This window comes from Blennius ocellaris (assembly GCF_963422515.1).
Source record: "Blennius ocellaris genome assembly, chromosome: 21".
In the NCBI taxonomy this organism is placed as follows: Eukaryota; Metazoa; Chordata; class Actinopteri; order Blenniiformes; family Blenniidae; genus Blennius; species Blennius ocellaris.
Window position 1 is genome coordinate 19,105,100 of NC_137670.1, and position 144,179 is coordinate 19,249,278.

The window sequence follows — 144,179 nt, forward strand, 5'->3', positions numbered from 1 at the left end:
ACAAAGTGTTCAGATTTCATTAGTATTCAAACATGGCAGGGTAGATTTAGCAGAATTGTCTTGGGGAGTGTCACAGCTCGACGTGTGTGCATGTTCAGTCTGAGCCTGTCTGCTATCTGTTGGATTCGTACATCATGTTCGGCATCAGGCTTACACATCAGGCAAAGGTGAGAAAATAAATAAACGAATCAAACATAATGTGCAATGTGGACACACTTCCACACACATGCTGGGAGTCTTCTTTCCACCGAAAGTCCACTGAGTCAGATCTTCATGCCAAGTTTAGCTTTCTGTGAAAACAACACATCGCAAGTTCATTCATCAGCCAACTTAGAGAAGCACCACCTCACAAGAAAAGATCAATATTTGTGACAGTAACATTAAGGACAAACTTTGAAGTTGAGTTTTGAGTTGAAATGCAGTTCAACTCTGTTTGAAAAATCTATAAAAGCTTTACTACTCTACATTTTTTGAGAATTACATTTCCAAACACAACACAACACAACACAACGCAACACAACACAATTAAAATACACTTTCAAGGATCAGCTGCAGACCCAGGTCTGTAGTCTGCAAACTACACATTGCTTCTTCTTTATGTGTAAGAGTATCTGTGTGTGTGTGTGTGTGTGTGTGTGTGTGTGTGTGGTGTGTGTGTGTGTGTGTGTGTGTGTGTGTGTGTGTGTGCGTGCGTGCGTGCGTGCATGCACTGATCTTCCCTGTGATTTCCCTGTGAGAGGAAATCTAGAAAAAGCTGTCAGCACAGTCCAGCCCTCTGCATTGAATCAAGGTTTGTTGTTTGTTGTTGGCGACATCATCGGCATGGAGATGAATCTGAAGCCAGATAATGCTTGACTCCCTCCGGTGTTGCTGCCTCTGGGAAGACCTGCCAGTCTATTTGCTGGAAACAGTCTTGCAGCACAGAGGCAGCGTCACGGTGACAGTCCTATCTGTAGGTTTACTCACAGACAGCGGGGGGTAGCAGCCAGGAACCAACATGATGGAGGTGTGACGGGATAGGCCCAGGTGGGGGTGGAGGCTCTGTATGTTTGTCTACACACAGTCCACAGATTGCTATGGTGACAAGCTGGTGAAAACTTGGTAGAATGGTGTGATGGCCCAATGAAGCTTCAATGAAGCTTCATGAACCATTTTCTTTATATTCTGACTCCACGAGATGGCACTCTTGGTTTGAAGATAGAGTCTGAAAGACTGGTGATGGAATGTGCTTTCAAACATTTGTTGACCAGACAGCACCATCTAGTGTCTTCAGAAAATACTACTAGATCTGTGCCATCACTACTAGAATGTTCATCAGCTTCACATGACTGAAGTCTCCCACAACCACATCGAGCGCCTCCTGGTGCTAATACTGAAGCTGGGTGAGGGTATTGTGCAGCTTCCTTAGCATTAGCTCCTGGTGCGATGTAAGCAATGATTATGCCAATTGCAGCAAACTTACGCTGCAAATTGTGTGACAGCATCGAACAGTCATATATTCTATTGCTGTTTACCAAGTTACTTAGCCTGTGAACCAACCATTGTTAACGTACGGACAAAGTCCACCCCTATGAGTTTTCCCTGACATAGGGAGCCCTCCTTCTGGAAGGCTGACTCAACCATAATGTTGTTCCACCAAGTTACAGTGAGGCAAAGCGCCACACAATTCCTGATCTCCAGATAAACTTCCAGCCTCAGATGTAACAGGTCGATCTTGTTGTCCAGAGAGTGGAAATTCACTAGAAAGAGCAACAGTGTTAAGTGAAGCTTGTAGTGTTCTGGCCCACCAACACACTTCAAGCCTCGCTTCCCTTTCTTCTGCTTCCACCCGCATTATTTCCTTTTGCCTCCACACTTTGCTCCTCCATTCCTGAGTCCTCGGGAGTCATAGTCTGCCTAATATGGCTTTCAGCCCTGGAGAAACTGTAATGGTTGAAGTATACCTGATGTTAGTTAGGCTGATCTATATGTCGAACGCCTCTTCGTCACTAAAAATAAACTATCATTAAAACTATGAAAAACAGTGAATATTTTCTTGGGAGCTTGAGAACCCATTGCTCTGTTCCGTGTCACTCTCTTAGAATCAAGGAAATCAGAAGAGGTAAAGGAGTACCATGAGGATCGAACAGAAAGGCAGACAAGGATTAAGCAATTTCGAATTTTCTGCTTTTCTCTGTGGCTGACTATGAACATTTTAAAGTTATTAAAGTAAACACCATGAACACCAAGAACCATGAGTGATAACTAGAAATGAAAATATCCATCCATCCATCCATTGTCTACCGCTTATCCGGGGCCGGGTCGCGGAGGCAGCAGTCTGAGCAGAGTTGCCCAGACTTCCCTCGCCCCAGACACTTCCTCCAGCTCTTCCGGTGGCACCCCAAGGTGTTCCCAGGCCAGCCGAGAGACATAGTCCCTCCAGCGTGTCCTGGGTCTGCCCCGAGGCCTCCTACCGGAGGGACATGCCCAGAACACCTCCATAGGAAGGCGTCCGGGGGGCATCCAAAATAGATGCCCGAGCCACCTCAGCTGGCTCCTCTCGATGTGGAGGAGCAGCGGCTCTACTCCGAGCTCCTCCCTGGTGACTGAGCTCCTCCCCCTATCTCTAAGGGTGACTGAGCTCCTCACCCTATCTCTAAGGGTGACTGAGCTCCTCCCCCTATCTCTAAGGGTGACTGAGCTTCTCACCCTATCTCTAAGGGTACGCCCAGCCACCCTACGGAGGAAGCTCATTTCAGCCGCTTGTATCCGGGATCTGGTTCTTTCGGTCATGACCCATAGTTCATGACCATAGGTGAGGGTAGGAATGAAGATCGACCGGTACATCGAGAGCTTCGCTTTTTGGCTCAGCTCCTTCTTCACCACGACGGACCAATACAATGTCCGCATAACTGCAGACGCTGCACCGATCCGCCTGTCGATCTCCCGCTCCATCTTTCCCCCACTCGTGAACAAGACCCCAAGATACTTGAACTCCTCCACCTGGGACAAGGGCACTCCACTGACCTGGAGGGGGCAAGACACCTTTTTCCGGTCGAGAACCATGGCCTCGGATTTAGAGGTGCTGATCCTCATCCCAGCTGCTTCACACTCGGCTGCGAACCGTGTCAGTGGACGCTGGAGATCCAGGCTTGATGGAGCCAACAGAACCACATCATCCGCAAATAGCAGAGATGAGATCCTGTGGTCCCCAAACTGGACCCCCTCTGGCCCCCGGCTGTGCCTAGAAATTCTGTCCATATATATCATGAACAGAACCGGTGATAAAGGACACCCCTGCCGGAGGCCAACGTGCACTGGGAACAGGTTCGACTTACTGCCGGCAATGCGAACCAAACTCCTACTCCGGGAATACAAAGACCGAACAGCCCTTAACAAGGGACCCCGGACTCCGTACTCCCGGAGCACCCCCCACAGGACATCTCGGGGGACGCGGTCGAACGCCTTCTCCAGATCCACGAAACACATGTGGACTGGTTGGGCGAACTCCCACGAACCCTCAAGCACCTGGTGGAGGGTATAGAGCTGGTCCAGTGTTCCACGACCAGGACGAAAACCGCATTGTTCCTCTTGGATCCGAGGTTCGACTAACGGCCGGACCCTCCTCTCCAGTACCCTGGAATAGACTTTCCCGGGGAGGCTGAGGAGTGTGATCCCTCTGTAGTTGGAACACACCCTCCGATCCCCTTTCTTGAAAAGAGGGACCACCACCCCGGTCTGCCAGTCCAGAGGTACTGTCCCCGCCCACCACGCGATGTTGCAGAGATGAGTCAGCCACGACAGTCCCTGCACATCCAGAGACTTAAGGAATTCTGGGCGAATCTCATCCACTCCCGGTGCCTTGCCACCGAGGAGCTTCACAACAACCTCGGTGACTTCAGCTTGGGAAATGGACGAGTCCACCTCTGAGAACCCAGTCTCTGCTTCCTCAATGGAAGACGTGGTGGTGGGATTGAGGAGGTCCTCGAAGTATTCCTTCCACCGCCCAACGATATCCCCAGTTGAGGTCAACAGCTCCCCACTTCCACTGTAAACAGTGTTGGTGGAGAACTGCTTCCCCCTCCTGAGGTGCCGGACAGTTTGCCAGAATTTCCTCGGGGCCGACCGAAAGTCCTCCTCCATGGCCTCTCCGAACTCCTCCCAGACCCGAGTTTTTGCCTCCACCACAGCCCGGGCTGCAGCTCGCTTGGCCTGCCGGTACCTGTCGACTGCCTCAGGAGTCCTATGAGCTAACAGTGCCCGATAGGACTCCTTCTTCAGCTTGACGGCATCCCTTACTTCCGGTTTCCACCACCAGGTTCGGGGATTGCCGCCACGACAGGCGCCAGAGACCCTGTGGCCACAGCTCCGAGCAGCGGCTTCGACAATGGAAGTGGAGAACATGGTCCACTCGGACTCAATGTCTCCAGCCTCCCTCGGGATCTGTGAGAAGCTCTCCCGGAGGTGGGAGTTGAAAACTGCAGTCAGAGACCTGTCCCCTACTTGAAGGCGTAGGGACGCAACCCTCTCGTTCACCGGGGTGAACTCCAAAACATGGCGGCTGAGCTGTGGGGAAATAAGCAAGCCCACTCCAGCCCGCCGCCTTACACCGCGGGCAACTCCAGAGAAGTGGAGTATCCAGCCCCTGTCGAGGAGCTGGGTTCCAGAGTCCAAGCTGTGAGTGGAGGTGAGCCCGACTATATCTAGACGGTAGAGAGATATAGCTCGGGCTCCTTCCCCCCCAGCGAGGTCACATTCCATGTCCCAAAAGCCAGAGTCTGTGTCCAGGGATCGGGTCGTCGAGGCCCCTGCCGTCGACTGCCACCCAATCCACACTGCACCCGACCCCTACGGCAGCCTCTGTAGGTGGTGGGCCCACAGGAGGATGAGGAGGAGGGGCCCGCGTCGTCTCTTCGGGCTGAGCCCGGCCGAGTCCCGCGGGCAAGAACCCGGCCACCAGGCGCTCGCATGCCAGCCACCACCCCGGGCCTGGCTCCAGGGTGTGGCCCCGGCTGCGCCAATCCGGGCGACTTCTCCGTGCTCCTCTTGTGTGTGTTCATAGGGGTCTTTTGAACTGCTTTTAGTCTGACCCGTCGCCTCAGACCTGTTTGCCTTGGGAGACCCTACTAGGGGGGCAAGCCCCCAACAACATAGCTCCGAGGGTCATTCGGGTGCTCAAAGTCCCCCACCACGATAAGGTTGCAGTTCAAGGGGCAAATGAAAACAGTCACCCGGAAAATAACCAAAATTAAAATACTTTTTTTTTATTTGAGTGAGACTCACAATGCCCGAAGCATGTTTGGGTTTCACACTGTAGGATGCTTTCTCCTTGGCCTGTCGGAAACACTCCTCTGCTGCTTTTAGCCTGCACAATACACAGAGAAACCCGCGTCAGCATAATGCAGAGAAAAAAAAAAATAGATGGGTATGGATGTAAGAGGAGTTCATGCTGTGGTGGCTTACCTCTCTTTGAGGATGGCCTTGTTCTCTTTCTTCCACTGTTCCTTGAAGTCAGAGGAGAACTCATGCCAGACAGAGAAGAAGGTATTGGGGGAAACTTCTTTCTCTCCTCCTTTGGCCTTCACAGAGAAGAAGACTGTGAGCTCCAAGAACCTGACAGAACACAACAGGGTTAGTGTTCATCTTTTGCTCCTCACACAGCTGAAGCTCTTCAATAGTAATGATGTAAGGCAACTCGAACTCCACTGCCCTCAGCTGGTGCTCAGGATACAAGTGATGCCCTTATTAACTGTATTTTAGACATTAAGTCATGGATGTCAGCAAACTTCCTACAGCACAACCAGGACAAAACAGAGGTTTTATTTATAGGTCCTGAATGCCAGAGAGAGAAACTTTTACCAAAATTGCTAAATTTTAACCCATCTTCATCCATAAAAAACCGGGTGTGACTTTCGACTCTGAGCTTAATTTGACACATCAAAAATGTCCCAAAGACTTGTTAATATCATCTGAAGAACATAGCCACTCAGAGTCTGCCTACTTCTCTCTCGGGCAAGTGCAGAGATGCTAACGCTTTTATCTACTGTCGGCTTGAATATTGTAACGCCCTGCTCTCTGGTCTTCCCAAAAAAACCTTGTCAACTCTCCAACTACTACAAAACTTGGCTGCACGAGTACTGACAAGGACCAGAGGGTGGGCCCACATCATGCCTGTTTTAAAATCGCTGCATTGGCTCCCCATTCGCTTAAGGATCAATTTTAAGTTTCTTTTATTAGTTTTTAAGTGTCTTAACGGTTTTGCACCCTCCTATTTATCTGACCTGCTTTTACCATGTTGATCCTCACGGGCCCTGAGGTCCTCCAGCGCCGGACTTTTAATTGTCCCTCAAACTAGAACCAAGACCCACGGGGAGCCTGCATTCAGCTCCAACAGCCCCTGTTTGTGGAACAACCTGCTGGTCAGCGGCTGTAGAGACCGTTTAGAATTTTAAAAAGATGTTAAAAACTCACCTTTTTAATCAGGCTTTTAACTGATTTTTATATATGTGTATGTTTATGTGCATATGCAGATATGTATATTACCAATTTACTACACTGGAGGTGGCCAGGTGGGGCAGTACCATGGGTTTCCCGGCCCTGGGTACCTGGCTGGTCCCCTACGTGTGTGGTGGGATTAGCCAGTCTGCCATGCTGGGGGGGATCTGTGGGGCAGTGCCCTCTGTGGTTAGAGGCTGTGTCATTCCCAGTGGGCCTTTATTCACCTTTGTCTTCAGTGCTCTGCCATGGTAAAATGGTAAATGGTCTAGATTTATATAGTGCCTTCTAACCACACTGAGGTAGTCCCAAAGCGCTTTACATATCAGCTCATTCACCCATTCATGCTCCAATGGGACAGAGCTGCCATGCAAGGTGCTAGTCGAATACTGTACAAGTGTCTTGCCCAAGGACACTTCGACACATAGACCGGTGTAGACTGGGATCGAACCTCCGACCTCTCACTCCGAAGACGACCACTCTACCACCTGAGCCACGGTCGCCCGTGTCTTCATACCACTAGGCATGTCTTCATTTATGTGTGTGTGTGTGTGTCTGCATGTGTGCGTGCGTGTTCATTTGTTTCTTATTTAGCTATTATATCTTTGCACTGTTTTTAAATCATGTTAAGCGCTTTGATGCATAAAAAGTGCTGTATAAATATAGTTGATTGATTGACTCAGTAATGTTTACATGATGTGATACTCAACCTGTCGTGAAGTAGTTAGCATTCACTCTGCCCATTGTACAAAACAGTACAAATTGAACAAAAGAACAATAAATTAGAAACATGAATTATTCTCCTCATATCAAAGTGAAGAACTGTGCAGGCCGGCTGTTTATCATTTGAAAGAGGGGCATGTGTGGGGCAAGGGATTAAAACATACTTTTTATACCCCAGTATTCTTCTTTTTGAGAAATACTTCACACACGCCCACATAGCTTGCATGTTGATGTTTTCACTGCAGATGTTTCTTACATCATAAATATCTATTATTTTCACATGATGATATCAAATTAGTGAAGATCTGTTTTTGGAGCACGATCAAAATGAGCATATTCATATTGTTGGCGTCTCAGGCTGAAATCTCTCAGCACAGGATGAAAAGAGTGGCTATAAATGAAAAACATGCATCCCAGCCAAGGCTGTGTCTTTCATGTTGCCAACAAATTCAGCAACTTTGCACCTGAGGGTGAAAACCCGCCTTAGATTCAAACTCTGACACGGAGGGAAACCCTGTGATGTCATCACAGGTTAAAACTGTCAGACGCCTCAGCTTCTGCTTATTTTCCGGTAATCAGCTGCTGAGGCTCCGCACAATAATCATATTATCGTGGAGATACTGTAATATTGTGGAGTCAAACATTTGATTTGTGCACCCTTGTGGGTACAAGGGAGCCCAAATCAAATGTTTGACTCCACAATCAGTGAGGCCTCAGTTTCAGACGGTTTTTGAGTTCCTTCGTATACTTTTTGCGACCCACTCCAGATAAACCAGCTGATTCTGCACTCTAACCTCACCCTAACCCTAACCCATCTGCAGAGTGAAGACCACCATCTCCTGAAGTGCTGACACCTTTCTTCAACTGATTCAACCCAACTCTTCCTCCCATGAACAGTAACAGCTAATATTTTAGGATGCCACAACCAGACTTATCTGCTCGCTGGACTGCCAGAGCGACCGGGCCACGCTATGCTCCATGCTTCTCCTCCACGCTTCTCTGGGTAAATACGAGTTTGGGGGCCCTTCTGAGACAGTAACCGGTGGAGACAGACACATGTTCTCTCATTTGACTTTTGGAGATGCATTAATCAACAAAACTTCACAGGAGAATTTTCCACAATTCCAGTTGGGTGAAGATGTATCAATCAGAAATATGGCTGATAATACATGCCAGCGTAAACTAAAAGACTCAGGTCTTCACGCCGGCAGCACGGCGCTCATGAATAAGATACGATCCCTGAGTGCAAAGATGGACAAAATGCAAACTACTCTGGAAGAGAGAATATATACAAAATTTGAGACTCTTAACGGATGTCTGGAGACACTTATTGCTGGAGGCCAAGTTAAGATGAAGAAGAACTTAGAGAAGCAGCAGAAATACGAGCAAACCTGGACACAGAGGTGTGAATATTGAGATCCAGAATGGAAAATATTCAGGCTAAAATTGCAAATAAAAGCTCCCTAAGAGAGCTCCCAGTGTGTCAATTATCATCGTGGGACTGCAGCAGGAAGACGGTGAGGATTTAATGGCCAAGGTGTTGGATTTGTTACGTGATGGCCTTGGATGTGAACTGGTGCCAATACTGGCTGCCATGGAGCAGGCAACAAACCCGGCTTGGTGAAAGTGCAGCTGTCAACCGTGGAGAAGAAAGTGGCGGTGCTAAGGCGCAAATCTAAGCTTAAGGACAATGCAGCTTTTCAGAGGGTGTTTACGTCTTCAGCTAAATCTCATGCAGAGAGGCTGGTGGTTGTAAACTACAGGACCTTCCTGAGAGAAACTTCTGTCAGCAAAGACTTTTATTTGTCTAATAGACAGAATCTGTCTATTAGTTCTATTGTTTCTGGAAGAGAGGTCTGTGCGTTTTGTAGGAAAAGTAATACATCATCTGCATAAAGGCATATTTTATGGGTTACATTTGCTGTTCATATTCCTTTTGTGTTATTGTTCTGTCTAATGGCTACTGCTAATGGTTCCTAAAAATTGCAAAGAGAGATGGTGAGAGTGGCCTGGTACTTCTCTCAAGATTGAACCTTGAGGAAGTTTGATCATTTGGTTTAACAGAGGCACTGGGTGAGGTGTACAATGTTTTTATCCAGGAGAGGTAATTTTGTCTGAATCCAAATTCCCATAGTGTAGTGAGCAGAAATCTCCAATTTACCCTATCAAAAGTTTTTTTGGCATCTAAGGAGGTGATAATGGCCTTTTGTTTATTCTGGTGGCAGTGGTCTATAAGATTAATTAATCTGCGTGTGTTGTTAGTGGACTGTCGTCTTTTAGTGGGCGACCATGGCTCAGGTGGTAGAGTGGTCGTCTTCGGAGTGAGAGGTCGGAGGGTCGATCCCAGTCTACACCGGTCTATGTGTCGAAGTGTCCTTGGGCAAGACACTTAACCCTAAATTGCTCCCAGTGGTCAACTAGCGCCTTGCATGGCAGCTCTGTCCCATTGGTGCGTGAATGGGTGAATGAGCTGATATGTAAAGCGCTTTGGGACTACCTCAGTGTGGTTAGAAGGCACTATATAAATCTAGACCATTTACCATTTAATGAACCCTATTTGATCAGGGTGTAATGAAATTTTTTTCTATTCTGCTTGCTGATGTTTTACTAATTATTTTATTATAACATTATAACTACATTAGTGATATTGGGCGATAGGTAGATGGTTGTGTGGGATCTTTATCCGGTTTAAGAAGATTGATATTTGCACAGTTCATATGTGGGTTCGTATTCTTTAATCTCCTCAACTGTTCTAAAAAAAAATTGGTGAGAGTAAAGGCCAAAATTCTTTGTAAAATTCAGTAGAGTGTCCGCAAGGTCCTGGAGCTCAGCCGACAATAGGCATTCTCCTCATTCTCCTCGTTCTCCTCGTCTCCCAACGTCTCAACTTGTATTAGTTAAACTGTATTTTGCATAAATGTGTAGATTTATTTGGTAAGGTTGGACTGCCATTTTTGTTAAGTCATTTTGTCCTGTTTTGATTAGTCAGGGAGGTAAGCTTTGTTGTCATTTTATTTTCTTCAGTAAGATTTCTTATTTTTTAAGGTAGAACTTGTTTATTTGTTATTTTGGCCTGAGACCACCCTGAAGCCTTCTAAATGACCTTTGTTAAATTTGAGTTATCTTTGTAAATGAATATTTCCTTGGTTTTGAGCCAAACTTTGTTTGTGGCTACTTAAGAGATGGGGAAGACGGGCTTTGTCATGTTGTGTCCTAGGCCCCCTAGGCTGGGGCGTAACAATGGTGGAGGAGCTGCTGTTGGAGAGCTTTCAGCGCAGCTCCTCTTCAAAGATGAGGTCTGCGGATTCTTCAACATGACGAGACGGTCGTAGCACTCGTCCAAGTATGCTTGAAGATCTTCTATTGTGTCCTCTTCCAGCGTTATAATTTAGCTTAATTTACCCTTTGGTTCTTTATTTAGCTTAATTTAGTTCGTTGTTTGTTTTTTTTCCCCTCAGTAGTCAGAAAAGTGTGCTTTACAGCCTGGGTGGCGCAATGTTGGATTACACTCGATTACGTCACACTGGAATCACTCACTGCACATGCTCCTCAACCGACCACAATCAAAAAATGGTTTACATCCTACCTCACAGACAGGACATTCATGGTAAGAATAGATACCTGCTCCTCTAAGGTCCATAAAATCACATGTGGTGTCTCCCAGGGTTCGATTTTGGGCCCAGTGCTCTTTAACCTGTATATGCTCCTTCTTGGTGATGTTATCAGGAGACATGGAGTCAACTTTCACAGTTACGCTGATGATACACAGTTGTACAGCTCCGTGTCTCCTGATGACACCAGGCCAATGGATACACTTTTTAACTGCATTTTATCTATCAAATCCTCGATGGCAGAAAACTTTCTCCAGCTTAACCATGACAAAACTGAAGTCTTAGACATCGGTCCTGAGGCCCAGAGAGAGAAAGTTTTACCCAAACTACAGTCACTGTCTTTTAATCCATCCTCACAGGTGAAGAGCCTGGGCGTAATTCTTGACTCTGAGCTGACTTTCATTCCACACATTAAGAATATCACAAAGATAGATTTTTACCCTTTAAAGAACATAGCCAGAGTCCACCCCAATCTCTCTCGGGCCAACAGATGCTAATGTATGCTTCTATCAGTAGTCATATTGACTACTGTAAATCTCTGCTTTCTGGTCTTCCCAAAAAGAGTATCTCAGGTTTACAACTTTTACAAAATTCAGGAGCTCGTGTCCTGATGAAGACCAGGAGGTGGGGCCACATTACATCAGTTTTAAGATCCCTGTATTGGCTCTCCGTGTGTTTCAGGATCTATTTTAAGGTTCTTTTGATGGCTTTAAAAAGCCTTGATGATCTTGGTCCTCCATATTTTTCTGAACTGATTTTATCTTATGAACCCTTGTGGCCCCTTCACTCCTCCGACAGGGGTCTCCTAGTTATTCCCAAAGTCAGGACACATACTCTCGGCGAGGCATCTTTCCAGTATTATGGCCCTCGCTTCTGGAACGACCTGCCGGAGGAGCTCAGGGCCGCAGACAACATTCAGGTTTTTAAACGCAGGCTCAAGACCCACCTTTTTAGTTTAGCTTTTAACTGATATTCATTCTTGCGAGACCTATTTATTTATTTGTTTATCTATTTGTTTATTTATTTAATTTATCACACTTTATAACACTTAATGGCTATTTTAATTGTTATTCATGCTTATTTGGTATATATGTATTTTAGCTCTTAGTTTTAATTTAGTAGTCTATTTTCCTCTGGAGTCGCCCTATGCCTCGAGAGCAGTGGTTGGCTGTGGCCACTAGGGTGCTGTCCTGGGGGGGTCTGAATGGAGGCGCGGTATTGCTACCGCACCTTCTCTGGGCACCCTGTGTTGGTGCCCTGTGGCCTCAGCTCAACGTCCTGCCATGCAGACGGCTCCTTGGATGGTGCTTCCTTACCTGGTTTATCTGTACCCAGCCTTATGTCAGCCCTGTGTCCATCGTGTTCATTGTTTTATCTTGTGTGTGTGGATTGCTTGTGTGGTGTGTCTCTGGGGATGTGGATGGGGCGAGTGTGATTGTGATAATGTGTTTGTATTAGTGGGAGGAGGTGGGTGTGAGGCAATGTTTTTAAAATCTGTAAAGCACTTTGTGCTACATGAAAATGTATGAAAAGCGCTTTATAAATACAGATTGATTGATTGACTGGGGCTCAGGAGCAGACACTATGAGGACACACTATGTCTTTGCATTGCATCCAAGCTTTCTGCTCAAACGCCGGAGTAAAATAGGAAACGTGAGCTGGGATTAGACCTTCGTGAGACAGGTTCGTTTTACCATAGTAATGATATGTTGGCGCTGACAGCCAGAATGTCAGAGAACCACTCCGGCGCCACTGAATGTGACCGCTGAAGTGGCTCTCTGCCGCTGGATGGTGGAGGACCACTCCAGCATCGCCTCGCACCGAGGCGCGCTCCAGTGCACCGCGCCGGGGCACGGCTGCTGCTCCGGGCACTGTGTTCTGTCTTTGCATCACATCCATGCGTTCTGCTCAGGCGCGGAGGTTGGGGCGGCTCTCCGCCACTCCGGCAGTCAGTGCTGCTGGACATGACTGCCTTGGCTTCCACGTTTGGGCAGAAGGTTTGGTGCGAGGACGGACCTTGGTGCTGGGCTCAGCTCCCGTGTCCTGGCACGGTGCACCAGCTCACCTCTATGCCGCGGCCCGCCGGGCACGCTTGAGTGCAGGGCGAGTCACCGGAGCGCTCGCTCTCTCTGGACCAATACAGAAGTTGCAGCTGCAGCTCTGTGGCTGCAAAAAATAAAAGTTAACTAGACAGCTCGGGCAAAGTGGAGGATGTAAACAAAATCAGAGGATTCATAAGGTCCAAATCTGTCGCCCCGGCTGAGATTACTGTTGTAACATCACATATCTGTGGAGCTCTAAGCCCCACCTACTTTTTGACCTACTTTCTGTGGAGGAAACGCTCCAGTTATGCTTCGCCTTACTGCTCCGTAAGGCTCCGTTCCATTCCTGCAGTTTTTGTGTGGTCGAAACACGCCATTAGTGATCAGGGTTGATTTTTGCATCTCTCTTAATTTCACCTCATGCTAATACTTCTTTGCTAGCCTTTTTGCTGGTAGAAGGTGAAGGTGCTTACACTTTGTGGGTACTGCTGAGGTGAGAATCCAGAGCCTCCAGTTCACTTTTAGCTGATGAAACAAAAAACACAAACTGAAGAAAGCATGAAGAAAATCACACATCACACACACTACAATGGATTGCAAATCATGTTGAGTGTTGCAAATGGATGTGTGGTTTCTGTCAGATACCATGTGTGAGGAACTCTTCCATCTTGTCTTTGAATGGCTGCAGGTTGTCTTCATCTGACACTTTGCACACTTTTTCCACCTCTAACGTGCACACTGATAATAAGACCAAGAGACAACAATCAGCTCATGTGTGTGTGTGTGTGTGTGTGTGTGTGTGTGTGTGTGTGTGTTACCTCTCAAGTCCTTCCTGAGTCGGGACAGATCCTTCTGAAAATCTTCAAACTTCATCTGTGAGGCCTGGAATAGGTCGTGAGGCTCAGGAAGAGGATAGACAGACGTCTCTCTGCCAGCATCCTGGTCATGGACACACACGCATACACACATCTTATTGCTTCATTCTTTACAAACAATAATAACAGGGTTCTTATGTTTGGTTTATTAACAAACAAGAGTACATACCTCCATACATAGATGTATGGAAGTAAAGCAATGAGCACTGTGTGAGGAGGTTTACCTCATCGAAGTGTCTGAGGTAGTACGCAACGATGTAGGACAGAAGACTTTTCATACTGTCCTGTAAGTCCAGAAAAGGAAGATTTTTAAAAAAAATCACAGTAAACAACAAACATTTTTATAATGTCAGTTTTATCATTTGAAAAAGCAGTCGACATGCATGATAATCTTTATCTGTCCATGTGTCATGATCCTGCTCTCACTCATCCCTCCCTTCCTGAGAGTTTTCACTCCTCCCCTCTTGTGTTCCCCTGAGATCTGCCCCTGTGCTCTCCTGCTTCCTCCTCCTGGTCACAGCTGTTTGTAATTGTCATTAGTGTTTATATTTCTCACATATGATATTATTCTCACACCATTCGTACCCTCCATTTTTCCTCGTGTTGCCTTTGTGTTCTGATCTCCTGCCTACGCGACTTCTCCTGGATTTCCTTCTCAATCGCCTGTGCTGGTTTTGACCTTGGACTGCCTGATGTTTTGATATTAAACACTTTTGGACTGAGCTTCTTGTCTGCCGTGCATTTGAGTTCCACTAACCCTGACAGTACAAACTGGCCATGGACTCAGCCGGCAGACAAGAGCACGCCGAACCACCAGAAGCTTCCCAAGATCTCCATTTCCTGAAACTTCAGCGGCACATTGCACAGAGTGATCATGTCCTCTCTGCCCTCGGCGCACAGCTAGAGACTCTCTCGGCACAGGTGAGGAACCTACCACAGACCCAGACCATACTGCCATACCTCCGTCGCCAGTTCCGCTGGCTCCTCCGCCATGTTTTTTGGGTGAAACGGAGATGCTACAGCAGTTTGTTACCCAGTGTGAGCTGCATTTTGAGCTCCGGGCAGCTGCTTTCCTGACAGAACGATTATTCATTATTCATTATTTCCCACCTGGGTGGACAAGCAGCGAGGTGGGCTGCAGCTGAGTGGACAAACCGGGCAGCTACATGCACCACCGCAGCCGCCTTCCTCAAGGCACTCATGGACCTGTTTCAGCGATCTCTCTCGGGCCACTCACACCATCATGACGATTCAATAGGGATCCTCGTCAGTGGCTGAATATGCCATCTCCTTCCATGCCATTGCCGCTGACAGGCATTGTATGATGCCTTCTTGTTTGGATTGTCTCGTAGTTTGAAGACTCTTTTGCTCTCCCATGTGCTACCTGACAGTCTGGATGAGCTGGTGGCACTGGCGATCCGAACGGAGCGGCATTTGGCTGACTGAAGGTGTGCGCCTCAGGACTCAAGGAGGAGACATCCGCGAGCTCTGGCATCCATTCATGGACGACCACCGTTGCCCCCTCGTCGACTGCCTTCTGTTCCTCCTTGGTCACTGCACTCGATCTCAGATTTTAAAGACTTATACTATCCTGTTTTCTCTGTTACTCTCTAGACTCTTGGGGCCAATCTCAATTCTATTTTTACCCCTACGCCTACCCCTTAGCCCTCTGCCCCCAAAACGAGGGCAAAGGCAGTTTCAGCCCTTAGATTTGGGACACCCCTCTCCCTATGCTCACCCCCGCCCCTCTCGCTCCGTCTCACAGTTTTGACGTCATAATATGGCGCCGTTATATCAGCAGAGCTGAGCCACGGATGTTTGTTGATTTTCCAGCAGGATCATCGTCCTGCCGTCCCAAATTCAACGTGTTGCAGTAGCTTGGCTGCTTTGTTTCGTTTTCCGCCTTTACACATCAAGGCAAAGAAATAGACAGAGACATGGATTACTTCCCTTTTTGTGCTGTATTTGGACTTCAGAAATATTTCAGTATAAAACACAACAGGTTTATATAACTTTAGAAGCGTATATATGTTAAATGCGAGTCCTTCGGCACCATGTCCTCCTACCCCTCTGTTTAAAGTGTGCATCTGTAAACGCTCCGTTTCGAGGCGTGAATAGCCCTTCCCCTTACCCCTCCGCCTCTGCGCAATAGTGACATGGGACACCCCTCAGACTCTCGTGAACGCGCATTTCAAAGGGGTAGGGGTAAGATTAAGGGCTAAGGGGAAGAATTGGGATGCAGCCTTGGTGTCTCCCTACAGGTGGAACTACTGGTGGACTCCGGGGTTGACGCTAGCCTCATGCACTCGCAGCTAGCAGAGAGACTCCAATTGAAGACATTGCCCCTCAACCCGCCCATTGATGCTCACGCCCTGGATGGACGCATCTTGTCCCGGATTACTCGGACCTCTCAGCCAGTACAGGTTAGCTTTCCCGATGGTCATTCCGAGTCCACCAGCTTCTATAAGTCCCCACAATTCCCTGTGGTTATGGGTCTACCCGGGCTTCAACAGCACAACCCCAGTATTGATTGGGTGACGGGACGTGTGAGGAGTTGGGGCCCCTGGTGATAACTGTCTGCCCTCTAAGAACTCCATCCAGCTCAGCACTGTTTATCTGGCCACCAGTTCTGTCATGCCCTCCTCGGACCTCGAGAAGATCCCAGCCTGCTATCATGATCTTTTGGAGGTGTTTTCTAAGAGCTGGGCTACCTCTCTGCCTCCACACAGGCCCTATGACCTGCAGCCTGGTGCCCCAATTCTTCGTGGCTGTCTTTACTCTCTGTCAAAGCTGGAGCAGCATGCAATGGACCCTGGAAGCAGGTATTATCAGGTCATCTTCTTCACCCGCAGGAGCTGGGTTTTTCTTCATTTCGACCTGGGCCCACTTTACCAAGGAGCTGGAGAAGGCGTTCGATCAACCGGTAAAGAAGGGGGAGCATGGCGGCTCCTCTTCTTCTCCCAGGGCACCAGGTCAGCAGCTGACTACTCAATCGCGTTCTGGATCCTGGCGCAGGAGTGTGGGTGGCACGACAAGGCTCTCCAGGGAATCTATGCCCAGGGCCTCTCGGAGGGACTCAAGGACCAGCTGGTGACCCGGGACGAACCCTCCTCCCTCGACGAACTCAAGCAGACAACCGGCTGAGGGAGAGGCAGCGGGAGCGTGCTGCTCGCTGATCCTTCCCCGCCGGACCCTTCTCCTCCCAGCCGATTCCCAGGTCCTCGACTTTCCCGCCGGGTCCCAGAGCGTCCAGCGAGTCAGCAGATGTCGAGTCAGCAGATGAGCCGATGCAGCTGGGCCGGACCCGTCTGGACCCCCGAGAATGACGCCGGCACCTCCAGAACCAGCTATGTCTCTGCTGTGGTGAAGCCGGACACCTTCGGGACTCCTCCCCAAGTCTACCCAAAAGCTGCAGCTCATCTGTGACCGGGAACCCTCTGATGAGCTTCCAGTATCCAGAGTTCCCCTGCCCGGATGAAGGTGCCCGCCAGCCTCCACTGGGATCAGCCCTCTGTGACCCTTCCAGCCCTGGTGGATTCAGGAGCCAATGACAACTTTGTGGATGCAGGGGTGGCAGCCCAGCTTGGACTGTCACTGGAGCTCCTGCCTTCTCCCCAGAGTGTCAACGCCCTGGATGGTCGGCTGATTGCCCGGGTTACCCACCACACGACAGCTCTCACCCTGGTTTAATAAAGTGAAACTGAGTGATCACAGTGCCATCCATTAATATCGTAAATCTCACCAAGTCAGCATTAACAAGTCAGGAATGTTCATGCTTTGGCTGCAGCAGCAGTGTTGCTTTTAGCTACCAGATGTGTTTTAATTCTTAATTTTATCAGAAAATAACTGCTACTTCAGTCATCTGTTAATTACACTGTATGATTTCTCCATGTAGGTGATTGGTCAGATACTTTAAGCTCCGCCCCTTTTATGTGAACATGCACACATAGGTCTGGGTTGAAGGAGTGAGTTGATAACCTGCTACATAGCAATGGTGATCAGGATCATGTGTGTCTGGATCAGTCAACCAAGAAACAGAGAGATCTTGTTTCCTGGTTGATTTGATCACGCTTCACAGTACAGGCCTGTGGTTGGTGGAGGAATCATGCCAACAGACTACTCACTTACACATGTAAGACATCATCAATTGGAATATAGAGATTCATGACCATGTGAATGTCTCATTTCACTACAAGAAAACTCGGGTCCAGTATTGTCTCATGTTAGCTCCATGGTCAATAAGACACAGTTTATCCAGTTCCACATCCCTGTCTATTTCCATTGTTGGTCAGCATATTCCTCTGTACTTACACTGCTCTTCACGTCTTTGAGTTTGGGCAGAATGTCAAGACTGAAACCATCAGCCTGACCCCTGGTTCGATTCCCACCATTCATGTAGTTCCCAAAGGCAAGAACCAGACCGAGGACTTTCTTCACAGTGTCGCCGTCCTGTAACGCCTGCAGAGAGATCAACATTTCATTATGTAGTCTGGTGTCTTCCCTCCTCTGTCCTACTGCATGTGGGTGTTTGTGTACATCTCCTTTGTGCTTCCTACTTCCCTCTGTCAGCCTTGTGTGTGTGTGTTTGTGTGTGTGTGTGTGTGTGTGTGTGTGTGCCTGCTGTGCGGTAAAGAAAGTGTACAATTCAGATTTAATGTAAACCTATAATATCTTTAAAAAGAGAATGTGAGACATATTTCAAGTTTTTATTTTAATCGATGTCTGTTTCTGTTTCATGCACTTGGTTCAGTTTCATGTGCAACAACAGCTTGTATAGACATGTACTGTACATTAACAGGATGCATGTGGAGCAGTGTAATTTATGTACAATAAAAGATTGAATTGTGAATTGTTCTGTTCATAATTAATGTTGTATTTTCTTTGGCTGTGTTAATACTGTCTGAGCCAGGAAATTCATGTTGTGGCTGCACACTGCAGCTCAGAATTACTGAGAACCCCAATTGTTTAAGTGCAGATTTCCCAATGTTGGTGAAACTGTTATGGCTAAGAGCCGGTGCGTGGAGTGTCTGGAGCCCAAAATCAGACGTCCGTGCCGACCAAGTAGCCCCCCCCCCTGGGAGGAGAGGGCTTCTCCCACCGCGTTGAGGTCCGCTGGGTTCATTTTCAGGGACAGAAGATTCTGTTCCTTGTACGAGCAACCTGTCTGCGAATGCACTCCATGGCTTCCCTCTTCAAGTGTCCTTGCTGTGCTCCTCGTGCGCCGTCAGCACTCCTCCTCGGGGTGCAGCGCACCTCCCTGCTGCAGTCCTCTGGCCTGCGCTCTCAGGGCCAGCCTCCTCGCCGCGCAGCGCTCCTTGCTGCGCTCCTCCACGGGGTGCAGTGCACCTCCCTGCTGCCGTCCTCCTGCCTGCGCACTCTGCATCCCGGCCTCTCCGTTCCTTCGTCTCGCAGGTCTTGGTTTTCAATAAAATCACTGCCAATTGCACCCGTTCTGCCTCCTGGTCTGCTTTTGGGTTCTAGACACTCCACGCACCGGCCTTCAGCCGTAACAGAGGCCAGAAGATTGTTTCTCTTGTTGCTTGTTTTTGGATCCTGCTCAAGCTTCACCTTCCTGTATTGTTTCTCATTTGATTCTATTTCTAATTTTCATAAAATTATGATTAATTACATATAAACTGACAAATTATACGAACTGTTTTTGTTTTATTCTTTAATCATGAAATGCAAAAGTACAATATCCCCAAAAATATGAATAATTCATAAGATCAGATATTTTTCCAGATCTTTCTGACCAGAGGCCAAATGTTTAAAACATTTATTATTAAAATCACAATCTTCCTTTCGTTTTAAAGGTTAGACTTGTTCTTGTGGTCTCCAATCCTTCAAGCAATTTTTGACGCGTTCATAAGAATTCCCGCAGTCGGAGGCGGAGTAGAATTGCCAATATCCCACCAGCGTCCACAGATCAATAAATCAAAACAAATAAATGATTGTCCATTAAATTTAAATATATATCATATTAATGATAACAAAAAACTAATACTCTCCAACAATTATTTTTATCGTTTGGATTCATAAATGATTGTGTGTCTCTTCGTGTATTATAGTTAATGTTTTATGTTCTTAAGATTGACGTCCCCCAATTTGTATAGTGAGTTCATCTTTCAGTTTACCATTGGAAACAGTTTAATATGAGAACATTGGAACGGTTGAAAATGCAATGATTCTCTTGAATATCCCTGAGAAGGACTTACTGTTATAATAAGTATAAATAGTTGGAAAACACATGATGAACAAAAATACTTTTGTGAGAGCAGTTAGCATTATTTAAAAAGAGCTTGTTTCACTTTTTTTCTCAGTTCTGTGAACATGTGAGCAGCGTTTCTGTAGTTTCTATGGCGTGACACACCTCACAGACCCTCTGCAGTATATCCAGCTTCCTGGTGATTGAAGACATGCACTCAGTGAAAGTCGATTGGAAGAGGATGCAGAACACTCTGCCGGAGAAGTTTGGGATCAGGGAGAGCTGAAGGAGGAATCTGTCACCCAGAACAAACAGACGGGGGGGGGGGGGGGGGGGGGGGTGACAAGTAATAGTAAAATAAGGAGTGTGAAACAAAACAAGTTCAGTGTGAGACTTCAAGTTTAAATTTTTCCAGTGCATCCTGGTTTACGATTTGTTCTGTGTATTGTTGCATCAATAAGGCCCTAAGATACTTAGACACCTACACCTGGGGAAGACCCCACCCCCCCACTTCCTCCCACAAGACAGTAGAAGACAACTGAAATCATTTCGAACATAGTCCTCTCTTAGCCTTACCCTGCATACCCTTCCTGTACACTTGGTTTGCCCACAGTCTTCCCCGCCACCTGATCCAACTCATCACCAGATGGTGATCAGTTGACAGCTCTACACCTTCCTTCAGCTGAGTATGCAGAACGTACGGCAGGGATGAAATGTACAAATGCCTGCATGTATTCTCTCAAAATGCAACTTGAGGTTAGTATAAGGTCAGGAAAGGAAACAGTACAAACTGTTTTTGTTCAATTTGGACAATGTGGGGTCTGCATGATGTCACAATCTCATAATGAACTTGTTATATCTTTAAAACCTCAGAATCACTTCACTTAATTAATTCCTGGGGAAATTATTTAGCACTGCAGCACAAACAGCAATTTTTCCAGCTCTAACGCAGCACAAATGATTTGGACTATTTTCAGTGAGTTTTGCGTGGAGTAGGACGCAGCTTCATGGAGATGTGAATCACCTGCTCCGCGGAGGAACTGCTGTTAAATGTTTTGACATCAGAGCCAGTCTCTTTGGCGAGCTGGTGTTTTAAAACGGTGATGTCTGTTGGGAGAGCACCTCGCTGTACAACAACTTGGCAAACATCCACGTTGATGTTTGCAGTGTTTTGAGCGCAACATATGTCCAAACAGTGAACATGTTGTCATGAAAAGTATGATAGCCGCAATGCTAACTTCCCAAGCATCCTCGCTGGCTGCAAACTGTGGACTGGATTTCCTGACTCATTACTTCGCGTCCCATCGAGACCCACCTCCGTTCAGGAAATCCATTCCACATTTTGCAGAGCAGCAGAAATCTGGACATGAGACCAGTTTTAAGAGGATATTAACCAGACCAAGGGGATTTTTATCGATAATGTCTGACTGTCTGACACATTTCGTGATCATTGGTACAGTGTCAGATCAGGTGAAATAACAATAAAGTTGATTATTGAATGGAGACCCAAGTTGGTCTGGTACCAAATACACTTATGAGCATCCTTGTGCTCAATCGGGTGTTTAGTATGGGAAATCCACGACTAACACAGAGTCCAACTCACCACGAGGGTTCAGAATGAGCAGGCACTTCCTCCCATCACCCCCTCCCAGAATACCCAGTCATAGCCAACTCACTCACTCTAAGAAGGCTGAATACTTTAAGCTGCAGCTTTGTTCATAAGTATGAACAACAATCAGTTTTCCTGCCCGCCACCTTAAGTCAATCCAATTGGACAAACTCCACTTTGTGGCTGCCAGCTGGGGGCTTGTGGTGCCCTGCCACTCACTCTGTGCAACGTCTGAGTCGGAAAGAGACCATCTCTTATCAAGGAGTATGTTTCCAGAGCCAATGCTGTGCATGGAAGTGTGCTCAACGAGAGGTTACATCCTTCATTCCAAGAGCAGTTTCTGTTGCAGAAGTCCACAATGCCACTGACTCCTTGCTCTCTCACACTGCATGGGCAATGCACTGCTACTCCATGTTGGACTTCGTTGTGGTGAAATTTAAAGTTAATAAAACAAGCAACGAAACAGATGTGTGACAGCACACAGCTCTTACTGATTGCCTGATTGTTGGTGAACTCAGGCTGCACACGGGTTTTGGTAGTGATGGCCAAATGAAGCTTCATGAAACACTGTCTGTATTTTCTGAAGCCACAAGATGGTGCTGTCCGTTCAACAAATGTTTGAAAGCACACTTCATCGCCAGTCTTTCAGACTCTGTCTTCAAACCAAGAGTGCTATTGAGTGGAGTCAGAAAATAAAGAAAATGGTTCATGAAGCTTCATTGAAGCTTAATTTTTCCATCACTAGTTTTTGACTTTAGGTGCTGGGCACAAATATTAATGCCGCAAATCAATACAATTTCTGTTATTAGACCTACTGGTCATGTTTCAAGCATAAAAATACAAAACAAGTGATGCCTTGATATATTTATTTAAAGCTACTTTATGTGACTTTGCTTTAGGGAAAAAAAGCCAGACCACTATTTAGTTAAAGCAATGCACATGTGCTCAGAAGGATCCGGTCTGGACTTCTCCTTGAGGAAATTGTCAGGAGGTAGGCTGGGATCTCCCTTAAGAGTGGGCGGGCCACAGGTCTGGGCGGTCCCGTTCCACACCTGGGGCCAATTCCAGTCATTACCCTACCAGCAATATATGTCCCGTCTCTGTGTGTGTCAGTGTTGGTTTGTTAGTCATCCATGTCTCGTCCGTCCTGTCCAGTGATTTGGGGTTCAAGTCTGCTGCACTCCTCAGGTCGAGGAGCAACCTGCAACTCGTCGGTCTGTGCTGTCCTTGTGAATAAAAGACTTGATTGAACTCAGCCTGCCTCCAGAGTCCTGCACTTGGGTCCTGTCTGCTCTCCGTGACAGAAATGTCATTGTACAACTGTGTAATCATGGCAAAAAAACTTCGTCCTTGATTTTACAGTATAATGTCAACTCTAGATTTAAAAATCTTATTTCAAGATTTCTTATCAAGTAAAATTTACTTGCTGCATGGTCAGATAATTTCACTAGTTCCAAGTAATTTTATTTTCAAATTTAGAGTTTGTATCTTATATTTGCACTACACTTTTATGCAGTGATTGACATGGCAACACTTTGTGTCCATATGTCAAATTTTAGAACTGTAGTTTCAGGTAACCAAAGATTTATGAGCGTGGACGTCAACAAGACTTTCAACAGTCCTATTTCATAAAAATTATATTATCTCTATCTTATCCACTTTCATAAACTGTACTTTGGAAATGTGTGTGTAAGCCCGAGACAAACCGAAGCTTCCGAGTTTCTGCATTGGAGGAATCACTCACTGTTCAGGTTTGTCCAGAGGCTTGATGTTGCCTTTGTCTTTCGATGGCTTCACGTGCTTTTCGATTTTGTCCAACTCATCCTGTTGTGCCCTCTGTGCGAGAGAAAGAAAGAGGAACCCTCCACATCTTCACTCATTTATAGAGCTGACCCAAACAGCAGAAACATGCCAATTGTAAAGTGTAAACAGTGCATGACACCCACGACTGCACAACTGAAATTAAAGTAAAATATAATTTAAAAAAAGCACCTAGCTAAACGACAACATGAACATCCTTTCATCATTTCTTTCAAATTGTCACTTTTTTTTCCACAAATAATTTTCATAAACACACGCACACACACAGAGTGATGAGCTGCAGGTCTAAATCATAGGTTCAATCTTTACATAGATTAACATTTTTAAAACATCTTAATGTGGCTGCACGATGCTGTTTTGCTGTACAGTACTGTAAAATAATAAACATAATATATTTGATTGATGCTGCTGGATGCTGTATAACAAAGTGTGACATACCTATAATTCCTTCACACATAAAATAGACCTGAAATTAGCTGAAACACAATAAAAGTATGTGCTCACATTCTCATACAAGGCCTGCAGAGTCTCCAAGTCCACCACTGTGTTGTCCAAGTTCAGAATGGCTAAGACGGAGACAAAGAGGGGTTATAGATCACTTTTTCTTTTAGGAAAGAAGTGTTTCTATTATGGCAAAGTTGGAATAAACAAGACAACAAACATAACCAACCGGAGTGATGTGACTGTTTGTGAAAGCATGCAGTCCGAATTGTCCCTCCTATTTCCTTATCTGTCGACTTTTCCTGAACCCCGGAAGTGTTTTGTGTGGCGGCCATGATAAGGACTGTCTGAATTCCCAATAAGCAAAGGAAAGGAGGCTTGTTGCTTCATTTAGAGCCTCCTTTAGCCTAGGAAACACTGATGCTTCATTTAGAGCTTCCTTTAGCCTAGGAAACACTGATGCTTCCTTTAGAGCCTCCTTTAGCCTAGGAAACACTGATGCTTCATTTAGAGCCTCCTTTAGCCTAGGAAACACTGATGCTTCCTTTAGAGCCTCCTTTTGCCTAGGAAACACTGATACTTCCTTTACCAAAGGAGACCAGCTTATGCTGCCCACAATTCCTTGTGGTAACATTTAAAGGGACCAGCTCATCTGAGCATTCAGGGAAACTCAGGATGACTGAAAAAGGAGCAGATCATGTAAGTTACCAAAGATGAAGAACAACTTTAAATCATCTAAAACCCAAATGTGCTTTTTATAGTCCATTTTCAGAAACTTGTAGTTCTTTCCCCCACCATGGCAGACGTCACTAACTTGCACTGTTGTTGCAGTATTATGATGTCACTAAGTCAAAGTGTGGTCCGACTGCCCGCACTGATGTGATCGCCTTTCACCAACTCCTTTAGGAAGCCTTCTAACGCCCTTCACTAACCCCGTGATGTCATCCAGGGGTTAAGGTAAAGTCCATGGATTAGGAAATCGGAGGGACTTTTCGGACGTATGCCAGGGCTCCCTGATATGGCAGTGCTGCTGGCCTGCAGCACAAAGTCATGGAATGGAAAAACTTCTACTGTACTTGAGTAGACTTTTAGAAATATGTACTTTGACTGACTGCTAATCGAGATTACACTCTCCTACCTGGATCCTATTAACCTGTACAGTTGACAAACAGAAGCAACATGTCAAGTTCAACCAGAGAAAAGCTGTTTAATCATCGCATCGCATCGCAACACACACACACACACACACACACACACACACACACACACACACACACACACACACACACACACACACACACACACACACACACACACACACACACACATATAAGGCCTCACCATGCTGGATGTCTTTCATGTCAAGGTGCAGGGAGGACATGAGGATTCCCACTGCCTGAGAACGCTTATTGTTCAGAAGCTTCACAACCTGAAAACTCCCAAACAAAGATGGAGATCATTACAAAGTCAACACAAAAATGTGACTGAGAGTTTTCAAAGTATCACAAAGAGAGGACAAAGAAGTCAACAAAACATGGAGGCGGAATTCTGGAATTTACAGGAAAATCACACACCTGTTTGGCTTTGGACTTGGTGATGGTGTCAGACAGTGGCTGCTTCTTCTCCTTCACGGCCGTCTTAGAGAACAATTCCACAAACTCCTCAAAGTCGACATCAGGCTCCTCAATGCTGTCCCACACAAGCAATGAGGAAACTTCCCTGGAATGACACAAATCACTGTACTTTTACAACCTTGATTTTGATAGCAAGATTCATGTATTGCTGATTTTTAAAACTGCTGAGTTATCTGTGGTTATCTAACTCAGAGCCCAAGCACTTAATAATTGAATTTAATACGGAGGCTGGATAGACCTAATTCTCCAACCCTCTGAAACCAAGCCGACCAGATTTTGATTTAGAAATTTAATAATTATATATAAGGTTATAGACAGAGTATAGATAATCTATAATATGTAATTCTTCCATTTCTTGTATAGATTGTGTGTGGTGTGGGAAAAATGTCTGAAATGTGATAGGAAAGAGGAGACAAATCATGCTTCATAGATTTTGCTTTGTGAGGTTAACACTTAATTGTGATTGTAGCAGGTAAAAATGGCTTATATATTTTTTTAATTTGATGTGGAATCATCACTATATTTTGCATGAGTTAACCTAAGCTATGGGTTGGCTATGTGTTATTATGTGTTACTACGTGTTAATATGTGTTACTAAGGGAGCAGTTCCACCTTGCAGTATGTAGCAGAGCAGGGCAGAGCGGGAGGTTACAGTATGGCCATGGTTGGGTAGTAACGGACTACATGTAACGGACTACATGTAACGGACTACATGTAACAGACTGCATGTAACAGACTGCATGTAATGGCGTTACATAATTAGGATACAAAAACATTCAACTGTAATCTGTTACAGTAGATACAAAAATGTGTAATCGCAATACAGGTACAAAAACTGGGATTACTGGGCAGGATTACAATAGAAAATCAAATGGAATAAACAAGAAATGCAGCTGTCAAATGTGCCATCCGCTGGCTTTGCGACACTTCCGGACGCTTTCAGACCATAGCACTGACGCATTGCCATGGTTACGGCAGCCAGCTGCTCTCGTTGTGGCTGCTTCAGGGAAAGAAACACATTTTCTGGAAGGAAACTCCGACATTATTTTAGTTTGAAGTGGGAGAAGCTCTTAACCTCTCTGTACAATGCTAATGATGCCTCCCAGCAGTGAAAGTAATGTCCAGGGACTCGACGTCTCACCTGGAGAAACATCGACAGATAGGAAACACCTGATCACTTTTACTGATACATACCTTACTAGCTGATAACCTGTAAGTAACCTGCCAATACCATTACTGCTGCTGGTGGTAGGAAGCCATTCTCAATACGTTTAGAGGATCTCATGTTTTAGGTATTCATTGGGGCTACATGTGCCATAACGATTTTTTAAAGTCTGCTCATTGACTAGCAGGTTGCTCAGTTATTATCAATCAGTGATTCATGCTGATTCATGCTTTTTTAGTCTGGATAAAACAACATTAAAACCAACGATGAAACGGAATGACAGAGAGAGAGAGAGAGAGAGAGAGAGAGAGAGAGAGAGAGAGAGAGAGAGAGAGAGAGAGAGAGAGAGAGAGAGAGAGAGAGAGAGAGAGAGAGAGAGAGAGAGAGAGAGAGAGAGAGAGAGAGAGAGAGAGAGAGAGAGAGAGAGAGAGAGTTTTGAAAGTGTTTTGAAACCCAAATTCAAAATGTCTTGAATAGAAATAGTTTTGAGGACCAACTCCTGATTGGTTACTGAGTTTTGTTTTAGTGATTGTTTTACTGATTTAGTTCAAAACGTGTTCTGTTAAGTGCAATTTGTGTATAAGATGTGTCAATGCAATGAGCAGATTCTATTCTTTTTTGTTTTATATGTTTGCTGGTGAAGTAATCCAAAAGTAATTAAATGTACTGTGGTGCATTACTTTTTACTGTAGTACTTAAAGTAAGTTACTGATTCCATTTTTGACAGGTGACTTGTAATTTTAACGGATTACATTTTTTTAAGTAACCTTCCCAACCCTGGGTATGGTAAAGCGCACCCAGGACCAACTCTGTCACATGGTCCAACAACAAAAAGTAGGGTAAAAATGTAGCAGGGGTTGTGAACAACTCGGAGACGCTACAGCAAAGAACATGGAAGCAGCCAGCAGCCGTCAAGTCATTCTCTTGTGATTCAGGTTAAACTTTCTCATTATGAACAGGAGCGTCCAGCTCCTGCTGAATTTCATCCTCCTGTTCCTGAGAGGAGCATCTATCCATCCATCCATCAATTTTCTGCTGCTTATCCAGGCCGGGTCGCGGAGGCAGCAGTCTGAGCAGAGTTGCCCAGACTTCCCTCACCCCAAACACTTCCTCCAGCTCTTCCAGTGGCACCCCAAGGTGTTCCCAGGCCAGCCGAGAGACATAGTCCCTCCAGTGTGTCCTGGGTCTGCCCCGAGGCCTCCTACCGGAGGGACATGCCCGGAACACCTCCCTAGGGAGGCGTCCGGGGGGCATCCGAAATAGATGCCCGAGCCACCTCAGCTGGCTCCTCTCGATGTGGAGGAGCAGCGGCTCTACTCCGAGCTCCTCCCTGGTGACTGAGCTCCTCACCCTATCTCTAAGGGTGACTGAGCTCCTCAACCTATCTCTAAGGGTGACTGAGCTCCTCCCCCTATCTCTAAGGGTGACTGAGCCCCTCACCCTATCTCTAAGGGTGACTGAGCTCCTCACTCTATCTCTAAGGGTACGCCCAGCCACCCTACGGAAGAAGCTCATTTCAGCCGCTTGTATCCGGGATCTCTTTCTTTCGGTCATGACCCATAGTTCATGACCATAGGTGAGGGTAGGAACGAAGATCGACCGGTAAATCGAGAGCTTCGCTTTTTGGCTCAGCTCCTTCTTCACCATGACGGACCGATACAACGTCTGCATAACTGCAGACGCCGCACCGATCCGCCTGTCGATCTCACGCTCCATCTTTCCCCCACTCGTGAACAAGACCCCAAGATACTGGGGGATACCGACCTGGAGGGGGCAAGCCACCTTTTTCCGGTCGAGAACCATGGCCTCGGATTTAGAGGTGCTGATCTTCATCCCAGCTGCTTCACACTCGGCTGCGAACCGCGTCGGTGCACACTGAAGGTCCAGGCTTGATGGGGCCAACAGAACCACATCATCCGCAAATAGCAGAGATGAGATCCTGTGGTCCCCAAACTGGACCCCCTCCAGGGGCTGTGCCTAGAAATTCGGTCCACATATATGATGAACAGAACCGGTGATAAAGGACACCCCTGCTGGAGGCCAACGTGCACTGGGAACAGGTCCGACTTACTGCCGGCAATGCGAACCAGACTCCTGCTCCGGGAATACAAAGACCGAACAGCCCTCAACAAGGGACCCCGGACTCCATACTCCCGGAGCACCCCCCACAGGACATCTCGGGGGACGTGGTCGAACGCCTTCTCCAGATCCACAAAACACATGTAGACTGGTTGGGCGAACTCCCACGAACCCTCAAGCACCTGGTGGAGGGTATAGAGCTGGTCCAGTGTTCCACCATCAGGAGAACCTGGTGGAGGGTATAGAGCTGGTCCAGTGTTCCACCATCAGGAGAACCTGGTGGAGGGTATAGAGCTGGTCCAGTGTTCCACCATCAGCAGAACCTGGTGGAGGGTATAGAGCTGGTCCAGTGTTCCACCATCAGGAGAACCTGGTGGAGGGTATAGAGCTGGTCCAGTGTTCCACCATCAGGAGAACCTGGTGGAGGGTATAGAGCTGGTCCAGTGTTCCACCATCAGCAGAACCTGGTGGAGGGTATAGAGCTGGTCCAGTGTTCCACCATCAGGAGAACCTGGTGGAGGGTATAGAGCTGGTCCAGTGTTCCACCATCAGGAGAACCTGGTGGAGGGTATAGAGCTGGTCCAGTGTTCCACCATCAGGAGAACCTGGTGGAGGGTATAGAGCTGGTCCAGTGTTCCACCATCAGGAGAACCTGGTGGAGGGTATAGAGCTGGTCCAGTGTTCTACGACCAGGACAAAAACCACATTGTTCCTCTTGGATCCGAGGTTCGACTAACGGCCGGACCCTCCTCTCCAGTACCCTGGAATAGACTTTCCCGGGGAGGCTGAGGAGTGTGATCCCTCTGTAGTTGGAACACACCCTCCGATCCCCCTTCTTGAAGAGAGGGACCACCACCCCGGTCTGCCAGTCCAGAGGTACTGTCCCCACCCGCCACGCGATGTTGCAGAGACGAGTCAGCCACGACAGTCCCTGCACATCCAGAGACTTAAGGAACTCTGGGCGAATCTCATCCACTCCCGGTGCCTTGCCACCGAGGAGCTTCACAACAACCTCGGTGACTTCAGCTTGGGAAATGGACGAGTCCACCTCTGAGAACCCAGCCTCTGCTTCCTCAATGGAAGACGTGGTGGTGGGATTGAGGAGGTCCTCGAAGGATTCCTTCCACCGCCCAACAATGTCCCCAGTTGAGGTCAACAGCTCCCCACTTCCAACAGTAAACAGTGTTGGTGGAGAGCTGCTACCCCCGCCTAAGGCGCCTGACGGTTTGCCAGAATTTACTCGGGGCCGACCGAAAGTCCTCCTCCATGGCCTCTCCGAACTCCTCCCAGATCCGAGTTTTTGCCTCCACCACAGCCTGGGCTGCGGCTCGCTTGGCCTGCCGGTACCTGTCGACTGCCTCGGGAGTCCTATGAGCTAACAGTGCCCGATAGGACTCCTTCTTCAGCTTGACGGCATCCCTTACTTCCGGTTTCCACCACCGGTTTTGGGGATTGCCGTCACGACAGGCGCCAGAGACCCTGCGGCCACAGCTCCGAGCAACGGCTTCAACAATGGAAGTGGAGAACATGGTCCACTCGGACTCAATGTCTCCAGCCTCCCTCGGGATCTGTGAGAAGCTCTCCTGGAGGTGGGAGTTGAAAACTGTGTGGACGGAGGGCTTGGCCAGATGTTCCCAGCAGACCCTCATAACACGTTTGGGCCTGCCGAGTCTATCCGGCCTCCTCCCGGTCCAGCGCATCCAACTCACCACCAGGTGGTGATCAGTTGATAGCTCTGCCCTTCTCTTTACCCGAGTGTCCAAGACACATGGCTGGAGATCAGATGAGACGACCACAAAGTCTATCATTGACCTCTGGCCTAGGGGGCACGCCAGCCCGCCGCCATACACCGCGGGCAACCCCAGAGAAGTGGAGTATCCAGCCCCTGTCGAGGAGCTGGGTTCCAGAGTCCAAGCTATGAGTGGATGTGAGCCCTACTATATCTAGACGGTATCTCTCAGCCTCCGTCACAAGCTCGGGCTCCTTCCCCCCCAGCGAGGTCACATTCCATGTCCCAAAAGCCAGAGTCTGTATCCGGGGATCGGGTCGTGGAGGCCCCTGCCACCCAATCCACAATGCACCCGACCCCTACAGCAGCCTCTGTAGGTGGTGGGCTCACAGGAGGATGAGGAGGAGGGTCCCGCGTCGTCCCTTCGGGCTGAGCCCGGCCGAGTCCCGCGGGCAAGAGCCCGGCCACCAGGCGCTCGCATACGAGCCTTGACCCCAGGCCTGGCTCCAGGGTGTGGCCCTGGCTGCACCAAACCGGGCGATGTCTCTGTGCTCCTCTTGTGTGTGTTCAAAGGGGTGTTTTGAACTGCTTTTGGTCTGACCCGTCACCCAGGACCTGTTTGCCTTGGGAGACCCTACTGGGGGGCATAAAGCCCCCCGACAACATAGCTCCAAGGATCATTCAGGTGCTCAAACTCCCCCACCACGATAAGGTAGCAGTTCAAAGGGGAGGAGCTTCTCTATCTCTTTTAAAGACTGCAATGTTGTGTTTCGCGCCAACGTTTCAATAAACCCAGTTAACAAATCAACCAATGCGCAAAGCAGCACATGTAAACAACAACAGAGGTTTATGACTGATGAAATATTTAACAATAAGAAGTGATCGTCACTACCAATCAGCAGATGGCTAGGTTGTCGCTCCTCCTCACAGACCTGTTCCACTGTGCTAGTTACCTCAACATAGGGGTAGTGGAAAATCGTAGCTGTTGCTTGCGGGTTCTTTATGTACCATCCACAACTTTAAAGTGTAACTATGTGTTACTACATCTTCCTACATGTTACTATATGTTACTATGCGTTACTATATGATACTACATCTTCCTATATTACTTCCTATGTTACTATATGTTACTATGTGTTACTACATGATACTATGTGTAACTATGTGTTACTACATCTTCCTACATGTTACTATGTGTTACTATATGATACTATATGTTACTATGTGTTACTATATGATACTACATCTTCCTATATTACTTCCTCTGCTACTATGTGTTACTATGTGTTACTACATGATACTATGTGTTACTATGTGTTACTACATCTTCCTACATGTAACTATATGTTACTATGTGTTACTACATGATACTATGTGTTACTCTGTGTTGCTACGTGACACTACGTGTTACGATGTGTTACTACATCTTCCTACATGTTACTATATGTTACTATGTGTAACTACATGATACTATGTGTTACTATGTGTTACTACATCTTCCTACATGTTACTATATGTTACTATGTGTTACTACGTGTTACGATGTGTAACTACATCTTACTACATATTACTACGTGTTACTACATGTTACTACATGATACTAAGTGTTCCTACGTGGTACTATATGTTGCTGTGTTACTATGTGTTATTACGTGTTGCTACATCTTCCTACATGTTACTATGTGTTACTACATTTTACTATGCGTTACTATGTGTTAGCATGTGCTACTACATCTTCCTACATGTTACTATATGTTACTATGTGTTACTATGTGTTACTACATATTCCTACATGTTACTATGTGCTTCTTCGTGTTACTACATGTTACTATGTGTTACTTCGTGTTACTACATGTTACTATGTGTTACTACATCTTCTTACATGTGTTACTGCATGGTAGTATGTGTTACTACATGATACTATGTGTTACGACATTTTCCTCCATGTTACTATATGTTACTCTGTGTTACTACGTGTTGCTATGTGTGACATGGTAATACGTCTTACTCCACAGCCACAATCCCACCGCAGTTTCTGTGCCGAGACGGGGCGGATGGATTTTTGTTTGGTCCCACTGAAACACTTGTGGATGGTATGGAAAAAACCATAACCACCGGCTACGATCTTCAATCACCCTTGCATTGAGGTACCTAGCACTGAGGAAGGGTCTCTCATAAGGAGGAGTGACAATGCAGTCGTCTGCTGATTGGTAGTGATGATCATCACTCTTGACTTGCCCGCAATATCTAAATATTTAATCAGCTGCAAACCCTCCATTGTTGTTTACATAAGCTACTTTGTGCTCACTGATTGTTTTGTTAACTGGCTTTATTGAGATGTTGGCACTCAATACTACATTGCAGTCTTTTAACGAGATACAGACGCTCCTCTCAGTAACGGGAGTGGCGGAACTTCAGCTGGAGCTCCTCGTCTCAGTAACAGGAGGGGTGGAGCTTCAGTAGGATCCCCTCCTTTCAGTTACAGTATAGGAGGAGCTTCAATGGGAGCTGGACGCTGCTGTTCAATTTAAGAAAGTTTCAGTGTTCCAGAGAACAGAGGCTGAAGGCTTTTACTCAGACAGCCGCCTGAGCTGCAGCTGGCCGCTGTCAGCCACTTCCACGTTCTTCACTCGACACATACCCACATCCCTCACAATCCCGCCAACATTTTAACCGTCCTGTCTGTGTTGGGCCTGGGTATGATTGTATGACAACTCATCCACAAAATATTAAATATTGAGTATATGTCCATATGTATTTAGTAAAGTATTATATGGCTTTGTTTATCTTTGTTTAGTCTTCTCTCAATGATAAACAAATTGAACAAATGCATATAAATACATTTTTAGGAATTATTTTGTATAAAAAGCTCAGTTGGAAGCCGCACATAAATATCCTGAAGTCAAAATTAGCCAAAAATATTGGCATAATGTGTAAAATTCTATCAGTAGTAGATTAAAATTCACTCAACTTATCATATAACTCCCACATTCCTCCATATCTGAGTTATGGTGTGGAAATATGGGCAAATAATTCTTAAATAGTACAACTTTGCTGTACTGTTCTTTAGTGATGGCCAAATGAAGCTTCAATCAAGATTCATGAACCATTTTCTTTTTTTCTGACTAGACTTGATGGCATATTTGATTTGAAGATAAAGTCTGAAATACTGGCGATAAAGTGTACTTTCAAACATGTGTTGAACAGACAGTGCCATCGAGTGGCTTCAGAAAATACAGACAGTGTTTCATGAAGCTTCATTTGGCCATTGCGACCGTACTGTACGATGCCCTGGCACATAAGCCATAGTGGGACCATGGCTTATGTGTTGCTCCATGTTTCCATCATTACTTTTTGCTGTGGAGTTGGATCCTTGTCCAGTAGAGCGGCTTCATGGGTCTGGGTGGCTCCTGCACAGCTTTCCTTGGTGGTTTCTCCTGAGTCAGACCCAGAGAATACAACCCCAGGGGCAGAGGGGGAGGCAGGGACCCCAGAGCTCCTGGAGGAGCTGGAGGAACGCAGATACCTCCTGGTGGAGGAGGAGGTGGAGGAGGCCCACAACCCAGAGGAGGTGGTGGAGGTGGACCTCCAAATCCTGGCAATGAGGGCGGAGGAGGAGGTGGGGGTTGGGCAGCGCTACCAGGGAGAGGAGGAGGTGGAGGGGGTGGGGGGTTGAGGCCTGCTGGAAGGGGTGGAGGAGGAGGAGGAGGTGGGGGTGCTGCTGAACTACCTGGAGGAAGAGGTGGGGGTGGAGGAGGACCTGGCATTGAGCATCCTGGTAAGGGTGGAGGAGGCGGGGGTGGAGGAGGACCTGGCATTGAGCATCCTGGTAAGGGTGGAGGAGGTGGTGGTGGAGGAGGTGCCCCAGTCAACAAAACGGCTACTCCTGGAACGGGAGGAGTGGGAGGAGGGGGAGGAGGGGGAGGCTGCAGCTGACATGAACAGTGGAAAGTGTCCTGTCTGGACTGCAGCTCCTTCGCTCCTTCCAGCTCACTGCTTGAAGGCTCTTTGAATCTAAAGCCGTCGTCCACTGGTGAGGTCTGAACTGACTTGGCCTTCAGGCTGCCCAGTGACAGCCCCCCCTCTGTCTGCAGGTGGGCATCACACACTGCCACCAGCATGCCCTCCTCCCTCCCACACTCCTGGTCCATGGTAGAGGTGGTGACTTTCACAATGTCCAGAAGAGGAGGCTGCCGCTCCAGCTCAGCGATCTTAGTCCGGAGGTCCTCTATGGTTTGTTCCAGCTGCTGGATGACATTCACATGTTTCTCCTTCAGCTTGGTGGAAGGAAGGAAAGGTTCATCCTGCTGGAACAGAAGAATCATATAAATCAGTAGAAGTTTACTGCCAATGACAATCCACACCAAGTGGATGTCAGAAAGGGTTTCCATACCTTAGTGAAATTACCATCAGAGTTCTGCTTGCTAAAGTGAATCTGCTCGACCTTGGTAATGAGAAGTATTTCACTGAGCAACCTTTTCAAACATGTTGGAGATTTCCAGGTTAGCTTTATCAGCGTTGTAGCTGTGACCATACCTGTGTTGAGAGCATGTTTTTGGGGGAAGTGCCTTATCACATCAGAGCTGCTGAAAAATGTTTAAGGGGCCATCCACATGAGCTTGCCGGTTCACCTAAACAAGCTGTTTTGGGCCGGGTTTCTGGCCTGTCATCCACATGAGGCGGTTTTAGAAGCGTGAAAACAGTTTTCTTTAACACGGATCCCAGAGTGGAGAAATTCTTAAACCCTGGCTTATACCATTCAACACCCTGAGGTGTGGACAGCAAAGACGATCATCTGTGGAAGAAAGATTATGCCATCGCCCCCCTATCCCACAATTTCCACTTATTGAGATAACCTCAGGTTTAACCCTGGGTTTTCCCGTACTGTGACACTGGTTCACTTCTTTCTAGGGTAAATCACCCTGGTAACAGGTTATGTTCTGAATAAGAGTATAAAAATCTCCACATCTTGACCAATCAGATCACATGGGAAATGAGCTGCCCGGTCTTAGAAAATCCTGATTGGTGTGCAGAGAGTGAACGGAGAGGAGCGTCTATGCAAAAGAGTTTTTAGAGATATGTAAATGCGATCCTTTTGACATAATAAAATTATGTCTCATCACACTTGGAAGTATGTTCTTGTGCTTGTTCTTGTTCTAGACTTTCCCCCCCCAAGTCTGTTTAGCTACACAAGGGTTGATTTGAAGTATTGAGGTTAATAATGATGGTCACACACTGCATCTACAGAAACATGAACTTGTGGAAGCACAACTACTCATGTCGTCACAGGATGGAATCAATATTCTAACATAAAACCAGCTCACATCGCTGATAGCTTTTTCCAGCTTCTTAGGTATGCGACACAGGAAAAAGTATACAAGTCAAACCTCAACAAATCAGCAAAAGTCCTAATGCTTTTGAAATTAAACAGACTGTCAAAGCCAGTCTGTAAAAAGTCAAACTTAGCCTCTCCAGGCTAATTTTTACAACTGAGCCTGGAGAGGCTTCTCGTGACATTCATTAGCAAGGTGAACACCACGGCACTGCACCGGTACTGTGTGCGGCCAAACAGTGGAATCGTCGATGCTGAGAAAGAACCTTTTGAATTGAAAAATATAAATTGATATAATGAACTGACTGTGCAAGTATGAAATTAGCTTTTTCTCATTGAATGAGTCGCTGTAGTTTTCATTGGTGTGTTTAGTCAGAATTTGTCTCCCTGGTTGTGAGGGCAGATTTTATTTCATTGTAATGTTATGTTAGTGAAATGAAGGACAAAATGTTTCAGTGAGAGAAATCTTCTACCATGCTTAAGGTCCACTCTCTGATCACCCTGTAGTTAGTGGTAATGAGCAGTTACCATGAACTGCCCTTTACAAGTTTCTTAATATGCAAATTAGAAAGCATAAACAAAACAGTATCATCTCAAAAAAACCTGTTCAATTATGAACAGGGATGTATTTGAATTATTTGAATGAAAAGTTCTGTTCTGTTCTTTTGATTTGACTAATTAATTCCAACACAGTGCTAACCTCAGGCTCCACAGAAGAAACAATGACTGACCTCTTGGTTGTCCTTCTGTTGTTGCTTCAAACTCAGCATGCTGGCTTGTTGTTCTGTACACACAAACATAAGCAAGTCCATCAAACATCATTCACTCTTGGCGGTATCGTTGCTTTACTCTCTTCCACCTTCACTGTGCCATTCAGGAGATGAAGTGTGTTGCATAAGCAGGAAGAATATCTCTATTACTCTATTACTATTGTCAATGCTAAATGTAAGGCTGGCCGTCTTCTCTGAACCTCTCACAGCATGTTGGAGAGTTACAATTGTTGAAAACATGCAAGAGCTCTCCAGCCATGTTCTGGTTACAGGATCTCTTCAAACTAAGGACAGATGAGATGCTGCAGTGTCTCATTCAATCTTGTGGAACATCAATGCTAGTCAACTCGTTTATTAATCTTGATGTATGTTATGCTATGGTCACAATTAAAATACAAGGCATGCGGAAGCTAGCCTACGAGTTTGCTGACTTTGGAAAATAACTGCAAGCACAGAGCCATATCCCCTCCAACGCGCATGTGCGCACACACACACACACACACACACACACACACACACACACACACACACACACACACACACACACACACACACACACACACACACACACACACACACACACACACACACACACACACACACACACACACACACCCCACAGTGCCACGCCTGAGCGAGTGTTCCCCCACGTACTTCAGCTGCACTCACCCCGGAACGTGGTGGGACCACAGTGGGAGGCTCTTGGGGGGGGCCCTCCCACCCCACCCTGTGGGGCGTTGGATGCGTGTTGAAGTGTGAATTCATGTTTTGAAGAGATGCAATGTGTGTGTCTCAGGTGAGGTTTAACATTGAGGGGTAGCGGGGGGGGGGGGGGGGGGGGGGGAGCGTTCTCCCACTGCCAAGCGGCAGAACCCTGAAAGCCAGCTGATCCCCTCAAGACCCTGCGTGACTAAGTGTAGTTAAATTGTGGGCAGTGCAAAGTTGCCCTAGGCCCCGCCCACTGGTACCTATTGTTGAGTGAGGTAAGGCGAGGTAAGGTAGGGCGTGGGTTGAGAGGGAGGAGCTCCCCCCATTGCTAAGACCTTGGCCCAGCTGGACCCCCCCGCGCTGCTCCACACGGGGACCAACACCCACATTAACAAGTCACCGCAAGACGACCTGGGCAGGAATCCCCCACCCCCCACCCCACCTCATCCAGCGGTGGAAGAGCAGAGTCTAAGAACTGCATGGCTCAGCACGAGCCCGGCGAGAAGTCAGCGCTTAGGGAACACAGGCCCCCCCACACAACCACACATACTCACTCAAGACAACGGACACTTATATTTATATATAGAACACACATGCACGCGCGCGCGCACACACACACACACACACACACACACACACACACCCCGGACCATCTCCCATATTTATGGCCCTGGGGGGCCCTGCTGCTTTTATCCCCCCTGCCCTGTAAATACCCCCTAGGGCCTTTACATTTTTTTTCTCATAAAGATTAAAAAGTCTGCACCATTCCATTTGTTTTTGCTGTTTTTTTAATTATCTTTGAACCTTCTACTGTTTTGCACTGTTTTTCTTACAAGAGCTGCTATTTTTAATTTCATGGTGCTGAGAACAATGACAATACAACTAATTCTAATTCTTCTAAACAGTGTAATACATCTAAATGTCAGGTTCTGACATATAGATGTATTAATTGAATTTACTATTTTACAAAAGTGTTCTCACCTGCTTCTGCAAGTTTGGGTCCAGGTGTGCTCTCTGCTCCAGGCTTGGCTGGGGACCATGTCCTCCTGATATGACCTGGTAGTCTCCCCTCAAGAGGATCCAGGGAATGTGGGGGCTGGTTGACTGCTGCCCATGTGTATAGTTGGTCATGCTAGAGAAACAAAACATTTGAGAAGGCTCAAAGTTGCACAGCCTTTTCCCGCCACCATCCTATTTGTAACAGCAGCAGTACAGGTGCTGCTGTTCAGGGGTCTGAAAGTCAAGGATATTTAGATAGTTGTGAAAAATATTTAAAACGATATAGCATTTTCACTTCACATTTATTTTGTATTGTTCTATCACACAAAGTACACAAAAATTACATTTCGGTTTAGAGTACAATGTGACAAAATGTGGAAATGTTCAAGAGGTACGGATACTTTTTCAAGGCCTGTAACGGGTGTATGTTTAATTTCACTGTTTTTGGTCTCCAACAGCAGCATTGTTCTGTGATTAGCCTCATTTAGTTGAAAAAACTAACCGAAAGCTTATGTTACATTAGTATAACTCAGAGGACGTCAGGTTCAACAGAGGAATGAATTGTGTTGCTGCCATCCCTGGTGCTCCTGCACAGTAAACATACGCCACCAACCAGACCATGAACAGCAAAGAAATCAGATTGAGAGATTTGCTGAGGAGTTCAAACTCTATCTTGAAAAGTACACCAATGAGAGCACCAAACTGGCTACTGGCTAATCACTCTTCTGACAGGGCAAGCCAGACACAGCTAAGCTGGAGCGGCAGTCACTCTGTAGTGACTCGAGGTCCTCTGTAATGGATCTGGGCTTTACAAGGGTGCAAAACCCTGGGAGAGAGTCTTACAAAAGGACAACAAGCCGGTGTTGTGCAATGTTTCTCAAGTGGTGGGTTGCAGGCCCATCTTTAAAAAACAATCATCTGACATTTACCCAGACCGAACCAAAACCTAACCGAAACTGGGTGCTTTTCCACCGGAAAGACTGGCTATGCTGGCTCCACCTCCTTCCTGGGCCAGCGAGGAACCAGGCCAGGGCCAGACACACCATCTGGGGGTGGAGTTACCGCCGGAGTTTTCACTACTTACAAGGCTAGAACCAGACGAAAACCAGTTTTCGTCTGAAAACTACAACGAACATGGAGTCCCGGAGTGGTTATCGAGAAACAAAATAAAGGGTTGTAACGATGTGATCAGTCACTCCCTGAAGTTAATAATAGTAGGGAACGAGATCATTTTATCCTTCATCGCGGAGCCATGGCTCTCGAGAGCTGTCGCGCTGCACTGTCAGCTGCGTGAGAAACGTAATTTAGAAGCAGTTTTCCATTGTTTTCACGCTTTTCATCGTAACATCATTGTAACTAACTTCACATCCATGTCTTGTTTCCCGTTATGACTGCAGGCTGCAGCAATGCAGCCGCTGCGCAATCCACTGTGCGGCTGCAGCGCCCCTCTACGAGACGCTCCAATATTATTTTGTAACCCAGAGAAATGTATAATGAAGCCATACTTTTGGTTCATCGGCAACTGTAAAACAAACTCCATACTCCTGTAAATGAAAGCTGAATTTTTTTAACCATAAAATGAGCCTTTTAATGGCTTCAGGTGAAAGAACCTTAATCAGCGTGTGTTTATGTAGGTTTACATTATATATGGCTGTCAAGATGCGTTCCATCATTCTACACCTCCATTCCTCCTGATACTGAAGCATTTGATTCAGACACGTCCAGAAATAAAGTAAAAGCAGCAGAAATTCACAATGCGAAATGTTGAAAAATAAGCCCCAAGCTCATTCACAAGTTTTTTTTCTCTCTCTCTGGCCACTAAGGGGCTCCGGACTGAAACAGACGTGAAAAAAACACAATAGAGCAACGAGGAGACTCAATGTTTTCTGTCTCTTTGGTTTGCATGCGAGGTTCAGGACAGACTAGATGCAGTGACCCAGACCAAACAGATGAATACAGTCCGTCTCCTCACTCTTCTATGGGTGTTGTCAGTGCTGATTGTGAGATCAGTGACGTATCACATTTTGGATGACATGCAATGACATGGCTCTCACTTGGCTCCGTTACCGGTGGAAAAAGAACCAGTTCTTTGCCGGTGCTCATTTAAGAACTGGCCCTGAAACTTGGCCTGCACTAGCTCCTGGTTCTTTCTGGTGGAAAAGCCCTAACTGTGGCTCAAACACCAAGATGAGACTGAGCCATAGACTACCTGTACTGTTGCATCCCTATCTTTTGGCAACTGGCAGGTGATCGCATGAAGGACAAACGTTGGCCCATGATATTTGGAGCTGACGGGTTGACCATGAACCTCATGGGAGGAAAACATGTCTGAAATAAGTGGCTTAGTTTTTTTGCAGTCATGTCCTCTTTCCTGGGACACACTCTTTTATTATTTCAAAAAACAACACACTGATCCATGTTCATTAACTATTTTACACAACTGCGCCGAAACTAGTTCTCTTTCCACAGCATCGTCGCATACTCACTCTTATTTTGAAAAACGGTAACTTCTGGTTAGTTTGTGTTCCCTAACATTTTTGTTTTTAAAAAACAAACAATGAAAATCAACCAGTTGTCAAAGTTCTTGACCCTGATGAAAAAAAAATACATTGAATTTCAATTTAGATTTTTACATTTTAAAATGGAGATCCAATAACAACGAGTATATCAGTATCATAAGATTGAGATTTCCTTTAATTTGTAACATGAACATCTTAATTTATCCTAAGGAGTATTCATGGGCTTTCTCAAGGGACCTACAGTGGTGTTTTTCACTGAGTGATTATGGAATTTGACCATTGAAACATTCCATCAATTAATACCAAACAGTGACCAGGATGATTTTGCCCAGGGTATCAAACATACTGTTCATCTGAAAAACAATTAGAACAAAGATGTTGATGATGAAGGCATGTGCAGTGCGGACATACCTCGAACTTGGCTGATGTAGTGGCGGTGATGTGGGCTGCACTGCCCCCCAGCTGCTCCCTGAAGCAGTCTGTGAAGGGCAGCAGGAGGCCCATGGCCAGGATCCTGGAACAGAGCCTCTCTGCCTCCTCAGGCTCCTCCTGCTGCTGCTGCAGGAACAATTTTTCCAGAAGAGTTCGACCTGCACATCAAACAGACAGTTTCTGCAACAGCTCCAGGGGACCAACTTTGGAAAGTTTGGACTCAGTTTAATATGTAGCAGTGACTGATAATTTCACATGTCAATGTCTGTTTTTGAAGCACCTATCTCCTGTAGAGGTTTCAGTACTTCAAAAAGTCATCAAACTTTTGCTGCTGGAGTGACCATTGATATTGCTGTAGTCACATGCTGGAACAAATGTCCCACCAACATGCAAACCATCATTGATTGAAACCTTTTAAATCCATGCAAAAAAAACCAAAAAACACATTCAAACTGGCATCACTACATAGACGTATTCCTGTCTTTTTCTAATCTTTTAATAGGAATTTAGTTATTCGGGTCCCTGCACCGACACCGCATAGGACCTGAATGAAATCGTAGGGATTATCATTAGTGAGAATGTAACGGCATCCAATATGGCATTGCATTAACACTAATGCAAATCCTGCAAATTTGGAGAAGGGTAACCCCAGAATCCTGTTTCACTGAGAGCTACAAAAATCGGTACGCACATGTAACAGGCTCCTACAGCGATACTGAAAGCTCAACAGGAAGTCAGATATTTGGAGGAAAATGGCGGATTTTGGTGAATTTACAAATTTTCCACAGCGAATTTGTCCCAGAGGGAAACTCCAATCTGCCTTATCTTTGGCTTTGATAGAAAAGGGGTTGAAGAGCAAACGTCTGTAAAGTCTCTCACAAAGGTTTTCTTGCGTGGCCGTGACCACGCCACGAAGTTTGTTTCACAATGAAACAAGAATTGCAGTGTAAATCCGATGACTGTGGTCAGATCGGCCTCAAATTTTAAACTTTGCATGAGAGTCCAGCCCTGATCACAGCTATGTGATGACTCTTAAACATAATGCCATTTGAGGAAGTGGCTTTGACAACTTTTGCCATGGAACAGGGAGTGATACGTAAATAGACTGAACTTGATCAGATCGACCTCAAACTTGATATGTTGCATCAGAGTCCGACCCTCATTGCAGCCATACGGCAATCACAGCCATCAGCTATGGCGCCACCTGCTGGAAACAGGAAGTGGGCTATACATGCTGAGATCTGGCTCTAACTTCAGACGTTGCTTGAGAGTTCACGTCTGATCAGTCAAAAGATAGCCACAACTATTCAGGCATGATACACTTACATTAGCATCTTCGTTAGCATTTGCATATGTGCTGTTCAACATATGCGTCAATGTTATCATCTGTGCTAATTATCATACACGCAGCATGACAGGCCACATCTGATCACTGTCAAGAGACACAACCGTTGGGCATAACGCCACCTGCTGGAAATAGTAAGTGAGGCATACATGCTCCGTTCTGGCTTAAAGTTTACAAGTTGCATGAGTCCACATCTGATCACACCTTGAAGGTGGTTACAACAACTGTGTATAGCGCCACTTGCTGGAAATACCAAGTAAGGCAGACATGCACATAACCTCAGCATGCAACACATTTTGACATGCGTGGGTGTGCAAGGACCCATCCAACGCTGCTTGTAGCTTTAATTATTTGTTTTATAATTTTTATTTTATTTTTTTTTATGTTCTTGGATGTTCACCTTAAGGCTGTTTAAATGAATGTTGCCACACAGTGTGGACAGAGGACTCATGATTCGTCTGAAACTACAGTTAATCGTCATCATGTGTTGTAAAAACCCAGAAATTCAAAATCCTAACAAGCAGTGACACACAAAACAGAAGATGTAACAGGGAATTCACAGTAATAAGAGTGGAGACAATAGTACTAAACACAAGACACAACACACCGAGTAAAGGATTCAAAGATTGCTTATTTTATGAAAACACACTTGCTCAGAACTGATGTTATCGTAGGTGTAATGGAGACAATTAAAATGTTAATTAACGTTTAATAACTATAACTAGCAAAACCATAACTGTAACACCAGTTGCAGACTGTATATAATGGCTAACTAGATATTTCAAATGAAAAACATTTAGCATGACAAGAGTTATGCCTTGTTTTGCTTTTGAAGCTAAAAGCCTTCAAGAATAACAAGTTAAAGGGCCTTGTGTTGTGGTGAAACTGCACGTCACCTGTGAAGACATCCTGATAGCCGCAGGTGGAGACCTGTCCACAAGAGGACCTCCTGGTCCCATAGATGGGCTGACTGACTGCTCTATAGCCCACCAGGTACTCCCCGGATCCACCGGAGCTTCCTACATCGTCCTCTCGGCTCCTCAGCCTCCTCTCCAGTTCCTCCGTCCAGTCGGCTGAGCGGCTCAAAGGACCAGCGAAGCTGCGGGAGCGCTGCCTGCGCACCATCGTCCTGTCAACAGTCACATCACTCTCACTTTATCCGCTGTTTCACACATTTCAGACCCCCCACAGAGCTGCCATGAGGTGCAACTGTCCTCTGCTTTCATTGCAAAAATCCCTCTGAGAACAGGACAATTTAGATTCATTATTAAACACACCCACTTTTGTACAAAGTAAAACACTGCTGTAAAAATGAATGTGCATATAAAAGTGGTGTAGAGTAGTGGAATAATATACAATGTGTTGGGGGCCGCTCAACCTCATGGAAGGGGGAGGGGAGACCACGTTTTGAGAACAAAGGACCACATGCCTACAACTGAAAAAGTCTGCCATTGGTCACGTGATCACCCCCTTGGACCCCCCCTTCCAAGGTGCAATACTAGAGGCCAACGGCAGGGGGCGCACGAGAGCTCCCCCTCACCAGCTGGAAGGTCCAGGGCGGGCCCTCCGTCAGGATTGGTCCACATGACCCAGAGCCGACCGGTAACACGAAACCACAACAAGAGGTATAAAACACCCCCGCCGGGGTGATTTCTGCCTCTCCAATGTTGAAACCTGCGTAAAGACGGACGCATCCGTTTCGCACGGAGACGAAGTGCCACGTGTGCCCGCTGACCGGGCCGGAGTTCCACACCCGGCCGGACGAGCCGACAACCACCGTGGAACTACTTCTACTTTTCCCTTTTTCCTTTTTTTTCCTTCTTCACCGGAGTCCGAGTGTGCAGCTGCCAGCGCACCCTCCTCCCGCATGCAGACCTGAAGCCGCTTCTTCTCCCCCCCTCCTCAAAAGAAGCGCTTGATCATCCTGTGGACTTTTTCCTTGTCCACAGACCAGTTTTAGCTTGTTTTACCTGGGACGCCAGTGAAAACAAACTCGCAGCCGGGAAATCAACGGATTTTCACCGGCCGCCGGCAGCACGTTCACCCTCGTCAAACTGAGTAAGGCTTAGAGTCTGGGCAGGCAATGAGAATAACGTGACTGTAATATTGCTGTGTGTTTATTATTGTGTTGAAGTCAGGGACGCCGATCCCTGTTTCCAACCAATCTGTGTCTGCGCGTTGGATTTACATCCACGCGAACCTCCTCTCTCTCTCTCTCTCTCTCTCGCTCGCTCGCTCTCTCAACTTGCACAGACCATTCCCAGACTGTGGAGTCCAAGACAGTGTGCAGAGCTGAACATATTCTGTCCACTGCCCTTCTCCCTCCCTCCTTTTCATTTTTCCTCTCCTCCTCATAAACGATCGCGTAAAAGCAGCCGCGCGCTGCTGCACCCGCTTCTGTGACCGTGTGTAGTTCACTGTCCCTGGGATTTCTCAGCCACGAGCCCCCAGGCGCGCTCCGAGCAGGCTCACGAGCCGTGCACGAGCACAGTGACGTCACGCTGTCCAGAAAGAGTACACTAAGCGCCTCTGGTGGCCGCGTTGGTGAGTGCAATCTCTTGAAAGACCGCCACTCGGTGGACAAGTCGAGTCATTGCATTCTCCCTCCGTGCGCCGCCGCGCCCCTAGTGGTCGTTCCGGTTACTACCTCGAACTAGACGCCTGCCGCCATCTAGTGTCCGTTCGAGGTCATTACACCCACACACACTGACCCTCCAACGCCTGCCGCCACCTGGTGGACGTTCGTGGTCATTACATCCCACTCAGGCTTCCACACATTCACTCACACACACTCACTCATACACACTCTCTCTTTCTCACACACACACACACCCTCTTTCGTTGTACATAGTGTTTGCTGTTTAATAGATTAGATCTTCGTGTTTGATTGTTTATTACTTAATTGTGTTGTTTTAATAAATAATTTATGAATTATTTTTGAATAAATACTTTTTGTTAATAAACGCATTTTAACTGAATTGATCGATTCTTGGTTATCATTGTGTATTTATTGTTGACAATTCACTGGTTTGTAACAGTCTGTGCTCGAATCTCACACCTTCCTTGTTATTTAATATTGTTATATTTACACAGAAATATTAACTTTACTTAAATAACCCTTTTTGACAAACGAGACTGAAATTTGGTATTAGCTATTTCCAGCTTAGCTGGTGGTGCCCCGATTTAATTATTATTTGATAAATAACCAATTTATGCAAATTAATAATTTTTATTAATAAATTATTTTTGATAATTTATTAACTTTTGAGTAATTACTCAATTACTCTAGGAGTTGCTGATGAGTAACTAACCGTTTACTTCATTAGTAATTCCAATTTTTCCTAAATTACTTTCAGTAATCTATTACTTTCAGTAATCCATTACTTACAGTAATTATTTATGCTAATTACCAACCATAAATCCCAACATAATGGTGCCGCCCGTGTGAGGCTGTTTTAAAACCAGTATTGTCACAATATCTGCATAATTTATCCAGAATTGTCTGTTTAGTTTTACAACCGATAACTTTGTTTTTCTCAGAACTTAGTTTTTCGAAGAACACGTTACAGCACTGCTAAGCAAAGTCAACTGTGTTTGTGAAGTGGTAAAGCCTTCTTTTGTCTTGCATTTTCATGCATTCTTTTATTTCTGGCATAGAGATAAATGTACACTAACCCGCTATTGCTCACCCAAGGTGCTAACACCACCCTGTTAACTTGAGAGAGGTTACAGTTAGAGCAATTAGCAACCCACAGAGTTGTAAGCCACAGGTGTAACCATCACCTGTGCATTAACAACATTTTGGCACTTTTCAAAACACAGCTTTCGCGTGACTCCTACCATGAGTAGTCAGAGACACTGCGGGCTCGGAGCAGAGACTCCTCGGGAGCCACATGACCCAGCCCTGCAGACTGTGGTCGCTGGGCTCCTATGCCTCTCCACACAGGAGAGAAGAAACCTCAACAGCTACAGCTTAGAGACCTGTGAAGCAGAGATCAGGCAGCTGTTAAGCTATGTGAGGAACCCGGTTGGTCAGGTAGAGCTCACCATTCCGGATGTGTTAGGCCACATTGCACTGCTCTACCAGCGCAAGGCCGAGCTGCAAGCTCTGGAAGCTCAAGAGCAGCTCTCCCAGCTGCAACTTTACAGTTCGCAGCTGAGGATTAACAGTGCCCAGCTGAAGCTGGAGAACTCCCGCCTGCGACAGGAGATCCAGGCCAGGGACCATCAGGCTCCTTATACGGAACCTATTGGGTTACTAACCCGAACTTCTGCGAAAGAAGTCAAAACAAACACATCATCTGAAGATTCATCAGACGATGAGTCAGGTTATGGCTCTCCGCACAATGAGCCAAACCACATTGGGGTAAAACCTGGTGCAGCTCTCAGCAGAGACGCAGCACATCTCCGCAGTCTGGAAAATGTCCAGTCAGATGGACAAATGACCCCAGTTATGCGCATTCTTGAAGCTGTCCAGTCAGGTGGACAGCCTCCTCCAGGTCTCTACAATCCTGAGGTGGTCCAGTCAGGTGGACCGCCCACCACAGGTGAGTGTAGACTTGAAGCTGTCCCGTCAGGGGGACAGACTGCATCAAGCTTCCCCGCAGCCATGGCGAGGGGGGGGCCTGACACACAGCCAGGGGGGCGTGGCACAAGACACCTGCCCAGTGTTGTGGGAGTTGACTGCATCCCACTGAACCGACACCCAGTCCCCCCAGCTTTTCACTTTAAGGACCGCAGGGTCCTGGTGTGCTCTGACACACATCCACCGGTGCTTAGCCGCACCACAATGCGCTCTCACAGCTCTTTCACTCCTTTTCAGGAGAATGAAAGGAGTTATTCTGCAGCACCTCACCGTGCTATCAGCTTTGGTCCTCCACTCACTGGAGACCCTCTTGGTCATCATGACCCTCACTCTCTCCACCGGAGAGAACCAGGGGGGTCCAGCTCAGATGACTCGGACCATTCCGGTCCCCCAAGGGAACGTGGTCTTCGGACCCGCCAGCTTGAGTCCCTTGCAGAGGACATAGAGCAGTTCAACCCAAACAACCGGGAGGTTAGTATAGAGGACTACCTCCGGGAGGTTGAACGCTGCCTCCTCGACCTGCCTCATCCTTCGTCACGTGAGAAGCTGAAGCTTCTCTGGAAGACGACGTCCAGGAGCGTCCATGTTTACATGGAATCCCTCCCACCTGCCATCAGAGACCATTACTCATCCCTCTGTCATGCACTTAGGGAAGAGTATTCTCTGTACAATGATCCTGCCTCTGCAACCTTTGGTGCACTTGCCATTACTCAGAAGGAGGCGGAGCCTCCCAGAGAGTACTATAGGCGCCTTAGGGCCGCCTACTTCCAAGGCCGCAGTGCACCGGGGTTGGATGAAGACCAGACTTTAAAGTCGCTCTTCATGAACAACCTCCACAACAGTGTGCGGTTCGATGTCGCTCTGTTCTGCAGGACCAAAAACCCCACCATGAAAGACCTCCGCAAACACGCGCAGATGGTGTGGGAGCTGCGTCACAGTTCAGGTGAAAACCATGACGGTGACGCAGGCGTCCTGAGAACGCAGGCGACCGGAAACACGAACCTGTCACCTGTAGGTCACGAGGTCCCCTCCCCCACACCTGCTGTGGATGGGGGACCCGTTAGATGTCCACAACCTCGACCACGAGGTGGACAACGGCACAGAGGTAAGAGATCAGGCAGACCGAGACCTCACCACTCCCAGCGGAGAGGTAAGTCTCACAACCAAGGCCGAGGTCAGACCCAAAACCACTGGGACGCAGACGTCCCACAGTGGATTAAAACCTGCCTTAAGGAGGTGATGCAGGACATGAACCCGCCTGGTCAGAAGGGACCCGGCTCCCCTGAGGAACCGGACTCCCGGCCCCTGACTGCATGACTAGGCCGGTCGCCTCTCCCCTCTGCATACAAAGTTTGCTTTGTCAAGAGGAGGAGGAGGAGATCCAGGAGGTCAAACAGGCCCTCAGAACCAACAGAGGAGCCCCTTTGACATTCTTGGGTGATCTTGTACGCAATGGCACTGCCAACCGCGTATATACTTCAGTGATGGTAGGGGGTGTAGACACCCTCGCCCTGCTTGATACTGGGTCAGGAATCACCCTCATGTGTTCAGCCACCTTCACGCAGGTTGCTAGAACCATGCGTGCCCTAGGAAAGCCACTTCAGGTGGAAGAGTGTAGCATAAACATCAGAAGCTTCACTCAGGACGTGTCTCCCATCACTAAACGTGTCTGGGTCGACATAACTTTCCAGGACATGTCGGTGACACATCCCATCTATGTCACTGACCTGAACACAGAGGAACTTCTTATTGGTCAGGACCTCTTAAACCGACTGGCCGTGCTGATGGACTGCAACCAATGGCGCCTTTGGTCCCAAGTCACCAGCCCGACTCCCCTTGGCCCTGAACCAGGCCACCAAGCTTTCAACAGCAGAGTCGATGCCATCCAGTCCCGAGGTCCCCTACCAATACTTGGGTCTCTCCCAAAGTTTGACCCCAGCCAATCCACTTCAAGGCTCCCTGACAGTCAGCATCCGCCGCAGGTGACGAGCCGAGACCCAGTTCAAGCACACCACTCTTTACTCTTGTCACTGAAGGACGTGAGTTCTTCTTTGGACATGAGTACTTCTTTGCACGCCCACCACACCGTGGGGGGTGCACACATGGATGGAACCTCGGTTCCGGAGGCACCTTTGGCGCGCTGGTCCGAGAGATCGGCCACCGACGCCGGCCTGCTTAAAGTTCCGAGCCACCGCTCACTTTCAGCACGGTCACTTCAGACCTTAACCAAGGTCCCTGGTTCATGTGCCTCCTCGACTCGCTGTCCAGATCCCGTGCCGGTGATCTGTGACACATCTCTTCTGGAGCTGAACAATCGTTCAGCCAACCCGCAGGTCCACAATCTGACACGCGGTCAGATTAAAGTGACCGCATTTCCACCGTTAGAGATGTCAACTGACAGTTCATTTCACAATCTTGAACTGATGGTGCATCTCACTGACAACCTGCCGTCGTCCCTCACCAGTGACGACACGCATGACACCGCTCTCCTCATTCCCACAACCAAAACCATCACCAGCGCTCACCATGTTAACCTTGAACAGGTTCTCCATGGAACAAAACCGAGCACTGAAGGTGACCTGGTTGTGCACGCTCCGATGACTCAACCAGAGAATACAGACACTTCAGGTAAACAGACCGCGTCTGTACCAGAAGAACCTTATTCAGGTTTCGAGTCAAAGACCGAGCCACACCCTGCTAAAGCTAGCGCTTTACACAGCAGAAACGAGGAGATGCATTCATTGAGGTCTTCCGCGATTATCACACGATCTTCGCGCGGGTCTCGCACGAAAGGGGGGTCACAGACCTCCACCTGGCGTGCGTCCCCACTGACCTCGAGGCACCGCCATCTTCTGTACACCAGTACATACTCTTTCTAGCTGTATACGCGGTAAAGCGGTGCTGGACCACAAAGGTGGTCCCCGCTAACCAGTAGCAGCTAGTTTCTTCCTTTGGCGTCCGCCTGGAACCGGTGCCACTTCGGCTACTTAGACCCACCATCGGTGTCTACCATCCTTCTCCACACCATGATGAGCAACATTGCTGCTCACGGCAACCCTCATCTATGTGGATGACTTCCTCATGCGTCACTGCACCTGTGAGGAACATTTAGCCGAGACACGACACGTCCTTTATCAACTTCTGGTAGCGTGAACCAAACTTGCTCTCAGCATAGTTTGGGAGGCCGCACCAAAGCTGAATTCATTGGGCTCATAGGTGGCGCTGATGGGACTGAACCCCAGCAGGGAGAGTTCACGCCAGTCAAAACCTCAGAGCCCGACTAACGTGTCATAACTTGGGAGCCTCCATCTTGACACAGCCATTCCGGCTGCTGCCCTCCTTCTGAACCAAGCGTTCAGCCACTGGAGCTTCCCATCTTTGGTCGACTCAGACAGGCACACATGCCACACCCAGTGTCATGGCTGCCCTGTACGACATTTTGGTAATGAAGGCCAACCTCCATTCACCAAACCACTCCTAGTCATTCCCTCAGGTTGACCGAGTCAACCACAGCACCACCCACATACTCCGGTATGGTAACAGCGGTGGTGCAGATGGAGACGTGAGCCTCCAACGGGTGTTGGTGACCAATCGGTCCACCATACACCACTCCACAGGTTCCACTCCCTCCCAAGAATGACTGGTAGAGAAATGACCTTACACTGCACCTTCTGGACCAGCCAGAAGAGGTCAGTGTTGTCACGGCCTGCACTGCAGAGCCACTCAATCAAGTTACTCCCTCGGAGTAAGGTCGACTCCTCCCCTAGCGAGGGAGGAGAACCTCCATTCCAGGAGCAGAACAGATTTTAATCAGTAGGGTTTAGTGCCAGCATGCTCAGCTCCCAGCAGGTGCATGTACTAACCCCTGCCACCATCAGAAATCTAACCCTGCCTCCTTAGACAACATGAGCAGTTACAAAGCTCGAGTTGAACCATTCAGGGAAATATAGTCACTGTAAACTCATATCCAGCTCTGTTAACACCACTTAGCATGCCTTAGACCAGTCAAGTATTGTTTAGGAGAAATAACCCCTGTGTATAGTCAGAAATCTCACACGAGATCGAAGGGAGATTAGCTCCTCCGTTAGCAGCTTCAGTACAGGTAGAACCACCTTACTTAGCTCCACTAACCCGGGTTGAGCAATTTGTCACGACTAACACCACCACGGTTATACAACCTTCACAGATACATCTGACAGTCTCTGCAGTGCTATTTTAACCTCTGTGAAACCACAGAGCCAAGAGTTGTGATTTCTTCAAAACTTAGCCATTATTAACCAAAATAATGTTTACAGTTTGAAGCCTCTGTAGTGAAAGTTGGGTTTTGGAAGGGAACACACACGTGCACCTCCACACACCACACTTCACTCTCACTCCTCACCGGAGCAGGTGCACCAAAACCCCAGACGGCTGGTGGCTTTTGGACACTTGCTCACTGGTGCAACCACATCCACAGTTTACAGATCAGACTCCACTCCTTGTATCCGGTACCTCCGCTTTTGTAAACTTGTCCTCGAGCTGCCTACTAACCCATCTCCCTCCTGTTCTTCAACTTTCCTGCCCTTTCCTACCTCTTTCATTTTCACTGGTGATGCACTTGTAAGAAATGAAATGTATGAATGCTTAGATAGTTAGAACAGGAATAGTAGGTCTGCCCAGACTAGCCTTGCCCTGCCCAGACTAGCCTTGCCCTGCTCGGACAATAACCTCATGTATGAACTGTTGGACAGAAATGACCTTGTGTTCCACAGGACATTGGGACATTCACAGACTCATCGACGTTTCGGCCCAGGTTTGCTCCAAAGCCTGAGATCCGCATCCCACTCTTCGGACCAAAGGGGGGATGTTGGGGGCCGCTCAACCTCATGGAAGGGGGAGGGGAGACCACGTTTTGAGAACAAAGGACCACATGCCTACAACTGAAAAAGTCTGCCATTGGTCACGTGATCACCCCCTTGGACCCCCCCTTCCAAGGTGCAATACTAGAGGCCAACGGCAGGGGGCGCACGAGAGCTCCCCCTCACCAGCTGGAAGGTCCAGGGCGGGCCCTCCGTCAGGATTGGTCCACATGACCCAGAGCCGACCGGTAACACGAAACCACAACAAGAGGTATAAAACACCCCCGCCGGGGTGATTTCTGCCTCTCCAATGTTGAAACCTGCGTAAAGACGGACGCATCCGTTTCGCACGGAGACGAAGTGCCACGTGTGCCCGCTGACCGGGCCGGAGTTCCACACCCGGCCGGACGAGCCGACAACCACCGTGGAACTACTTCTACTTTTCCCTTTTTCCTTTTTTTTCCTTCTTCACCGGAGTCCGAGTGTGCAGCTGCCAGCGCACCCTCCTCCCGCATGCAGACCTGAAGCCGCTTCTTCTCCCCCCCTCCTCAAAAGAAGCGCTTGATCATCCTGTGGACTTTTTCCTTGTCCACAGACCAGTTTTAGCTTGTTTTACCTGGGACGCCAGTGAAAACAAACTCGCAGCCGGGAAATCAACGGATTTTCACCGGCCGCCGGCAGCACGTTCACCCTCGTCAAACTGAGTAAGGCTTAGAGTCTGGGCAGGCAATGAGAATAACGTGACTGTAATATTGCTGTGTGTTTATTATTGTGTTGAAGTCAGGGACGCCGATCCCTGTTTCCAACCAATCTGTGTCTGCGCGTTGGATTTACATCCACGCGAACCTCCTCTCTCTCTCTCTCTCTCTCTCTCGCTCGCTCGCTCTCTCAACTTGCACAGACCATTCCCAGACTGTGGAGTCCAAGACAGTGTGCAGAGCTGAACATATTCTGTCCACTGCCCTTCTCCCTCCCTCCTTTTCATTTTTCCTCTCCTCCTCATAAACGATCGCGTAAAAGCAGCCGCGCGCTGCTGCACCCGCTTCTGTGACCGTGTGTAGTTCACTGTCCCTGGGATTTCTCAGCCACGAGCCCCCAGGCGCGCTCCGAGCAGGCTCACGAGCCGTGCACGAGCACAGTGACGTCACGCTGTCCAGAAAGAGTACACTAAGCGCCTCTGGTGGCCGCGTTGGTGAGTGCAATCTCTTGAAAGACCGCCACTCGGTGGACAAGTCGAGTCATTGCATTCTCCCTCCGTGCGCCGCCGCGCCCCTAGTGGTCGTTCCGGTTACTACCTCGAACTAGACGCCTGCCGCCATCTAGTGTCCGTTCGAGGTCATTACACCCACACACACTGACCCTCCAACGCCTGCCGCCACCTGGTGGACGTTCGTGGTCATTACATCCCACTCAGGCTTCCACACATTCACTCACACACACTCACTCATACACACTCTCTCTTTCTCACACACACACACACCCTCTTTCGTTGTACATAGTGTTTGCTGTTTAATAGATTAGATCTTCGTGTTTGATTGTTTATTACTTAATTGTGTTGTTTTAATAAATAATTTATGAATTATTTTTGAATAAATACTTTTTGTTAATAAACGCATTTTAACTGAATTGATCGATTCTTGGTTATCATTGTGTATTTATTGTTGACAATTCACTGGTTTGTAACAGTCTGTGCTCGAATCTCACACCTTCCTTGTTATTTAATATTGTTATATTTACACAGAAATATTAACTTTACTTAAATAACCCTTTTTGACAAACGAGACTGAAATTTGGTATTAGCTATTTCCAGCTTAGCTGGTGGTGCCCCGATTTAATTATTATTTGATAAATAACCAATTTATGCAAATTAATAATTTTTATTAATAAATTATTTTTGATAATTTATTAACTTTTGAGTAATTACTCAATTACTCTAGGAGTTGCTGATGAGTAACTAACCGTTTACTTCATTAGTAATTCCAATTTTTCCTAAATTACTTTCAGTAATCTATTACTTTCAGTAATCCATTACTTACAGTAATTATTTATGCTAATTACCAACCATAAATCCCAACAAATGTATCTTTACAATGTATCATTTCAAGTTGGAACACAAATTCCAAATATTTATTTACTGATGCACTTCATCTGATTTTTGGAAAAATTACTGTTGATCAACTGATTGACCAACCAACTGACCAGCCAGCCGCCCGACCAACTGCAAAATCTCTCAGCCAACTTACTGTCTGTAAAACCTTTGAAGGTTTCTCTAATGAGAAACAAGACCAGCGATCTACAACCTTCAGGTCTACAATCAATCTTGAGTGACTCTTCAGCCCCTCTGCAGTGACTCTTCAGCCCCTCTGCAGTGACTCTTCAGCCCCTCTGCAGTGACTCTTCAGCCCCTCTGCAGTGACTCTTCAGCCCCTCTGTAGTGACTCTCCAGCCAATTTGTTGTACAGACTGAAACTATGTAGATGCTTCGGAAGTTTAATCAGATAAGCTAAGCAAGTATAATGCTGAATAAATATAAATATAAAAAGAAAGTATAGATGGAGAGAAATCAATAAATAAGGTCTGATAAAACTGTTAAATGTCAACAAATATGAAAAGACAGCTATACACTAGTGCAAGAATGCTAGTGAGCTTTCTAAATGGTTAAAAATAATAAAAGATAAATGTAAAACTAAAATAACAAAAGCATCTGAGACATGGTCTGGATTATGAAAAGTGGCCAAATAGGGTGAAAGAGATGAAATAGTAAAAAAGCTGAGGTGGTGGAAACGGATAAAAAGGTCTCAAATGCTGGTCTATTGACATCAACAAACATCGAAGTTTCAAATGGCTTTCAAAACTTCAAAATAGTTTCCCCCATCACGCTAATAAACCACCAGCTAAAAATAAAGCAAAAATAAATCCTTTACTTCAATTTTAACAAAGCTATAGAGTACAGAGCTGTGTTCCAGCTCCAGGATAATTTAAAGCTCTCTGTGTGTATCAGTGTCTTGACTCACTGTAGTACAACTGTAGTGGTGAATGTCACAGAAATACCAGGAGAGAGATGGTCTCTAACCCTGAGCTGGATCATGCAGAAAGAGTACAGGTGAGCGAGTCACCATGGTTACAGCATAGCAACAAGCCTCAAATATCAGATTCAGCATTTGTCTCCAACTGGGTAAAGCATTTATTCTCCATTTTGATTGAAACATTTTCTGCAGTAGGTGGCTGCAGCTTTGTCGAGAGTTTCCTGGAGTCGGCGCAGGCTAAAATGTGCTGCTCAACATGTGCTGGACGGCTGTTGTTTTGCTAATCTCATGCCAGTTTTTTGTTGGATTCACTTCAAGCACACCTTCTGTACACAGGCTCTGCCCACAAACCCCTCCAATACGCGACATCACCGCTCATATACACATCCACATCCACATTCCAACATGCAGTCTTTGCTTCCAGTACACCTGCCAGGTGTTTAGGGGCTTTGTGACTCATTAAAAGCACCAAAAACACAGAAGAAGACAGAGCACATAGAAATGTAGATATAGAGTCCTGCTCTAAATTTAACTCCTAGTTAACTCTAGTTCTATAGGTCTATGGCACTGCTTCTCTGGTGCTAGTGTCAATAGTTTCTGCAGCTCGACTGGAGCTTGTAGTCCCTTATTGATTGTTGTGGTTATTGGGTGACATCACAGATTGACATGGGGGGTGAGGGGGGTGATGACATCATATTTTTTCCCACGGATGATCATCTTTGCCCTCCACACCCCAGGGTGTTGAACGGCACAGGCCGGGGTTTTAGAATTTCCCCACTCTGGGATCCATGTTCAAAGTTTTGGCGCTTCTAAAACGCCGCCTCATGTAGATAATAGCCCAAAAATGGCTCATTTATGTGGACTGGCATACTCGTGTGGATGGCCCCCAGAGTCTGGTTCTGCATGTTTCTTCCTGAATTCTTCCTTTTTACTGTCTTGTTAATGTGGGGTTATTGGAATTATCTCTGTAAAAGTGCCTTGAGATGTGTTGTATTGTTTGTCTTGTGTTGTATTTGGAGCTATACATAAAATTGAACTGAATTGAATTCCAACAGACTGGTCCCATAATGAAAGACTGGTGGTGCCACACAGCCATCTGAAATTCCTACTATGACTTAAAATAATTTAAACATCAACTTTACATTATTCTTCCTCACATATGGAACAGTTATACTTTTAAAACAAGTTGTTCTCAAATACTGACGACACATCCCTCACGTATCAAATTTAAACGTATTCTATTAAAATTACACTTTCTAGTTTAACATTAGAAATGCTGTGTTGTCCCAACTGTTCTGGAATCAGATATCAAAAACAATAAAAAAGAGAGATTTCCACGAAACAGGACCACAAGTACCTGTGCAGGTGCTGGTGGGCTCTGCGTGGGGACAGAGGGCTGTGGGAGGGGGACAGGGCAGGGGAGTGTCCCGGGGAGCTGAGCTGTCGGGTGGTGGTCTTAATGTAGGAGGGGAAGATAGGAGGGTAGGGTTTGACCACAGGGCTGGACAACGAGGAGGAGTGAGTAGACCTGAGGAGCCATTTGGCCAGGGTGGGACTGTCCTGCATGTGCAGAGGGCTAAAGCAGACGCTGTTCCTCCTGACCTGCTCCTTGGAGGGGCCGGGGCCCGAGTCGTCGGTGTGGGCACTCAGACAGTCCTCCAGGGACTCTACACTGGTGTCGGACCCCAGGCGAACTTCAAACACTGTCCCTGAGCGCTGGCCCTCAGTGGGTTTGGGACTTTTGTTGTTGCTGTGTGTGAGTGGAGGACTGAGGTCCAGGGCCCCTCCCGCCTCCTCTTCCTCCACCTCCTCCACCTGCTGGGCTTCACCTCCTGCTTCTTCACCCTCCTCCTCCCCGGGGATTTTCCCAGCACTGGTGTCAAGGAAGCTGCTGCCACTGGTTGTCATGGCGACAGGGCTGCCTGCTGCCCCCCCTGCAGTTGCCATGGAGATATCTGGGTGAGGGGGCTGCTGCTGCCGCAAAGCATTCTGGTCTTTTGTGCCTGTGGTAATACAAAGAGGGGCTTCAGTCTCCCTGAGCCTGTTCCCATTTGGCTCCAGACGCTCCACCACATCCTTCTTCCCCTCCACCTCTGTGGGGAGGGGGACGCGTCGAGACGGAGGAGGGTCTGCATGAGGACCCTGCTCCAGGAAGGACAGGGCATCAGACCCCAGCTCTAATTCTGGTGTCAGGTCAAGCACCTCAGGGGGGGTCAACTTCACCACCCCATTACTCTGCTTCCTTTTGTCCTCTCCTGCCCCCCAGCCGGATTCCGTTCCTCCTCCTCTTGATGCTCCTCCTCCTCCAGCGGTGATGCCGCCACCCCCGTGCTGCTGATGCTGCAGCTGTATCGCCAGCTGAATGTCTGCGAGCAGGTCCTCATGGTCAGCCGCTGAGTGGAAGCTGTAGATATCGGTATCCGATCCGGAGCTTCCCCCCTTGTGCCTTGCCTCCTCCACCGGAGATATTGCTGCAGTGGAGGCCTTCCTATGCACCTCCTGCTCCTCCTTTGTCTCTCGTTCAGCTTTCTTCTTCTCGGGAAAGACCACCTCTGTGTCAGACTGTCCCAGCTCGTCTCCAGACAGGTCGGGTGTTTTGCTGCCGTCCAGCTCATCATGCTGAGACACTAAAACATCCTCCTTTGAGCCCGTCACCGATGAACAGGCTTTTCCTTTCAGGTTGCCCTTTCTCTTGCGGATGGAGAAAACAGAAGACTTGGACTCAGATTTGTTTTTCTTCTTTCCTGCTCCCGTTGGTCCTCCTCCCCCTCCCACGCTGCCTCCGGCTCCTTTGGCTCCATGCTTACCGTGTTTCTTGCCCCCCTTTTTTGTCACATCCCATCCTCCCTCCCTCCATCCTTCATCCAGTGAAGGGTAGCTTCCATTACCAGACGCTGCAGCTTTCCTTTGCTTCGCCTCCTGGTTACCCATGTTGATGGCTGCCTCTCCTCTCCTCTCCTCTCCTCCCCTCTCCTCTCCTCTCAGGTCATGCCTGAGAGACCTTCTCCTTCGTCGCGAGGGAAGCTTTTAGATACTCGTGCCTGAAGGAGACAGGATGATATCCGCCTGTATTCAGTGAACACACACTCGTAGTGGAGGAGGAGCTGTTGCTGAGACTGAAACACAACGATGTTCCTTGTTTTCCGGTGACGAAGGCTGGCGTGGCAGTGATGCTGACGCTGATGCAGGAGAGACACACAGCTCCCCGGCTACTCCTCCTCTTTCTGTTTCGCCAACCACCCCCCACCCCCATCTGCTTGGAGGAGTGACGCAGACACTGTGCTCTCTCTGAGCTCTGACTGAGGGGTGAAGATACAAAATGATCCGCCAACATTACCCACAATGCAAAGTGTCAGAGGAAATCCCAAGAGATTTTTGACATCCGCCAAAAGTTAACCTGGACTCGTAAAAAAAAGAGATTAGAAATAAAAATGTTTTAGAAATTCAATAGAATCAGAAGCAATGCCAATATACATCACATGCATAGTCAAATACATCTGCTGTAACACTTTACAAATTACCAGGTGTTGCCAGGATCAATGATGAGTGAAGTATGACAGTGTAAAAACAAAATTACATTATTGCTATTGGTTGATTTAAAAAAATGAACAAAGTTAACAAATGCATTCATTTTATTTAACAAATTAAATTAATTGCACAATATTCTGTAATTAATTGTGATTAATCATTTTATATCCACTGAAGCTTGTAATGTATTCATTGTAAACCATGGAATTAATGAAGAATGTACACACAGAAGCTATATTTAAATTATATTCTCTCCAAGTTTAGCCACAGGCTGTGGCAGAGGGAGAGAGAAACACAGTGCACACACACTTATAACAGGGGAGCGAGGTAAAGAGATGAAATTTGTTTACTTGTTTCAAGTATTTTATCCAGCGTTAGCAGTTTGGTATATAGAGAACCTTCAATTTCATTATCATGGCCGTTACACAAAACACTTCCCGGGTTGAGTGAAAGTCAATAGATTAAGGAGTTGGGAGGGACATTTTGGACATACCCCATGGGTATTGTCCGCAAGGTTTTTAGCCAACTCCAATACAGATAGACCCTCCTTTTGACCCGCCCAAAAGCAGTGGGCATTACTATCTGGGTGGATAGTAATGTTGGACAGGTGTTTTATAAAGGGTTGCCAGGTTCCATTAAAGATAGAATTTGAGTTGGGGAGTGAGAATCAAATCTTTTCCAGTTTAATATTGATTAGGATGGATGGAGGGCTGGCTGGCTGCAGTGGTGGACAGTTGGATGGAGGGCTGGGCGGCTGAAGCGGTAGATGGCTGGGTGGAGGGTTGGATGGAGGGCTGGCTGGCTTCAGCAGTGGATGGCTGGATGGAGGGCTGGCTGGCTGAAGCGGTGGACGGCTGCTGGTTGTCCAACCTCAATGGAACAAAAAGACAAAAGATCAGAGTAAGGTTGTATTGTTATGCATGCTTGCATTGTTTTTTTTAATATTTAAATTGATTCACTTACTGTAAACGGATGACAATTTCTTCTCATTAAAAGATACTTTAGCGATAAAGTTTCAAATTATGAATGCATTGTTGTATTCTCAAGCTTTTATGAATCATTGATTAGTATTGACAATGGACAGAGCTTCATGTTGAAATGATAAATGATTGCAGACAGACAGACTTCCCAGTGATCTGCACCTCATAATCAGTGGTGCCCGTAATATGTTAATTAGTAACGTGTTTCTCTCATATGACCTTTTTTCAGTAATGAGTAATCTCACATGCTACTATTTCCAAACCAGTAATCACATTAAAGTTACTTTTCCAATTCACTGTGTATAACTATCATAGCCTCTAATAAGGTGAGTTTCTTATCTGCGAAGCCTCTTTATTATTAAACAGAACAGCCCCCCCCCCCCCATACTTGCCAAACGGACACACACACAGTGCATGCAGTGATCTGATTCGCCCTCTTCTCCACCCTCAGCCAATCACAGGCCAACTCACTCTAATGGTGCGTTCAGGTAACACAAAAGAATTGGAACCAACCTTTGTCATCAATAAACCTTAACATTGCAATCAGCCCCCATCCTTTTTAAATTAATCAATCAATCAATCAGTCAATGAAAGACTCTATTTGCCCAGGAGGGGGGCTAATGAAGTCACATAGAGCAGGCAATGCAAATAAATAGTGCAACAACAGACTACAACTACATCTCTGGGTAAATAAATAGCAGTAATAGTAAAAATGTGATTATAAAACAGTGAGTCTGATAGAAATACAACAAAGAATGAAGGTCAAAGGTTAAATATGTATCAGCAGGTGCAGGAGGGAGGGATCAGGGAGTTTTTGTGTTCATATGATGGGGGGGGGGGGGGGGGCAGCTGCTGAAAGTAACTAAAAAAGTAACTTGTAATCTAACTTAATTAATTTTAAAAACAACTCATCTGTGAAGTAAATAGTTACTAAGGAGTAACTAGTAATCAGTTAATCATGTTAGTTTGTTGTGAGATGGTTTTGTGTTTTGGGGGGTTTTGGACCAGTGTGTCAGGGGGAGAGGTGGTGTGCAGACGGACCCAAATGCAGACTCAAAGAGTTCCATAAAAACCAGTCCGGGTTGCAGTCCGGGGAACAAAGGGAGACACAAGGGCGACGAGAGGAGTAACAAGGAGACAAGTTGACGAGACACGCTGATGAGAAAGCAGACATAGAGACCTGACAGGACCCCCCCTCCCCCTTTCAGGGCCGGCACGTGACGGCCCAAAAGACCGGGGGGGGGGGGGGGGGGGGGGTGGCACCACGGGGGAACTGACAGGCACCACGGGGGAACTCTGAAGGCATAGGGGCCAAGGGGAAGGCCCCAGGGGCCACAGGACAACTTTGAACAGGGACTGACAAGTCAGGGAACACAGGAGACGAGAGACTGGGGGAGGACACAGGAAACGAAGGAACCAGGCCAGACAGGAACAGGCCACAGGCGAGCAGGCCGGGCTGGCGTAGACTCAAAGAGTTCCATAAAAAACAGGTTTATTGCAGTTCAGGGAATATGAGGAGACATACCAAGACATGTTGACGAGACAAACCAACAAAGACAGCTGAGGGAGAGGGTTTAAATACAAAAGTAAGGAAAGCGCAACAATAAGAGCACACAGAGGGAGAAGATCATTGGTTAATTGGAAACATGAGGTGAGACACACAGAGGCAGACACGGAGACCTGACACAGCCCTCTTTCTTCACCTCAAATTTTAGATTTTTCTTTTGTCAGCCTTTGTTTCCTGGGCTGGACTGTCTGACATGACTTGCATGTCTTTGTGGCCACAGAAATCACTTCTTTGCACTTAGTGCAGAGGGTGGTAGTTGAGCGTCGTGGCATTTTGAACTGTGAATGAAAGAAACAGCACAGTTATTACAAGTGACATGGAAATAAGAACCACACTTAAAGGAGCCATCCATCCATCCATCCATTGGCTACCGCTTTATCCGGGGCCGGGTCGCGGAGGCAGCAGTCCGAGCAGAGTTGCCCAGACTTCCCTCGCCCCAGACACTTCCTCCAGCTCCTCCGGTGGCACCCCAAGGCGTTCCCAGGCCATAGAGAGACATAGTCCCTCCAGCGTGTCCTGGGTCTGCCCCGAGGCCTCCTACCAGAAGGACATGCCCGAAACACCTCCCTCGGGAGGCGTCCGGGGGGCATCCGAAATAGATGCCCGAGCCACCTCAGCTGGCTCCTCTCGATGTGGAGGAGCAGCGGCTCTACTCCGAGCTCCTCCCTGGTGACTGAGCTCCTCCCCCTATCTCTAAGGGTGACTGAGCTCCTCCCCCTATCTCTAAGGGTGACTGAGCTCCTCCCCCTATCTCTAAGGGTGACTGAGCTCCTCCCCCTATCTCTAAGGGTGACTGAGCTCCTCCCTGGTGACTGAGCTCCTCACCCTATCTCTAAGGGTGACTGAGCTCCTCCCCCTATCTCTAAGGGTACGCCCAGCCACCCTACGGAGGAAGCTCATTTCAGCCGCTTGTATCCGAGATCTCGTTCTTTCGGTCATGACCCATAGTTCATGACCATAGGTGAGGCTAGGAACGAAGATCGACCGGTAAATCGAGAGCTTCACTTTTTGGCTCAGCTACTTAAAGGAGCCATATCACTCAAATTTTCAACACGTTCACATGGTTCCTATTGGTCCACAAACATTGTATTCAAGGTTTTTTGCCCCAAATCCAGCTTGTCCTTGATTTTGAGCCAGTTGAATATTTGATCATTGAACATCATTCAGAATCTGCTGGGTTTCAGGTAGTGACGGCCAAATGAAGCTTCATGAACCATTTTCTTTATTTTCTAACACCACAAGATGACGTTCTTGGTTTGAATTGAATTGAATTGAATCATTTATTGTCGTTGTACAGGTACAGGTACACTCATCCAGGAGACTTGAAGACAAAACACAGCCTTGGCAGCTGTGTGTCTGGGAGCCAAATGTTGATTATCTTTGTTTTCGTTCAGGCGCTTCAGCTTTATCCGTCGACCTTGAGTGTCTCTGGTCTCCACTGCTGCTCCAATTGTGGCAAGAATTTTAGCTTCCCAACTGAGTTCGAAAATCCTCCAAGATCGATCCAATTTCACGTAAACGTTCAAGAATCGTGACCTGCACGCTCCTGAGTTCGTTTATCATCTGAGTCTGAGCGTTCAAAGCTCGGCACAGTCCTTCAGTGACGATAGGCAGCCTTCCCAATGCGGCTGCCCGTGTCTTCTCAACTTTGCGATAGATCAGAAAGCCGCCAGCTCCAATCAGCAGCATACCTGCTATCATTAATAACAATATGTAGAGGTCCTCCACATCCTCCATGGAAAGAATGGCCAAACACAGGGACCTCCAAGAACCCCAGGAATCCAGCATGTATCCGGCTGCAAACGTCCCATCAGGACATGCAGGCTCTCCTTTGCCCGATCGTCGTGTCGTAAAAATTTGGTCGATCGCATTGAGAGACCAGCTGATCAATTCCATGGTTCTGGTTAAATTCAGATGGGGGTGTGAAGAGAGGCTCTTGTTAGATCTGACATGAGACAGTACAGGATGGAGCAGCAAGCGGGGAAGACGAGGGAGGAGAGGAGAGAAGACAAAAGCGTCCGCCTTCGCTGAGAGCCGGAAGAAGACAGATAGAGTCTGAAAATCTGGTGATAAAGTGTGCTTTCAAATATTTCTTGAACAGACAAGCCCCATCGAGTGGCTTCAGAAAATACAGACAGTGTTTCATGAAGCTTTATTTGGTCTTCACTAGCATCTGGCGTGTTTTGCTGCTTGTGTCTTCATTCGTATCTTCCTACCGCTGAAGGTAAAAAATTGCAGTGGTAGTGAGGTGAAAAAACAGAGTGCACGTGGAGCTGCCTGCTTGTGGGCGAGTCAAAGGGAGGGTCTACTTGAATTGGGGTTGACTAAAAAACCATGGTGACGATACCCAGGGTTTGCTTTCCGACTCACTTGTTGGACTGCACACTGTAGATTTAGAAAATTAGACAATTAAACAAGCCAGAGAAAGAGACAACAGACTTTCTTCACTTCTGGAGTGACATTCCAGGTATGGGGACAATTATTACTGTAGGAAAACCATGAGAAATTTACTTTTGCATGATATGTCCCCTTTAAAATTTCAGTCGACCTTGAAATTTCTCCATTTCCACTGAAAAAGGTGTGCGCGTTGTGTATTTTTTTTTTTGTTCGTTTTTTTAGCACCATGGTCATGGTGTTTAAAAGATGGTTTATTGTCGACACTGACGCCAAAGTGTTTCTACTTTTGTACAACTTTGTTGTTCATGATCACAGGAGAGAGCAGAAGATGTCTTCCTGAAATAAATCCACACTTCTGTTGTTCTTGAGGAAGGACTCAGACATGACTGTGAGGTGGGAACCAGTGCATCAACTCAAGAACCATAAACACTCATAACCATAAACATTTTTAACCATAAACATTTTTTAACAGTTCAACAGGTTATATAAGTCTTCTATCATAGAGTTTGTGATTATTATATTAGTTACATCAATATCATTATCTCATAAAAGGATACTTGACACTATGATAGAAACTTTGTACACACACCCAAATGTGAGTAGAAAGTACTAGTGATGGCCAAATGACGTTTTAATGAAGCTTCATGAACCATTTTCTTTATTTTCTGACTCCACTAGATGGCGCTCTTGGTTTGAAGACAGCGTCTGTAAGACTGGCGATGAAGTGTGCTTTCAAACATTTGTTGAACAGACAGTGACATCTAGTGGCTTCAGAAAATACAGAGAGTTTCATGAAGCTTCATTTGGCCATCACTAGAAAGCAGTGCTGGGCCGTTAGGGCCTTCAAGGCTTTCTCTGCAGGCCAAAGAAAAAGAACTGAATCACAGATTGATGTTGATTCTATTTTGTCCATGAATACTTATTAAATAATTCCAAATGGCCTGTCCGCTTCTCCCCATCACTTCTCCCCATCACTTCTCCCTGGCTGTGCTGCTGCCAGACACTAAAGCTTTAAACCAATCTCATTTTAGCTATCATCTGTTGCCGGGTAAAGAAAACTGCCCGAGGCTTTCAGATTAAATTCTGCAGGCGTCTGCAGTGTAAAACTAGTGTCTGTCATGTGGCTGCTTCGATCAATCATATTTTGATATTGACGAGACTGGGCCTTCCAGAAGGCCTAGCGTGATGTCAGCATTTTCATGCTCTCTGATTGGCTCCTCAGAGAGTTCACTCTCCAGGGCTAATTGGCTGCATCTGTAGCGAGCTGCACGAACAAAAATATGTTTGTGTTTATTTTATAGCGGTTTTGTCAACCTACAATGACTAAAGGAGAAGATAAAGACATTTGGTTGCAGATTTATTATCAAAACAATTTTCAAGACTGACTTTTCCAAGAGGTCACTGAACACACTGCAGCACTCCCAGTGCACCGAGGTCCGGGAGAATTTACCAGTGCTCACTACAAACTCCATGGCAGGATTCAGGATTATATTATTTACCATTTTATCATTTTCAAGACCACAAAAAGCTGATATTTGTCACCCTTCTCAACCCTCAGAAGTTTCTGGAAAAGCAGCTGCTATTTTATGCAGCTGCAGCAGGAGAAGAGACATGAACTCTGATTTTTTTTTTTATTGTAAAGGTACTTATACTGGCTACACAATCTGTGATGCAAAGGCTTTTATACAGCATTTCTGCAGCAATATGGTTTTTGTAGACATAAAAAAAGTTATTGAGGGGTGGATTGACACGGACCAGTACTCGCGAAGGCCTGGGTATGAAATGCATGGCCCGCCCTACGGTGGCCCTGAAGTGCAAACCACAACAACAAATCACTAAACACAACTGCAAATTGAAAAACACAACACAAATGAAAAAACACAACTGCAAATTGAAAAACACAACAACAAATTGAAAAACACAACTGCAAATGAAAAAACACAACACAAATGAAAAAACACAACTGCAAATGAAAAAACACAACACAAATGAAAAAACACAACTGCAAATGAAAAAACACAACACAAATGAAAAAACACAACTGCAAATGAAAAAACACAACACAAATGAAAAAACACAACTGCAAATCAAAAAACACAACACAAATGAAAAAACACAACTGCAAATGAAAAAACACAACACAAGTGAAAAAACACAGCACATTAACTTAAATGGAAAAGGTAGGAACCAGTTGGCAGAAAGAGATCTCGCTGTTTGGACGACGGGACCCTGCCGCTTTACGAACCGGAAGTCATTTCACTCGTGGCGCGTTTGGATTCGAGAGGAGAAAATACCAAGGAACAATGTTTTGTCCAAGCTGCGGGAAAGAGTTGGTGGAGGAGTCACCAAACTTTTGCAGCAGCTGTGGCAAAAGTTTGGTTCCTACCTTTTCCGTTTAAGTTAATGGGTTGTGTTTTTTCATTTGTGTTGTGTTTTTTGATTTGCAGTTGTGTTTTTCAATTTGTTGTTGTGTTTTTCAATTTGCAGTTGTGTTTTTTCATTTGTTGTTGTGTTTAGTGATTTGTTGTTGTGGTTTGCACTTCAGGGCCACCGTACCCGACACTGCTTGAAAGTACCACACCAAGATATTTTGTTTACACAGGTATTCCCTGTAATGCGATCTAATGTAATGCCTTGTTTCTACCAGAAGAGGGCAGTGTCGTAACACAGTAGAGACAGGCCGCGCAGAGGATGATTGCCTTTCAGAAACATCTTGAATGCATGAAGCGTCCTTCTGGCCTCGAGATGTCTCCAGATGTCTCTGCAACAAGAGTAAAATGCTTGTTTTCTCCTCGCATCACACTCAGAAACCAAAGTTCCTCTCTCTGGGGGGATTGATGATGGAGGCACTCTTTGAGCCTGATCCATCCAGACTCAGCAGGTTGGACCTCAGCAGGTTGGACAGTGTGAGGTTTGCATGTTCCTGCCTGCAGGGTTTTCTGCCCAGCTTTCCAAATAAAGAGAACAAGACATCAAGATGCTGAAAGTTTGCTAAAAGATGCCTTTTAATTTCTTTAAAGCATTTCTACTCTATAGTAGTAGCTAGTATAACAGAACAACTGCTCTCCTTAACCAAAGACAGATTTTAATCTCAGAACTTTATGAACATTCTTTATTATACCTAAAATAATTTGGTTCTGTTCTTAACTCGATCTTATCACCTCTATATTTTTTAGACTTTATCTGTATTTTAATTTATATTTGCTTTTTGTTGTATTGCTATTTTACTGCCTCACAGTGTGTTATATATGGAATGTTATTTAAGACCAATTTCAATGAAAGAAATACAATGGAACAAACTAAATTAATCTCTCCTCAACATTCATCAGTAGAAAAAAAATTAGATGATGATAATGACAATCTCATCTCACTCATCCATGTAGAAAAGCAAAATACAACAAGATAAAAACTGTTGTTCACATTTTGAGTAGAGAAATATTGTGGAATAACTCTCCAGCTTCAACAATATATCAGTATTTTTTCACAATTTAATAATGTAGCTATACAGTCAAACAGAAGCCACACAAACATGAAATGTACTTCAAACTGCATTGCTTCCAATTGTGACTCTAATCTTCATACTGAAGTAAACTGGAGTATTTTGGAGTATTTCATGGTATTTTGCAACTTTTCAAACATTTTCTTTCTTTGAGTGAATGTGAATAAAAAATGGCAGAATAAAAGGTTTTCTTCACATATTGACTTGTCTTTAATTGGTATTAATTATATCTGAGATATAATGTGAGGTGTGATCATGCGGGCGCTCCTCACCGTCCCAGCCAGCCGCCACAGAGCTGTGCACATCATCACCTGCCTACTGGAGCAGATCTTCTGCAACCTAATGGCTGCCTCCTTCACACAAGAACAAGCTGCTTTCTTTCTTTGTATTTCTTTTTATAAAATTATAAAGATATTTGTGTGTGTGTGTGTGTGTGTGTGTCTGCCTCAGCCCGCTCAGGTCAAGCAAACACAGGCTGGTTGAGGAATATTAGAGCATGGGCAGCGGGGGAAATAGTAAACAAAAGAGAAAGTGTGGAACTCTCCGGGAATTATTGAGGAGCGTCTTACGGTTTCCGCGTGCATCTTAAATAATGGATGAGATTTTCCAATGAGATAAACCCCAAATTCCACGCCGTCACAAGGACACAGACTACGTTGAATAAAAACAACGCTGTGAGTTTTCATTTGGTTGAGTGTGATCATGCGGGCGCTCCTCACCGTCCCAGCCAGCCTTTCTTTGCATTTCTTTTTATAAAATATAAAGGTGTGTGTGTGTGTGTGTGTGTGTGTGTGTGTGTGTGTGTGTGTGTGTGTGTGTGTGTGTGTGTGTGTGTGTGTGTGTGTGTGTGTGTGTGTATGTGTGTGTTGTCCGGTTGTAGCCATTTTCTGTTTACTTACTCATTCAGAAAATCCCAGAATACGAGGTGATCTGCCAGTGACATGTATTCACTTCACCACATCCTTGGGTCTCAGCCGGGACTGAGACCCAAAACAAGACATATGAACCTCTCTGGTGCCCCGCATTGGACTAAAGGCCAATTCATACATTTTGCATCCACGTGTACTGTGCACAGAGTTTAAATCGTCATCCATCCAGTGCACTAGGGTCCTCTCTGACTCCTCTGTGGCCAACGGTGCGCAGCCCACACTTTTTGACGGTGGAGACTGTGCATACACCAGAGCAAACTGGGCGCTTGTGTAAGGAGATCCTCCATCTCCTCATCTGAACAATCACAATTTAATAGAAAACAAGGAGCCACACAGTTCAGAACTCCTGCAGTGGAATATAAATACCTTCAGGAAAGGAGGAGAACGCCATGATAGGAAGTACAGATATTTCTGTGACTGTTACGTCACGGAACGTGCACGGTCTGCAGATACACATTGTGGAAAGTATGGAGGGCCCTCATGGCCTCACACATATACAGAAGGTGATTGGACCGGTGGATCAATGACAGATCTCCCATCCAACTTATGACACTTTTCCACTAGTACCTACTCAGCCGTCTTTTTCAAAAATTGACTGTCCATTGACCGGCGGCTGAAGGCTCGCTGCCTAAAACAATGAACTGACATAGAGCTGCTGCTACTAACACTGGCTTTAGCAGCCAGAGTACTGCCTGTGTTCAGGCTGTTACACTAAGGCACCTCACCACCCTATCCGAGGACAAGCTCATGAACACCCAACCTAGTGAACCTGTTGTGAAGGTGGAAGGTGTGAAATAGGTTAATTAAGTTAAATTTGAAGCACCAGCAACGAGGACTTAGGAATGGCGGCTCGCCACTCCTAAATGATTGTAGAGGAAACCTTGCAGCTTATGACAAAGTTTTATTGAAATTTTTTCTTAGATTTTATGTGGCAGTACCATAAATTAACACATTTTGAATGTCAGTACATCACAATGAAGGAATGTTGTTCAAATAACATCTGTGGCTCTCAATCACATAACATTGTCTGCCCAAGTTGCCGACCAGGACAAGGGGAAAAAAAAAAAACATATGTGGAAAAAAATAAATGTGTGAATTGGCCCAAGTACTTGGTATCGGTATCAGTAAGTACTCAAATGTAAGTACACAGCTTTTTTGGCGTCAGTGCATCCCAAATTTTTACATATTTTCAATGATATTCCAAAATGTGGATTAAGATTGTGTTTGACTGTCCGGTGTTTCGGATTAACTGGTGCCACCAGTTGTTCCATGGCTCAGAGGCCTCCTGAACCCTCTGGTCACCACAAGAAAAATTAATGTCTGCACATCGTTGCTGCCCCACAGGGTTTATTTCTGTGCATCTATCTTTTTGCAGTGAAACAGTGAATGAGCCACACTCCTGATTCCTCTGTGTTGTTATGCGCCAGCCAATCAACGGACCTGCCTTCTGCCCACCTCACGTGCTTTCACTTGCTTGGAACCTCGGCTGTGCAGCAACTACGGACGTTCCCAGTTAGGAGACTACCAGTCGTGGAAAAGCGTCAAAAGCGAGGCGAGTCGAGTGAGGCTGAGAATGAACGTGTGGAAAAACACCATTAGTTAATAATGTGTTTTGTCCAGATTGCCTTGAAAATTGAGCAGTTCATGCAAACGGTGCAAAATTGTTGCAGAACTACTATTGCAACAACACATCATCAGTAGGGTAAAGCTCACCTGTCTCACGACGTTCTTCGGCAGAGGCGTTTCCTCAGCTGGACCTCAGTTTGCAGACTTTATTCTAAAATGGTTTACCTTGTTGAACCTCCTGGAAATCCTTTCTCAATCGCTTTTTTTGATCACATGTCGCAGAAGACTCACAGCATGAACAATATTTATACAACCCTTTAAAAAACAACTATAGCTGTACAGTAGTACTGTACATAAATAGACATAAAGACCTATAAAACATAAAGTGCAAACAATAGAACAGCTTTAAAGATGGACAGTGAGGGGGCCTGTGTGATGGACAGTAGTAGCTCATTCGATAGCTTAGAGGGCTACAGGAGGGCCAACGATGACACCGAGGATCAGCTGATCGAGGTGAAGCAGACTGTGGATCCCAGTGTGGATCAAAAAACAGCGACAGCTTTAGCCCTTCTGCTAAACAGGCTTCTGTTCTCACCCAGTCCACTTTATAGTTGTATGTACACCCCTAGATATTTGTTGTCCTCCTCGACGTCTGTCATGATCCTGCCTTCTCTCCTTCCCTCCTGTGTTCCCCAGGAACTAACTGTGTTAGTGTGTGTATTTAGTTCCCTCTCTTCCAGCTCCAGTTGCCAGTTCGTCTGAGTTTCTACACCATTCACACCCGCCTTTTTCCCCCGTGTTGCCTTTCGTGTGTTTTTGACCTTCTGCCTGCCCGACCTTGCCTCCTGGGTTTCCTCCTCCATTACCTGCTCTGGTTTTTGATCTTGGACTGCCTGACTTTGCTTCTGCTGTGTTTTTGAAAATAAAATACTTTTTGAACTGAGCTTCTTGTCTGCCGTGCAATTGAGTTCACAAACCATGACAATGTCCACATGGGGACACAGCACCTGTTCTTCCTCTGGTTCACCACCAGGTCTTGGTCTTTGTCACACTGTCCTATATGAAGAAGGGATTGTTTGAGACAATCTGTGTGTGACAACACCACAGATGTGACACCACATGATGTGACTTATAGTCAAGAAAATACTTTAAAATGGCAGGATAAAAGATACGCTGGAGCTGAAAGTAAAACTTCTCTTTTATTTCGCAACCGCCAAAAACTGAAGCCAGAACAGCACAGCACATCCAAAACGTGGGAGACATAAACCACGCCCCCTTCCCACAGTCCTGCTGGGTGAGAGGCCTGGGTCCTAGCGGCCACCACAGTGGATACTTTTGTTTGTTGGCCACATTTCATTGATTGCAAAATTTATGAGGAAAAGATCAAACATTTTAAGGCGGTTTGGTTCGTTGGTATATCTGTCTTATTCTTATTATCTTATTATTAGAAGCCTGGGTCCTAGTGGCCGCCACACAGCCCCCCGAACACCCAGAAAGCAAACCTGGGAAAACCAGCCAATACCTCACAGTAGGCTTTATCAGTTGGCCATAGCGGCTGCGTTGTCCGCAGGCGGGCGAAACAGCAGCAGGCGAAACATGGCGTGTAGAGCATCCACAAGGAGGAGAAAAACAGTCATCAACACCCATCAGGAGAAGAAACAACTGGGGGTCTTGAAGGAAGGCGACCACGACGGGGAACCTGGGCCAGAAACATGACCTCATCAGCCATCATATGAGCAGGCTTATGTCTGTCTAATGAAATGTGCTCCCTGCGCCCACCCACATCCAGCACGAAAACCTTAGGACACCTCTCCAGGACCCTGAAGGGGCCATCGTACGGAGGTTGTTAGGGCGAACGGTGAGCATCATGTCACACAAAAACGAAATAGGCTGAGTTGAGCGCCGCCGGAACAAACGGCCGTGGAAAACAGTGGTGAGAGTGGCCCGGAAAAACCGCTAGAGGAAAATGGACTGACATCAGACCGGGGTCGCGGAGCAGAACTTTCGGGCAAAAATTCCCCAGGAACACGGAGCAGCTGACAAAACACGAGCTTGGTGGGTGATGCATTAGGGTCCTCCTTAGGAGATGAATGCAACACCAGCATTACCCAAGGCAAACGGTTCACCCAGTTACTGTCAGACAGTGCGGCACGCAGCGCTGCTTTAAGGGACCAGTGAAAACGCTCACACAAGCCATTTGCCTGAGGGTGGTATACAGTTCTATGGTGCACCTGCACACCCAAAGACCCTGCCATCACAGACCAAAGCTCTGACACAAACTGGGGGCCCCTGTCGGAAGTAATATCTGACGGGGTACCAAAACGCGACACCCAAGCAGAAAGGAACGCGTGCGCCACACAAGTCGTGGAGGACAGAGGAACCGCCTCTGGCCCCCTGGTGGTTCGATCCACCATTTTAAGCAGGTGGGTATAACCTTGCGAAGGAGGCAAAGAACCCACCAAATCCACATGCACATGGTCAAAACGTCTGGGGAACAGTTCAAGGGGTGACTTGGTGTGCTGGTGGACGCACGCTGACACGCTACACACGCAGAAGCCCACTCTTTGACATCACGGCAAAGACAGGGCCAGACAAACTTAGCCCCAACCAACTTTACGACGCCCGCACACCTGGGTGATAGAGGGAATGAATAGAGTCAAAAATGCGCCGGTGCTAAGAAACTGGAACTCTGGGGCGAGGCCGACCCGTGGAGACATCACAGAGGAGAGGATGACCACCCTCATCCAAAACTGCATTCTCCAGCCTCAGGCCCGTACCTGAAAACCTAAGAGCCAAGATGTCCAAGTCTTCGGGTTGGTCAGCAGCCATAGCAGAAAAATCCATCCCCAGATGCACTGGGCACACAAACACGCGAGACAGACAATTAGCAACACAATTCGCTTTACCAGCCACATGCCGGATGTCAGTCAAAAACTCAGAGATGGATGCCAAATGGCGCTGCTGGCGAACAGACCACCCTGAACATAGCAAAGGTCAGTGGTTTTTGATGCACATAAGCTGTGAACGAGCAGCCTTCCAGAAGGAAGCGGAAATGACAGGTTGCAAGGTACAATGCCAACAATTCAAGGTCAAAAACGTAATACTTGCGTTCACTGTCTCGTAACTTGCGGCTGAAAAATGCAAGCGGCTGCCAAACTCCAGCCACTTGCTGTTCCACCACAGCCCCCACCGCTATATCAGACACGTCAGTCATTAAAGAGATGGGTGCTGAAGGTGCTGGCTGGGCCAGAAGGGCTGCATCATTAAGAGCACCCTGAGCTGAAATACCATGACCCAAAAAGTCAATAACTGGCAGACCAAACTGACACTTAGCTGGGTTGACAATGAGGCTATGTTCCTCAAGGCACTGAAAAACTTGTTTCAGGTGTGACAGATGCTCCTCGGCTGAAGAACTAGCCACCAAGATGTCGTCCAGATAAACGAACACAAAAGTGAGGTCGCGCAGCACCGAGTCCCTCAACCGATGAAAAGTCTGTGCTGCCCCTTTAAGGCCAAACAGCATGCGCAGGAACTCAAAAAAGCCCAAACGGGGTAATCACTGCAGTCTTAGGCACGTCATCTGCACACAGGAACCTGGTGAGAACCGCACACCAGGTCCACTTTAGAAAACACAGACGTGCCAAACGCACAGAAAAATGTTGAATATGCAGAACGGGATAGCGATCGTGCACAGTGACATTGTTGAAGCGGCAAAAATCTCAACATGGCCGCGATGACCCATCTGCCTTAGGCACCATATGAAGCGGCGAAGCCCACGGGCTACTAGAACGCCTCACGATGCCCAAATGCTCCATAGTGGCAAACTCCCCCTTAGCTATAGCTAGCTTTTCCGCGTCTAAGCGTCATGCGCGCGCAAAAACTGGCAGTCCCGCGGTAGCAATGAAATGCTCAACACCATGCCTAGTGAAAGACAGGCTTGGTCAGAGACGGGTATTCCGCCAGAAAAGGCTGAAACACTTTCTCTGATGCTAAAAAATGATCACAGGTTAACGGCCCAGGTCCCCCGGTCTCACACGGAATAGTAGCAAATGTCACTGCATCGATCAACCGGCGGTTTGCAACATCAACCAGCAAACCATGAGCAAACAGAAAGTCAGCACCGATAATGGGAACAATAATGGAGGTGATCACAAACTCCCACTCAAACTGGCATCCGTGGAAACATACTGTTTCTGACCTACTACCAAAAGATGTGATGGGGGAACCGTTAGTCGCGTTCAACGGAGATGCGATGTCCCCGGCCGACATGTCCATGTTGGCTGGAGGGAGGAGGCTCAGCTGCGAGCCGGAGTCCACCAGGAAACGTTTCCCTGATACAGAGTCTTTGACAAACAGCAGCTCAGTCCGTCCACCAGCGCCCACCGCTGCTACTGAGCGCTGGCCCTGGCGTTTCCCGGTGCCTCGAATGTGCATGGAGGGACGCAGCGTCGAGCCATCCGCTGATGGAAAAAGCGCAGGCCGATCCCGCGTCATCTCTGGGCGGCGACTCCGGCCACCACCGCCGGGTCCGCGTCCTCCGTCACCAGCTAGGGGGGGCTCCGATGTCACACCCTGCACAGCAAACCGCCTTCTAGCTAGCAGAACAGCCTCCTCGGCCAAACCGCGGCAATCCCCCTCGGCCAAAGACCGGGAGTTAGCCAAGGCTGCGTGCACGGGCAGTGGGAGCTAGCGCAGGAAAACGTGAGGGAAAAGGAATCCACCCTCGTCCAGGTTTATCTTGTTTCTTTAAAAGTAAGTCAATAACAATAATAAAACACATCCCTTCAATGATAAAATCACGTTTTGCTCTATTATCACCACATGGAAACAACAGGACTGTGAACGCTTTTCTCATTGTGAAAAAACCTTGTTTTAGATGTTGTTGGTTTTTTTTCTGACAACTAACTTGTAAAGAGTCACAAATTTAAAAGGTATGTGTTGAAATGTTCCGAAAGAACACCTGAGTGTACATTCTGAGGGTGCAGAGACTAAACTAACTTCATCAGCAGACTGGATAAAAAACATCAAATAAATATATTTTGAATCAAGACTTTCATGCACTGAGAGTGACACTCAGTCAATAAACACGGGATAGACATTGAGTCTGATTGAACATGTCTACTCCAAGCATTTGCATGAGCTTATGGCTGCTGATTAGTTAAAAAGTACAAAGGTCTTTTGTGAACAAAGTGACAGAATTGTAAAATTGTTTCTATGATTCTATAAACGTTGATTTAACATGAAATTAGAACAGTTGTAAAAGTTTTTCTCGGGTTTTATTATGAGAGTTGCATCAATCACTTCCCAAGCAGATCAGATAAGCAGCAGGAGGATGTTAAAAAAAAGCTGCCGTCTACATTCTGTGTGGTCGAATGGATTCTTCCAGTCAGAGACTTATGAACAGAGATGAAGAGCAGGAAATCTGATATCGAGGGACGTACAAGAGTGGGTCAGTGGTTGTGCCTTTCTGTGGCCTATAGACATGTAATAGTACAGCAGTTCCCCTCTAATCCAGTCAAAGAGGCGTAATCTCTGGGTGAGGCTGAAGTGATCCTCAGCATTTCAGGATTTTACTTAAAGCTGCACTTGGTGCATTAACGTGGTAATGTGTCACGGCCGATCAGGAGAATTTAAGCTCTCCAAGAGGATTTATGTGTGATGACACCGCTGCAACAAGGTTGGGAGTGTTAATATGCGAGGGTGATTTGGACTATATATGTATCACTCAAAATTTGAATATGTATGTAAGGCAGTGATACCGGTAGGTGTCACTCTAGTACTGTTTGTTTCAATAGAACACATTGCAATCTGTCAAGTTTGCCCCTCTCGGGACACCATAGTGCTGAGACTTTGCGTTCTGTGAGCCGCTTGCTTTGCCTTGCTCTGCAAAGTAACCAGCATCAGAAATCCAGAAATATGTGGTTGAAAACAGAGGTTAAACAAAATATTTCCTTCATTTATGTACAGTAACTGTGTGTTATTAAACCAGGCATTACAAGAGTTGGGTTTAGGAAATGTGCTCTCTGTTGTTTTAGAGTGAAAGGAGAGTGTCAGAATTTAGGTTATTTTGTGGTGTCATATATATTTAACATTTATTATTGTTCGGGTCAGAGAGATTTGCTGTTCAAAGCGACGTGTGAGATAATGAGATATTGTTTTGTCTTGCTTTGGTCTGAAATGAAGCAGTAAAGTTTCAAGCACAGTGCCTGCTTCTCCCTCCACCATCTGGAAGACAAATTAAAACACAACGCAGTGAGAGAGGAGTGGAAGAAGGTGTCTGGTGAAGGATATGCTGAGGAAGTGGGTTACTTGCACATCAAGACTCATTCCCACGATTGTATAGCAGACAATGTTTTTCTCACTCTATAACACCAATTTTACAAGTTAGGACTTTTTGAGGCAAACCAATGCAAGCTAAATGAGTGCATTCATTTGAGGTTTTCACTCTTTTGTTTTCCTCATTATAGGCCTCATTTACTGAGATCCCGTTTAAAGCAAATAAACAGCATGTTAATGGGGAAAACTATTTTTCTGAACCAGTTGTTTAGTTGGGATTTATGGTTGGTTATTAGCATTAAAAATGACTGTAATAGATTACTGAAAGTAATAGATCACTGGAAGTAATTTATGAAAAATTTTTATTATTAATGGAAGTAAACAGTCATTTACTCATTAACAACTCCTAGAGTGAGTAATTACTCAAAAGTTAATTAATTATCAAAATTAATTTATTAATGAAAAATTATTAACTTGAATGAATTGATTATTTATCAAATAATAATAAAATTGGGGCATCACTAGCTAAACTGGAAATAGTAATACCAAAATATCAGTCTCGTTTGTCAAAAGGTTATTTAAGTTAGTTAATACTCCTGTGCAAAATGTAAAAATCTTAAATAACAAGGAAGGTGTGAGATTCGAGCACAGACTGTTAAAAACCAGTGAATTGTCAACAATAAATACACAATAATTACCAGGAATCGATCAGCTAACAGGTGTTTATTCACAAAATGCATTAATTCATAAATAATTAAAAAAATATTTACTAATCAAACACAATCAAATAACACATGTCCTCTAACACAGAGATCTAATCTACTAAACAGCAAACACTATGTACAAAGAAAGCGCGTGTGCGTGTGTGTGTGTGTGTGAGAGACAGTCTGAGTGGGAACGTAATGACCATGAGTGTCCACCAGGTGGCGGCGGACCTTGGAGGGTCAGTGTGAGTGGGTGTAATAATGTCTAACGGACGCCAGAGGGAGGCAGGCATCTGGTTCGGGGCACTGACCATGACGACCACAAGCGGCACACAGCGGTGCGTAGAGCAGGGGTCTCAGACTCGTGGCCCGGGGGCCAATTGCGGCCCTCGGGTCAATATTTTGTGGCCCTCTGCTTCTAATCAAAGCTTTGTGTTAGTGCGGCCCGCATTTTTTTCTCGCACGCATCTGGGGGTTTTATATTTTTCAACACCTGTGGGCTCCCGTAGCTCAGGCTCGCGAGAACAGCGCCAATCACTTTAAAATGTTTGGATGAAGGATTGGAAGTAAAATATCTTGTCAACTAATGCTATACGGTTTTATTTAGCCCCAGCCATGTCTTTTTCAAAACCTGTCGTGAAGAGAAAAGTTGGCGATGAGCACAGACATTTTCAGGAGAAGTGGGAGCTGCGATATGTTTTGTTGAGCACAGGGGCATCCCAACGTGTCTAATATGCACGGATAAAGTTGCGGTGCACAAGGAGTATAACATTCAACGTCATTACTCAACTAAACACGCTGAGGAGTATGCAAAATACCTGGGAGATGAGCGAGAGGACCGGGTCGCCAAACTTAAAACATGTCTACTGAGGCAACAAGATTTTTTCAAGAAAGCCAGCAAAGAGAGTGAAGCGGCTGTCAAAGCTAGCTACGTGGCGAGTGAGATGATCGCTAAAGCAGGAAAGCCGTTCAAAGACGGCGAGTTCATCAAACAACACATGTTACAGGCTGCAAGTATAGTCTGCCTGGAGAAAAAGGCTCAGTTTAGTAACATCAGCTTTTCAGCCAACACAGTGGCAGAGCGCATTTCTGACATGTCAGGTAACATTTATGATCAACTGCGTGAGAAAGCTAAACATTTCCATTCTTACTCACTCGCTCTTGATGAGAGCACAGACGTCACTGACACGGCGCAGCTCGCAATACATGTCTGTGGTGTTGGTAACAATTTGGAAGTTACGGAGGAGTTGCTCACAGTGGTTGCAATGCAGGCCAGACCACCGGTCAGGAGATACTCCGCCAGCTGTGTGATTGCATTGAGGATGCCGGCTTACAAGGTAAGTGTTTGGCTGGAATAACTACCGATGGAGCGCCATCAATGACAGGGAGGAAAAACGGACTTGTAGCACATGTTGGAAGAAAACTGGAAGAGGAGGGTGTGGAAGATGCCATTGCTCTGCACTGCATTATCCATCAGCAGGCCCTTTGCAGCAAAATCCTGAGGTTTGACAATGTGATGTCTGACGTCGTTAAATTCATCAACCACATCAGATCCAGGGCTTTAAATCACCGGCAGTTCCGCGGCTTTTTGGTCGAAATAGAGTCAGAATATGAGGACGTGCTCTACTTTACCGAGGTACGTTGGCTCAGCAGGGGGAAGGTCTTGAAGAGGTTTTTTGAGTTGAGGGCACAAGTGAAAGCCTACATGGAGAAGGATGGGATGACTGTTCCTGTGCTAAGTGATCCTAAATGGCTAATGGACTTAGCTTTTCTTGTTGACATCACACAGGAGCTGAATGTACTGAACAAGAAGTTACAAGGCCAGGGCCAGCTTGTCAGTGTTGCATATGACAGTGTCAGAGCATTTTCCACAAAACTTGTGTTATGGAAAGCCCAGCTTTCCCAGACAAACCTCTGCCATTTCCCAGCATGCAAGGCACTCATGGATTCAGGCACAACATTCAGTGGTGAGAAGTATGTTGATACTATCGGAAAGCTACAAGAAGAATTTGATCACAGGTTTGCAGACTTCAAGACACACAGAGCCACTTTTCAAATTTTCACTGACCCCTTCTCCTTTAATGTGGAGGATGCCCCCCCCCCCCCCCCCCCCCCCCTGTCCTGCAGGTGGAGCTAGTTGACCTGCAGTGTAATACTGAACTCAAAGCCAAGTTCAGGGAGGTGAGTGGAAAAACAGTGGAGCTTGAACAATTTTTGAGAAAACTGCCCCCCACCTTGCCTGAGCTTTCCAGGATGTTCAAGCGGACCATGTGCCTTTTTGGCAGCACCTATCTGTGTGAAAAGCTCTTCTCCACAATGAACTTCAATGAGTCAAAGTTCAGGTCCAGACTTAAAGATGAGCACCTTAAAGCTACACTGAGGTTGTTGCCTCCTCCCTCAAGCCAGATGTGGCTCAGCTGTGTGAGAGGAAGCGCTGCCAAGCCTCTGGTAGCAAGGAGTAGAAGGAAGTAAATGAAGCCTATGTTCTGAAGAACTGTTCGTGTTCTGCATGTTCTGACTTGTTAAGATTGAGAAGATTGGATCAGTTGATCTTTTTTTTGGAATACTTGAAGCCTTTTTTTGTGATGCAGCCTTTTTTGTGTGATGCGGCCCAGCCTCACCCAGACTCTACCTCCAGCGGTCCCTAGGTAAGTTGAGTTTGAGACCCCTGGCGTAGAGGGAGAGTGCAATGACTCGATGCGACCACCAGGTGGGCGTAAAGAGAGATTGCAATGACCCACGCAGCCACTAGGGGTGTTTGACTCGCTCTTTCTGGGGACATGGGGGTTGCTCGGCAACCAGACAAACAAGACGGCCATTGCTCGCATACGAAGGGGACGCTCAGAGCAAGCGGGCTCACCGGGGCCGAATCATTACTGTAGCGCCGGATCTTTACTGGATGTTGAGACATACAGTATTGGTGGCGATACGGATGTATCACGACAGCACAAGTTGGTGGTTCAGATGCTATATGTGTCTATGTGGGGAGCTGAGCAGTTAACACACGCGGCTGCGGGATATGCGTGGATATGCGGGATATGCGTTTCCACCGCACAAAAGTGCGGGGACGGAGCGGTACGGCAAAGCGAAGCTGGAGCTCGGCTCTGGTACCAGTTTCCACCACAGTGAGGCGCTTAAAAAGTGGGCAGGGCTTAAGAGCTCCGCAGATATGTGACATTAGAACAGAAAAGAAAGTCGTCAGATCTAGATCTTATTAATCCTCTGTTGTTGTTTACATCCTCCACTTTGCACTTGTTTAGTTAACTGTTGTTTTTTACAGTGGCAGAAAAAAACCTGTTTTTTTTTGCAGCAGTTATTTTTTGCAGCAACAGAGCTGCAGCCGCAACTTCCGTGTTTGTTGTGAGAGAGCGAACACTCAGGCCACTTGCCCCGCACTTGAGCGCTGGGGTGTGGGGCAAGTCGCCGGAGCATTCACCCCGGTTGGCTGAGGCACAGACAAGGGAGTCTTGTGCTTTCTGCTCAAACACAGGAGGCTCTCCACTTCGGCGCTGATCGCGGTTTGGCCGCACAGCGCCGATATAGCGCCACTGACCGTGGTTGAACAGAACGCTGACTGCCTCTGGAAAGCGGAGCTGCCCGAGCGCGATCAGCGTCGGAGCCGAAAGCTCCAGACTCCCGTGTCCCGGACGCGCATCCACGCCACGGCGAGCGCTATGCTGCAAACAGAAAACTCCAACGCGACGCAAAGTCCCTCCCCCCCGGTCTCCTCCTGCCTCAAGTCGCTCTTTCACAACAAACACTAAAGTTGAGCAGCAAAGAAAAGAAAAGGAAAATAAAAACAACCAGTGCACAGCTGACCACACTGACAGCAGGGGATTCGTGCAGCCGACACATTAACATATTGAGGGCGTGTAGTAAATCACTGACCAATCAGCAGACAGGTCCTCAACCTCAGACCCGTTCCATGGTCCCCGATACCCCAACGGAAGGGGAGCAGAAAAGCGGCCGCCTTTGGAGCGGTCTGGAGCGGTCCAGTCCGCATTCCTGTGGTGACACGTGAACCGGAATGGTTTAAACCGGTTTAAAACACTTTTTGTGCGGTTTGCATCGGGGCTTTGATGCCCTCTTGACCCAGTCCTCTCTGCTTGGAGACCAAGTTGAGAAGCGGGTAGCAGTTGGTTGCGAGCTGGGTTGACCAAGTTGCATTTCACCCACTGTGTCCGGGTTGGGTTCGACCAATGATGGGGCTTTTCCTACCTGGGGATTGTGGCCCTTTCAAGTTGCTGTCCTCCCCCCCTGCTGTTTTATTATCTCCCCATTTTTCTTGCAGCCTGTTCTCTTGGGGGAGAACTGCTTGAAGGAGAGCATGGATTCCGGGCCCAACAGTCTTCATTTGTGTTCTCTAACTACCCCCCAAAGGGCCATAAATATTTTCATGCCCCAGCTCAGAATTGAAATACTATTGAGGACTTAATAGTATTCATTTAATGATCTGTTCAAACCACTGTATGAGTTGTTGGCATCAGCATTCTGTGTACCTGACTATCAAAACAGAAAAATCAAACTAATTCCAGGATCAGTTTATTAACTCAGTTTGAAAAATTCAGGCAAGACTGCTCAGTCTGTGTGATTCTAGCGCGGTCTTAACGCTAGCCTGTCGTGTTTTTAGCATGTCGGCTATGCTACATTTCAGGAAGTGGGAGTCTGGGAGACGCAGCTTCCACCTCCTCCGGCACCAGTGACGCCACAGTTCCCTCAGCCCCCGACGCTCATCACCCTCGCCGTCAGCTCCATCACCACCACCATCACCAATGGCACCATCACAGGCTGGGCCATCCAACAGGCTGCAGCGTCCAGGATCAGGTAAGAAATAACTATAGAATGACAATAAAGTTGGATTCATTTCCACGCTTAAGTAAAAACGTTAGTGTTACTAGCATTAGCATATTCAGTGGCAACCCCGTTGAAGGCAATAAATATAGGAAAAACAAAAACATGTGGAATAGGATATTAGCTAAATACACAACTGGTATGTAGCATCTCCTGACATGAAATGAACCAGAACTGCTGCTGTGAATGAAGCTATGTTGTGTTTTTATGTCATCAGAAGTTGTGTCGGCATATGTTTTGGATGAAATGCATCATATGGTGCAAGTGCTCTGTTGTTTAACAGCTCCTGTCTGCTTCCTATTTAGCCCAGAGAAGGAGGGATGAAGCCAGCAGTCCCTTGGTTGCAAGGGCCCTGGAGATGCAAGGCCGGGCGCTGGAGATGCAAGGCCGGGCGCTGCAGGTGATGGAGCACGAGTCCGTTGCAATTAGGGAGTACCTGTCCATTTAGAGGGCCATTTTGGGGGACAGGTTCATTGAGGGAATTGCGATGCTTGTCCAGGCCCTCAGGCCACAGCGAGACCAGTCCGGCGGCCCACTGAGTGAAGCAGCCGGTTGTAAAGATTGTAAATAGTTGTGAATGATTGTTGTGGTTTTCTGTAAATACAATTTTGATCTGATTTTCCATACGTGTTTGTGTTCATTTAATCAATATCAGCACAGGACTATCAACTTTCCATATCATGCCATGAATACAGATTTTGCACTGTGACAACAGTGAAACTGACATGTCCTTTATTTGTGATGCTGAATATGTTAAGTAAAGGTTGCAAGTGTATTAATTTAACAAATCTTGCAACTTGCTGCATAAGATATTGTTTCCCCCCCAATATGTCAAACACATTTATTATAATTATATTGACTATAAATACCAAGTCAGAATGTGCAGAATCAAATGAAACCCCTTATAATGGTTCCTGAGCATGGTGTTAGCCAGTGTCAATGTAAATATTGGAATATTCTGTGTAGTAGCTGTAATCTGAAATTTGACAAGCTGTCTTCAGAAAGGATAAACACTTTAACTAAGGAGGGACAACAAGGAGACAATTGTGGTTCGAACATATATTTACAAGAACTATGTACATTGCAGGAGGTCTTTTTGCATAAAAATAGTGCATTACAGCCTCTCTGACATCCCTACCATCCTCATCTGCACTGGGAGCCAGTGCCTCTACAGGTTGGTCTTCTGGGGGTGATGGTGTGTCCCACTGGTTGCTGTACTCCTCTTCATGAGATTCACACAGGTGGTGCAGAGCACAACACACCACCACCATGGACTTCACCAGGCTGATGTCATTCCTCTTCAGAAGGCAGCGCCAACGACCCTTCAGCCTGCCAAAGGCGTTTTCCACCACCACCTGAGCTTGTGAGATCTTGAGGTTGGAGACCTGTTGTTCTGCAGTCAGATGGACAGTGTCAGGGAAGGGCTTCAGCAGCCATTTCTGCAAAGGATAGGCAGAGTCCCCCAGGATGTAATAGCCAGCATTCACTATGTCTCTGATGCATGCTGGGAAAAGGCAGCCACGGTCAGCCAGCTCCCACAGTGTGGACAGTCTCAGGACCCTGGCATCATGCATGCTTCCCGGCATGCCTGCATACGCATTCCAGAACAGTCCCTTTCCATCCACGACTCCTTGGAGGATGATCGAATGCCAGCCTTTGTGGTTAAAGTAATCACAGTGGAAGTCTTGTGGTGCCAGAATCGGAATGTGTGTTCCATCAATGGCACCAACAGACTGTGGAAGCCCCCACCGGTTCTGGAAATAGGCTGCCAGGTGTTGCAGCCGCTCCTGGTCAGGAAATTCAATATGTGCAGGAAGCAACAAGTGACGCTGCGTCACAGAAGTCCTTCACACACCGACACACTGTGGTTCTACTGACACCGAAGAGATGGCCAATACTCCGGTATTCAGCATTAGTTGCAAGCTTCCACAAAGCAACGTCAACTCGTTTCTGCAGGGAGACACACAGGCAGTAGTTCGTGTCCTGCCGCTCCATCGCTGGACGAACCAGATCACACAGGTACTTGAATGTCTCTGCAGACATCCTGAAGTTGTGGACCCACTGTGTGCTGGTGAACCCAGGGACAATCACGTCCCACCACTCCTGGCTTCGGTTCACACTCCACACTGCAGGTCCACGGCGGCAACTCCTGAGCAACAACAGCATGAGCTGAAAAACATTCAGAGCACATATTTTAATATATAAACAAATTATTATAAACTGCACACACATGAACAACAACTCCAACAACTCCAATTTGCTTTGTACAATTACAATACAAAACAGACAGGGTTGAATGATGTGGAGGACAACACGTGAAATGGACGAAACACGTGAAAATGACGCTGATGCACGGACATGACTCCAATTTACCAAAGAAAAATGGAACAAAAAAATATGCACAACTTGTGGAAGAGCCACAATGGTTATAGCAACCTCTTTAGATTGTCAGGTAATGACTTTAAAAAGAGGAGCCAAAGTGCTATAATCAGGTAATGAAGCTAGTCACATGTCATGAAAACTTAACTTTTGTGAATTGTAATGGAGACTTTATGAACTCACTACGTTTATCACAAGGTCATATTACACTTCATAAGCTGTGTCTGGCTCACATTGAAGGTTAAACATGTTTTATGGCTCCAGTTACATTGTTGGAAAGTCACAGAAAATGTTTGTTTGATGTTGCAGAACCCTCGTGAAGCTGCTTACCCTGTTGCGTCCACCGCGTGTGTCGGGAACGCTATCCACCGCAACATCGCCATTCTTCTCCTGTGAGCGCGCAGCACTGCTTCCTTGAGCAATACGTGTTCTTGCAGGCAAAACAGGAACCACGCAACCACAAGTACAACGACCACAAAATCCTCCATGATGCTCCGAGCTTCTCCAACAATCCTTCTCCGCGCTTCCTTCTTGCGTGATGACGTCACCCCTTGCGTCGTTACGCGGCGCTCAACATCCCGCCTACATTTTCACCCTCTGCAGTGGAAACGCGACCCAAAATTTCTGTCTCTATTCTGTACCGCTCCGTACCGCTCCACTCTGTCCCCGCCCTTTTGTGCGGTAGAAACGGGTACCGGATTTGGCTCCGGTTACGGTTTGCTCGTAATGCTCCGTTACGTCCCTGCACTTTTTGTGCAGTGGAAACATGGCTCAAAGGTCTCAGTAGCAGCTTCCTAAAAAGAAATCAAATAAAACATGGAGAGACGGGCTGGACACGAGTCACATTAAAAAAAAAACTATATTGTACCTTTGCTACATGTGGGATTAATTTTCTCCCAGAGCACAACAACCATCAGCAGTGCTGTCCTCATAAATAATAGATAATACAGACTGTGCTGTGTACAGCAGCAGCATAAATAGATGATATGCATATTCAAGGTTGTACGCAACTACAGTTACTGTAGCTCTGAGGCATGTTAATGAAAGTGGAGATTCCAGGGATGTGGCTTGTTTGTGTAATTCTGCATGTGCACAGTGGAAATGGAGGCTGTTATGAGCCAGGCCAATGTATCATAAAGTCTGACAAGATTTCAGATTCATGGAGCATAGCTTAAGTTTCCATAATGCCTCACCTTGATCTAACAAGAAGAGGAAGAGAGATCAGTTCCAGCCATGGGTTGTCAGAAAGGGATTTAGAAAAACAAAAAGGGCACTAATGAATGCAAAGCAGATGCGTTTTACTCAAGCTCACCTAGCACAACAAGCACTTCATTAGAGATATCTACAAACAGGGAGACACATTGACAAGCAAACAGATTCCAGGGAATCAAGGTTAAATGAGCTTTTTGCAGAACCTCAGTATGTGCCTGCTGATTGGCCTTCACCTGCAGCACCTCATCATCCCCATTACTGCCAGTGTTACAATGACACTTTCTTTTTTATAAAAACAATCATGAGAAAGTCAAAAAGGAAAATAAATCCCTGGGCCTGTATTACTTTTAAAACTTGGACATAGGATTTCTGTAAGGCAGGAGTTGGCAAACTTTAACATGCAATTAATCATATGAGAGATACGTTAGTTAAAAAGTTACAAAGAAGTTCATAGAATATAAATATATAAGTTAACTTCATAGTGAAAGCTGTTAAAAAGCTATGGTTACATTTTTTTTTTATCCGAATGTCCTAAATGAACAAACAAACATCCTAAATGAAGATCTGTCAATCTCTCGATCTCTCGATCCCTCGATCTCTCGATCTTCATTTAAGATGGTTTGGGTTCCACCAGAGTGGGCGCTCATCTTCCTGATAGATCATCTTTGGCCTCCTTTCCCTCAGTGTAACAGCAAGTTGACAATGAGGAAGAAAAAGGTCTGAAAAGCTCATGAATAAACAATGTTAGCACTAAAATGTTGGAACTTTGGAAGATTTTGTCTTTTTACCAAACAATTTTGTTTGACTGCAGGAAACTTCCATAAATTCAAGAAAAGAATGCCTGTGTGGTGTTTTCTTTAACGCAGGGTTTGCATGAGGTTTGACAAATATAATTTTCCAGTCATTCATGGCACATTCCTCACATTATTTATATGATGTAACACATCTGAATAGTTACTTGGAGTGGGTGTGCATGCATAACTGACTCAAATGACTGACACACCGGTTCATTGGATGAATGGCTCATGAGCTGCCGAGTCTGTTTAAGGAGTTGGGTTTCCCATCACTAGAACATAGATCTATATAACTATGCAAGTTATTAGAGGTCTATGGCCCAGCAGCAGATGGTTGAATGACTGGTGTGTGCGTGTGTATATACTGTATATATATATATATATATGTATCGCGATCTGCAATCTGACACCCCTTGAGGAAACGCACTTGCACCCATGATGAAGCGTAGTGCACCTTGGAGCCTCTGGATTACAGCTGCCACTGTCACGGCGGGGAGCCGGTGCGTGGATGTCTAGAACCCAAAAGCAGACCTCAAGGCAGAATAGGTGCAATTGTCACAGTTTTTATTGCGCAGACAGGAAAAGGGGAGCTGGAAGATGCGATGCACCCGAACCAGGAGTGCTGCGCCGGCAGGACCACCGCAGCAGGGAGGTGCGCTGCACTCCGTGGAGGAGTGCGGATGGCGCACGGGGAACGCTGCTGGGAGCGCTGCGCAGGCGGGAGAACGGCCGCAGGAAGGTGCGCTGCACTCCGTGGCGGAGGGCGGATGGCGCACGGGGAACGCCGCCGGGAGTCCTGCGCAGACAAGAGACACAATCTTCTGGCACCGGACCGCCTCCCTGCAGGGCTTAACATGTGGGAGCAATCAATTGGTTGATTGCCTGCAGGAGTGTCAATGAGGGCGGATCTGGTGCTGGAGCGAGGTGCGGCTCTCACAGCCACTTTCCCTCATGGATCACGGTTATGGATGCCATTGTCTAAATTTTGACCACAGATAGATATTAGGCCTTGAAGATTCTAGGAAATTTCGGAGGTGATCCAGAAACATTTATTTTTTTCTTAGTCCACCTTTGGAATCCATTTTGGAGGCCCTGTTATTATACTGAAGGGTCTATTTGCCTGACTTCAATGGGACAAATCGGCAAATGTCTAAGATGTTGACCAAATTACGTTCAAAGGACAGTTTAGATAAATTTGAGTTTGTAGGTGCTTGTCTGACACGTGTGTCACACTGAATGTTTCATAGAGATAAAAGAGTGCCCTACATTACCATGCAACATTTCTAAATTCAGAAAACAAAAGTGGTGAGAGAAGAAATCAACATATCTCAGTAGGAATTCAAAGCGTAAGGTCTTCTCTCGATGCATTATTAAAAAGGCGGCGGCTCCTAGCGGGGCTGACTGAGATTTTCAGCTTCACAAGTCGAGTCTTGCAGCAGCAGCATCCCACAACCCCATTTTCTAATGGGAAATACTAATGAGGCGCAGGTATTTAGAATACATCAGCCACAGAATGCAGTGCAATCACTCATTAGATTGGGCACACTAATGAAAAAAACAAATGATTTTTACATTGCTAACATTAAATCATGGGAATCAGCCCCCAAACAACTTTTTAATAGCTCGCTTCTATTTTCAATGAATATTAATTATTCACATCTATCTATGCATAGCTGAATCTGAATATTTCCTTCTCTGCAGTGTCTGATGATGCGCTTTCAAGGTGCTCATTTTAATGTTCGATGCTTTTGAAGCGGTTTCTATTGCAGTCGTTTGTTACATGCAGGTGTTTCTGGTTAAACAGCTTCAGATGGCCTCTTCTGCTTCTTCTCTGTTGGAACATTTTAGCATCAAACACCTGCTTTAAATGTTTGTTTATTTGTTCTCTGGAAAGTTGGTATTTCTCCATGCTTTTGTTCTTTTGACTGAAAAAGTACTTAACTGACAAGTCATTAATCCCACCAACATCCCATCATGTCATTAATATGAACTTGCTCCTCCTGTTTGGATGTAAAACAGTTGCACAAGCGTGCAAAAGTACAGTTTCTGTTACTGATGTTGCACAAGAAGACATGGCTCTTAGGACATGAGCAAAGCTATGGTCATTTACAAGGAAACTCAATGTTTTGTGTTTGTTTTAGTACTTTCTAAGTATACTTCCATCTACTTGATTGATGTGCACATTTACAAGGACATAACCACATGTCTCCTGAATTCAGGTTGTGGTTTCATCCCACTGTAGGTTTTCCAGCCATCCAATGTCTTTCCTGCTGAACTAACCAACCTGTTATATGGGGAGAAGCGTGTGTACCTGTCCCCATTTTCTTAGTACAGCTCATCACTGGAGGCCCCGAGTAGTAGTGATGGCCATGAACCATCCTCTTTATTTTCTGACTCCACAAAATGGCAGTCTTGGTTTGAAGATAAAAGACTGGTGATGAAGTGTGCTTTCAAACATTTGTTGAACAGATTGTGCCATTTCATGGTTTCAGAAAATACAGACAGTGTTTCATGAAGCTTCATTAGGGTATCACTACTTTCTACACACCTACTTCTGTTGAGCAGTATTTCTGAAATGTCTAGTATCATATGGCGTTGTTTCTCATGAACAATGGTCTTCTTTGCACGCAGGACCCCCCCAAAACTGGACATACATGTTCCACCTGGCCATTGACTGTATCAGTCATATTCAAGTCATGTCTTTACACCTTTACAGAGACTCTTTGAAATCCGATCCTTCAAATCAATAATTCTGAAAAAGCAGGCAAAGGACGCCAACAGACTGAACACACTGATCAGGAACGCAGAGTCTGTTGTTGGCTCCAAGCTCGTCCCCCTGGAGGAGGTGGTGGAGGACAGGATGCTGGCAAAACTGCTAGCAATCATGGACAACCCCCCCCCCCCCCCCCCTCCACAAGACACTGGACCAGCTGAAGAGCAGCTTCAGCAACAGACTGATTCAACCTGCTGCTCTAAGGAACGCTACAGGCAGGGCCGCCCCAGGCCAAGTGGGGGCCCAAAGCAGGATTCAATTTTGGGGCCCCCCTTCCAATAACATAATAATAATAATAATAATAATAGTAATAATAGTGACAAATTACGATTACTAACGAATCAAATGAACAGCCTCTATCAACAGTGGAACAAGAACTTTACAGATGCACACGTCTGAAAAAACTTTGTGGCATAAACAGTTTATGCCACAAAGTTTTTTCTTTTTTATTTCAACAACATCCCACCTTCAAGTGAAGCACGAGCCTCTTCCTGTCTGGACTTTTTCTTTCTTTTGCTAGCTCCCGAATTGCTCCTCTCTCTCTCTCTCTCTCTCTCTCTCTCTCTCTCTCTCTCTCTCTCTCTCTCTCTACCTGTAAACAACTGCCTGCCGGCCCGTCTGATCGCTGATTGGTCAGATGGTGACGCTTCGCGCTTTCAATCATTGCGTTTCTTTTTTTTTCTCTCTCTCTCTCTCTCTCTCTCTCTCTCTCTCTCTCTCTCTCTCTCTCTCTCTCTCTCTCTCTCTCCGGCCTCAGGCTGACTTGGTGGCGGTGCTCTACGCGCCTCTCGGCAAAATGCAGCGCATCCTTTGCGCATTTGCAGAGAATGATGATACTTTATTGACCCCGAGGGAAATTCAATTCACTTGCGCAAAATGGGGCCCCCATGGATCGCGGGGCCCTACGCACAGCGCGTGTTCTGCGTGTAGGGAGGGGCGGGCCTGGCTACAGGAAACCGTTTCTACCCACGGCAATAAGACTTTTTAACTCTTCTACCTCCGTCAGAGCCTCAATCATCACCACCTGGACTAAATTACATTGATGTTTATATTATATCATATATTTCGTATTGCATATTGCATGTACATATACATATATTTATACATGTGCAAGTACACTATTATTATTGGTATTATTATATTATAAGTATATTATTACTATTGGTATTATTATTATCATTACTGATATATATATATATATACATAGTTGTTATTGTTATTTTATTGCTACCATATTGTTATTGTTATATTATTGCTACCATTATTAGTAGTACTATACACGAGTATTATTCACTATTTCACACTGTTATTATCTGTATTATTGTTATTATTATTATATAATACCTACTTCTAATGGCTCTGCCACTGCACCTTACTATCTATTTATTTATCTTGCTTTTATCTCCTGCTTATTTCTAAGTGCCCATGTTCCGTTCTGTGTTTTACTTTATGTCTTATACCCAGATATTTTTATAGTTTTATTTCTTACTTTTGTTACTATTCTATTGTATTTTATAATATTCGTATGTACCAGATTGCTGCAACAAGACTATTTCCCTTCGGGGATGAATAAAGTAATTATCTATCTATCTATCTATCTATGTAACATTCTGAGCCCTGCAAACCTGGGAGGTCCGACAGTTTAATGAGCACTGGAATGAACGCTGTCATTTTCCAAGCTGTTTTAACTTTTTTGTTTATCAAATCAAATCAAATCAAATCAAACTTTATTTCTATAGCCCTTTATAATCACCCGGTGACATCCAAAGGGCTTTACAACAAAGGTAAAACAATACATTAAGAAGTTAATACGAGAATAAATACATAAAAACAAAAACAAAAATAAAATAAAACACAGGTGCAGTCTGTGGGAGGTGCGGCGGTGCTGCAGGTTGGTGAGGCCATCCAGAAATTCATAAAAACAGAGCATACAGAATAAAATAAAATACACTGCCCTAGACAGAGTTAAAAGCAACTTAAAAAGGTGAGTTTTCAGCTTTGATTTAAAAAGGCCGAGATCAGTGATGGTGCGAATGTCGGGGGGCAGTTTGTTCCAGAGTCTCGGAGCAGCGACTGCAAAAGAGCGATCACCCCACTGTTTATATTTTGACCTTGGGATGTCTAAAAGACGCTGACCTGAAGAACCAGGGCCCTGCCAGGGTCACGTAGGGTTAAAATGTCAGACAAGTAAGAGGGACCCAGGCCATTGATGGCATTAAAAACAAACAACAGAAGTTTAAAATCGATTCTAAAACGAACTGGAAGCCAGTGGAGAGACAACAGCACAGGGGGAATGTGTTCACGTCTGGATGAATTTGTTAAAAACCTGGCAGTGGCGTTCTGCACTAGTTGAAGACGCGTAATAGAAGACTGGCTGAGGCCGACATAGAGGGAAGATTGGCTGAGGCCGACATAGAGGGCATTACAGTAGTCCAGTCTTGAGCTAATAAAAGCATGTATCGCCTTTTCAAGATCCTGTTGATTCAGGAACGGCTTCACTTTGGCGAGGAGACGGAGCTGATAAAAACTGGCTTTGACAACAGAACTAATCTGTTTATCAAATTTAAGCCCGTTGTCGAACGTTACCCCAAGATTTGTAACAAGTAGTTTAAAATAGGGGGCCAGAGCACCAGAGTGTGTTTTAAAAACATTCGCCATAGGTGATGTGCCAAACAAGATGCATTCTGTTTTTGTGTCTTTTAAATGCAGAAAGTTGTGTGCCAACCACTGCTTTACATCAGTAAAACAACCCATTAGCCTTGTAAGAGCAGTGCTTTCGTTGGGTCTTATGGGTAAATATATCTGCAGGTCTGTGAGAAAGTGACAGCCCTTTCTCACGTTGAACACAGCTCACCTCACGCACTTCCGGGTCCTCGGCGGAGCGCGAGCCGCTGAAGGAGCTGTAATTCAGTGGGCAGACGGCAGGTGGAACAGTCCACTGGGTGTAGGGGTGCACTGTTTGTATTTTTGGGATGTAAATATGTATAGTGGGGACTGGGTGATGTATCACATTAATATAATGTGTATATTTTGTAGATAAGTATGCTTGTTTAATGTATGTGTACTTTATTCATGTATTTCTTTGGTTAGGTTAATTTAGGATCAGTTAAACACCCCTTCGCCGGTTGTGTCAGTCCAGCACGTTCTGATTGGCTAAACGCAGGGTGGGGCGGGGCCTATTTAAAGAGGCCCGCTGTCAGTGTCGGGAGAGACTGAGAGTACGTGAGTCTGTGTCGGCTGGCCTGTTGTGAGGCAGCAAGTAAAAGAGTTGTGTGAAGATTTGTAAAAAGAAAAGTCCAAATAAATTGAAGTTTATTTTTGTAAACACCGTCGACGCTCTCCTCTTTGCCGCATCCTCTCTCCCAACACCCGCCGACCACATCCCGAGTCGGGGGTCCGCCTTGGAACCTCACAAGGTCATCAGCATAGAGGTGGAAGGACAGATTGTGTTTTCTTATACCGGTAATTGATCCCAGAGGTAGCAGATACAAGGAAAATAGAACAGGGCCGAGAACAGATCCCTGTGGCACCCCACAAGGGAGAGATGCACGTGAAGAGCAGAGGTCACCAATCATTACAGAGAAGCTCCTGTTTGCCAAGTATGACCTAAAGCATTGGAGGGCGGTGCCACGGATGCCAGCATACTGCTCTGGGCGAGATAGAAGGACTGCATGGTCGACTGTATCAAAGGCTGCTGTGAGGCCCAGCAGCACCAACACAGCGGGGTTCCCAGCATCCAAGGACAAGGCAATGTCGTTATGCACCCTTAGTAGTGCTGACTCAGAGCTATGTCTGGATCTAAAACCAGATTGGAACTTGTCAATAGCACAATTTGTCTCTAAAAATGTCTGTAATTGGATAAAAACAACTTTTTCCAAGACCTTAGAAATAAAAGACAAATGGGAAACAGGCCTGAAATTGGACAGCACAGAGGGGTCAAGGTGCGGTTTTTTAAGGAGGGGCCTAACCACAGCATGTTTGAAGGCAGCTGGGACGGACCCTGAACTAAGGCAAATGTTTATAAGAACAAGCAGACTTGGCCCAACAGAATTAAAAACCTCCTTCAAAAATTTTGTTGGCATGATATCTAAGGGACAGTTAGTGGGTTTCATGCCACGAACCACCTTAGTGAAAAAAGGTGAAGAAATGGTCTCAAACTGCTGGAAAACAGCAGGTTGCATAGAAGGAGCACTCACATCATCAGGGACGTACCTAGGGTATTACTGATAGTCCGCCTGGCTGATGCCACTTTGTCAGTAAAAAAGGCTAGAAACTCTTCACAGGTTGCGGTGGAGGCATCAGACAAGACGGCGGGGCGAGGGTTAATAACAGAGTCAATAGTGGTAAACAACAGTCTTGGCTGGTGAGAACTGTTGGCTATAATGGAGGACAGATATCTGGACTTAGCCTCCTTGAGAGATCTCTGGTAAGCAGCCAAACTATCCCTCAACCAGCACAAGAGATACATGCAGTTTGTCCTTTTTCCACCGCCGTTCAGCCTGTCTGCATTGCTGTCTGAGCAGATGGGTGTGATCGTTCAACCAGGGATCTGTCTTGGTTTTGGTGTGTTTATGCCGAAACGGTGCAACAGAGTCCAGAATTGCAGAACATGTTGAATGAAAGTTGGAGAGCAGGCCATCAGGGCAAGGAGGAGAGACCAGCCTCCTGTCAGCATGCAGATGAGAGTCACTAAAGGCAGCGGCAAACTCTCCAGCCGTCGATGAGGTGAAGATACGGTGTCTGCCAGCTGGAGAAACAGGCTGATTGGTAGGTGGGGGGGCAGCAAAGTCAAAAACAATGGGGAAGTGATCCGAGATCGCTGTGTCTACTATTTCTCTGAGGGAAACTGAAAGTCCATGAGAGATGACAAGGTCAAGGGTGGGCCGTGCTCATGTGTTGGTGCATTTACAGCCTGAGTGAGACCAAAGGAGTCCAGGAGGCCTTTAAACTCATTAGCCTGCTGATTTGCTGCACAACAAACATGAATATTATAGTCTCCACAGATCAATAATTTATCAAATTTTGGTATAAAATCAGATAAGAACTCAGAGAACTCTTGAATAAAGTCCTTATTATGTTTGTTTATGTTTATTATGTATGATAGACTGTGGCACACAAAACGGGGCAGGCGAAGTCGATCACAAACATTTGCAGTTCGAAGCTGGAAAAATAATTAGCTGTTATCATTCGGCATCTGAAGCTCTCCTTAAATATTGCAGCAAGACCGCCGCCACGACCAGCAGCTCGCGGGGTGCTAAAGAAGGAACAACCCGGGGGGCGGAGCTTGGAGAAGGCGCTGTTATCACCTGGTTTCAACCAGGTCTCTGTCAGCAGGAAGAAATCCAGGTCATGTGTTGTAAAAAAGTAATTTAAGATAAATGACTTATTTGTGAGAGATCTGGAATTAATCAGCGCCATATGAGCTGAGCATCGGTCAGTCTGGAGAGAGAAGCGGGTGAGCGAGCGAAGATTCCCCGCCACACAACCCCGCTGGGAGGTCCGTACAGGCCGACAACACGGGAGCAGCTCCCCGGCGTCCCCGAGAACCGGCTGGAGCCACCGGCGTCTGTACTCCGCGGAACTCCGCAGATCGTAGCCCCGATAATCCGTGGAGGATCCAGCTCGTCGGCAAAAGGGCTCGGGACGGGAAGAAGCCAGGGAGGATTTCAGCCTGTTGAGAATTCCTCCTCGTTTTCCGCGTCTTCTGTGGTGACTGTTGCGGGGTATCCAGCAGGAGAGATGCCGTAGATGTGGCGGTATGGACGCCAGGAAAGGCGGAGGTGTTTTTGAATAATCATCAGAGCCGCGGATTGTCAGTTTTTCCAGAGACTCGCGAATATTAAGAAGTGTCAGGCAATCATACACCTGCAGCGATGACACACTCCAGAAGGCAGACAGCAGACAAAACAGCAACACACTTAGCAGAGGGAGACGGCCAGCCGAACACAGAGGCGCCATCTTGGATTTGGCCTGCAGTTTATTTGCAGTAGCATGCGGTGGTGTTTCTGTCAGGGCCAGCAGTTACTACAACCCCCCCCCCCCCCCCCCGCACATTGTGTCCTATAGTAAATACACAATCCGAATCCAATGTGAGGCCACTATAGCCCCGTTTTCACCGCACAAAAGTGTGGCAAAGCGAAGCTGGAGCTCGGCTGCGGTACCCGTTTCCACTGCAGAGAGGAGCTTAAAAAGTGGGCAGGGCTTATGAGCTCCGCAGATATGTGACGTTACAACAGAAAAGAAAGTCGTCAGATCTAGATCTTATGAATCCTCTGTTGTTGTTTACATCCTCCACTTTGCACTTGTTGTTTAGGTAACTGCTATTTTTTGCAGCAGTTATTTTTTGCAGCGGCAGAGCTGCAGCCGCTGTCTGTGTCTGCGCAGTCTGTGTCTGCGCATTGGATTTACATCCTCGGGAACCTCCGCACCATGCAGCTCTCTCTCTCTCTCTCTCAGCTTACCCCTCTGCTTCTGAAGTCTAATCCTGCCTAACTCGCATATTTGGACTCCGTGGACAAGCTGAATAGCTGTACAGGCATTAGAGCTCTGTCTCTCTATCCCCCCCCTTCTCTCCTCTCCTCACTAACCTGTGGCGCAACTCAGCAACAGCTGTTCCCGTGCGCTCCTCCACTGCACTTCTGAGACCGTGTGTAGTTCACTGTCCCTGGGATTTCTCGCCCACGAGACCCCAGGCACGCTCCAAGCAGGCTCACAGCCGTGCACGAGCACAGTGAGGTCACGCCGTCCAGAAAGAGCGCCGAGCCCCTCTGGTGGCCGCGTGGGTCATTGCACCAGACCACTGAGGTTTGCCTCCCCCTGGTGGACATTGGTGGTCTTTACACTCACTCCCCGCTCAGCACACACACACACACACACACACACACACACACACACACACACACACACACACACACACACACACACACACACACACACACACACACACACAGTCTTTGCTGGCTTTTGTTTTGTCTTGTTCATTTGTGTTGTGCTGTTGTGCTGTGATTCTGCTTGATGTTTATTGATTAGATGTGATTCGTAGATTGATGATTTAGGAATAGATTTGTTAATAAACACTTGATAGTTGGATTGAACGATTCTTGGTGGTTTTTGTGTGCTTTTCTGTGACAATTGCTGGTTGTAACAGTCTGTGCTTGGATTCACTGCCTTCCTTACCATTTCATTTCAACAAAGAATAATAACTTAACTAGTTTAAATGAACTTTTCTTTTAAGACTGATGTTTAGTTAAAATCCTAACTTCAGCTGGTGCCCTGATTTTGGTGATTGAGTAACGGTAATATTAATTAATTGATAGTTTCAACGGTTTAAATCATTTTCAATGATTTTAATACTCTGAGTAATTTAAGACACTTCCGGGTTGTTGGCTAATGAATGCAGGTTCATTGCTTGGATAACCCCATTGCTTTTAAATCATTTTTGGTGTTTTATTGCATTTTGGTGTCAAATTACTATTATTGATTGATTTATCACTCAGTTAACTTAATTACAACTTGAATTGTCTCTAAAGCTATTGATCAGCGATTTTGTTGCAGATAATTAGTATTCTTTATTAATTAATAAACTAATAACTTATTCTATTAATAACTAGGATTGCTCCTTAATCCTTTTTCAGTGGTTTTCGTGCATCCAAATTCTGATTATCTGGTATTATTAATGAATATATCACAAGCTTATTCAATTAACAATCCCAACTGCCTCAAACTCATTTTCAATTGTCTAGTGCATTCAAGTAACTCCTTGTCTTAATTGATAAGCCACAGCTTTATTTAATTAAGACAACTTCTTCATGATTACTACTCTGATTGTTGGTAAATCAATAACCATTTGTTAATTAACAGTCTAGTCTAAATTACTTACACTTGGTAAGTTACTTTAGTAATCTATTACTTCCATAATCCATTATTTTGGTGGTTTACCACTTGTGATCAGCAATTATCACCGGGTAAAAAGCACTTTACTCCAAATTGATGGTTTGTTTATATGTAAACTACTTCCGGTGGATCAGAACCTTCCGGTAACCGCTCACTACAGTAATTTGTATATTCCGATCGAACGCTGACCCCAACAACTACATGGAATAAGCAAAGACAAGATTGAAAAAGAATATGACTACCTTTGTTTATTATTTGTGTTATTGATTCTCTTTATATTTCCACATTTATTTCCTTTTAATTTTGGCACTCTTTTGATTCCATACTGTCTCGCTGTCACAAATGAAATACATAGCTGCTGTTTGTGAGTGTCAGGTCTCTGTGTATACCCCTGTGTGTCTCACCTCATGTTTCCAATCAACCTATGATCTTCTCCCTCTGTGTGCTCCCTTCGTTACGAGTTCCACCTGTGTCCACCTTTTCCCTGTGTATTTCAACCCTATCCTTCTGTTGTCTTTGTCAGTTCGCCTTGTCAACTAGTGGTGAGAAACCCGACTCCTTGAACGGACTCACGGGTTTTTGAGTCGTTTGAGTCGTTCACCCAAGTGAATCGGTTGTCATTTGAGTCATTTGATTCAGTTGCGCATGCGCACTATTTCCACCCGGTCCTGGACCTGGAGGCTCAACTGCGACATGAACCACGGGGAGAATCATGTATTCATAGTAAAATGCTGAAACACTTCTGAGGAAAATAAACAATAAGTTGTGGAGGCGGAGAAAGAGGAGACGGACGCAGGAGTCTAGTCGCTTTTCTTTTATTTCCTCAAACCGTCTGACAGTTCACCTGTCAAAATAACCAACCCCCGGTGTCACCGCACTTCCCCTTATAACCCACTATCAACACCACACCACGTGGCCGACACACCCACTCCATTCTGCTTGGGAGAACCTCCCCCTCAGGTGCACACCACACAGCCCCCCCCCCCCCCCCCCGAACAATCAGAATGGATTTTTTTTTTTTCTTTAGTCCCACTTGGGAGGTTTGCACAGCCGACCATATTGGCTGCGTTGCACCACCACAGGAGGAGGTGCAGGAGGAGGTGCAGGTACCGGCACTGGGGTCACTGCAGGTGTAGGCGCTGTGGCAGCTGACGACTTGGGGGGGCGCCCACGTCTTGGGGGTTGTGCCACCTCCACCGGCTGCTCCGGCATGGTGTGGGCCGGCTTCAGGCGGTCCAGTGAAACCTGGACCAGTTTACCCCCCATGTCCACCACAAAGTTCTTCCTCCCTGCCTCCAGGACATGAAAGGGGCCGTCATACGGCGGCTGAAGTGGGAAACGGTGAGCGTCATGCCTGATAAAGACATATTTGGCTGCCATCAGGTTTTTTGGGACGTATGACCGGGGAAGGCAGTGATGAACTGGGACCGGGTCGAAGGTGTGGACTGCCCCGTTGAACCTTGGTCGTCCCGCTGTGACCCCCCAGGGTTCCGATGGCTGTGGCAGGAACTCCCCGGGGACCCGTAGTGGCTGCCCCAACACCAGCTCCGCAGATGATGACTGGAGATCTTCCTTCGGAGCCGAACGCAGGCCCAACATGACCCATGGCAGTCGGTCAGCCCAGTTGCTGTCTGTGAGAGTGGCTCGGAGAGCGGCCTTCATTGTGCGATGGAAACGCTCACACAGTCCATTGGCCTGTGGGTTGAATGCCGTCGTCCGGTGCAGCTGCACTCCGAGGCCTTTAGCCACCTCTGTCCACAGCTCAGACGTGAACTGGGAGCCTCTGTCCGAAGTGACGTCCAAGGGCGTGCCGAACCGTGCCACCCAGGTGGCTATGAAAGCGCGAGCCACCTCTGCCGACGTTGTTGAAGCCAGCGGGACCACCTAATGGTCCTGTCTACCATGGTAAGGAGGTGAGTAAAGTCTTGGGAGGGAGGCAGCGGACCCACCAAGCATCAAAAACCTGCCGTCTCCAGCCAGCAGGTACCATGGGGCGGGGCTGACCTGTAAACACGTCGCAGAGGAGTGTGGCACCATCGTCGTGGAACAGCAAATCCTGCAGCTGTAGACCTGTGGCGGCTGTCCTGAAGGCCTGGATGTCAGAGTCTGCCTGCTGGTCGCTGGCCATGGCAGTGTAGTCCACCCCAAGGTGCACAGAGTCCACGTGTGCCCGGGAGAGGCAGTCGGCCACAGCATTGCTTTTTCCAGCCACGTGCTGAATGTCTGTGGTGAACTCAGAAATGGCGGAAAGGTGGCGCTGCTGCTGCCCTGACCATGGCTCAGAGGTCTTGGACATGGCGAAGGTGAGGGGCTTATGGTCCACAAAGGCAGTAAACCGCCGACCTTCCAACAGGAACCTAAAATGGCGGACGGCGAGGAAAAGAGGCAAAAGTTCTCTGTCGAATGTGCTGTACTTCCTCTCGTTGTCGCGCAGTTGTTTGCTGAAAAACGCCAGAGGCTGCCAGGCTCCAGCCACACATTGTTCACATACTGCCCCCACTGCGTAGTCCGAGGCATCGGTGGTGAGCGCTACCGGTGCCGTGGGAGATGGGTGGGCCAGCATGGCGGTGTTGGAGAGCGCAGCCTTGGCCTTTTCAAAAGCCAGGATCCTCTCTGCAGACCAGTTCACGTCCTGCTTGGCCTTTCCGCCCCTCAGGGCTTCATAAAGAGGCCGCATCAGCTGATCTGCATGTCTGATGAAGCGGTTGTAAAAGTTCACCATGCCCAGGAACTCCTGCAGTGCCCTGATGGTCTTCGGGCGCGGAAAAGCAGTGATTGCTTTCACCTTAGCCGGTAACGGCACCACTCCCAGTGCTGCCACATGGTGGCCCAGAAATTCAATCTCTGAGAGTCCAAAACAACACTTAGCTGGGTTCACGATCAGTCCATGCTCCTGCAGTCTTTCAAAAAGCTGACACAGGTGTAGCAGGTGCTCCGCGGGCGAGGCGCTGGCCACCAGGGTGTCATCCAGGTAGATGAATAGGAAAGGTAAGCCCCTTAACACTGAGTCCATCAAGCGCTGGAACGTTTGTGCTGCACCTTTCAGACCAAATGGCATCCGCAGAAACTCAAATAGTCCAAAAGGTGTGATCACTGCAGTTTTGGCTACATCCTGCGGGTGGACTGGTACCTGGTGATAGCCTCTCACCAGATCCACCTTGTAAAATATTACCTTCCCTGCCAGGTGGACGGTATGTGTGGAACAGGGTACCAATCATGTGCCGTGACCGTATTAAGGCGTCGAAAATCCCCACAAGGCCTCCAACTCCCATCAGATTTTGGGACCATATGCAATGGTGATGTCCACGGGCTGTCAGAGCGCCGCACGATACCCAGTCTCTCCATAGTGGCAAACTCCTCTTTAGCAATCACCAGCTTTGCCGCATCCAGTCGGCGGGGGCGAGCAAAAACCGGCGGCCCAGCCGTGGGGATATAATGTTCCACTCCGTGTTTGACTACGGCGGCTGAAAAGGTGGGGACTGTCAGTTCGGGAAACTCAGCCAGGAGCCACTGGTACACATCCCCCAAAGCCAAGATATTAGCGAGGGACACCACCTCTCCTTTCCCCAAAGTGCAGGAGAAGGAGGAGAATGAGACGGCGTCCACCAGGCGGCGATTCACCATGTCCACCAGGAGTCCATGCGCACACAAAAAATCTGCTCCCAGGATGGGCACGGATACAGCAGCCATTACAAAATCCCATCCAAACTGACGGCCATTAAAACTTACATTCACAAACCTGGTGCCAAATGTGCGGATGGAAGTCCCGTTAGCAGCATCCAGAGGCCCTTTACCGCCGCTCTCGACGTCGGTGGAGGAGGCGGGGATGATGCTCCGCTGGGCCCCGGAATCCACGAGGAAACGCCTCCCGGAGTCTTTAATGAAGAGCAGCGTTCCGATGTCCCCGGCGCTCATGGCTGCTAACGAGCGCCGGGTCTGGCGTTTCCCTGCACAGAGAAGGAGCAGGGCGGCGTGCAGCGCTTGGCTCAGCTCCCGAACCACCGGTGAAAAAAACACAGCTGGTTGTCATTCCTGCGCCGATCCGTAATAGTCCCGACCGCAAACTGCGCTTCCTCCTCCGGCGGGTGTTCCGGTGGCTCCGGCAGGACTGCATGCACTCCGTACTGCCGTGACGCGAGCAGGATCTCATCTGCCTCTTCCGCCAGCCCCCGATAGTCCTTTGTGTGCACGAGTGGAGAACTCGCCAGTGCCGTGCGGACCGGAGCTGGGAGTTGACGTAGAAACAGGTGGATGAACAGGAACTCCGCGTCCTCCGATCCCCGCAGCGCCAACATGTTCTCCATCAGCTCCGTGGGTTTACTGTCTCCCAAGCCGTTGAGAGACAGGAGACGCTCGGCTCGCTCGGCATCGGAAATGTGGAACAGCCGCAGGAGTTGAGTCTTGAGGGCGGCGTACTTTCCTTGCGCCGGCGGGTCCCGAAGCAGCCCCATCACTCGGCGGGTGGTATAAGAGTCCAGAGCTGCGACGACGTGGAAATACTTGGTTTCGTTGACCATGACTCCCCGGAGGTGGAACTGCGCCTCGATGTGCTGGAACCACGGTTCCGGATGATGTGGCCAAAACTCCAGTAATTTTACCACTGCGGCATACACCACGGGCGCTCCGGCCGCCGCGCCACCGGGATTGTACTGCTGCTGGCTTCGGTCGACATGTTCGTATGTCAGGGTCACCAATGTGGAGGCGGAGAATGAGGAGACGGACGAAGGAGTCGAGTCGCTTTCTTTTATTTTCTCCAACCGTCTGACAGTTCACCTGTCAAAATAACCAACCCCCGGTGTCACCGCACTACCCCTTATAAACACCTCCCACTATCAACACCACACCACGTGACCGACACACCCACTCCATTCTGCTTGGGAGAACCTCCCCCTCAGGTGCACACCACAAAGTACTCATTAGTTTTTAGTGGTCCTGGTCTCCTTATTCTAGATTATGTGTGTTGTTTCTGAGGTTTAGTTGAATCAGAAAATAATTTAGATAAATGATTAAACTGAATAAATACCTGGCATCCAGAATGGCAGATATACAGTATATATTAATATATACATATGATTTTTTTTTTCCTTCCAACATTCTGATTTTTTTTTTTTTACTAGTATCAATAAACAATGTGACGTTGATAGGGCAGAACTAGGTATAGGGGACAATATTAAATGTAACACAATACACACTACAGTGTTATCTTAACATTGTTTATTGTGTATTTAACCATGTATTATTCATGTATTATTCATGTATTTATCTCTACAAGCTTTGTGAAACAAACAATGTGGGGTTTTTTTTTCTCCGCCGTCACTCAGAAACTTTCTGAGCGGAGCGCCGGTGCAGATTTTCAGGTGAGGGAGGGGCGGAGCCTCACCACTCACCGCTCATGAGGTGAACGACACAGCGGAAGTGCTACTGACCGATTCAGTGAACAACTCTTTCGAGTTTCGAGGGGAGTCGGTCATGTGAGCTGAACGATTGAAGCGAGCTGACTCGGGCATGTGAGCTGAACGACGGAAACGAGGTGAGTCGGTGATCCGTACTGAACTACACCTACAAGCTGACTCAAGCTGCTGAAAGCCTCATGTGAATGTAAGGAGCCAGAAGCTGCTGTGCTTCGCAGCTAGCGTTAGCGGCTCGGCTACAAGCTGCTTTTAGTAGCTCTTTTAGCATTACAGCTGCTTTTCTCACAGGGCCACTAAAGTGAGTAATGGACTTAGACGAGCTGCATAACTGACATTTATATTGTCCTCTCTGCGGCTGGAGGCTGTAGCAAGAATGACTCAGTGAACGAGTTAATGAATGTGAAAACTCGTGAGTCGCCGTTCAGTAAAGTGACTCGCATGTTTTGAACAATTCGTTCAAATTCGATCATCACTATTGTCAACATGTCACTCTTCTTGTTGTCATGTGCGCTTTGTCTACATATTGCTCCTGTGTCTCTGCAGGTTCCTCGTGTCCCTGCTTTATACGGCACTTCTTGAATCTGCGTTTGGGTCCACCTTGCAAAACCTCTCGAGTGTGAGAGGAAAAAGTGAAAGAGGCAGGGAAAGGAACATAAATAGTGTTTTCTAATTAAGGCTTTATGTTGTTGACTTTCATCGCTGCTTTCATGCATGATTACGTGCCTAACGCCGCTGCCTGATTTATAAATTCATTTGGAGAACAAAGATGTAGATTTTATTATTTTTTAAATTTTTCTCACAGATAAACAGCAGTGGTGCCTCCAGAGCTTAAATGAGCTTGTAAAGTACTTGTGTTTTATCACTCCTCTGACTGGACTGGTGGTTTCTTTTCACAGCAAGGTGTCAGGAGGGCATTTCACAAGATTTTAAAGGTCTCTATTGGCTGCTGCGGGTGTAAATTTTTGCTGAAAAAAATGGCATAAAGGCAAAAATGTTTTTTTGTTAATTCAGTTATTAATACCAAGACATATCTGGTTCTTTACAGACCAACAAACACAGATTTATGGTATTCTGAAACCATATAAACAGATTTTCTTTATTGTTCGCTTTGCAACACTTTATCCAATACATTGGTAAAATGTCAGGTTTTTCTTTATATAGCTTATTTTCATTATGCATAAAAAATAGGTAGAAAGAAAATTTCAAGATTAACTATTCCTATAAATGCACCTTAAAAAGGCACCTTGATTCAACAACTTGCAGTGATTTCTTTTTCTGCCAAACTCTTTTCAGAGCCAGGAAAGTGAGAAGCTTTGCTCTTTTAATGACTTCTTGCAGCTCATGGTGCTTTTCCTCTAGCTTCTACTCAGCCTTACTCAACTTGACTCTACTCCCCTTTCCTCTACTCAACTCGGCCTTTTCGTCATTTTCGAGCCTCTGCTGTGTGGATCAAGGGGTTGGCTCAGGGGGTTCTCTTTGCCAGAGTCCTGCGGCCTCCAGAGTCCTCTGATTCTTTCCATTTATGCAGACGATATAAATGTTTTTGTGTCTGGTCAGTAGGATGGAGGAGGTTTACAGGACACCTTGGCATTATATGAGAAGGCGACCTCTGCGCGAGTGAACTGGGGGAAGAGCGAGGCTCTGTTGCTGGGTCAGTGGAGGGGACAGATGATTCCTCATCTGCCTGGGGGACTGGAATGGAAGAGGGAGGGGTTGAAAGTACTAGGAGTGTTTCTGGGGACTGAGACTTTCAAGCTCAAGAACTGGGAGGGGGTTAAGGGAAAAAGTATGTGCTCAGTTGTCTAAATGGAGGTGGTTACTACCTCAGCTGTCGTACAGGGGGAGAGTTCTGGTGATCAATAGCTTGATTGCCTCGACCCTCTGGCATTAACTCATCAGCCTTGACACCACCTAGAGGCCTGGTTGAAGACATCCAGAGGACGGTCCTGGACTTCTTCTGGTCTGGATATCACTGGGTCCAGGCAGCAGCTCTGAACCTGCCGGTGGCTGAGGGGTGTCACGGGCTGATCAACCTGATATCAAGAATTGCCTCCTTCAGACTACAGACAGCTTAAAGAATGCTCTATGACTGTGGTCTGGGCTGGTTGAGCACAGCTCGACTGCTCCTGGGGAGAGTGGGGAACCTGGGGCTTGGAAAGCAGCTCTTCCTGATGGAGGCTGAAGGGCTGGACCTGGCTGGGAGCACTCCCTTCTACAATTCAGTGCTACAAGCCTGGGAAACTCTGAAGGTACAACATGAGGCCTTCCAGACTCCAGGCATGTGGTTGTTCAAGGAGCGTCTCTTCAACAATGTTTTTCTTATATCTCAAGCCCTGCAATCTGCCAGTCTTCGGGAGAAGCTCAGACAGGCTGGCCATACCAAGCTGGACCATTTAATGAGGCTGACTGCCTCATCTGGGGGCTCCCTGAAGGACAAGAGCAACATCACCACCATCAGACTGTGGAGGAAGTCTGTGCAGCCCTGCCACAACGCCTGAAACAGTTTGCCACGGACTAGACTCTGTGTGAGCAGTGGTATGAGGACAGAAAGTATGGCTTCCCTTCTTTACTTGTTGCTCCTGCAGGCTCCTGCAGGGGGGGGGGGGGAGGCAGGCTTCTGTCTCTCACAGTTCCACAGTTGAACAGTTTCCAGGAGGCATCAAAGGAGGACCTCTGCCAGACATGCATCAAAGTCTCCAACTTCCGGCAACTGGCAGAAGTCAAATAGTTGAGGTTGTAGGGATTTTTTACCTCTTAAGGATCACTATTTATGTTGTGGTTGGCTATCGATAATGATTAATAATCATCAAAGATAGTTATTAATTGTGTTTTTGAAATTGAATCTGATCTGTATCAGAACCTCGGAGCACCACCTGTCTTAACAGGAAATGGTAGCCAATTCAGTTATATCAGTCTCATAAGATATACTAAACAGTTAATCAGGAATTTGAATTAATAGTTAAATTAATTACAATTACCAGAAATAACAGTAAAGATTGAAGGACTTTGGAGTTCTTGACACAGAAGAGGTCAACATTTCATTCACCGTTGTGCACATTAATAACACAGCAAGTATGATTCCAAAAATTATATTTAAAACAAATAAAACAGATTCTAACTACCTATATACAGCTTGGTGTGTGTAGGTGCGTGCGTGCGTGCGTGTGCGTGTGTGTGTGTGTGTGTGTGGAGAGAGAGAGGTGGAGGGAGTGTGTGTGTGTGTGTGTGTGAGACGTGTGATGGAACTACAAAACAAGATGACGGATCACAAGAAACTACATTCAAATGGCGGTTATCAGAGAGCAGGAAGTCTGTCCTGGGTCTCCACCATGTGCTGGAGAACAATGGAACATGTAAGCTAGTCTTTAGTGTCTGCTTCCTGTGTGTCTCTGCTAAAAGACCATTTCTAGAATGAGTTTATGTGAATGCAACTTGCTTTGTAAAACGTCAGGAGGCATCAGATGGTGTTCAGTTACTGTGTGAGGTTGTCTTTGATGTGATATGTGTAGTTAATTGAGTAGTGCAGTAGTTCTGTGATGAGTTTATTGGAGTAGTGCAGTAATACTGGTAGGAGTTTACTGGAGTAGTGCAGTAGAACTGTAATGAGTTTACTGGAGTAGTGCAGCAGTACTGTGAGGAGTTTACTGGAGTAGTGGAGTACCACAGTGACAAGTTTATTGGAGTAGTGCAGCAGTACTGTGGGGAGTTTACTGGAGTAGTGCAGTACCACAGTGACAAGTTTATTGGAGTAGTGCAGTAGAACTGTGTCTAGTTTACCAGAGTAGTGCAGCAGTACTGTGGGGAGTTTACTGGAGTAGTGCAGTAGTACTGTGGGGAGTTTACTGGAGTCGTGCCGTAGTACTGTGAGGAGTTTATTGGAGTGCAGTAGTACTGTGAGGTGTTTACTGGAGTGGTCCAGTAGTACTGTGAGGAGTAAACTGGAGTAGGGCAGCAGTACTATGTGGACTATACTGGAGTATTGCAGTAGAACTGTGATGTGTTTATTGGAGTTGTGCAGTAGAATTGTGACGAGCTTACCGAAGTAGTGCAGCCGTACTGTGGGGAGTTTGCTGGACAAGTACAGTAGAACTGTGATGAATTTATTGGAGTAGTGAAGCAATACTGTGGGAAGTTTACTGGAGTAGTGCAGGAGAGCTGTGAGGAGTTTACTGGAGTACTGCAGTAGTATTGTGAGGAGTTTACTGAAGTAGTTTAGTAGAACAGTGACGAGTTTATTGGAGCGGTCCAGTAGTACTGTGAGGAGTAAACTGGAGTAGGGCAGCAGTACTATGTGGACTATACAGGAGTAGTGCAGTAGAACTGTGATGAGTTTATTGGAGTCGTGCAGTATTACTGTGAGGAGTTTACTGGATTGAACTTGTTCCTCATCTTACGAACATGCACATCCAGCTGTTTGGGTTTTGTTGGGTTGAAACTTTGATCAAACATAAGGACGGACAGCCCACTGTTCTCATTGATGAACACTGCTTTTCCACATTTAGCAATGTAAGAGGTTTTTCAGCACAACACGCAAATTAAATGGCTATATCGGAATCAGGGAACATGAATTAATAATAATGGCCTGGATTTCTATAGCGCTTTTTTCAGGCTCACTCAAAGCGTGTACAGAATATAGTATTCATTCACATCAGTGGTTAGCTACATTGTAGCCACAGCTCTTCCTCAGCTGTCCGGTGGCATGGCTGCCATTTTGCACCAACATCAACATTCATGCACCATTCATATGAGGCAACATGGGTAAAGTGCCTTGCCCAAGGACCCAACAATAATGACTTGGATAGAGGCGGATTTGAACCGCCAACCCTCTGGTTATTGGATGACCTACTCTCCCACTAATCACAATCACCAATGTTTTTAAAGCCATTGTTCCTTTTTGCACAAGGTGCAGAGAGCTTCAAATACATTGCCCTCCAGAGGTGCCAACCAGATCGAGAGCGACTTTTCCAGCCAGCTATTATTGAATTTACACTTGGCTATGTTTTTTGCTCTCGAGCCATCCCACGATGATTTCTAATTTAACTTTCTCCGGAATGTGTGCTGACCATTTCTCACCAGGGCTGCAATGTCAGAGCAAATTGGTTCCTAATTTGGAGCTGGGTACAGTAATGCTACTTTAATTTTCAGCTTGGACATTTCCCAGATACATAAATATAATACAGCTGTAGGGATTTCTTACATCATAATAATCACTCAGTACCATTTATGTTGTGCGGTCCGCCCACGGGGTACCATCTATGTTGCGCTTGGCAGTTTGGTTATCGATTATGATTAATACTTATCAAAGATAGTTATTAATTACATTTTTGAACTTTTAATCTGATCTGTATCCGATACCTCAGAGCACAACCTATTTATCAGGAAATGATAGCCAATTCAGTTCTATCAGTGTCATAAGGTATACTAAACAGTTAATTAAGAATTTGAATTAATAGTTAAATTAATTACAATGACCAGAATTAACAGTAAAGCTTGAAGGATTTTGTAGTTTTTGACTTCAGAAGAGGTCGACATTTCATTCACCATTGTGCACATCAATAAAACAGCAAGTATGATTCCAAACATTATATTTATTTACCATGAAAACAAATAAAACGTAGATTCTAACTACCTATATACAGCTTGTGTGTGTGTGTGTGTGTGTGTGTGTGTGTGTGTGTGTGTGTGTGTGTGTGTGTGTGTGTGTGTGTGTGTGTGTGTGTGTGTGTGTGTGTGTGCATGTGGAAGGAGAGAGAGAGAAAGGAGGAGACTCCTGTGTGACTTAAGATGGAACTACAAAACAAGATGGCAGATCACAAGAAACTACATTCAAATGGAGGTTATCAGAGAGCAGGAAGTCTGTCCTTGGTCTCCACCATGTGCTGGAGAACAATGGAACATGGAAGCTAGTCTTTAGCGTCTGCTTCCTGTGTGTCTCTGCTAAAGGACCATTTCTAGAATGAGTTTATGTGAATGTAACTTGCTTTGTAAAACATCAGGAGTCGTCAGATGGTGTTCAGTTACTGTGTGATGTTGTCTTTGATGTGATTTGTGTAGGATTGTGAGTTAACTAGTTAGTAAAGCAAAGATTAGCATGCAGACCCTGTGTCTGTGGCAGAGCTAACATTGGTGTACAGCAAGGGTCCTCAATAGGCGGCAACTGTCTGGCCAGCGCCGGCCCATGAGCTGCACATCAGCGTGAAATAAAGTGGAATTTTTGGAGGTCAAACATCGTAACTTTATATTACTTTTCTTAAAATGTTTGAGTACATATATTTTGAGCTGTCCTGGTCTTCAAATCTCCAAGGCGGTAACAGAGGTGATAAATCAGGGAACAGGTTATTAGGCATTTAATCAACAAAGCGCGCAAAAGAACATGAAAAAAAATGGAGGCACTTAAATTAAATGAGATTTAGCAGCTTTTGCTGGTGACTGAAGCAGGTAGAGAAGTTTCCTCAGCAGCTGTCATTAAAGTTACACGTCGCAAAGACAGTGAACAGGGAGCAGCAGGAGCCGGCCTCATGGCTCACATTCCTTCCTACTAAGCATTTTATCAGCCAGCTGCAGGAAACTAAGAAGAGCTTTCCAACAGTGGTGGTCTGTAAATCACCAATGTCTGACCAGTGCACTGTCATTCAGAACCTCACAGGGAACAGATTTTACTAACCTTTCTCATGTAGCTTTCTGCCGTATAATACAACACTTCATATTACATATTCAAGTTGAAGTGGGACATTGGAACTGAATTTGCCTTAAAAATACAAAAGTGGATTTCCAGGTTAGACGCAACACGTATGGCTGCATAGAGTTTTTGCTCGTGATGGCCAAATGAAGCTTCAATGAAGCGTCATGAACCATTTTCTTTATTTTCTAACTTCACTAGATGGCGCTCTTGGTTTGAAGATGACAAAGTGTGCTTTCAAACATTTGTTGAACAGACAGCGCCATCTGGTGGCTTCAGAAAATACAGACAGTGTTTCATGAAGCTTCATTTGGTCATCATTAGTTTTTGCTCTCAGTCATATCAGAATGAAACACCACACAATCCATAAAGTTTCCCAAAAATAACAGCATACTAAAAAGCTTTTCAGATTTACAAGATGTTGGAGTTTTTTTATTCTTCTTAATCTTAGACAATAAGAATCTTTTTTTTTTAATTCTAACATTAAATACATTGAGCTCTCAGGCTCAGCGAAATGTTGTCTAACAAAAAATAAATACATAGCTTCTTAAAGTTTTCTACAGTATATAAAGCTTTCCAAAATTTCAATATAACTGAAATGTTCTTTTCTCTTTCACTTATCTTTGTTTCAACAAAAACTTGTGCAGGGAGTTCACAGGGTCAGCTCATCTCTGATACAATTGTAAATATAATTATACATAGATAAATAAATAAATAACTTCAGAAAGTTCTACAAAGTAAATAAAACAAAGTGAAATACAATGTCAAACATATTTAAACAAAATAAAAATGTATTTCTCTTACACACTTCTTTCATGGACTATTTCACCAATATTTCATCAATAGCCTCAGAAAATTTGTTTCAAGTGATTAAACAGTTAAAAAATAAATAAATAGTCTACAGAATCTCCACTTTAATCATCTGTGTTTATTATAGTGTTTATGACAGTCCTTTGCGGACATTTAATTGATATTTTCATCACTTGAAGAATCCCACTTTGCTCTCTATCTTTTTCAAAGTCTAAATGTATGTTTTCACAGCAGTCTACATAAATGCAACTAATACAATTTCAAGTAAACATAAACCACAATTCAGTAGCTGTACCAACATCTAATGTTGCAGTGTATTTACATGCAAGATACATGGTTAAAATATAGTGAAATGCAACAGATTGAACTCTCCAGAAGCTTCTCCATGTGAAATGTCACTTTCCCCTCATTCGTTTTTCTGTATTTTTAAAATGAACAGTTTCTCTTCAGAGTAAAGCTCCTGTTCCTGTGTCAAACCTCACAGCAGTTCATCAGAAAAGTCACCAATAATCTGGGTAAACCTTCCTATGTAAACACTTATATTCTTAAAAGTGAGGGTACTGCTCTCTGCTTTCATTCTAAACTGTCTTCAGGCTAAAACTAGGAGTTTTGAAATGATGTGACGTAAAGGTGCTCACTCCGTGAGGACCAGGACAAGACCAAATAGCAGACTCAAATACAGGCAGGACGCTCAAACAGTTTATTACATTCAAAGTCTCCTTAATCCAGGTGATGGTATCCGGGGGGAAAATTCAGAGGCAGGCCCAAAGCATGAGGAGACTCACAGGGAAAGAAGACTTAATACACCAGAGGGGGAGCCACACACCCCATTAATCAAACACAGAAGAAGAGCAGACAGGAACGACAAGTGAGCCGTCATCAGCGTCACAATCACGTGTCTACAGGATCTGCCAATATCCTGCTTCCTGATCAGTGTCTATGAGTGCGGCACATGTTGGGTGTGGTGCTGAGCGTTTCGAGCATTGTTGCTTTGCCCCGGAGCTTATTTGCATAGAGTTGAATCCAGTCAAGTTTATGTAAATGAGGCACAGGGAGTGGAAGAACCTCCTGCTCCTGGTTCACTTCCTCGGGTCGTGGGGTGCCTCTGGCTCTCTGGGGGTTGGGGTTTGTGGGCGGTGCATTGCAGGTGGCAGGGTGGAGGTTGTTGGGGCTGAGAGTAGGTAGTGGTCGGGATGGGGGGCTGCCCCCTTGCCTTGCGTCTGGGTGGGCATCAGGGGCCTCGAGGTGGCGGCCAGTTGTGCCTCTGGGTCTCTGGGCTTGAGGCCATTCTCTGTGGTCCTTCGGGTGTCTGGGTGTCGCGTCCTGTGGCCAGTGGCAGTGTCGGTCTCGGGACCACCGTCCCACCTGGACCAGACTTCAGGACTCCTTTGGTAGCCCAACCCGCATGGGTGAAAATCACTCCGACTCTTGACAAGACCCACGGATGTTCAGAATCGTCACTGGGCAGAGCTGGAAAAAACTGGTTATATGTACAGTATGTCATCTCGTTCGGGATCTAGACTGTTGGTGCTATTGTACATAGCCGCCCCACCACGCACGCACGCACGCACGCACGCACGCACGCACGCACACACACACACACACACACACACACACACACACACACACACACACACACACACACACACACACACACACACACACACACACACACACACACACACACACACACACACACAGAGAGACCGGGGTATGACACGATCCTCCTTGGTCCAAAGTAAGCAACAAATCAGTGTGACCATCTACCTTCAGGGTAGGTTCATGATGGTCACTGAAATACAAAAAAAAAAAAAAAAAAAAGACCTGGTGATTGCTGATTCTCCGAAAGTTTGGTGAGATGGAAATGCAAAATGGAGTTGTCACGAAAAAAATAAGAATGAAAAAAACAACTGGAGTTTCATTACATTAAATCCATCACTCTTTAAAATAACAATAATAATAATGTATTGGGTTTATATAAAGCTTTTTTGGAAAGTCACAGATCTTTTACATTGCATTATTCATTCACTCCAAACCGGATGGTTGTAAACTCTGTATGTAGCCACAGCTGCTCTGGGATGGAGGAGAGGCTGTCAATCTGCGCCATCGCTCTGACCACCACCAACCACTCACTCTCTCACTACATTCACCCTCTGACCACCACCAACCACTCACTCTCTCACTACATTCACCCTCTGACCACCACCAACCACTCACTCTCTCACTACATTCACCCTCTGACCACCACCAACCACTCACTCTCTCACTACATTCACCCTCTGACCACCACCAACCACTCACTCTCACTACATTCACCCTCTGACCACCACCAACCACTCACTCTCTCACTACATTCACCCTCTGACCACCACCAACCACTCACTCTCTCACTACATTCACCCTCTGACCACCACCAACCACTCACTCTCTCACTACATTCACCCTCTGACCACCACCAACCACTCACTCTCACTACATTCACCCTCTGACCACCACCAACCACTCACTCTCTCACTACATTCACCCTCTGACCACCACCAACCACTCACTCTCTCACTACATTCACCCTCTGACCATCACCAACCACTCACTCTCTCACTACATTCACCCTCTGACCACCACCAACCACTCACTGTCTCACTACATTTCACCCTCTGACCACCACCAACCACTCACTCTCTCACTACATTTCACCCTCTGACCACCACCAACCACTCACTCTCTCACTACATTCACCCTCTGACCACCACCAACCACTCACTCTCTCACTACATTCACCCTCTGACCTCCACCAACCACTCACTGTCTCACTACATTCACCCTCTGACCACCACCAACCACTCACTGTCTCACTACATTCACCCTCTGACCACCACCAACCACTCACTCTCTCACTACATTCACCCTCTGACCACCACCAACCACTCACTCTCTCACTACATTTCACCCTCTGACCACCACCAACCACTCACTCTCTCACTCTCTCACTACATTTCACCCTCTGACCACCACCAACCACTCACTCTCTCACTACATTTCACCCTCTGACCACCACCAACCACTCATTCTCTCACTACATTCACCCTCTGACCACCACCAACCACTCTCTCTCTCACTACATTCACCCTCTGACCACCACCAACCACTCACTCTCTCACTCTCTCACTACATTTCACCCTCTGACCACCACCAACCACTCACTCTCTCACTACATTTCACCCTCTGACCACCACCAACCACTCACTCTCTCACTACATTCACCCTCTGACCACCACCAACCACTCTCTCTCTCACTCATCCACTCAGGCTTTCCTAGTGTTTCTTCACAATCCCCCATCCAGGTACTGACCAGACCCTACTTTGCTGAGCTTCCGAGATCTGACAGGATCGGACATTCACAAGGAGGTATGGCCACGGTCACATATTGCTGTTCTCTCAGCATTCACACAGACTGTGAGCCAGAACATCGACGAATAGCTTTCCTGCCAAAGCCACCCTCTCATCTCGCTAAAATAAAGCTTGTTGAACAATCTACCAAACAAATCTTCCCTCATGTGCACTGGAAACACTCATTTGCAGCCTAAATAGATAATTGACTGTTGCGCTGCAGCACATTGAACAGCATGTAAACAAATCTCACTTGAATCTGTTTGTGTCTGCTTCACAGATCCGCAGGCTTTTACTGTCGTGCCGATGCAAACAGCATCGTCAGTGCATGCAACAAGAGACGTGATTACAGCTGGATTCCTCTGCCACCATGGGCTCGTAGCTGGATTGCAGAGGAGGAATCTAATCACTGTGATTACTGCAGGATATCTGACGCGCCCCATGATCACAGACTGATTTTACCTGGAGAACCTCTCTGACGCTGTCATATCAATTAGTCCAAACAAGAGTCATTCAATCGCTGTAAGGAAAACTACAGAAATAACATTGTGGATTTAAAAACATATCTTTCAATATCATCTGCCCAAAACTTGACGATGAAATGAATATTGGTGTTATTGAAGTGTTCACAAAGTGTATGAGTAGAAACGTTTTTGATCCATGGCCACCATCCTCGATGAGGACCATCTTCTCCTCTGCACACAATTAAAATGACCATAACTCACTGTATTCACAGTGTGAGTGTTTCCATTCAGGGTTGACAGACTTGACTATTGTGATAGAGTGGGACACTCTGAAGGGATGTTTGGTCCTTCGGCAGCTCTGGTCATTGGGCAGGGCATGGAGAGACCTTTCCAGGGTACTTTAATAATGAAGTTGGAATGACAGTATGAACGTGGAATGAATGTGTCTGTGTGTGGTCTACAATGGAAACAAACAAATACAGAACAATATTGAAATATTGTACAAGTAAATAAAGAAAGTCATATAATACAATATTAAACATTGTCAATTCTTATTTAATGTATAATGGTTTGGTCAAAATAACTCAAAGTGAAAATTTGAACAAAAGTCTGAATATAAAGGGTGAATAATAAGGCTATAATGGAATTAAGGATTTTAAACAGATTTAGTGGTCTGTGTCTCCCTGAGCCACTTAAGACTGCAACTGCATCTTATTAAACATCACGTGATGACTAGATTCAGATTCAGATTCAGATTCATTTTATTTGCCATTTGCAGTAAAACCACATGTACCTATATTGTATGTATAGGTACATTTGTAAAAGTCCCCAGTGTGCACAAGACAGGTACAGCCATAAAACAACATTAATTAAAAGTACATAAATAAAACAAGATAAAAGTACAGAAATAAAACAAACAGAACAGTAAACAATTGACACTGTGAAATCCATCGACTGAAACAGTTACAATAAAAGTGCAAGATCATTCATTAAAGTGCTCTGTTTAGACTGATAACAGCTTGTGGAAAGAAGCTGCTGGCATATCGAGACGTCCTGCATCTCAGCGAACGATATCTTCTGCTAGAAGGAAGAAGCTGGAACAAGGTTTTTCCAGGATGGCCAGAAGAGTCATTGATTATTCCAAGTGCTCGGTTTAAAAGTCTGGATTTATAAAGAACTTCCAGAACAGGAAGCTCACAGCCCACAGTCTTCTCTTGCAGAACGGAGCACCTTGTTTAGAGCTCTCCTCTCTTTGTCTGTGATGGGTTAGAGCCAACAAGTAAACTTTCAATGGTGCAACTATAAAAATTAAGCAGAATCTTAGAGTTAGTGGTAAATTCTCTAAGTTTACGCAGAAAGTAGAGACGCTGACGAGCTTTTTTAACAACCCGGTTAGTGTTTTTGACCCATTTCAGGTCATTAGACAGAGTTACTACATTAACAATTAGTTTTAACAAGGCCATGCGGCACATGCTGCACATAACCACGCCAGAACAGACCTCAAGCACTCGGGAATACACTTTCAAAGACATAAAAAAGGGTTTACACTTGCACGTTAACTAATGTCACTGCCACATGAGCTAATTAACTTGTGAACAATTGTCAAAGTGCTCAAACTTGAAAATAAACACTGGATGGACAAAGGGGGAGTTAACTAAAACAATGCCTAGGCAGTTATGAAGCAAAAATTACACAGACTCACTTACTTTGGCTCAAGCACGCACACCAATGACATCCATTCTATACAATGTACTCAGAGTACTGAGGAGACGCTCAGAAAGGAAGTGACGTAACTTGAATAGTTTCACAAACAAATAACAAGAATAAAAAATATTCCGACAACTATGTTCAGCCCAAACTCACCACACTCAATAAAACTCAGCACAAATCACAACATATGAACAAATTCAGCTTCAACTTGGAAAATTATCAGAAAGACAAGTTAACAAACATACAAAATACACAAAGAAAATAAGGAAGCGCAAACAGACTTTAGACAAAGCTCAATCACGGCATCTGTAAGAAAATCCACTAATAATCTGACCCGTGAGCTCTACATCACATCGTTCCATCTAGAGTTATGAAGGGACATTTTCAACTACCTAACTTCATGTTGGAAGATAACACACCTTTTCTCTCTTTAAAGCCGTCTTCTTCACACAGACTCAGTTTTACATCATTCTTCAGTCTGCTTTTGTGCCATGAATTAAAGTCTTTGAAATGTACACACCATAAAGCGTTCAAACATCAAACCAGAAGCGTGAAGATCACAGGGGAAGCAGCAGAATCCAAGATATCAGAATGGAATCCGTTTGGTGAGGTTGAATACCTGTTGTGTACAGTCTGCCGTCAATTAGTTCACTTCATGTTCCACTAAATTCTCAGACAGTTTGTTTAAACATCTTGCATGCCTGACTGATGCCACTTTGTCAGTAAAAAAGGCTAAAAACTCTTCACAGGTTGCGGTGGAGGCATCAGACAAGACGGCGGGGCGAGGGTTAATAACAGAGTCAATAGTGGTAAACAACAGTCTTGGCTGGTGAGAACTGTTGGCTATAATGGAGGACAGAGATCTGGACTTAGCCTCCTTGAGAGATCTCTGGTAAGCAGCCAAACTATCCCTTAACCAGCCAAGAGATACATGCAGTTTGTCCTTTTTCCACCGCCGTTCAGCCTGTCTGCATTGCTGTCTGAGCAGACGGGTGTGATCGTTCAACCAGGGATCTGTCTTGGTTTTGGTGTGTTTTTGCAGAAACGGTGCAACAGAGTCCAGAATTGCAGAACATGTTGAATGAAAGTTGGAGAGCAGGCCATCAGGACAAGGAGGAGAGACCAGCCTCCTGTCATCAGGACAAGGAGGAGAAACCAGCCTCCTGCCATCAGGACAAGGAGGAGAAACCAGCCTCCTGCCATCAGGACAAGGAGGAGAAACCAGCCTCCTGTCGGCATGCAGATGAGAGTCACTAAAGGCAGCGGCAAACTCTCCAGCCGTCGATGAGGTGAAGATACGGCGTCTGCCAGCTGGAGAAACAGGCTTATTGGCAGGTGGGGGGGCAGCAAAGTCAAAAACAATGAGGAAGTGATCCGAGATCGCTGTGTCTACTATTTCTAAGTATGCAAAGACCATGAACCCAGTTGCAAAGACAGTTGATGTTCTTCAGGGCGAGGCAAACGTGCAGATGGGGTGACTTGTACCCACCATCACACCTGACCCAGGACAGACTTCCTGTTCTCTGATAACCTCCATTTGGGATGTAGTTTCTTGTGATCCGCCATCTTGTTTTGTAGTTCCATCACACGTCTCACACACACACTCACTCACGCCCTCCACCCCCCCCCCCCCCCACACACACACACACACACACACACACACACACACACACACCAAGCTGTATATAGGTAGTTAGAATCTGTGTTTTATTTGTTTTCGTTGTAAATAAATATAATTTTTGGAATCATACTTGCTGTGTTATTAATGTGCATAAAAGTGAACGACCTGTTCTGTGTCAAGAATTCCTAAATCTTTCAAGCTTTACTGTTAATTCTGTTAATTAATTCTAAATTAATTGTTTAGTATATCTTATGAGACTGATATAATTGAATTGGCTGTCATTTCTTGTTAAACAGGTGGCGCTCCCAAGGTATCTGATGGAGATCAGATTACATCTGAAATAAGTGATATGTGTTCGGCCCTGCACCCATCGTTTACGCATCCTTATGAAGTGTGTGTGTGTGGGGGGGGGGGTCTCTTTGAAAACAAAGAGACCGCATGGGTAGCCTTGTAAAAATTTGCCATTGATCACGTGACCCTCACCAGGAGGTCCCCAGCCACACTCTCCCCAAGCTGCAGCACTGCACATCAGCACCAGGGGGGTCCAAGGCCTCCATCACCAGTCGGAGATCACTCCCCAGAACCTCCAAACCCCATCAGGATTGGCCCATGTCATCCTGAACACAGCGGGTATGCCAGGAACATGACGCACAGGTAGAAAAAGCCGTGCCAGGAAGAACCAAACTCTCTCCAATAGGGCTTTTTCACCAGAAAGAACCAGGAGCTAGTTCAGGGCCGGTGCCAGGGCCAGTTTTTAAATGAGCACCGCCAAAGAACTGGTTCTTTTTCCACCGTTAATGGAGTCAAGCGAGAACCATGTCATTACGTCACTCCAAAACATGATACGTCCCTGATTTCGCCGATCACCGCTCACAGCGCTCACAGATGAACGAGGAGATGGACTTTATTCATCTGTTTGGTCTGGGTCGCTGCATTGAGTCTGGCCTGAACCTTGCATGCAGATGAAAGAGACAGAAAACATTGAGTCTCCTCATTGCTCTGTTGGTGGTTTTTCACTTCTGTTTCTGTCCGGAGCCTCTGAGTGGCCAGAGAGTGAGCGAGAGAGAAAAAAAAGACATGTGAATGAGCTTGGGGCTTATTTTTCAACATGTTGGCATTACATAGTGAATTTCTGCTCCTTTCACTGTATTTCTGGACGTGTCTGAATCAAATGCTTCAACATCAGGAGGAATGGAGGTGTAGAATGATAGAACACAGCTCTCCAGTCAGTTATAATGGAAACCTACGTAAACACGCTGATTAAAGTTCTCTTTCACATGAAACCATTAAAAGGCTTATTTTATGGGTAAAAAAAATCCAGCTTTCATTTACAGTAGTGTTGGGCCACTCAACCTCATGGAAGGGGGGAGGGGGGACCACGTTTTGAGAACAAAGAGACCACATGGTCAGAACTGGAAGAGTTTGCCATTGGTCATGTGACCCTCCCCCGGGTCCCCCCCCCTTCAAGGTGCAACACTGGAGGCCAACAGCAGGGGAGCACGAGAGCTCCCTCACCAGCTGGAATGTCCGGGGCGGGCCCTCCTTCAGGATTGGTCCACATTGCCCTGGGCACAGCAGGAACCGGAACCAAAACAAGAGGTATAAAAACACCCGCGAAGGTAACTTCTGCCTCTTCCAAGTCGAATGTGCTCCGAGCCGGACGCACCTCTTCGCATGGAGAGAAAGTACTGCATGTATTAGCATCCTGACTGGGCCCCAGAGTTCCTCACCTCACTGGACGAGCCGAGAACCACCGTGGAATTACTTTTCCTTTTTTCTTTTCTTCACCCAATCCTGAGTGTGCAGCTGGCAGCACACACTCCTCACGCATGCAGACCTCAAGCCGCTTCTTCTTCCCCTCCTCAAAAGAAGCCCTTGATCATCCTGGGATCATCCTGTGGACTTTTCCCCGCCCACAGACCAGTTCAGCTTGTTTCCCTGGGACGCCAGAGAAACCAGCCTGCAGCCGGGAAATCAACGGATTTTCCCCGCCGCCGCAGCACGTTCACCCTCGTCCAACTGAGTAAGGCTTAGAGTCTGGGCAGGCAATGAGAATAACGTGACTGTAATATTGCTGTGTGTGTTATTATTGTGTTTGAACTCAGGGACCCCGATCCCGTGTTTTCAACCAATCTGTGTCTGCGCGTTGGATTTACATCCACGCGAACCTCCGCACTGTGCAGCTCTCTCTCTCTCTCTCTCTCTCTCTCTCTCTCTCTCTCTCTCTCAGCTGCTCCGGGTGTCTAGATCCTGTACATTCTCATATCTGGACTTGTGGACAAACTGCACAGTTACACACACCGCGGGACTGTGCAGTTGGACAAACCCTGTCCACTGCTTCTTCTTCCCCTCCCCTTTCTCTTCTCCTCTCCCCCACTAACAAACGCATGCGCTTCCCCAGGCGCTTGTGTGACCGTGTGTAGTTCACTGTCCCTGGGAAAACTCGTCCACGAGACCCCAGGCGTGCTCCAAGCAGGCTCACGAGCAATGCACGAGCACAGTGACGTCACGCCGTCCATAAAGAGTGCGCCGAGCGCCTCTGGTGGCCGCGTGGGTGATTGCAATCTCTTGAGAGGTCGCCACTCGGTGGACAAGTCGAGTCATTGCATTCTCCCTCCGTGCTTAATTTTTCATTAATAAATTATTTTTGATAATTTATTAACTTTTGAGTAATTACTCAATTACTCTAGGAGTTGCTGATGAGTAACTAACCGTTCACTTCATTGCTAATTCCAATTTTTCCCAAATTACTTTCAGTAATCAATTACTTTCAGTAATCCATTACTTACAGTAATTATTAATGCTAATTACCAACCATAAATCCCAACAGTAGTATGTAGTTTGGTTTTTAGCTACTGATGAGCCAAAAGTATTGCTTCATTATAAAATTCTGTGGTAAAAAATAGTGGAGCATCTCGGAGCGGAGCACAGTGCAGCAGCCTCACACTGGTTTGCGCAGCAGCTGCAGCGCTTCAGCGTATGGTCATAACGCGAAACAAGACGTGAAAGTGAAGTTACAATGATTTCACGATGAAAAGCTTGAAAACAATGGAAAAGTACTTCTGAATTCTATATATCATGCAGCTGAGAGTGCAGTGGAGGAGCTCTGCACCTCGAGAGCCATGGCGCCTCGAACAATCCCCTCTATTATTCATTTCAGGGAGCGACTGATTACATTGTTCCAATGCTTTATTTTATTTTTTTTCTCGATAAACACGTCAGGGCTCCATGTTTGTTGTAGTTTTCAGAAAGCCGGTTACGCATCTCTTCCACCTTGCAAGTAGCGATAACTCACGCAATAACTCCACCCCCACCTGATGACGCATCTGGCGCCAGCCTGGTTCCTTCCTCGCCCAGGAAAGAAGTGGAGCCAGTGTAGCACTGGTTTAGCCCCTGTTAAGAATGAGTTTGGGCGGTGGAAAGACAAAGAACTGGTCCTAACTCTGGCCCTGGCTCCGAACTAGCCCCTGGTTCTTTCAGGTGAAAAAGCCCCCCAAGACGTGTCAGGCCAGATGCAGAGCTGCGTATGGGGGATGCAGAGATCCACTTGGTAACACATGTGGACCGGGCCAGTCCTTTCTAACCTAGCTGGAAGGAGCAGAAAAGCTGTGTATTAAATTTTTTTTTCTGTTTTCTTCACCAGGACCCTCCAGCTGTAAGCCAACTTCCTTCCCATCCAGCTGCGCAGTTCGCCGGGCCTGCTAACCTGAAGCTCACTTCGGTGACTGCACGCAGCCCAAGTCTGAGTACCAGGACACTGGTCTCAGACACCGGGCCATGCCACGAACAGTCAGCGAGCTTTTATCTGGGCAGCACTGTTACATTAGCCTAAAGATAATACATGCAATGTGTTTTTTTGGTATTTTTGATAAAGCTGCATCTGTTTGTGTACACACGTGAACGCGATGTTCACACACACTCCTGTCTGAAGCCCCGTTTGCCGCCTCAGAAACCAGAAATCCGGTTAGCTTCCTGAAGCTAACTTCGATCCCTGTGTGGAGAACCAAGTTTCAGACCTGAAACCTTATCAGAACTGTCCTCTCCTCCTTCCTCTCTCCTTCATTAACCCGCCGCGACCATCCACTCGTGGTAACTGATCGAGATTAATACAAACATAGCCACATTTAGCAACCGGACCGCTAACTTGTGCCGCTAAACCATCTCGGCACGATCACCAGAGTTCTGACTGGATGTTCCGACATCCAGCTAGAACTCCAACTCTGAACTGGACTGACAACACCGTCTGGTTGTCTCTCTGTCGACCCGGTAACTTTGCTGCCCGCCAAAGGTAACTGGGCTGCCATTTTGGCACATTGTAAACAATGCCAGAGCTGCCATCTTGGATGACTCATTCATCACTCGTGGATGCTCGAGGTCACTACACCCACTCACCACCACCTGGTGGACATTCATGGTCATTATATGACTCCCTTCACTATCATCTCACATCACTCAAACACACACACACACACACACACACACACACACACACACACACACACACACACACACACACACACACACACACATGCCTTTGTACATAGTTTGCTGTTTTGTAGATTAGATCTCCCTGTTAGATGATGTTGGGATTTATGGTTGGTTATTAGCATTAAAATTACTGGAAGTCATTTATGGACCATTTAAATTATTAATGAAAGTAAATGGTCATTTACAACTCCTAAAGTAATTGAGTAATTACTTAAAAGTGAATAAATGATCAAAGATAATTTATTTATGAAAAATTATTAATTTGAATAAATTGATTATTTATCAAATGATAATAAAATTGGGGCACCACCAGCTAAACTGGAAATAGCTAATACCAAAATAGCAGTCTTGTGTGAAAAAAGGTTATTTAAGATAGTTAGTATTTTATTGTGCAAAATATAACAATCTTAAATAACAGGGAAGGTGTGCGATTCGAGCACAGACTGTTACAAACTAGTGAATTGTCAACTAATTACCAGGAATCGATCAATTCAGCTAAAAAAGGCGTTTATTCACAAAATGCATTAATTCACAAATAATTCAGATAGTATATATTAAACAAACCCAATCAAGTAACAAACATCATGTAACACGGAGATCTAATATACTAAACAGCAAACACTATGCAGAAAGAAAGAGTGTGTGTGTGTGTGTACGTGTGTGTATGTCTTGGGAGTCTGAGTGGGGATGTAATGACCATGAGTGTCCACCAGGTGGCGGCAAACCTTGGACGGTCGGTGTGAATGGGTGTAATGACCTCGAACGGACGCCAGAGGGAGGCAGGCATCTGGTTTGGGGCGGTGACCGTGACGACCACTAGGGGCGCGCGGATGGAGAGTGCAATGACTCGTTGCGACCACCAGGTGGGCGTAAGGAGAGATTGCAATGACCCACGCAGCCACTAGAGGCGTTTGACTAGCTCTTCCTGGGGACGTGGCGGTTGCTCAGTGACCAGGTAAACAAGACGGCTGTCACACGCATGTGCCTGGGACGCTCAGAGCAAGCGGGCTCACCAGGGCCCAATCATTACTGTAGCGCCAGAGTTTAACTGGATGTTGAGACATGCAGTCAAACTCTGGTGGCGATACGGAGGTATCACGGCGGCACAAGTTAGCGATTTGGATGCTAACTGTGGCTATATGAAGAGCTTATCTCCATCGAACACAGGACCGGTGACCGTGATGACCACTCGGATGACTCCATGCGACCACCAGAGCTTGTGACTTGAACAAGTTTATTATTACGATGTGAGAAATCGTAGGTCTATACTCCGGCATTTTAGAGTTTATTCTTTTAGAAATTACACTGTTTATTTCAAATATGCACAAAATCAAATAATAATCAAACGATATCTCACCAAAGAAAGAAGTATAACCTATCAAATCCCACCTCCTCTCCATAAATACTAGAATGTTTGTTTTTATTGTATAAACATGGGTGATATGTACACTATCTCACAAAAGTGAGTATACCCCTCACAGTTCTGCAAACTTTTAATTATATCTTTTGATGGGACACTGAAGAGACTACACATTTCTTCAATGTTGTCCCATCAAAAGATATAAACGCTCACAGAAATGTGAGAGGTGTACTCACTTTATTAACATACCTGATGAGACATATGGCTCAAGTATGTTTATATAATAAATCAGCTTGAGGCCAGTCAGTTAAAAATGCTCCTTGTCTTAAAATTGTCAGGAGTCACACACCTCGCTCCAGCACCGGATCCTCTCTGGCACTCCTGCAGGCAATCAGCTAATTGATTGTCAAGCAGTCTTAAGCCCTGCAGGGAGGAGGGTCCGGTGCCAGAGGATTGTTAGTCTTCACTCCGTGTGGAGGTGCGTCGGTGTTGTCCTCCCCGGGGAGTGAGTGTCCTCCCCGGGGTGGTTCCCGTTCCTGTTCCGACGCCAGTTCCAAGAAGTTCCCCCTGGGTCCCGTCCCGGCTCCAAGAAGTTCCCCCGGGTCCCATCTCGGTTCCAAGAAGCCCCCCCCCAGAGAATCCCCGGCTCCCGTCCCGGCTCCAAGAAGTCCCCCCAGAGATTCCCCGGGTCCCGTCCCGGCTCCAAGAAGTTCCCCCGGGTCCTGTCCCGGTTCCAAGAGGCCCCCCCTGAGATTCCCCCGGGTCCCGTCCCGGTTCCAAGAGGCCCCCCCCAGAGATTCCCCCGGGTCCCGTCCCGGTTCCAAGAGGCCCCCCCAGAGATTCCCCCGGGTCCCGTCCCGGTTCCAGGAGGCCCCCCAGAGATTACCCCGGGTCCCGTCACCGTTCCAGCTCCCCTTTCCCTGTTCCCTCAATAAACCTTACTGTTTGCAAACAACTTTCTGCTTGAGGTCTGCTTTTGGGTTCAGGACACTCCACGCGCCGGCGCCCAGCCGTGACAAAAATGAATTATTTTATACGCCAAGATGTCATAGCTATTGTAATCCATGTGATACATATGATGTACTTTCACTGTTATTTAAACTGTATACACTATTACTTTAATGTATATTACTCCATTTTCCATTTTATCTTTTCTTTTGTCTTATTTGGTGTTAGTAGCCATTATTCATTAATTATTGTGTTGTTTTGGAGCTTGTTCTGCTGAATCACATTGATTTACACCTGGAGAAATGTCAATAAATATACTGAGATGTCCACAGTGCAGTGGAAGTGAAATATAAAGTACTCCGAAAAGCAGCAATACAAAGGATAAAACACAAAAAGTCAAAACAATTGTATTGTTCATTATTCAGTCATCTGTGTGGCATTCGAAATATCCTTGATATTGTCTTTTGTCAACAATTTCTTTACAAGATGTTCACATCTCCAATATTATAGAAAACAGATTTAAATGGCTCGAAAAGTGATAAATTTTTACGACTCGTCGAGGATTACTTCTCTCCACGAGACTTTGTTCTGCATACCAGCCTCGGCCTGTTACACCTCCTCCATATCCAGTAGTGAAGGGCCTGTTCCTCCTCCCTCATGTCCAATACAGAATCCAGGTCAACTCAGCCAGTAAATCGGTGCATGTTCGCTTGAACTCACTCTGCTGCACGTCTGCAGTCACCAGCAATCCTTGATTCACACGTTTCCTCTGGAAAAGACAGACAGAACAATTATCTTTCCAATGATGCATCAATAGTATTTGACCAACAGAGACAGTGAAACAAGACTCCTCTTCCACTGTTGTCTCCACCTGGTGGAGTGACGTCCAATCTGAAAGAAACATCACTGCTCTTCTTAAAACATACAAACACACAAAAACACATAAAATGATCCATTTCAATATTCAAACACAAGCCAGACACTATTGGGGTTTGTAATTAGTCCACACTGACATTTTATTAGTCATTTCATGAATGATTCATTGTTGGCTTCAAAACCTTACAGACATTTGAACTCAACATTGTGTGAAAGAACACAACAACAAAACAAAACAGCACAAGACAACACAACTTATATAAAATTAATATTTTTTTTAATAAACATTTGATAATATCTACCTATAAAAGTTACACGTCACAGTGAACACCAGTACTTACAGAGCAGGGAGTGAGCGGGAACCACAATGGCAGCTTTGATTGTAGCATCGCTCTAATATAAAGGAGTCATTTGATGAAAAGTAAAGTTTTCAGTGTGTTGCAGGCTGTTGGTTGTCGCCATGTTGGCACGTCACAGAGATCAACCACAAAAATGCTTTCGCCCTATGGGATACATGTTGAATGTAAACACACACCCATATAATATCTTAATTAAAATAAAAGAGAAAATTAAAAGCAGCCACTTTTATCAATCGCTAATGGATTAATATTACTCCTGCATTTGACATGTGTTAATTTCTTTACTACAACTGATTAAGGTTGAGCTATTTTTAACAACTTTAGATACTAATATAAACTACAGTAATGCGTCATGTTGCTTGACATTACATGTTGATACTTTGGCTGTCCTGTGAGAAGCACACTTCTCTAAAATGTTCACAAGCTGAGAAAAAACCCTTTTCTTCATCACTGCAATGCATTAGCTACTTTATGAAGGGTTTATGGCTTGCTGTACTTTTTACAAACTGTTTCACCCATCGTGTATACGTAACAGTTACTTTACCTTATGTACTGAAAAAGGTAAACCTCGGGGGCTTTATTGATAGCCACCGTTAGCATTACTTAGCTTTAAAATGACACGTAGCCAAAACCACTGGTGTAACACGCTGTTATCATCAATATATGTTTGTTCACGGCAGGTATATAAATGGCGAACACACGCAAGAAACCATACATTCATAACTTTTTCGGGAAATAAAAAAAAGCAACTTACCTCTAATATGTAGCTTGTGCCTGCGCATCCTGTGGTGTCTGGGTCGAAGACCAATGATGGGGGATGATTGTTGTTGCAGCCTGTTCTCTTGGGGGAGAATTGCTTGAAGGAGAGCATGGATTCCTGGTCCAACAATGACATTTGACGTTTGACAATGACGCTACTTGAATGTGTTGATTTATGATATGATTTCTGAATTATTTCTGAATTCATACACTTGTGTAATAAATGCCTGTTAGATGAATTGATTGATTCCTTGTAATTATTGTGTATTCATTGTTGACAATTCACTGGTTTGTAACAGTCTGAAACAGAAAAATTAACTAACTTAAATGAACCTTTTTACAAACGAGACTGATATTTTGGTATTAGCTATTTCTAGTTTAACTGGCGGTGCCCCATTTAATTAGTTAATGACCGTTTACTTCCATTAATAATTTACATTTTTAATGAATTACTTCCAGTGATTTATTACTTTCAGTAATCTATTACTTACAGTAAATTAACGCCCAACATATCTTTGATAATTATTAATCATTTTCAATAGCCAAACTGTCAAAACAACATAATTGGTCCCCCGTAATGCTTATGAGGTAAGAAATCCCTACATTATCTTAGGCCCAAATGTTATGTCTCACTAATGCACACACATAATTCTCCACATGTTCACAAATGATTCTGTGACTAGCTTGACCTCATAATGTCTGCTTGGCTCTGCTTTGAACACTGTTCAAAATACTATGTTTTTTTTAAACAATACTTTTTGTTCATGTGGCAGTGTTTTGAAAAACTCTGCTAAAAGAAAACTTTCTTTTGCATATATTAGTGAACAGTCACCTCTAGGCCTCCTCCTTCTTGAAGATTCTATGTGCATGTAAAAACTCTGAGAGCAACATGACCAATTTCCATCTCTTTTCGTCCCTTCATAGAAAACAAAGTTTCCGATGTCCAAGTGAATAATTGCCACCAACAAATTACTGGGCTGGTGTTTCTTTTACATTCCATCTACCGATGCTAGTCATTTAGAAATAATTGCTTGTTTGTGCATTTAGTCTGTTTAGAGGGACCCCTCAAGGCAATGACCCACTGCGATCATGTCTTGGGAAAATTGCATTCTTCATTGCAGCTTTAGCAGCAGCAAGGGGCCTGACGGGGAGAAGACACACTGAATGGAGGCAGGATATTGTTCTTTTAATTGTGGGCCTTCACATCCAGAATAAAATTAGTGCCTGTGGCTTTACACCAAAATATCCCTCATTCTTCACAGGTTCCTCGCTGCTCGTATATATTATAAGTTATGTTTTTTACCCCTCGGCAGTTGTGAGTCCTGCATCGCAATCAGCATGTTGATGTTGCCGATGGATAATCACGGTCGCTGTAAACAAGTGCTGGGAAACAGGAGGGCACTTTAATTTGCCACCCCAGCCTCCGTCTGACAGCAATTTGGACGTTGGCTGAGGACAAAAGAGGCTCAACGGCGCCTCCTTGTTTCCCCAAAGTTTGAAGACAAGTTTCTGATTTATTCAGCAGGATGTGGCTTCAGAAAGACCCATTAGAAATGTTCCTAGAAATGTACCGATTACGCTGCTGCGTCCCCTGGGCCACATTATTTTCTCTGTAAAAACATTTGCCTGTCCTGTTTGACAGGTACAATATTTGATTGAGATCCTTTTGACCTCAGAACAGTTTGTGCTCAACAGAGTGGGAATAACAACCACCTCCTAACCCCCTTGCCAAGCCACTGCGAGGCCCCAGCCTCCGCAGTGGCCCCACACCTTCCTTCTCTAATGCAGTGCTTCTCAAATGGTGGGGCGCGCCCCCCTGGGGGGGCGTGGTGGGGTGTCAGGGGGGGCGCGAGGCGGGCGCGACTTTCAGTATTAGTGTCTTTATTCATGCTTGAACAATAAAAAAAGGGCCTCCAGCCACTAGGTGGCAGCAGTGCTCAAACTAATCAACAGGCTGCCTGTTCAACCAGTAGAGAAGAAGAAGTACTACACATGAACACCGGTGTACAGAGCTGGCGGAGGAGGAGGAGGAGAGGTGGAGAAGTTTCTGACAGGAGTGAAAAGAAAAAAGGATGAGGCATCAGAGGAAAAGAAAACAGGTGAGAGTAAACATAAAGCTAGTAAGAGCAGGAGATATGACGATGCTACGTCGCCCTTGGGTTTACCGTGAACACGTCGGAAACCAGGAAACACCCGTTTGTGTTTTATGCCTAAAAACTCTGGCAGCGGAGCATGAAACCAAATAAATGAAGACGACACCTGGAGACCATACACCTGGAGACCATACACCATACACCTGGAGACCGTACACCTGGAGACCAGACACCATACACCTGGAGACCATACACCTGGAGACCATACACCATACACCTGGAGACCGTACATCATACACCTGGAGACCATACACCATACACCTGGAGACCATACACCTGGAGACCATACACCATACACCTGGAGACCGTACATCATACACCTGGAGACCATACACCATACACCTGGAGACCATACACCTGGAGACCATACACCATACACCTGGAGACCGTACATCATACACCTGGAGACCATGCACCATACACCTGGAGACCATACACCATACACCTGGAGACCATACACCATACACCTGGAGACCATACACCATACACCTGGAGACCATACACCATACACCTGGAGACCATACACCATACACCTGGAGACCATACACCATACACCTGGAGACCATACACCATACACCTGGAGACCATACACCCGTTATGTCAGTAAGCCACTGGAGTTTTTTCATGGTAAACTCCATGAGTATGGCCAACAAGCCGGTCATTGTGTCAGCGCGGCATCAGTAAACAAAAAGCCTGTTAGCCTCTTACAAAGTTGCCCACCACATCACAAGGTGCATAAAACCTCACACCATAGATTTATTGTGATAATCAGGCGATTGTATGCAGAATGCTGGTGCAGCAACTGATACAGTGGTTTATACAGATAAATAAATAAATATTATCAAGTTCTCAATGGTAGTACAATTCGGGGGGGGGGGCCCTGAAAAAAATTCTGTCCTCTAGGGGGGGCGTGACAGAAAATAATTGAGAACCACTGCTCTAATGGAACCCATCTTGGTCGAGGCAAGACCAGTGGGGGGGGGGGGAGCGCTCGGGGGACTCCCCTCACAGCCACTACCTGCTGGGCCACATTAATGACGTCAGGATGGATTTCACATGACAGGTAGATAAGCTATTTATTCCCCAACACGATTTCTTCCTCCAAAAGCACTTCTGACAATCAGACATAAAAAAGCACTTATAAAAGTCCCTCAGATCCACAGTCAGGAGCGCTTCTGAGTCTGAGTTAAGTCGGTTAACAGGTAGGCTCCATGGCTCAATATTTCAAAATGTGTTCAATGGTCACATTTCATGTCATATGCAAACTGTAGTAAATGTTTTTTTTGTGTGTTATTCAAATACCACATTTTTTTTTAAATTAAAACAAACATTTTTAAATACAGTACAGTCATTCCTATGTGCTTCTACAGAGAAAATAGAAAAGCCCATCATATCCACATGAGCAAGCTGGTTTGTTTGCGACTGTGGAAATGAAAAACTCCTCCCAACAGGGAGAAACCAGACTCAGAGGTGGCGGCATTCTGCGGACCGGTTGGAGTGAGAGAATAGAGGAGATGATTGGATAGGAAAGACAGAGAGATAGACTTGGTGGGGAGATACATACAATATCCTTGTTAGTATTCCTTTCTTTCTTTTTCTTTTATAATACAGTAATCACACTGATCCAAATATTTTCCAAATGTCATGAGATTAAACCAGCCTGAGCAACAACAAAGCAAAAAAGCAAAACAACAACAACAATGATAACAAAAGCAAAAACAAAATGACACAAAACAAAAGAACAAAAAACATAATTTTGATAACTGAAAGAACAAGAGCAGAAAATAAGAAAAATCAGCAGCAAATCACATCAATGAGGAGTGGAAGTGTGTGTGCGTGCGTGCGTGCGTGTGTGTGTGTGTGTGTGTGTGTGTGTGTGTGTGTGTGTGTGTGTGGTTTGTCCACTGGATGTGAATGGAACTGTTTTTGGGAGCCCACAGCACCACCCCGGGGCCCGCGGCCACCAGGGCTGGACGCCGCCACTCCGGCCACTCCCGACAAACCAACAGGCTCCAACAAACCACCCCGGAGATCCACGTCCCAACCCGGAAGGCTTGGGACATGCCCCCCCGATCCCAGCAGCGGAGCCTGCCGCACCCCCGGGCGCCACTCCCCCTCCACCACCCCCCAATCCGGCGGGACAGACAAGGCCCCAGCCGCCGAGCCCCAGACCAGTCCCCCCCCCAGACCTAGGAAGAGCGAAGGCCCAGGAAGGCCCGGCCGGAGGACAGCCACCCTCCAACCCCCAGGAGCCCCAATACCAATACCCCCCCCCCCCCCCCCCCACTGCCCCATCCCTTAATCCCAACCCACACCTAAGCATACGCATACACACACATACACACGTATACACTTACACACACACACACATGCATTTATTTGGTGGGGAGGGGGATGCCCCCCACTCCCCAGGCCGCCAGCCAGGCCCCCACCAGGCCACTAAGGATGGAGAACCACTATCCAGCCCCTCCGGGAGTGCCACGCCTGAGTGAGTGTGCCCCCCGTACTCCAGCCGCACTCACCCCGGACCACGGTGGGACCACGGTGGGAGGTGCTGGGGGGAGCCCCAATCATCCTAAACTCAGTAAGTCAAAGTCTCCAGTCAATTAGTAAATGTCTCTGCTGCTGCTTCACTGTGTTCCATCATGATTTGATTCTCTCAGGATGTACCTGTTGGGCCCGGAATCCATGCTCTCATTCACACAGTTCTCCCCCAAAAGGACAGGCTGCAAGAACACACTGCTTGGACTATCTTTTTTGTCTCTTTCCCTTTTTACTTTTTGTGGATCCTGGGAGCCAGATGTGAAGCTGCATGAGCGCATTCACGTGCATCATCGCAAGCTCGGGACTCTGGTTTCCCCCCTCAGAACAGGAGTTCTGAGATCTCTGGGTAAAGAACCGAGCCACGGAAACGAGCCTCGCCCAAATTTTCTCCCTCTTTTCTCTCTCTCTCTCTCTCTCTCTCTCTCTCTCTCTCTCTCTCTCTCTCTCTCTCTCTCTCTCTCTCTCTCTCTCTCTCTCTCTCTCTCTCTCTCTCTCTCTCTCTCTCTCTCTCTCTCTCTCTCTCATTAACCCCTTGTGCATGCCCATGCGTATTCCGCCGCTGCATGTGTTAACTGATTGAGATAAGCTCTCCACATAACCACATTTAGCGTCCGAACCACTAACTTGTGCCATTGTGATACATCCGTATCACCACCGCATAACTGCATGTCTCAACGTCCAGTTAAACTCCGGAATTACAGAGCGTCCCCCGCGCATGGGCGCGACAGCCATCTTGTATATCTGGTCACCGAGCAACCGCCGCGTCTCTAGAAAGAGCGAGTCAAACGCCTCAAGTGGCTGCATGGGTCATCACAATCTCTCCTTACGCCCACCTGGTGGTCACATTGAGTCATTGCGCTCTCCATCTGTGCGCCAACCCGCGCCCCGAGTGGTCATCACAGTCACCACCTCGAATCAGACGCCTGCCTCCCTCTGGCGTCCATTCAAGATCATTACACCTACTGACACTGACCCTCCAAGGTCTGCCGCCACCTGGTGGACACCCGTGGTCATTACATCACCACTCAGCCTCCCACACACACACACAGTGATCTATTACTTACAGTCATTTTTAATGCTATAAACGAACCATAAATCCCAACATACCTTACCTCTGGGATTAGCTCCAGCCCCCTTCAACCCTGAACAGAATCAAATGATATAAACGATTTATGGGTAGACATCAGAAAAGTCTGCAAAGTTTGACTTAACCAAGCTTGTAGATAGCTCAACAGTTTGTAACGTCTTTGTAACGATAACAATAATTATATTAATACTCATAATCATCATATAATAATCAGTTTGGTTTTCTTGGAGAAACATTGAAACTGTGTGCAAATCTGTTGACGGTCCAAAGTACAGTAAAGGTTTTTCTATAACGTCATTCCATGTCATTTCAAGTGAGAAGATACTGATACCTCATGCAACAGTTTGTAAATATAACTACTCACTAAAGATTAAAATAAAGCAAGACATGTTTTATCATTGAAGTAATTGCTTTCGGTTTTGAGGGCATGCTTCCAGTGGTTGATTTCACTGTATTGTCTGGTATTTTCCTGGTCTGATCTCAGAGTAAGATCAACAGAATTATGAAGTGAAAATGGTTTATGAACTTAAAGCTTTCTGTCAGGGACTAGGCTGAGGATCTCCCTGAAATAGTGGGTGAATCACATGTCTGGGTGGTCCTGTCAGTTCCACACCTGTAGTCAGTCTGCAGTCATTACCTTGTCAGCTATTTATGTCCTGTCTGTGTGTATGACCATTGTTGGTCTGTTAGTCATTGATGTCTGGTCTGTCCTGATCACTGTCTGGAGTCTTGGTCGCCGTGCGCCCCAGGTTGAGGAGCAAACTGCTTCTCTCGTCAGGTCTGTACTGTCCATTGTAAATAAAGACTTGGGTAAACGTAGCCTGCCTCAGAGTCCTGCAATTGGGTCCTGTCTGATACCCGTGACAGAACAGACCAACCACCCTTATGGACCCAGCGGACTCTGATGGCCAGCTGCTAGGAGCAGTTGGGAGGCAGAGAAGCCACCTCACTCAACATGATGAGCAGTTGGCTGAAAAAACAGCGGGTCTGCAAGACCTTTCACACCGACACACTTCAGTGGCAACTCAGTTGAACCAACTTACTGGTCAGCTCCAGCAGCTCATCAATCGTCTCTCGGCCCCGGAGGCTACGGCTCTCCCATCAGTGCCGTTGGCTGCTGGCGCCGTAGCAATGTCGCCGTCACAGCTGTCAAGCACAGCGTGTTTCTCGGGAGACTCCGGAGACTCCGGAGACTCGCGACCCTTCCTGGTCCAGTGTGGTCTCCACTTCGAGATGCAGCCAGGCGCATTTCCAACAGAGAGGTCAAGGGTAGCATACATCATCTCCCACCTGTCTGGCAGAGCGGAAGCTTGGGCCACCGCTGAATGGAACCGCCGATCCCGTCTATGTCACACTGTGGATGAGTTTGCAGACGTGCTGTCAAAAATCTTTGATCGACACCCCGGCGGGCAGGAGGCAGCTCGAGCGCTGGCAGCGCTGCGTCAGGGCAGAAGGTCGGTGGTTGACAATGCGATTGAGTTTCACACTCTCTCCGCAGACTGTGCCTGGAATGATGCGACACTTGCCTCCGTGGTCCGCAATCAGCTTTTCCCGTTGGATCTCCCGGATGTCTTGGATTCCCTCATTGCCCTGGCTGTCAAGATGGATAATCGTCTGATGGTCCGTGATCGTCTCAGGCAGACGGATTCACTGAGAAGAGGAGCCATGAACATACGAGAGGATCACGCTCCTCTCTGCCCCGCCTCGCAGTAGGAGCAAGCACCGAGCTCTGCACAGCTTCCGGAAGAACTGATGCATCTTGGCTGCACCGGCATCTCCACACAGGAGCGGCAGCTGCGCCTGACCAGTGGCCTGTGTTTGTGCTGTGGTCAACACGGGCACAAAGCTGCAGCATGTTCTTTAAAAGAACAGACTCACCTGGGTTAAGGAGGGCTCCGGTGAGTCTTAAGAATTCCTCCGTTGCACATTTGAGAAGACTCATGCTGGCTAAACTTAGGTATGACGGCATCACATTAGACATTGACGTTTTCATTGATTCAGGTGCAGATGAGAACTTTATGGGCCTTAAGTGGGCTGAGAGACACAATATTCCCACTGATCGGTAATCATTGCCTTTAAAGGCTTTTGCTTTGGATGGACGTGAGATTTTCTCCATTGATAAAAAGACGCTTTCAGTTCACTTATTATTTGGCCCCTCCCATGTTGAGGAGATTTCTTTTCATTTAGGTCTGAGTCCATCCTACCCTGTTATCTTGGGCCTTCCTTGGTTGTATGTGCACAAGCCCCATATTGACTGGGAGTCGGGAGTGATTTTGAGTTGGAGAAGGGAACGTTCTGAACATTGTCGGTCAGTGTCTTGTTAATGTTGCAGCTGTTGAGGTTCCAGAATATCCTGACCTAGAGGGAGTTCCCAGCTGCTACCATGATCTGAAAGAGGTTTTCAATAAAAGAGTCCGGCGTCCCACTCGTTCTAACAAGCTGCTCTCTTTCTGGTCTGTACCAATGCAGATCACAGCACAACTGGGGCCAGCCACCTTCCGTGTGACCGCAGACCGGACTCTGCCCGGTTCAGGCCCGCCAGAGGCCCGCCAGAGGCCCGCCAGAGGCCCGCCAGAGGCCCTTGTACCTCAATGACTATTTTACTGACTTTTGAGGCATTATCGTAGTGTATAACCTGTCATGTGGCAGCAGGGCCGCCCCTGGCCAAGTGGGGGCCCTAAGCAGGATTTTATTTTGAGAATGATGATACTTTATTGACCCCGAGGGAAATTCAATTCACTTGCGCAAAATGGGGCCCCCCTTCCAATAACATAATAATAATAATAATAATAATAATAATAATAATAATAATAATAATAATAATAATAATAATAATAATAATAATGAATTACAATTACTAACGAATTAAATGAACAGCCTCTATCGACAGTGGAACAAGAACTTTACAGATCAAAAGTGGAACAAGAACTTTACAGATGCACACGTCTGCACATTCTGGATGCAAAGTCACCAATGAGCTAATATGGCAGCTGCTGTGCCACTTCTGAGTTTATGCTAATCACAGCCAGGCCACTCAACCGCTCTTGCGCCATTGATGAGCAAAGGGTTAGGGTTTCTTTTTTATTTCAACAACATCCCACCTTCAAGTGAAGCACGAGCCTCTTCTTGTTTGGACTTTTTCTTTCTTTTGCTAACTCCCGAATCGTATTGACGTTTGGAAGCCACCTCTCTCTCTCTCTCTCTCTCTCTCTCTCTCTCTCTCTCTCTCTCTCTCTCTCTCTCTCTCTCTCTCTCTCTCTCTCTCTCTCTCTCTCTACTCTCTACCTGTAAACAACTGCCTGCCAGCCCATCTGACCGCTGATTGGTCAGATGGTGACGCTTCGCGCTTTCAATCATTGCGTCTCTTTTTCTCTCTCTCTCTCTCTCTCTCTCTCTCTCTCTCTCTCTCTCTCTCTCTCTCTCTCTCTCCCGCCTCAGGCTGACTTGGTGGCGGTGTTCTACGCGCCTCTCGGCAAAATGCACGCGCATCCTTTGCGCATTTGCAGAGAATGATGATACTTTATTGACCCCGAGGGAAATTCAATTCACTTGCGCAAAATGGGGCCCCCCATGGATCGCGGGGCCCTACGCACAGCGCGTGTTCTGCGTGTAGGGAGGGGCGGGCCTGTGTGGCAGAATAACCCACAGGGCTATACCGGTAAATTGGCAGTCTACCCGATTTATTTAGTTAGGCTGGCCGTTCGTGCCTGAATGTTATTTTCGTACATTTGGTTCTAGGTTTGTGACAATTGTTCTGATGTTTAAATGGGGGGGAGTAAATGTTACATACGACAGTGACCTGTGTTTATGTGTGTGTCACAACAGTGTGACGTATAATTGTCATTGCTGTTTGTAGGCAAAAGCCTGCCTTCCTAGGGAATGCTGGGTAATGTGTTCTGTGAATAAAGCCGGTGTTCTATGGCACACAGTCACCGCCCTCCTGATTCAAACACAATACAGTGGTTTGAATCATTTGGTGGGAGATTTCAGAGCAGCTCGGTCTCTGATTGAGTGAAGTTTGGTAGAAAGTTCATGTTGAATGGACCCTTCAGAGGTTTTAACAAACTTAGAACAGGCCTTTGATATCAGTCAATAAATACTTCAAAGTCTGCATGTGTCTTTAAAAAACCTACACATTCTGGATCTTCTTCATCTTTAGACACTTTTCAAGGCTCACAACTCGTTTCTGATTCAGCCAATCAAAATGGAGAAAAGACTGAAGCCTGATCAGCATATTACAGCTTCTTGGCCATCTGTGACATTATTATAATGATGGTCATTCCTGTTGGAAACATTACAATAGAGGTGCTCACAAAGCAAAATTAGCCCCACTTGTACAGGTAATATTGTTAACATTGGGCCCACCAGCTGAGTTAATGGTGACTAAAATGAGGTAGTGCTCCACTGAGGGGAACAAAGTGGGATGACAGGATGCATTGTGGGCCCTGGCTGAGTCATTGCTGTTGCTTCATGAGATCTGTGGTGGAACATGTGAGTTTGTCACGCGTGAGTCTTCTGACACTTCTGATCGGATGAAGTTCATTCACTGAGGGATTTGCCCCAGATGACCATCACATGTTCGCCTCACAGAATAATATTAATGTTTAAGCTACTTGTCATGATCCTGCTCTCACTCACTCCTCCCTTCCTGAGAGTTTTCACTCCTCCTGTCTTGTGTTCCCCTTAGCTCCGCCCCTGTGCTCTCCTGCTTCCACCTCCTGGTCACAGCTGTGTGTAATCATCATCAGTGTGTGTATTTAATTCCCCTCTCTTGCAGCTCTGGTTGCCAGTTCGTCTGCGTTCTCACACCATTCGTACCCGCCATATTTCCTCATGTTGCCTTTGTGTTTTGACCTTCTACCTGCCCGACTTTGCCTTCTGGATTTCCTCCTTAATCGCCTGTACTGGTTTTGACCTTGGACTGCCTGACTTTGCTTCTGCTGTGATTTTAATAAGAAACACTTTTGAACTGAGCTTCTTGTCTGCTGTGCAATTGAGTTCCACTAACCCTGACACTACTGAAGCTGCAACTCCCATCAGCTTAACATCTACAAAACCTGCTATAAAAACTGATGATTTTTCTGTATTTTTCTGAAGGATTTTAACCATTGAAACGTAATTTTTATTAGTTAAATTGTTGGATTTTAAACTCTGGGGTATATATAATCAAGATGAATAAGAAGAAATAGTGGAGGATAAACATAGTTATTTTATAAAGATAGACATTTTTAGTTCAGGATTTATTGCAAGTGAAATAGGGATTCATTGAAATAATGAAATATGTTTTCAGGGGAACAAAATTGTTGTATGATAGTTGAAGTGAAAAATTGTTACAAGCACAATTATATTTTCACGTTTTTATCAATGAAATACATTAAAAAGATTGAAATGTCCTTAAAAAGAGAGATCATTTTTCATTTTGGAGACATTTTTCTTGCTCTCAGTCAAATTGATGCTTTCTGCTGTAATACAGTGACATCCAGTGGTGAGAGATGGTATGTGCTGTGATATTTTGATGTATGAGTCCCGTGAGCAGTCCAGCAACATGAGAAAGTGTGATTTAAAGTCCAGAGAATATGGTATGTTGGGAACATGTGTTTGAAATGGAGCTGGTTTGAAGAAGACTGCTGGTGAATGGATGAAAGTGAAGGTGTTTCTTCAGTCCCGGGTTCAGACCTTCTGTTTTCTGTTATTTGTTACTTGATGGACAAGGTAGGAGGAAGAGGAGGAAATGTCTGTTCTCCATGGCTGACTCCTTCAGCGGCTCACTCTCCTCCAGGTAAAGATTCATTTCTTCCACCCCTCCACTCCGCTGTGGCTATATTGCTCTGTGGTCATGTCTTCTTTGACTCTCAAGTGGTGTGATATGGGTTACATAAACCTTTGTTTTATTCTTATTTATTATTTGTATTATTCCTCACAGGGGAAATTTCTTTACCCAGTTGACCCGTTGGTAGGCAGCCACACCGAAGGAGCTGATGGGGGCCGGAGATCCCCATTTGCACCCACCTTAATGCAAATGTTCGCTTTGTTTTACTGCTCCAGACTGTCTCTCATTCAGAGACACTGAGTATAACTTCATTTTTGAAATTGACAAATGCAAACTCACTGTGTTGCCCCTTCTGATCCCTCCTATCACTCCTCCTGGTCGCCACCTCCCCACCAGTGGTGCCGCATCTAATAATGGATAGAAGGATAGAACTATATATACCTGAAATGCTTGGGCTTGTTTCTCTGGAAAATTGCTTGTAAATGTTGAAACTTGCAGTTTTTTCTCCCACACATTCTGCTTTCTGCTTTTGATTGGTTCTGAACTTAACGGAAACCAGTGACATCTAATCAGCATCAGAGTAAATCACTCATTATTTTCTGGTACACCTACCAGCAAATAAAGAGAGTGATTTAAAGAGTTTGATGAAAATATGAGGATGATGAATTTTTTTCATCCATCCATCCATCCATCCATCCACCCATCCATCCATCCATTCATCATCCATCCATCCATGAGGTACAGTATTGATAGCTTAACACCTTCAGCAAGTCCATTGTTTGTTTGTGCTTTGATCGTTTTTGTTGACTTCATGATATCTGGAAACGCAGACATTTGACCTTGTCCATCACAAGAAAATCACATTTCTCCACATTGGCAGGATATTTGAAATTGAGTATTACGTTGAAGAAAAAAAAAACCCTCTAATGAAGTAACATCGTATTGGACCAATTTTTCTTCAATATATTCAAATTCTGACATCTGAGTTAAAAATAGTTTGTCAAAAGTTTAGGAAATAGTTATGTTAAGGTGTTTCTAAGTTGATGATAATAATCAGTAAACCGACCTATTTTATACTCCCCTGTTGTGATGTTAGTCCCTTCCAGTTCTTTATTGTGTCTGATGTCCTGAGTACATTTGTCTTGAATATAAAATATTGGGTTTGTGTTCCAGATAATGCAGAATACTGGGAGGGGTTTTTTGCTATCGCTGTGTGATCAACCTGCTATAGCCTGGAGGTTACAGATGTGGAGTCTTAAGGTCAGAAGGTTGCATGTTCAATCCCCACTGTGTACAGATTACTAGTGATGGTCAATTGAAGCTATATGAAACATTGTCTGTCTTTCTCTGAAGCCACCAGATGGCGCTGTCGGTTCAACAAATGTTTGAAAGCACACTTCATCGCCAGTCTTTCAGACTCTATCTTCAAACCAAGAGCGCCATCTAGTGGAGTTAGAAAATAAAGAAAATGGTTCTTGAAGCTTCATTTGGCCATCATCTCCGAGCAAAGACCCTTGACCCCCCCCCCCCCCCCCCATGTAAGGTGGCTGCACCTCTGCACCTTAGAAATCAGATTGGACATTGCAGAAAAGGAATTTCCCTTAGGTGATTAGTACAATATCATTAGTTTAGTTAGTTAGTTTAATTATTTCCTCAACTGGACCTCCACAAATTGTGTTTGCAGACTTTTTTCCAAGAGAGTTTCTCTGTTGTACCACTGATGGTGACTCCTGCTCCTGCAGCTTTCCCTGCACCTCTCTCTGAACCAGGGATGGGATTCAAAAACTCATTCTTGTTGAGAACAACTTCCCACTGTTTCAGTTCCTTGGCAGTTTTGCAGACGCTTCTCTTATTGATTCAAGTGGGTGCAAGTCCAACAGTGCAGCGAGCAGGAAATAAAAGTTTGGTTCCATTTCAGGAGAAAGAATGACAACAGGACAACTTGCAATACTTGCAAAGTGAATATTTCATCAAAGGCAGGAAAAATGACCAATATACAGAAATATTTGCACACATAGCAATAATAACTTTCAATAACTGTCATGTTTTCTATCCGCTCCAGAGTGGGATTCTAGTGACCTCACTGTTGGGTTAATAAGGTCAGTTTACTTCTAAACTAAACAAAGTTTATGCTAATTGATGTTTGTTGTCTTTTTTTCCAAAGAAAAATTGATAAGAAAGTCAATAAAGAACCAAATTGTTAAACAGAATCGAACGTGGAATCAAAATCATAAAACTCTTTTTCAATTCCCTTCCCTACTCTGAAACCTGCTCTTCTCTTTCCCACAGCTTTGACTTTGTGACAGATCTTCTTTCTTCTTTAAAAAGCCACATTCGGCAAAAGAACCTTTAAACAATACCCAGCTGATCATACTCCTATAAAGAGGTAGTAATGCACACAGCACTCTCATTTGAACATTTGTAATCTCACTCGTGGTGTTTTTATTAGTTGCCTGAAATCTCTTTGAGTGTGCATGTAAATCAGAACCTGAGTCATCAGGCACTTTCTGTCGAGCTGCAAAAATCAACAGTAAACACAACACAGGCTGCCATTATTATGAATAAAAAACTAACTTCCAAAACTCTTGCAGGAATTCAGATAGAACTCGAGGAGTTGGAGAAAGGCAGAGATACCTGAATAGAATATTGTCTTTTACTTTGTGATTGTTTCCTGATGCACAGGCACATCCACAGTCTCCTCTCAGATCCCTCTGCTCTTGATTTATGCTGAATCTATGCCTATTCCTACATATTTTATGTGTGCACGTACGTGAGCTCTTTCATTGTACATTCTCTCTGTGGAAGAGTGTATATGAACAGATTTTTCATTGCCTTCCTCCCGTCGACTGCAGCTTTCATGTATATTTTATTCTGTTTTAAAGCCAGGGGTCATTTTATGCATGTTGAAGCATGATGTTAGCAAACCTGTAAATTCCAGACCTCTGCTTATAGTTAGGTCTGTGTGTGTGTGTGTGTGTGTGTGTGTGTGTGTGTGTGTGTGTGTGTGTGTGTGTGTGTGTGTATGTGTGTGTGTGTGTGTGCGTGCGTGCGTGTTTCACAGCAACTATGTGGCATGAGTTCATTTTCCACTGAGCTGCGTTGTGTCTTCGGGCTGTCAGCGCTGTTGAAAAGGAAGCTGCTGCACGCAGACATCCAAAGAGGGCTGGAGCTGCTTCCCAAGCAGCATAAATGCCTCTTTACCTGCAAACACAGTTTTATATTAAATCCACCTGCAGCTTGATTTGCTTTTTCATACAGTAAACAAGTCAGAACTCAGATCGGGGAAAACACACATTTTCCAGCTGTGCTCATTTTGGATGCAACAAGTCTTCTCTTCTCATATCACAAATTGAGCTGCTTGCTTTTTTTTTTTTACTTTTTTTTGTCACACAGTATTGTGCAGACATATTGTCAATAAACCCAGTCAACATGCACACAGTGGGTGCTCAGTTTCACTTTCAAGTTCACTGGGCAAAGCTTTTTGCATAACTACCGTGAAGAGATGTACTAATTGTGTGGGTCAACAAAGACTTCTGGTTTGATTTCGATAAGACATTTTTTTAGAATATCAACAGAAAGACAAAAAAAAGCAAATAAAAATGCATTCCATGAAAATAAGAGAACAGCCATCAATGTTGCAAACAGATAGTCTTGTAACATCACTTTGCACCACCAGATGGTGCAATCATTCGTCCTATTTTCGGTCCACAAATGGTAGAAAGAAGATTCTGATCTGCCCTCCATTAATGGTAAAGAACATCAACTTACTGCTGCCACCAAAACGACCAAGGAGGCGATACTCTATAACAAAACACATTTGTGCTAAGCCAACTACATAAGGCCAGGCATGGGGCTGCATACCACTATTAGCACTTGTATCACATAGCAAGAAGGTCAGAGGTTCACATTCAGTCATGGATTTTTTCCCCCAAAAATCCAAAACAAGAAGGACTCAGACAGCAAAGTTATCGGCCTGCTGAGAATATGATCTGGATCTCAAAGACTATATCATTCCATTCATGTCCCAAAATCCATCCACAAGTTTCAAAATAATCCTGTCAACCAAGCAATAACCCAATAATAAAAAAGAACTAACCCTCAAACAACTTTAATGCAGCAACATCTTTAATCACAATACAGATTATACAGGATAAAGTCTTTGGAGGAATTTCACTTCAGAATGTTGATGGAAATAGATCTAAGAGAACAGATTGTTTGAAAATTTAAGATAATAGAGAAAGAAAAAGATTCTCAGAAAATGAAATAAAAGGACCAGGGCTTCACGCCACCAGAATAGCTTCTTCCCTGTCACAGCCCCCCCACCCCCCCACCCCTTCATCTCACCCCAACACACCAAAGCAATTTACTTGCACTGGAAAATGTCAATTGTTTTTATAGTTGACAATAGAAATTGTCTGAAAATTGGTAGAATTGTACATCTTCCAATCATGTTATCAGTTTGATCCCCATCTAAAAATCCATGTCAGGAAATGACCATGACATCGCTTGTCGTGAGTGTGTCCAACTGTGGAAAGAAGTTTAAAACCACTGGAGTGATACAAACTGAAGTTTACTTTCCAGTTTAAAACATTTTTTTGTTACTGCACTCATAACTTTACCAAGCATCTGTACAGGAGGAGCAACAGATAAATCCGTATAATGGCACTTGTCATCAGCCAAGGTACAGAACACATAATTTCTTTGAACTTTGGACAGTAAAGGGCCATCTAGAAATGTTTAGTCAATAGACAAAATGTCTCAGATGGGAAGAGAGCTGACAACAGGAATGTTTTATTATGGATGATGGTGGTGTGCCCTGCTGGGTCGTGACTGAATCGTTGCTGTAGCTCCAATGTTTTTACGGCAGTTCACCCTACTGATTTTGAGAATCTGTTTTTCTAAATTAATATTGCATATATTCTTCCTCTTTCTTAATTCATCTTTGTGATGTTGCTATAGGGCCATCGGACCATCATCATCAGGATGGGAAGATAAGCTACAGTCGCCTCATCAGTCGTAAAAATGCTAGATTGGCTCACCTGGAGATGGACTGTGTCACTCCCTTGCACCATGTTACTAAGCCCTGATTTTTGCACACCAAAGAAGTACAGTGGGAGGTGAGGGGTTGTTTCATCCTCAATTATTGGAAGACATTGAAAATACAGTTTTGTGTAGAGCAGCGGTCTGAAACCTGTGGCTCTTTGGCCCCTTTGAAGTTTTTGCATTTTATTTACACACCAGGCAAAATTACCTCTAAAAAATGTAAATTAATTATAAAACAAAATATATTGATAGCATCGTAAAACTACCACAGCTAAGATTTCGAAAATGGCAAAACATGACAAAAATAGCAGTCAAATTCACTCCAAAAGGTTAAAAGATAAAAGAGATAAAGGGGTTAAGACAGCCCAAAATAGATACATTCTATGTACAGCATTTTGTCATTTTTATCTGTTAAAACTGCTTCATAAATAAACTTTACTTACTTACTTACTTACATTCAAGGAAAAAAACTAAATTCCTCAAATAGTCAAAAGAGCTGAAAATATCATCACAGCTGAAACCATCAAATCATTACATAAAGCTGAAGAATCTAAAACTGCTAAACAACTTGAAAAACTAAAAAGGAGGAAAAACAAATAAAACAAACAAGCACAATGGACAAAAAGTTTTTGCTCAAACAATTAAAGTAGCATTGACCTAAATTCTGTTTAGGTCTTGAGTTTTGAGTGTATTTGAGTTGTGTTCTAATTCTAAAAGTTTAAAAAAGTATTTGGCTCGTGTTGTTATTTGGTAGAAAGACTATTGGTGTTGAGCCTCCCCTTTCCAGATGGAGTTGGAAAGACTTTAATTAGCCTGAAAACAAGCAACCAGCAAAGAATACGTGCAGGCTTTGAGAAACATATCAAGAAATCCACAGTATGGCCTTGACAACAGTACAAGAGCTCCAGACAAGCATGAAGCACAGGTGAAAGGGCTTTCAACTCAGGGGACAGAGAGGAGCAGAGGAGAGTCCAACACGAGCTCCAGTGGAGGATCAGGAAGGCCAAGAAGGACTGTGGGCAGAAGCTGGAGCAGAAACTGGCACAGGGCAACGCGTGACGTGTGGAGAGTCTAGAGAACGTCTCCGGATTTGGACAGAGTGCCAGAGGGACAGCTGATGGAGACCAGCGCCGGGCGGACCAATTCAACCAATATTTCAACCGTTTTGATTCTCCCCCCGCTCCCTCTGCCCCCCGTCCTGCTCCTTCTGCCCCCCGTCCTGCTCCTTCTGCCCCCCGTCCTGCTCCCTCTGCCTCCCGTCCTGCTCCCTCTGCCTCCCGCCCTGCTCCCTCTGCCCCCCGTCCTGCTCCCTCTGCCCCCCGTCCTGCTCCCTCTGCCCCCCGTCCTGCTCCCTCTGCCCCCCGTCCTGCTCCCTCTTCCCCCCGTCCTGCTCCCTCTGCCCCCCGTCCTGCTCCCTCTGCCTCCCGTCCTGCTCCCTCTGCCCCCCGTCCTGCTCCCTCTTCCCCCCGTCCTGCTCCCTCTTCCCCCCGTCCTGCTCCCTCTGCCTCCCGTCCTGCTCCTTCTGCCCCCCGTCCTGCTCCCATCTCTTCACACGTCTCCAGCTCAGTGGACACTGCCCCCCTCCCCCGACCACCTTCACCTGCCTCCTGCCCCCCTGCACCCACGTCTCCAGCCCCCACCATACGGACTTCCTCAATCACCTGCCCTACCCCCAGTAGTCTACCCCCGTCCCCCCCTGACTCCCCCCTCTCCATCACACTGGACCAGGTGAGGAGAGAGCTGAGGCGACTGAAGCAGAGGAAAGCATCAGTCCCAGGCTGCTGAGGACCTGTGCAGACCAGCTCTCCCAGGTCCTGGGCCTCAGCCTGGAGAAGGTCCCAGTCCTGTGGAAGACCTCCTGTGTGATCCCGGTTCCTAAAACAGCCCACGCCAGGGAACCGGCCCACTACAGACCAGTCGCCCCGACCCCCCACCTGATGAAGACCATGGAGCATCTCGTCCTCACCCACCTCCGCACTGTGGTGAGCCCCACCCTGGACCCGCTGCAGTTTGCCTACAGGCCTAATATCGGAGTAGAGGACGCCGTCATCTACCTGCAGCAGGGGGCCTCACCCACCTGGAGCCCGGCGGGAGCCCGAGCGCTGTGAGGGTCATGTTCTTTGATTTCTCCAGCGCTTTCAACACCATCAGGCCGGCGCTGCTGCGAGGGAAGCTGGAGGACTGGGAGTGGATGAACATCTCACTGCATGGACCATTGACTACCTCACGGACCGACCACAGTATGTGCGTCTGAGGTGGTAGTTTGCAGCACCGGGGCCCCTCAGGGCACCGTCCTCTCACCGTTCCTCTTCACCATCTACACGTCGGACTTCACCTACAACACGGACAGCTGTCATCTGCAGAAGTTCTCCGATGACTCCGCCATCGTGGGCCGGGTGT

The 144,179-nt window shown here is 46.1% G+C and overlaps 1 protein-coding gene across 1 annotated transcript; it reads right to left on the reverse strand.

Moving 5' to 3' along the window:
• Positions 1 to 263: 263 nt before the first annotated feature.
• Positions 264 to 57,893, reverse strand: fmn2b (formin 2b; the record flags this gene model as incomplete). The annotated part of the gene is made up of 20 exons (XM_080517505.1): positions 264 to 290; positions 5,263 to 5,344; positions 5,443 to 5,592; positions 13,324 to 13,375; positions 13,496 to 13,588; positions 13,669 to 13,789; positions 13,950 to 14,009; positions 18,037 to 18,183; positions 20,096 to 20,225; positions 23,284 to 23,375; positions 23,865 to 23,926; positions 25,143 to 25,230; positions 25,376 to 25,520; positions 33,760 to 34,715; positions 36,472 to 36,524; positions 38,200 to 38,350; positions 41,148 to 41,326; positions 43,410 to 43,642; positions 56,320 to 56,758; positions 56,807 to 57,893. The coding sequence occupies 20 exons, from the start codon at positions 57,891 to 57,893 to the stop codon at positions 264 to 266; spliced, it is 4,347 nt and encodes a 1,448-aa protein (XP_080373631.1).
• Positions 57,894 to 144,179: the final 86,286 nt, after the last annotated feature.